General features: G+C 42.8%; 2 protein-coding genes and 1 long non-coding RNA gene across 3 annotated transcripts; 2 read left to right on the forward strand and 1 right to left on the reverse strand.

Moving 5' to 3' along the window:
• Positions 1–15,283: 15,283 nt before the first annotated feature.
• DLX5 (distal-less homeobox 5) lies at positions 15,284–19,582 on the forward strand. Its single transcript, XM_054018620.1, has 3 exons — positions 15,284–15,872; positions 17,639–17,823; positions 18,924–19,582. Exons 1-3 carry the CDS (start codon positions 15,377–15,379, stop codon positions 19,248–19,250), a joined length of 1,008 nt encoding a protein of 335 aa, XP_053874595.1. The 5' UTR covers positions 15,284–15,376; the 3' UTR covers positions 19,251–19,582.
• Positions 19,583–27,182: 7,600 nt separating this feature from the next.
• LOC128833002 (uncharacterized) lies at positions 27,183–84,951 on the forward strand. Its single transcript, XR_008444095.1, has 3 exons — positions 27,183–27,389; positions 68,714–68,770; positions 82,478–84,951. It is a non-coding gene; the product is annotated as an uncharacterized LOC128833002 (long non-coding RNA).
• DLX6 (distal-less homeobox 6) lies at positions 27,952–32,853 on the reverse strand. Its single transcript, XM_054020801.1, has 3 exons — positions 32,239–32,853; positions 30,912–31,105; positions 27,952–29,182 (listed from the first exon to the last, which is right to left on the reverse strand). The coding sequence occupies exons 1-3, from the start codon at positions 32,603–32,605 to the stop codon at positions 28,931–28,933; spliced, it is 813 nt and encodes a 270-aa protein (XP_053876776.1). The 5' UTR covers positions 32,606–32,853; the 3' UTR covers positions 27,952–28,930.
• Positions 84,952–144,179: the final 59,228 nt, after the last annotated feature.

Here is a 144,179-nt window from a genome sequence, read left to right on the forward strand (position 1 = left end):
TCAAGTATTTTCTATATTTTCAGGATTTGCACTGAGTTTCCTCTCGACACTCTAAGAGATTTACCAGATGGATACAGCAGATAGAAAAGGGAATATATTAGTAAGCTTCCTCTAAAAATGTCAATGTGTATCCTTTATCGAATATCTCTATGTGCATGCTAAAAATATTGGAAATTTTTATAAAGCACCAAGGTCCTAGCAGATATGCCGTGTACCTTTCAAAATGACCATATCTTCTGAACACGAGAGGAAACAATACTCTGTTTTATCATGTGACAGTTTTCAAAAATGATCAATTTATAGGAAAACAGAACTTAATTTTATGGCTGGGATCTTCAAAGGAGACTAAGGGAGTTAAGCACCCAAATTTGCCTAAAATCCCAGCCTATGAGACAATTTTTCAGAAGTGCCTAATTGACTTAGGAACCTAAGTCCCATTTTCAAAAGAGACTTAGGTCCAGATTTTTAAAGGTATTTAGGCATTGCTTCACTCAGTGTTGCAAGTCTAATTGATTTAGGAGCCTACATCTCATTTCAATGACAATCAATGAGATTTAGGTTCCTAGGTGCCTAAATCACTTTTGAAAATAAGACTTAGGTATTGAAATGTAGAACACAGTGATGCCTTAATACGTTTAAAAATATAGGCCTTAGGCACTTAGGGTACATCCAGACTACCCACCGAATCGGCGGATAATAATCGATCTATCGGAGATTGATATATCACGTCTCATCTAGACGCACTATATCGATTCCCGAACACGCTCCTGTCGACTCCGGAACTCCACCAGTGCGAGCGGCGGTAGCAGAGTCAACAGGGGAGCCGCGGCTGTTGATCCCGCGCCGTGAGGACCAGAGGTAAGTCAAAATAAGATACGTTGACTTCAGCTACGCTATTCCCGTAGCTGAAGTTGCGTATCTTACATCGACACCCCCCCCCCAGTGTAGACCAGCCCTTAGCAGCATATAGTTCAGTGAAAGTCAATGGAATGGTGTCACAGCTCACAGCAACTGCACCTGTATTCCTTTTCGTGGTCCAGCAAGGGCACCCACTCTAGGCTCCCAAATCCTCAGCCATCACTTCTCTTGGGCGGATACCGTCTCTCACCCTCTTGACCAGGGTATTTCCAGGCGGCACAGCTCTCGGCTTACACTGTGAATTCCCCAGCAAAGTCTGTTGTACTGAAGAACTTATGACAACAATTAAACTAAATTAGAAGATTGTGATTCGGCCCCAGCATCCAGTATCTATCACCTGGGAAAATAAAATTCCTCAGACCCCACCCCATGCTCCAGGTAAGTAAAATTTAACGCAAGCATAAGGTGCAAACAAAGTGTTATTTATTTGGGGAAAGTGAACACAGTTGAGGAGAAACAATAAACAGAGCAAAACAGCACAGTTGTTTGAACCAGTTGGGCCTGAAGCCCAGCTCCCAAATAACCCTTAGCAAACTATGGGTACCCCTAATTAGAGTCCTTTTTATACTTGCAGGGTGATGGTGGTGACTGGCAAGTGGACAGCAAACAGTTGACTGGGAACCTAGTCCCTACAGCAGCTATTGGGGTCCGGACCTTCCACTGCCTCAAGATGGAGTCCGCAGCAGGAACATGGAACCTGGCTGAGATGGAGCAAATGGTATGGCTCAGCACACACTCAGGATCCTCCTGGATAGTTTGCAAGTAAGTGATGCCGACGATGTTGACTCTCAAAGTGCACACAAAGTGATTGGTTCACGGGCTACCTCTATGGCAGACAGCCATCATTGCTGGACACAGTGTCCTTATATATATATAACCTCTATGGTGTGAAAGTTCTGTAGAGAAGTGCTATTGTTTAGCCCTATTCAATATGGTGATACCAACAAGATTGTGTCCAAAACCATAAATGTGCATAAGCAGCACACAAACATCATTACATTAACCCGTTATAACATAGGGATTCACATAACATAACAAAAACCTGAAAAATAAGCCTACAAATCAAGCTGCCTATGCAGGTCTTCTTTACTTTTCTCCTCAGAAAGTTAACAGTGTAATTGCCAAGTTAACTTACCAGCCATTCTTTATAAATAAGCACATTTATTCTTAAGGTAAAAGCATTACAGAGAAAACATAGTAAAAATAATAAAAGGAACCTACATGCATGCTAATAAGCTTACCAGCGATCACCCCCATTCCAACAAGGGCTCTGTCCAGTGAGCAGACCTTCAGATCCCACTCATGGGTTTTCCTCTGATCACCAGTTCATAACAGCTGTTAGCTCAGAACAAGCCCCCAGACTGGGCCAAGTCCTTCCAACCCTTCCCAGGAAGGATGAGGGCCCTATTGAAGGTCCTATCCAGTTGTTGGATCAGGAAGAAGGCCCTGGGTCAATTTAAACTCAAGCTATTTAACCAAAAATCTTTTCTTTGTCTGTTGGTCCCTGGAAAATCCAGTCTGAACCAGTATATGCGAATCTCTCCCTAAGTGGAGGTAGCTCTCTGGAGGTATTACAACCTGAGTGAATTTGCCTAACCACCTGCCACTGTTCTTATTTCCTGGAGAGCTATGGTCACCCTCCCCCACGGAATTACACCCAATCCTTGGCCCTTAATTCAATAAGGTTTAATGTAATTCAATAAAGTATGTCCAAGATATTGCAGGAAATCACCATATCTGTCACAAATGTCACTTAGGCTCCCTAGTACCGAAGACACTTTTGAAAATGGCACTTAAATTCCTAAGTCATATAGGTGCTTTAGAAAATGTTACCGCCTGTCACTAATGGATGAAGAATAGAAAGCAGCATTATTGATTTAAGATGAGAGAGTATTTTTCTCTATACCAGGTCTACTATTTTTCCCGGGGTAGAAAGGGTGCCATAGACATGTACATTTCATTTTAAAGATAGATATTAGAGCTGATCAAAACTGTTTATGAACATTTTCAAAAATATTTTGTAAAAGAATTCAGCAGTGTTTTAGTTGGGTTGGGTTTTTTTGACCATCTTATACAGACTTGTTGAAATTTGTCAAAAATTCAAAATTGTGGCAAAATAATGCAATTTGCATTGGATCTCTGTCCATTAGGTTTTCACATTCACAAATGCCAAATCTATATCAAAAAGTATTAACAACACTGTAAAATAACTTGTCAGGTCATGCTTATCAGTAAAAACAGATAATATGGAAATATTTTGGACAGCCTTTAAAATAAAGTTTTGATTAAAACAATTGAGTTCCCTTTTGTTTATTTCCCTTATAATCCAGACTTACACTGTAAGCAAATACTCGAAGTTCCTTTATATATGTATATAGTTAAAAAGGGAATGAGTCTATTGCTGTGTCAAACATGCCTCGCTGGAAAAGCTATTGACTTTTCTATTCTAATGCTTTAATTTCCATCTACTCTTGCACATTGGAATACACCAGGTGGGTACTGTGTTGCAACTGATTAGACTGTGTTGCACAGCAGGAAAACCTCTTATCTCCAGACTGGTTGCCTGGTTGAGAAGGGAAAAAAAAAAGTAGTAAACACAGCTGTAGAAGAAGTATTTTGTGTTTCCGTGCTGTTTGTTTTAATACTAAAATGACAAAATCATGGAAGTCTGAAAAAAATGCCAAATTGCAAAACAAACCATAAATCTGTATACAAGCCTATAAAATAGGTTATTATATTGGCATATGACTCAGGTATTTTTTCTAACAATCCAAGTGATTTATACACATTTCTTCTCCACTTCATATTCAGTTTTGTTATATATAAAATGTAATAGCTTTGGGGAGATGAATTTAACAATTTAAAGTGATCGAGGGGTTATAGTGTTATTAGAGACTGCTCAAATTTCATTCTTGCCATTTTTATGCTAAATTGGGACTTTTGGTTTGAATATTTGTCAGCCTATTATTTTCTTTTTAACTCACTACAAGGGTTTTGTTTTTAAAAAAATCTGGAATATTTATAGATCTGTGCAAAGAATAGAGGTTTTGTAAATATAACTGCCAAAACTTCATTTGAAGAAAATGAAATCTGAACTTTGAAGGGAGTATATGCCTCTTTTTTTCCAATTTGCAAAGGAGTAGAATAATGCAGTCCCTTTTATTTTCTATTCAAATGAGCCTGAAGTGTTTTCATCTGTGGTGTGTAAAGTTTGTTTTGCAGACAATGAATTTAAGTATACGCTGTAAATTTGCGTAGATACTTATGCTTAGGTAGGATAAATAAGCACTGTTATCATGTCATAATTGTAAAAACAAGATGTGCAGGAATCTGTGACCATCACTCTTTTTTTAACACTCCATTGGTTTGTGAAATCATACTGTGAAAAGATTAAATGTTAAATATTTAACATGAATGGCTCTCCTTCATCTCTATCCTGAGCCTCTCAATATTAGCAAGTGTTTTACCAAAGGAAGCAGTGTTCTTCCCTATCTTTTCTCAATTCAAACCCTGCCCCTGGGATCCTGAAAATATTTCCCCTATTAATTTTGCCCTTTTTTGTTTTGAATGGAGGTGGAATTAATTCAGTGTTTTGGTTTATTAACAACAGCAACACCAGTTAATGTTGCACTCGTTGGGTAAAATCCTGGCCCCAGCAAAGCCAATGGGAGTTTTATCATAAACTTCAGTGGAGCAAGGATTTCACCTATTACTCCAAAACATGTCTAAGAACAATGGACCTGATCCAGTTTCTATTAAAGCCACTGGAAACACTCCCATTGCCTCCTAGCTGGTGCTAACACAGAGCATTGGCTCCACTTCTCAGCCATATTGTTGCTGCTGCTTGGGCATGGGTGCAAGAGAAGGCTCCTTGTGCTCCCCTCAACCCTTTGGTATCCACAAACTGCCCTATGTTTGTGAATATGTAAATTATACTACTTAGTTTTGAATCATGGTTTTCAAGTTCAAGGTATTTGCAAACATTGGGCCAGATTTACGTTGTCAGAACCCAGGCTGCAGACCACGTTGGTGGTATGTTCATCAGGAGCAGAGGTGCAGCAGCGAAAGCCATCTATAACCTTCTCTTTGCCAGAGGACTGAAAGCTCCCCAGTGCAGGCAGGGAGGAGCTTAGCAGCTGTTGCAGATGCTGCAGAGGTGGAACATGAGAAGAATGGCAAAGGCTGCAGGGGTGGAGCACAGGAAAGAAATAGGAATGATCAGAACACTTGAAAGATGACTGCTTTGGCCCTCAAGTGAGAGCATGTACGCACCCTTTTATAAACACCAATGGTGGCTGCAACCGTGCCGCAGTGGATCACAACTGAGGATGGAAAATTCAGGATGAACTGCTGAGAAGTAGGGCAGATAAACCCCAAGGCTGGTGGCTAATCCCCTATAGGATATGCCAAACCAGAAACAAAAGTAAACTTCTGTTTCACCACACTGGCTAACAAGAAGTCAGAAAAGCAGTTTCCTTAGGCATTCCAGTTCTTATGTCACCACCAAAAACACTGGATTTAAAGGTGAGTGGTTCTTTACAACCAGTCACATCAAATAAAAGGTTCTCCTGATCCCAAAGGACCAGTCACACACCAGGTCAATATTTTACTCAGATCTTACCCAAAAATCATGCAGATGCCAATCCTTTAGTATCTAAAATCTAAAGGTTTATTCATAGAAAGAAAGAAAGAAAGAAAGAAAGAAAGAAAGAAAGAAAGAAAGAAAGAAAGAAAGAAAGAAAGAAAGAAAAGTGAGAGTTAAAATTGGCTAAAGGAATCAAATACATACAGTAATTGCAAAGTTCTTGATTCAGGCTTGTAGCAGTGATGGAATAAACTGCTGGCTTGATAAGTCTCTGGTTGCTTCCAAATCATTGGAAGGACTTCAGTCCCTGTCCCTTGGTTAGAATACTCCCATTAGTATAAGTCCATAGTCCAGAAGCTTGGGCAAGAAAGGGGCTGGAACAGGATAGAGGCAAAATGGAGGGGCTTCCGGGGCCATTTATATCCTCTGCCATGTGGAGGGAAACCCATTGTTTCAAACAAAAACCTCAGCCCAGCTAGTGGAGAATCACAGGTGACCAGACAGTATTTGGAGTCACATGGGCAAGTCACATGTTCATGCCCAATTCATACCTATATTCCAGACAGCACGTTTACAGGACAATCCACTCAGTGTAGATGGGTGTCTTGCATGGTCCATTGTGAGTTAAGTGTCCTTTTGGTGGGCCACTTAATTTCAATAGTCCCTTCAAGATGTGCTGACTAGCTACCTTGTGGGCGTTACCCCAGGAGCAAACATTTGAAACCAAGTATAGAGCCAATAATTATAACTTCAATTACAAAAAGATACATGCATACAGATAGCATAATCATAACCAGCAAATCATAACCTTTTCATAGACACCTCATTTGACCACCTTTGTACAAGATTTGCTGCAAATATATAAGTGGTTGCAACAATTATCTATACGGTCATATTTTAATCAGACAACATCACAGTGGCGTACATAAGAACCCAGGACTCTGTTCCACCAGCCCCTGGGCCTGCAAAATCAGACCACATCAGCACATTTTATCCACGGGTGGAAAAAAGCCCCTCCTTTTATTTCTGAACCAGGTAAGCTGCCATCTCTGGATCCAGAAAGCCCACAGAAAGATTCTGCGATCCTAGCAAAGTTTCCAGGATCTTCTGGTTGGGCTCCCTGTCCCATTGGTCTGCCCAGTTCATGAACTCCAAATTTATCTCTGCATTTTCCTCATCCCATCAATGCATGGCACGATGTACTTGCCAGAATCACCAGAGAATTCCATTCAACTCATCATGAAAGGAGTAAAGTTTCCACCCTGAGCCAGACCCAACTTTTTTGCCTCGATTTATTATATATGACTTTCTATCCCTTTATCTTCTCATGGCATTGCTTGCAGCTCAGAGTGATGCCCAGTCACTCAGACACCCAGTCATACCCTAAAATATTGAAAATGACCTAGTTCAACTGGGCCTGGATCTCCTCCCCCTAAGTGAATACCATTGTCTGAACAGTAGCCTCAGGCCAGCTGGCACCGTGCTTGTAAACTGGCTTTCTGTGTGACATATTGATAGAATCAGAGTACTGTACAGAAATAGAAGAAGATGTTCTCTGTGAAAACAGTGTGCAATTGCTCCAGTATGCAGTGTAGTGTGCAGAGCTATTTGTATAGGTAAGTGGCTTTGTCCAGCATGTCCCCTGTGCGACGGAGTGCAGAAAGTAGTCCAGACAGTCCACCCAAGCAGTGACCAATGTAGTGTGGGATGGCAGTGGGAAGACTATGTGCATCACTAGGACTTTGATGCCTGTGGTTTTCAATGACAGTGGTATTGTTCTGGTGGGGGACTAGCACAGGGCAGGCTCTGAACCAAGTCTAATCCAAATGGTGATTGATTCACCTGTGTACCATTGAGAGCACTTCTGTGTGTGGAGTGTTACAGGCATGGAGCCTGGTAGTTAGCACCTCAAATTCCTCTAGTGTCAACAAGGCCAAAGTGAGCAGGGCTGGCTTCAGATTCTGGTGGCTCTCAGTAAGATGGAACTGGACATGCTGCTCTCCTCAGAGGGATCTCCAGACAGGATCACATGTAAGCATGGGGCATGTCTGGGACCAAGACATGGGCAGTGGAGCTTAATGGTCAGAGCCATAGAGGTTAGAGCAGAGTCAAAGTTCAGGACTATGGTATGCCTCTGGGTGCAGTCAAACACAGAGACAAGGGTCAGAGCCAGGGATCAGAAGCCGAATGCCAAAGCCAATGGGTGAGCCAGAAACATGGTCAGGAAGTGGAGCCGGGGCAGAGCCAGGGGCAGCTCCAGCCTCTTCCCAGTGGGCGGGAGATGGACTGAGGTGGGCTAGACAGAAAATTGGAGGGTCTGCAGCCCCCTCTCAATGGCCCCGCCCCCTGCTCCTCCTCAGGAAAGTGCTGGACCCACCTCCTCCTCTCCCACCCCCCACCCAAGGTCCTGTCCCCTTGCCAGATCGGAGGCTGGAAGCTGGAGCCAGCCAATGAGGAGTGGCTGCTGCATCGGCTAGTGCCATGGTGCAGGCAACCACAACGCTCCCTCATCTCCTCCTCCTGCTGCTGGTGGTGCCCAGGGCCCCAGGGCTGTGCCTGCTTCTCAGCTCCCTGCTGCCCTGCAACCGTTTGCAGCCAGGAACAGCCACCCCAACAGCGGGAGGGGCAGGGGCAGGGGCAGGGGCAGAGCAGAGCAGGTCAGTCCAGGCCACCATGGGAAGCCCTGAACCCTCCACCTGTCCTGGGCGGTGTGCCACAGTGGGCAGGGACATGGGTCAGAGTCTTCTCTCAGAGCCCCCAGCCTCCCACCCAGGCTTAATCCTGCGCTTCTGCTGGCGGTGGCACTGCCTTCAGAGTGGTGCACCTGGCCAGCAGCTGCCACTTTCTCCACTCTGCCTTCAGAGCTGGGTGGAGGGAAAGCAGTGGCAGCTATGGGGAGGCTAAGGAAAATTTTGGGGTTGCTAAAGCCCCTGCAAGATCCCCATAGCACCACCCCCGGTCAGAGCCTGGGCGTCCAAGATGATGAAGGGCACAGGCTGAAGCATGCACAACAGCAAGCAGGGGAGGTGCATAGGCAGACGCAGGTAGCAGGACAGGCAAATGTGTTGAGCAGCCAGTGAGCTCTGGCTGTTGCTGGATCAAGTAGTAGCTAGCTCCACCCCTCCACCAATCAGGAAGTGCAGTTGCTCAGGCAGCCCCTGCTAAGATCAGCTCTGTCCATTGTGTTGCTAGGAAGCTGACCCTGCTTCAGCTGGGTCCCTGAGAGGGCATGGCCACTGTAATGAACTTGCCCAAAGCTGGAATCACCAAGGGGCATGCTTGGGCGTGTACTCAGATTTAAATAGGGAGGTGATGTCTTGGGATGACGACCATGGAGCAGAAGTGCCGGAACCTCGGTAGAAGTGGGGTCGGGCATGAGGCCCCACCCCTTTATGTGGCCCCACCCTCAGCTCCTCCTCTCTCCCCTAAGGCCCTTCCCCTAGCCAGGCTGGAAGCCAGAGCTGGACAGTGGTAAGAGCCACCCAGGGAGCCCAGGCCACTGTGGAGAGCCCCAGACCCTCCACTTGCCCTTGGCAGGGTGCTGGGGGTCCAAGAGCAGCCCCCAGTGCATGCTCCTTCCCCCCATGGTGCACAGCCCAGGGCAGGTGGGGAATCTGGGGTGCCCACAGTATCCCAGACTCCCTGGCCAGCTCTTATCACAGCCCAGCTCTGGCTTCTAGCCTGGCCAGGGGGCGTGGCTTTGGAGGGAAGAGGAGGAGCAGGGGAGGAGCCATTGAGAGGGACCAAGCCTCGTGGCGAGGGGGGGCTAAGGCCCACCTCAGCCCCCCTACCTGGAAATGGCTGGCAACATCGGCAGGGGCTGCACTTCATGGCAGGGAAGCTGATCACCTTATCAGCTGATCACCCCTGCCATGAAGCACAGGCCCTGCCATCACCGCTCTGCACCTGCCCAAGGCTTGCAGTTTGCGGGGGGGGCAACGTGTCTCCCAGCCCCCCAAACTACACCCATGTTAAAAAGTGGGCAGGCATGGCTCTCCCTCTTTTAAAAGTGGTGGGGCCATGGCTCGCCTGATCCTCCGGGTTCCGGCATCCCTGCCCTGGAGCAGTGGAGGGCGCACAAGTAAACAGACAGGCTCATCCAGATTTGAAGCAATGCAGAATGGGATAGCAATGGGAGGACTGCCTGAAGTGATATAGTTAATTTGAAATAGGGATACAGCCACACAAATCTTAGAGCTAAGGCCCTACTTAATTTGCGATATTGCAGATCCCACAATATTGGGCTTTCACCGCAATTTTGATTTTAATGAGCTTACTTTGCATAGTCCATAATTTTGCATACATTTTGAGATCTACAACACACACTTTTTTCCCTTACTAGTACTGTAGAACCCATTTATCCAAGCTGATAGCACCTGGGGCTTGGGCTGTCAGCACCGCGCATGATGGGGCTCCCGCTGTCAGCCCTGCACATTAATGACTCAAATATAGTTGCAGCAAAATGTCTAGTTATCAAAAATCTAGCAAGCATAACATAATACTTGAGTGTTTATATTGTTGCAGCACATTTTTCTTAAACAAATAGGTCTTCTCTGGCTTTTCCAAATGACTGCAATTAATAAAGGTCTATTATTATGTTTCCGCAATTTTCCATGTCTTGTCCGCAACTCGGTGCAATTATTTGACAATTGTCCTGCGATTCAAGTAGGACCTTGCTTATAGCACCAGAACTCATTCCGAAATAGAGATGTATTGCTTCCAAAGTGGTTAATTAAAGTGGGATCAGACACTAGATAAACTGGGGCGGAAATTGTTTGGGGGGAGGGACGAGAGGAAGCCAGGCAGTTTATGTAAAAAAACCTAAAAATTATATCCCCTCCCCCCAAAACCCCACCCTTTCCTGTGTAGACAAGTCCAAAGTCTATGTCTCTGCGGTGTGTAGAGTATATACACTGCACACACCCCAGCACGGATATAAATAGTAGTGTACGTGGTGAGGCACTGCTTAGGAGAATAAAGACATGCCTGAACCTGCTCTCTACAAGCTCAAGCAGTGCTGCCCATGTCTGCATTGCTATTTTCAGCAGAGTAGTTTCCCACAGCCTCCCCACTGCCAGAGCCTTATGTGTAACTGCACCTACCCTACACTCTGCCACCAAGGTAGACAAGGCCTTTAGATTTGATACAGTATATGTTCCTTTGTAGCCTGGCCCTCCAATGGTGTAGAGCTAGAGCTAGTCCAATTTCTGTTTATTTTTAATTGAAAATTTCCATGGACATTTTTGAGTTTTTACCAATAACTCAAAGCCAAAACTTGTTATTCCCTGAAAACTTGAAGATAGAAAGATGTCATCTGAAATCTTTTGGTCTTCAGCCGAAATATGTGGATGAAAAAACAATTGTTTTCCTGTGGAAAGCACTATATAGTTTAATCAAAAACCCAATTTTCTCTTGAAAAACAGTTTGGGTAGAAAGTTTCAACCCGCCTTATGTACACTGTCCAGAGGAGTCAGGACTGTCACCAGCTGGCTTTAATATTTCTGCCAGCACAACAAGTCTGGCTGGGTGTGTAACCCACACACCTACTGGGTGTGGTGCTGTGTCCCATCTAGTGGCCCCGAGACCACTTATGGCACGTCTTCACTACCCGCCAGATTGGCGGGTAGGAATCGATCTATTGGGGATTGACTTATCACGTCTAGTGAAGGGTACGTCTATACTTACCTCCGGGTTTGGCGGTAAGCAATCGATCTTCTGGGATCGATTTATCGCGTCTTGTCTAGACGCGATAAATCGATCCCGGAAGTGCTCGCCGTCGACGCCGGTACTCCTGCTCCACGAAAGGAGTACACGGAGTTGACGGGGGAGCCTGCTTGCTGCATGTGGACCCGCAGTAAGTACCTTGTAGTTCGAACTAAGGTACTTCGACTTCAGCTACATTATTCACGTAGCTGAAGTTGTGTATCTTAGTTCGAACTGGGGGGTTAGTGTGGACCAGCCCGAAGACGCGATAAAATCGATCCCTGATCGCTCTGCAGTCGACTCTGGAAATCCAGCGCGGCAAGAGGCGGAAGCGGAGTCGACGGCGGAGCGGCAGCGGTTGACTCGCCGCCGTCCTCACAGCCAGGTATGTCGACCTAAAATACGCAACTTCAGCTATGCTATTCACGTAGCTGAAGTTGCGTATCTTAGGTCGACCCCTCCCCCCCCGTAGTGTAGACCTAGCCTTAGAGAGTTAAATGAGTCTGTTCTACAGCCTTAGCTAATAGCTAGTTGGTGTTTGGCTCATGCTGTACCAGCTCATGCACTAAGCTCCAGCACTCCCTGGTTCAGTCCCACCTTCCAATGACTGGGGGCTGTTGGTGTTACAGGTGCACACAGGGTAAATGACTTTGGCAAAGATCACAGAGGATGTCAGCGGTGGAGCAGGGTAAGAGAACCTAGGAGTCCTGATTCCTTGGCCCCTAGCTAGCCTCCACTCTGAAGGTGCCCTGCTGGTCAGGCAGGCAGGGAGCAGAACCTGTGGGGTGCCAGCCCTTCTTCAGCCCCTTTGCCTTTGGCCTCCCTGTTTCACACAGTGACATTGCAGAACGCAGGCCGGCTGCTGTCTTGTTTCTACTGCTTCAATCCCCCTCCCGCGGAGTCTGGCTTCATGGCACCTGCAGCTGCACAGCCCAGTAGGGCCTGAACACCAAGCAGCGTGTTAGGGGTGAGCAACAGCAGCAGTTTCTCAGCCCAGGCTCCTTTGCCCTTTGCGGAGAGACTGTTCTGCCCATGCAGCGCTCCTGACCGGCATTGCCGAGCAACACCGCCAGGGGGTGCAGGAAACGCTGAGCACGACAGAAGCCCCAGCCGTCAAACGCGGAGAGGCAGGCTGCCTTGGTCAAGAGAGCCTGGCTGTAGCCAGGCAGGTACCTGTGCAGGGATGGGCAAGGAGCAGTGCGCCTCTAGGCCACTGTGTGGCGCTCCTAGCACAGACATCAGCGTCTGCTTGAGCAGCTGCCAGAGCTGGGACAGTGGATGCTGAAATAACTCACATTCTTCCTACGTGTCACAGCTGGGAGCGCAGTTCAGTGTCTGTCCCATGATCTCCCCGCTCCCGCGCCTCCTCTTCGGTTTGCAGGCGGAGATGCTATTCGCCTCCTCAGTCGCACAAACTCCGCAAAAGTAGTTTGTTTTTTTTTTAATCTTGCAGGAATAAAAAATGCAGAGATTTGAGCCTTCTGCCGCTGGGGCGTCTAAGCAGGGGCCCTGGGCAGAGTCTCCCTCAGCCACTGAGCCAACCACGTGCTGATAAACAATGACCATATTGTGAAATGGAAAACAGACTCCCGCTCCTTATAAAATGCTCTCTCCCCACCGGATGTGTTAAATAAAAACCACTGAGGAAAACAGAAGAAAGTAAAGAAAATCGGGTTCAGACTGGTAAAGGTGGGGGCAGGAAAGCCAGAGAGAACCTGGTTTATGTGCCTGAGGGCCAGTAATCCTCCCTCAAGTGGACTAATGGACAATAGATTTACCTTTTTAAAAAACCATCTGTTTGGTTGTGTGTTTATCTGGGCGGGGGGTTGCTATTATTATCTTAATATTATAACTTGTTACTCGCGGGGCCTATGAATAATAAAACGGAACCAGCTTTCTGTTCTGAAGGATTGTAATCCAAAGATGCACAAAGGCAGCTGCAGATGATCATATCATTAAGGTTTGGCTGGTAAATCCAACACCGGTTCTGGACCGGGCCTCAGACTAGCGTGATGCCAGCTCTATATTACGCTTTATTGTCTTCTTTCAACTGTTACTGTCTTGCCTGCTGAGCGTGTTGAGGTGCATTGCCCAGGAATTTATGGTATAAATGCGTCTCTCGGTCTCCCTGCTTCGTCTGCTTAAAATCTCCACCGTCCCTACCAAATGGATGCAAATTGGACATTTTAATAAACTTGCTTCCCCCCCTCCGTCGTAAACAGATCCCCCGCCCTCTCCCCCTCTTTTAAAAACAGTATTTGCAATTGATTTGAGTAAGTGATTCATATAATTAAATGGTTAGGGATTTGTTTAATGTGATTTTATATGAGCTGCGGACATTTCCAAAGCAAACAATGAGTTCAACTACAACATACATGGTTGTGTTACAAGTGTTACCCAGCTGGCTAGGAGATCTTCAGAGAGCAAACAGTCTAAATCTGGAGAGTAAACAGCTTCAGAAAAAATCTACAAGTCCCCAGGTCACTGAAAACAGCCTTTTATTTGTTTTCCCTAATGTCTAGTAAAATCTGAGACACTTTTGCAGTGCTATTGTAAAATACCTTGAGACGGGCGCTCACAGATCTATTTCTGTTTTAAGGGGACCTGGGGCTGCTTGGTGGGGGGGGGGAGTTGTTGTATGTGTGCTTTTATTTAACTGCTCTGCGGTGTGGATCTAGTGCTATATTTACTTAAGACTATATTTTGATAATCATAGAGAGACCAGTGTTAGGGGGGTTGTATATGGTTTTGCTGCAAATAAAAGAATGGCTCTTGAAAGCAGACCTCATTAAACCAGCCTTGGGGGGCAGCGGGATTGTTATGTTCTAAGGGGGGAAATATTTTATACCGAATGTAAAAAGCCCAAGCAGACTGGAAAGGACATTTTATATGTATCTTAGTACCTAGAACTTAGAAAGATGAGTGAGTTCTGGGATGGAGAGGAGATCTCATAAAACCTGAATCGTAAGTGATTTAACTACAAAACATCTTCCCACCAGCCTTTTTTTTTTTTTTTTTTTTTTTTTATGGAAGTAGCCCCGGAAATAACTCTTGGGACGGACCCCCCGTTAAGAAGCACAGCACGCTGTCTCCCATTTCTACGTGTCATTTCTGTCCTTTCTTTAGGTGCCATCGATTTGCTGTGGGTCGCTAAGCATTTTCCCCAGCCTCTCTCTCTGGTCACAGCAACAGTGGGGTCATTTGCAACGAGACCGTTTTAAACCTCCAGAGCTATTTGTACACACTGTCGTGTGGAGCAATAGCATTATCAAGCCAGGGGCTTGAGGAAGGCGAGAAGGATCAGGCCCGTTGGGATTCGGTTCTGGCGTCCAGTGTGAAAGGCGCCTGGCACAGTTATTACAATGGTGAGCGTTCCACAGCGATGGGACCTTTAAAACCATGTAACAGAGAAACTTACTAGACCCTATCCCGTGCTCAATTCTCCTGCAAACCCTTGTTGATATCAGTGGGGAGTTCGGCTGGAAAACGGATACCCCGGGAAGAGGTCTTTATTGCATGCAGTGGTTGAACTCGATCTATTTTATATGTCATTCATTGTATTTAACAGAGGTTCTGCAGCATGCCTCTAAGGGGGGGGGAGGAAGAGCCCCCTCGATGAGAAAGTTACTGATTTGTTTCCCACCAAATCAGAATTCGGAATTTAAATCAGAAATGTCCGCTACGTTAGTTACAAATACTGAAGAGGCCGCCACATTGAACTCCAGTGTAATCCCCCTTCTCTCTGGACCTCCCTTCGTTATATTGATCTCGCAGCAACCTACGGTACGGCGATATTGGGCCAAATGTATCCCTGGTCTGAGTCCACGGCAGTGCGTGGATTTGCACCAGGGATGAATTTAGCTCTGGGTGTGTATTGAGAGTAATGGTGACGATCTTTCACCAAGCGTGGTGTCAATAATATTTGCACATCTCTCTCCAGCTGACTGGGGAGCAGAGAATCTCCTGATACCGATGTTATGCCTTGTGCATTGCTGTTGGTATTCACTTTAAAAGAGCTTGAAATGGACTTTTTCCCCCCCCCTTAGCAAAGCTTTGTTGTGCAAAACTAGTTGGACGAGTTAGGGTGTCGCTGCTCCTGATTGCTCTGGCCAATGGAACCCGATCCACCCTGCTGTGCGTAAGAGCGCAATTAAGGATTTAACCAAGCCTATGCTGCGCCCCAGCCAGCAGTCTGCCAGAGACAGAGACAGACACAGAGACTCAAAGACTCCCAGCCTCCTCCCCCAGACATGTCTGCTTAGCCCTGAGCAGCCCCAGCAGCCAGCCCCAGCAAGCAGCCGTCTCCAAGCTATGACAGGAGTATTTGACAGAAGGGTCCCCAATATCAGATCCAGCGATTTCCAGGCTCCTTTCCAGACGTCTGCAGCCATGCACCATCCGTCTCAGGAATCTCCAACTTTACCCGAGTCCTCGGCTACGGATTCCGACTATTATAGTCCAACGGGGGGAGCCCCGCATGGCTATTGCTCGCCTACCTCGGCTTCCTACGGCAAAGCGCTCAATCCGTACCAGTACCAGTACCACGGCATGAATGGACCTGCTGGGAACTATCCTGCCAAAGCCTATGCAGACTACAGCTACGCGAGTCCTTACCACCAGTACAGCGGGGCTTACAACCGGGTACAGAGCTCTTCAAACCAGCCAGGTGAGAGACGGGGGTTGGGGGTGCCCTGGATTAATGGGGGGACATCTTGCTGGTGCGGAGGGGGAGGAAATTGACGCGATGAGGATCAGTTTGTGGGAGTAGTGGCTGCTGGGAAGCCAAACATCAGAGCAGAATGATTCCCCGAGAGGGTTGCTGGGATGGATCCTTCCTCGGACAGTTCTGGGTGCCTGGCTTCATGGCGTTTTAAAATATGTATCCTGCGCAGCTAGCGATCCTTAAGTGGGGTGGGAATAAAGCCACCGAATTAATCTGCATGATCTTAAAACTCCTCTCAGAAGCAGCCATTCATTAGCAAAGCAAATGCTTGTAAATTGCCCAGGGCCTCTGGGGCTGCCTCCAGAGAAATCTACGTACAGAAAGAGAAAGAATGTCGGGAGTTTGTATCTCAAACTCCGGCTTATTGGAACTGTGGAAAACGAAACTCTGAAGTTTGCTTCTCCCACCCCTCCCCCGGCCCCCGCGACTGGGGAAATCCCTGGAGGGAAGGGTGAGGATCTGGCCGGAATTCTACCCCCAAAACATTGAAATGTCTGACTGCTTGTGCAGTTTGCAATGTTTTGCTTTAGCCGATTGGAGCCTGCTTGGAGATGAATGTCGTGAGGACACTGTGGTGCTCACGGCTTGGTCAATGGCTGGGGGAGGGCAGGCTCGGGTGTGTAGGGGAGAGATCAAGCTTTTGGAAAGATTTCTGGTCCGATCTGATCTGGTTCCAGCAGCTCATGTTTAATCCTGCTCGTATTTAGCATCCCGTCAGTGTGCGGAATTAAAACCACACGCTCGCGCGCGAATCTGCTTCTCTGGGGTTATTCTTACACAGTTCAAGATGCACACTCAGGAGCAGACGGATATACTGGGGTACCTTATCTTTCCCTTGCCCCCACCCCTTTGTGAAACAGATTGGATCGCAAACCAGACTTTTCCAGTAGCAGTCCCAATGGATTGCAGCCTCTGCAATTCTCTCCCGCCAACCTCTTACGTCATTTATATACATAGATATTTGCTTTCACTTTTTTCCCCCTGTCGTTTGCTCTTGCTCATCAAATCAAAGGGAAAATATAGGCCGCTGGCGTATTAAGGCTATTTGTAAAAGAAACCAGACGCATCTGCGCGCCCTTTGCAGATCAGCAGCGAGATGATTATAACTATAATCGGCCCTCTGTCTGAGCCGGAGCCGGCCACTTTCTGTTGAGCTGAAGGAGGCCAGTTTTCTTGTGGGCCTTTGAACTATGTAGACCTCAGTATCGCGTCTTCCCAGCCTGGCCGTCTGGGCTCTGCGGGTTGGAATTCGAGACATTGCAGCCTGCAATTCAGTGGCTGCAACTCGCCCGAGGGGGGAATGGAGGGATGAAATATACTGCCCAGTGCACACCTCCATAACTGGGCTCCTTCACAATGGAACTTCAGAGGTTTAAAAAACACGAACGGCTTGTAGGCTGGAAGGAACTGATCTACAATCCCCGAGAGCTCTACCCCAATACATTTCACACAGAGTGAACGGAAACTGGTTAGGTGCCCCACCAGGATGGTGGGAGATTACTCCATTTACCCCTGCCCACCCCCAGTTCATTTCTTCACTTCTACTCCACCAGTGTTTTTAAATAGCCCTTACCCCGCGCGGGTTGTGTTTGTAGAGTTGGCGGCTGCCCTGGCTGGGCCAGTGGGCTGGATCTTTGTCTGCTCTTTTTCTCCACTGGGGACTTGATTTTTCCGGGAAACTCTAACCTGGTCTATTTTGGATTGTTTAGAGAAAGAGGTGGCGGAGCCCGAGGTGCGAATGGTGAATGGCAAACCAAAGAAAGTTCGCAAACCCAGGACTATTTATTCTAGCTTCCAGCTGGCTGCGTTACAGAGGAGGTTTCAGAAAACTCAGTACCTAGCCCTGCCAGAAAGAGCTGAACTGGCTGCTTCTTTGGGACTGACACAGACACAGGTAATGCAGCCTTGGGACCTATTGAATTTTCCTTGTCGGTATTAATACGGTCTTTCTCGCCCACCAGAGAGGAGAGCCGATACCACTGGTGAGGGATATAAATAGTAGCTGGACCCTATTCATTAAGACACGCGAGAGAGGCCTGGTGTTCCTTAAATGGGCGGGGTGGGTTTTGTTTCGTTGTTGTACTGGTTGATTTTTGATTCCTGGTTTTTGTATTACATACAGCTCTATATTCAAAGGCTTAGGCGCTCGCTGGCGTCCACACGCAGGAGCTTTGGAAGCCGGGGTTTGTGTAAAAAGGGGAGCGGGGGGGGATGTGATGATGTCTCTCGCACTTTCATAGTCTGCTTGAAGGCTTTCAGATCCGTATGGAGAGAACAACTCCATGGGCACGTATCTCTAACGCCGACGTTGTCTATTACAAACATAACCCGTCACTGTTACCTTCCGGGTGGAATTCGTGGCACAGAAAGCGATAGATAGATGTGCTGGCCATCCACCCACCCGGCCTGCTTCTCTGGGGCGAGCCTGGCGTGGTTGTTGTTTGTGTTTACACTCTAGCGCCGGAAAGGCACTGGAACAAAAATAATCCTGGTGCAGAGGGCTGAGCTTGCTCAGTTTGCAGAGAGCGCAGAGACTGGAATAGACGAATCTGAATCAGACGCGTTTCTCTCGCTTGCCTTCACTCCCCCTCCCCCCGGCTTCCTTTGAAATCTTTTTATGGGCTTCTATTGCCCTCCCATAAACAAAATACTTCAGAAAAGGACGACAGTGGCTTTCGCAAGGTAATTGCAGCAAGGCACTGCCGGCCGCAGACAAGGGAGGGGGTAGCGCCGGGGCAGAATACCTACCGACCTGACCCGATCTTCCATTCCCCCAGCCCAGAGACTGAAGTTGGGCCGCAAGATCGGGCCCAACATGGTCATTGTAAATACCACACTGGATAGGAGATTGCGCTGGGTAACTGACGTGCTGGTGTCCGGAAAGATTTAACTCGCTTCTCTCCCCTCCCTGACTGAAGTCAGACCCTTAGCCTGTTGCCTCAGATCGTTTCACATTACGCTGGTATTAATCATCTTGATTTCCCCCCCTCTCAGGTGAAAATTTGGTTTCAGAATAAAAGATCCAAGATCAAGAAGATTATGAAAAACGGGGAAATGCCTCCGGAGCACAGTCCGAGCTCCAGCGACCCCATGGCTTGCAACTCTCCACAGTCACCTGCGGTTTGGGAACCTCAGGGCTCTTCCAGATCCCTCAGCCATCATCCTCATCCTCACGCTCCAAACTCCAACCCATCCCCTGCATCCAGCTACTTAGAAAACTCCACTTCCTGGTATTCCAGTGCTAACTCCCTCAATTCCCACCTCCAGCCCCACGGCTCCCTACAACACCCGTTAGCGCTGGCCTCTGGGACAATTTATTAGACTATTTTTTCCCCTGGACTCCTGTGTTTTACTGTTAAGGAATCATAACGAAAGGAATGCCTGTGGGGAGTTTTAAAGGGAAGCAAAACAAAACAAAAAAAAATTAAATGTGTAACGCTTGTGCATGTAACTTATTGCATTTCAAAGGAGACCCTTTTTTACAGACGGACAATTTTTGCTCAGCTGTGGACACTATCAATGGTGCCTTGAAATCTATGACCTCAACTTTTCCAGAGACTTTTTTTTTTCAATGTTATTTTAACCCTGTAAATAAGTGTAGATAGAGGGATTAAACTGTATATTCTGAATAAATAAAATTATTTCGACCATGAGAGACGTTTCCAAAATACCCCTTCTTCCATTGCAAAGAGAAAAAAGAACAGATTCGTTTGCTTTTCTTGTTTGTTGGCGAGATAGATTTGTCAGGGCCCGATCCTTGTGCAGATAGATTCCTTGCTTAGAGGCGCAATCTCATTGGAAGCACAACGGACTGTAAAGGTTTACACGATCTGGCCCGTGTAGGGTCCCCCTTGTAAATCTAGCTGCCCGCTAGGGCAGCTTTCATCTGGAGAATGGGCTTTTCAAAGACAATTTACACTTTAGCCAACATTATATGCAATTAAAAGAAACGTACAAATTCTAACACTGGGAAAGAGAAATCTCTCAGTAAAGCCCCTCTGAATCCTTGGCTGAGAGCAATTAGCCTTGAGAGCTCCGCACTCATCAGTCCCTGTGTATGGTAGGGTCATTATACAAATTACATTTCCTTCAAAGGAGGCTTCTAAATACGAGAACAAGATAAAATGAGGGCAAAACTCTCCTTGTGCCTGTTAAAAAGCTTGTGTTGGGTAAAGGCCAGCGGTACCCTCTGAATAAGGGATATTGGAGGAACCTTTTTAACTGTGTTCATGGAAAAGCCCAGACCTCCGAGCGATCGTTATCTTCTTCATATTTAAAGTCTTACTGCAATTAACGGGGACAATTTTCAGATAAGAGGCTGGAGATCTGATAATGAGCAGGAGAAATGGCTTTCCCACAATACACGGGACTGATTCCAGTCGGGGGCATTAGTGATTGTATTGTGTGAGCGGGACGTGACTTCAAAATGTGTGCTGTGCTGTCGGCCTCCTCTTATGCAGAATAAAACTATCTCAACACCCTTTATTACTACTTATTTTCACTTGGAAGAATCCTCCCCCCTCCCCAAAAAAATAAAATACCGGACAGGCAGGCGTCCCCTGTGCACACAGAACAGCTGCGTTCCCAGGGCTGCCCAGTGTTCTTTGTAGGGTCATTCCTCTCATGGGCCTTTAGGGCAGAACTGAGCGATCGCTATTAAAACCTGGGCTAGAAATAAGAAAATGTATGAGAAATTGATTGCAATGCGGGAAAACGGCAGAGATCAATGTGACAAAGGCTTTTTCGCCCCTTTTCTTCCTGGATTAGAACATAAAAAATGGCATCCTGTCAGCTGAGGAGTTCAGTAAGAGCTGTTCCAGAGCTCGGAGACAGGACCTGAAAAGACACGCTTTGTACCCTCGGGCACAGTTACCTGTATCTAGTCCCTTCTTCCCTGGCCCCCTCCTTCTTTTCTCCCTCAATTCTTGACCGCGTCTTCCCCCACCCCCAACCCCCTCCAAAGAAAGAAGCCAAGCCTCGCTGTTTTGTAGCAGGTAGGGGCGGGCGGTGGGGGGAGCAATTGACTTTTAGTACAATGGATTAGTCTGTTCTTTAGAACTTTTTCTTGGACGTTGGGAAGGGGTGTGTGTGTGTAGGAGGGAGGGTTGTGCAGACACACGCGGACACACAGACACATGCAGAATGCAATGACTTCATAAGTGTTCCTTAGTTGGGGAGGGGGGTTATCTGTAAACATTTGCTCTTTTTATTTCTTTCTTTCATTCATTTTTTTTTAATTCGCTGCTTACGGGGCAGCCTGCTCCATTTTACGCATTGTTCCGGTGCGCCTCAGTTGCTTGTTGAGTATTGCCTGCTGATTGTATTTGTAAGCTTTTAGGTAATTTCCATCACTCTGAAGCTCTCAACTTTTATCTCCTACTAACTTCCTCTTCATTAAAAGACAAGCGTGTACTTTCTTTCTTGTTCCGCGCTTGTCCTGGCGCTGCTCTAGGCAAGCGTTATTTTCCAAACAGCTTTTGAACCTGCTATAGACGTTCCCCCTTTTTGTGATTCTCTGTCCTTTTGTTTTCAAGGTTAGGACATAAAAAGTGGAAATATATTTTCCAGTTTCCCCGTTCTCTTCTTTCTTTCTTTCTTTCTTTCTTTCTTTCTTTCTTTCTTTCTTTCTTTCTTATGTTTGATCCCAGCCACTTTGGTGAGTGGGGGAGAGGAAGAAAGAGGTGGGCATTTTAGGGTCAACCTTGACCTTGAAGCTTTGGGTCTGGGATTGTTTAGCCTGTTATTAAAAGCAACGGCTCCCCGGTTCTGAGCAAAAACAACCAGCTCTGCGCTTAGATGTTTGGATTCAGCGTCAACCCCACTCCAGGATTTAATTGCTTCTGATGATGTTTTCCTCTCCCCCGCCCCCGAATATCCTCCCCCCACAAACACACTGCCCGTGGCGCTGGGCAGATCTGCGATGGTTTAATACCCCGGAGCTCTCAGGCCAGGTATGTAAAGACGACTAGGCTTGGAGAGAGGCCAGTGTATATGCCCATCACTGAAATAGGTAGCTATGTACACACCATTGCTGGAGTTGCTGTGTGAAAGCCATCATCCGATCAGATGCGCGCACATGTATATCTAGCTAACGCGGCTTGGACGTGCATGGGATGGGATAGATTTTAGGACACTTCTCCCCCATCCCTGTGTGCCCCTCTCCATCAGAACAGCCGGTCCCAGTCCAGCTCTGGGCTCTCTCCAGCCCGCTCCTTGGTGCCATTCCATTCTTGTCTTGGTAAGAGATCAGATGAACTGGCCTTTGTCTGACGTTCAGTTTGTACTGGGCGCGTTGCTGCCTTTTTTTTTTTTTTTTTCCTGGCGGCCATGTGGAGTTGGGGCAACCCGGGGAGCCGAGAGGAGCCGCATTCCTGTGGGTGCCGAGCGGCTCCAGGGCTGAGCCGCAGGGCCTCTCTCTCTCTCTCTCTCTCTCTCTCTCTCTCTCACACACACACACACACACACACCATGCTCTCCCCCAGAAAGTGCACACACACCCTGCCGCAGCGACACACACAAAGTCCCCGCTTCGCCTCTGCCCTGCAGCGTCCTCCTTGGCACCCGATCGCTCCGGATATCACAGTAACAGATGTCAGATAAATCGTCCAGGAGCCGCTCTGCTGGGCTCCCCTAATCCCGTGTCCCTGCTGGGCTGCCTTATTACAGAAAAACCGTCCACTCCTGACTCCTGGTCACTCGCTATAATATCTCCCGGGCACTTTCTCCGGATGGAGAGTGCTTCACCCCTGAGAAATGTCCAAGTTTCCTTCCAAGCACATATACACACGCCAACCTGTCACCACATAAACCCCAGCCAGCTCAGGCAGGCATTTTTCTCGCTTTCACTTCTCTAGAGCTCCCCAATAAATTATCCCGAGCTGCAACTATTCCTTTGTATAGGCATTCAGGCCTCCAGACGTTACACATTTCAGATCTGGCAGCACCGATGTAGGAATATATCAGAAACGTGCTTCGCACATATGTTATTTATTAAATATTTCTACCACGCAATTTTGCGACTGACAGTCTTTAGGGTGTTCAGTTGTGGATTACAGAACATATATATATTGCTTCAGTTAAATTAAACACACACACACACACACCTCCTTGCTTTCAGTCATTTGAGCGATGCCTGCAGTAATGTAATAACCTGTTTTATAGGTCAGACAAGAACCGTGGAGATAGAAATTGGGTAATTTACATGAAGCCTCTTTTTTTTTTAAAGGAGATCCTGTGTTACAGCAATTAGATATTTCTGTTCTTTGTTCTGCGGTGCCTCTGTTTACATGTGATTTATGGGGATAAGCAGTATTTTATCTGCCAATATATACCGTATTGGGCCTGATCCACATCCTAATGCAAGATTTATACAAAGCCGTAAAATACCACACATTACTATTTTTAACCAAAGAAAAATATCTTCAAGACACCATAGAGTTTTCATTTCATTCGGGTGAGGAATCTCAGTTTAGGTTCAGCTGCCAGCCACAGACTCAATTATGAGCACAGGGAACTGCACCCTGAAATATGGGCTGCACATTATAGGATTTCATTGTTTTCTGCCGTTCAGAAAAGCCTGTTACGTGCATCAGACTTCAGTCGATGCGTTTGCAATAGCGATAAGGAAGCCTTTCGAGTAAGAATTCACTTAAAGGGCCAAATCCTCAGCTAGTGTAAATCGAAGTAGTGTCATTGACGTCTCGGCTGCTGTACACCAGCTGAGGATCTGGCCATAAATGTCAGATTCCAGGAACTCCTTACGGTCCCCTTTACATGTACCATGTAATGTATTGTGTAGGCTTTCGACTTGCAGCATCCCTTGATCCTCCCTTTTCCTTTCTTCACGCTATTCTTATTGATTTCCATGAAGAACAGGCGCATGCAATTCGCATATTATTAATATTAATTAGCAGTAACATTATTAACATTCCCAAGAATTAATTTAGTCCTTAGAGGTCATAAATCCACACTGCCTTCATCAATTCCACCCTATAAGGAGCCCAGGACAATGGACTCTGTAGGAATTGTCGGAATTTACCTATAAACAGTTCGAATTCCTTTCCAGGTTTACTACAGAGTGGGACCAACACTATAGGCAAGAAAATATCCCGTTTACTACCATAAGCCTACAGTGATTAACCCAATTTATATCTCCTGGACTGACTTGTTTTAAAAGGCTTAACATTAATACAGTGGTTATTAAAAACAAGCAAACAAACAAAAACACTTTGATGATTTGGCCCATTAAAAATGAAGCAGGATGGTTTGCTTCACATCCGGGGTTAATATAAGCTAATCGTGAGACTAAAGCCAATAGCCCAATGAATAAACCTGACTAGCTGTTAGGCAGCCGTGTTAGTCAGGTTCCTTTGTTTAATTAATTACAATTAAGGCATTCTCCGCTAATTTCCTGTAGGACTCCTGACGACTTCTCCACTGAGTGAACGCGAAAGGGAATTAGGCCTATGGGCTCCATACTCGTGTGCTTTTTCCACGATGGCCAGATAGGATGCAAATTCAATTTGGATCTTTTATTATTAATTATTATTATTATTAGGAAGAAAATGCTTCTGTTCCTAGGAAGGTGACGTGCAGATGGTTAAATCATCTGAGAGAAAGCAATCACTCCACTGACATATTTGCTTTCTTTTGGGTATGGGAGGGAGCACAGAGGTGTTTAAAAAAAAAACAACAACCTAAGAAAATACTGCCTGGGACGAGATGAGCTGAGAAAAGGAATGATTTCAGACAGCAGCTCACAGAAGTATCAGCCCCTGAATACACAACAGACTCACACTATTTGAGATTTGGACACGTAACACTGCAGACCACTGATTTGCTATTTTCTTAATTCCCGCTCTTCCTATTCCCTATGAATCAAACAGTCTTTTGTCCTTCAGAGTTTGATTTGATCGCTACTGTTCACATTTCACTTTTGTATTTTTCTCTTCCTATACCATTACTCATTGAGTGCCCCGTGAAATTACAATCGTACATTTTCAACTCAGCAACCCATTTGCAGTGCAAAAATAGGGTCTAAATAATGGCTGAATTAGCCCTACTGGACAGTTTCAGATGTAACACTCTGTAATAATTATATTGCAGGCTGGATTAGGATGCTATTATCATAATCTGGACGTTTACAATTATCTGTAATTTGCAAAGATGCGCCAGGTCTTGATTACAGCAGTTTTTTTTATCAAGCTAACCATCACTAAACAGTGACAGTAATAACAGCTAATTTTGCTGGCAATATAAGAGGTGCTGGGGTGTGCAAACAATTTCACACCTGGATGTGCTCACTCAACCAAGAATATAGAGAAAGAGCTTCTGCCCTGAGACTCAGAAAAATATTCTACACTGCTTCTGTTCAGTATAGATTTCTAGACCCTGATCATTGCTTAACAGATTTTCACTGGGGGTAAGTTTTTATTTTTTGTATACTTCAACGCACAGCTCATCTTTATCTTTTCACACTTTCGTGGTTACTTTTGCTGCTTTTGTAATTTCTGTCATCCTATTAGACCACTGTTTCATAGATTCAGAACTCCGTCCTTTTTATTAGTATTTCTACATAGTCAATAGGATTTGGGTTGGTTCACGTTCTGTAACAATAGCTTTCACTCTGGGGACCTATAGGAAATTCTCTTTCTATAGTTAGGTTTGTTAGTCGGCTCGATAGACGTTCAGAGTGGACTTGTTTTCTATTTAGATGCGTTGGAAGAAGGCTGATCGCTATACCGCAATAGCTATGAATGTAAATCGTGAGTCCATTTTTTTTAACTGCTAGTCAAAGAGCGCACGATATATTCATTCAGATCTTTTCCTGCTGCCATGTATTTTGTACTCGTGTACCTCGTATTCATTGTCATAAATACACCGTGCATTTTCAGAGGCAGGCTGTCGTTTTAACCTTGCAATTTACCCCAGAAAATTTGCTTACTGTTATTGCAAAGGTGATAGAGTTTCTGATCAGGCAAGCACCGTGTAAACTACCCTTTGCCAAAGGCTTGATTCAAAGCTTCCATTTTATCTTAGAAGAGGATGGGCTTTGAAAGGAGCCATCATTTTATTTCTTGAGGGGCCAAACTTTAATGCACCCCAAAGTTTTAGAAGAAAAATGTATTGCTTACCGAATATTATACAAACATGCTGCTGAACAACAGTTCCGTGAAACCAAAATTTTAGGAAGCCATAAGGAAAGAATAATGAGAGACTTGTTCCAATTCTATCTATAGATGACGCTGTTTCACGAAACTCTCTTTTGGTGGCAGCTATATAATGTTAGATGACACTGTCTTTGCTATCATTTGTTCACCGTATTGGAAAGGCCTGCTTGTGTCATCTTACCTGTCTGTATTGGGTTCATTGCTAAAAAAAAGGTCTATCCTTGAAACAGTCATAAAGTACAAGAAAACATTTATCACATTTTTCTATGCAGTACTCCACGACGCAATGGCTATTGACAGAGCGTGCACATGTATTTTATAGTACAGCAGCAACGTGTACTCCGAAATACACGAGTAAAGCTCCTCAGATTCATCATACTTATGGATCAGTCACACCGATTAAGTCAGTGACTAGGAAAGGGTTAAGTATTAGCTCACGCGATTAAAGGACAACTGCTGTATCTTTGGATTCTGATAGAAATGGTCATCTTGGGATATAGAATGTGTGAGTGAGTAGATAGATAGATAGATAGATAGATAGATAGATAGATAGATAGATAGATAGATAGATAGATAGAACTAACAGACATTTGCAATGTTTCAACTGGTTTAGGATTAACCTGCATAAATAGAGGCTAGGTAGATATGCACTGGGTTTTCTAAAAGAGAAAAAATACTGTTAGTTTAAATGTATGGTAGCTTTCTCTCTCACGTAATTTGAATAATTCAGTGAGACCCACTACCAGCTGTACTTCTGAAGCCTCTTCCATTCTTTTCAGCATTATAATTTTGGTTAATTTTCAATTTTAGGTCCTACGTCTCTGCAATTTGTGTATGAATAACAGAATAATTTTCCTCTTTTGTTTCGCCTTTCCTGTTCCTGAATCTAAATAAAGATGGCTTTTTAGTATTAAAAGTGGAAGAAAATTACAGGTAATTATCTTTGACGGTAAAAACGCTGTAATCAGCGGGCTACATGAAAAATTACTCTAATTATGGCTGCATTTAAGAGAATGGAAAAAAAACCTTCTTGTGGATAAAAACCTTAAATTGTCCCCAATGTCTGCTTCAAATTGGATGGCACTGCAGCTGGAGGCTTTGTTCAGAATTGATCCTGGGGAGCTCTGAACCCAAAGTTTCACAGTAGGAAGGGGGGAAAAAGAAAAGAAAACATTTTTCTTAATGTAACAATACGAATGGTAGAAAATGACAAGACTGATCGGTTCTAAACCATTCTGAAGACTGACTGAGCGTGGAAGTTGCTCAACAAAAAAAAGGAACGGGTATATTGGTAAGTAGTCTTTGCTTTGTGTCTAATTATAGTGACTGTCCTTTTGCACGACTGTATATAGCTGTGATTATATGGAGCACTCTGAGTATCTCTATTGACTTCTGATAAATGGCTCAGTGGTTTCAAGGTTCATAATTTGAAGGGTGCCCAGGTCTCTAGCCATTAATTCTCGCAGTATGGGGCTTATGTGACGAAAGGACTTCCATTTTCATTATTTCTGTGCTTTATACAATATAATAAAGATATAATTCGCCCTGGTCAGTGCATTGTATACCTATGCACCTTTCAAGCTTTGCAAAATATTGCACAGCTTTAATTGTCTGTCTGTTAATCAGAAACAAAGGAGGGCACCTCTTTCTTTCCCCCTCCCCCTCCGCCCTACTTGTGTAGGAAGTAATGCAAAGCACTGAATTTTACTTTGAGATAAACCTCAGATTAAATGACACCATAATGTTTTTTCAAATATTGGAATTACCGAAGTAACTTAGGCTAAGAAATGACCGGGCGATTAGAAACATCCACGATTCTCTTTGCAATAGTTACATATATATTGTCTCGGGTTTATTCTTTTTAAGAAAAATCTTTTCAACGGTTTGTTGTTGGATATATAGCTCTCTATGTCACAAAATGTATTAATATCTAGCTAGCTATCTAAAGCGGGTGTGGTTTATAATATATAGAGAAATACAGGACACAGGGACGTTTTGTGGCTTTTACTCTATATATGAAAGAAGACAAAAACATACAAAGTATATTTACAACTAAAATTCAGCAATATATACAGAAAGGTTGCTCAATATAAACGTCTCTATAGCTTAGTGAATTGGTGAGAATACCACCAATCAAGTACTGAACCTTTCAAAGCCATAGGATGGTTGTTTTGGTGGGTTCCTCCTTTGTCCTTTTCCTGTTAATTTTCAGGGGACTTTGGGAGGGGGGAGTTGGGGGCAGAGATCTGAGGGAGAGACAGTGGTTTCTTCTTGTTTGCTTGCTGTCCATTCCATTTTGATAAAGCATGCAGTTTTTGCTTCGTGGTAATGTTTTAATCGTACAGTATATTTTCCTTTTCAAGCACTTTCGCGCCCCCTCCCCTCCAGTCTGGGTTTGGTGAATACAAATGCAGGAGCTTGAATAGCCTCCCTTTCATCAAGTAATATCTTTAGCTCATTAAACAAGTAAAAACGTTGCCGGATATACTCAGGTTCTTCTCGTGGGAAAAAGTCTGTAAAAAGTTTGCTTTGACAGTATACTCCAAAGCGACGAGGCTGGTTCCTTCGAGTCCAAATTAAAATATCCTAAAGAGAAGTGTCTTATGTGCGCCAGCATGGAAAAAAAAAAGTCTCTTTCTGTTCCAGATCAATCACTGAGGTTACTAAAAGAAAAGAACAAAACAAAACAAAACAAAAAAACCCCCAACCTTGTCTCCTTGCCACACATACAAGTTCACACAGAGCCTGTTAAATTGGCACCGTTGGCAAGACAGCGGACTGCTTGCCATGTCGAGACTAGGGCTTCTTGATAGATTATTTCTCTTGGACTATTCACATCATCTGTGGTCTCTGCATTGTGTCTTGATGTGGAGAAGAATACCAGTGAGAATAACCAGGCATGTAGCTGTTGGGCGGCATACTGACTCCCTTGGCAGAAGCTGAAACGTCCCAGACTGGAGGGAGAGCTGGAGACCGCGGGGACAGGGCAGCGGAACCTGGCAGAGGGTCGCTCTCATGAGGATTGCTGCCCTGCTTTAGCAGCTTCTTAAATTTGGAGCGTTTGTTCTGAAACCAGATCTTCACCTGTAATCAAAAGGCGGAAGAGATTAGGCCGCTGAGGAGCACGTAGCTGACAGCAGGAAGCACCCGACCGGGGTTATTTTTGATATATAGAGGGTCCTGAGTTTCCAAATGGTAGGGAGGGAGATGTGGGGTCAAGTTGGCATTTTTAGGGGGTTAAACACGCTAGCATTGGAACTAATCTATTGTTAATAACAGAAATAGTGACGCTGGGAATCGAGATGTAGGTTTTAAAATTGAGTGTTATTTTCTTGCTCAGGCCACCAGTAATTCTCACTCTCTCACCTACCTATGTGTGTACATTTAAGTACTTACACGCACAGACATGTGTATATATATATATATATATATAAGAACACACAAATATACACATGTACACACATGTACACACACGTGTCATATTCCTCATTCAGTATTTTGGAGGTCGTTTGATCATTTGGAGAAACTGTGGTCAAACAGACAGAAGCATACCACCCTGTGCTAGGAGACACAGTAATAGTCAAAGGGCATTTTAAAAGTAAAACTCGAATCAGACAATTTGTACCATCAAGCTGTCCTTGTTTATATCCCTGGGGAAGGGGCTGACTAGAACAAGTGCTTTAACGTCATTTTAAAACCAATTTTGGATGGAAATTGCTTTTTCAGAAAGAGTAACTGATATAAACCACCTTGGATCGCATCCTACCCTCTCTAGTCAAGTAAAACTCCCCTAAATTGAGTTTTCCTTGAATGAGGTCTGCAGGATCGGGCCCTCCATGTTCAAACGGTATATGGATGTAATTTAAAGATTCAAACTCTTGATCCTGCAACCCTTGCAGGTAGTCTTTATGCAAGGATATTATCTCAATGGGACTACTCGTTTGTCTGTAGATTTTCAGGATCAGGCCCTCATCTCGTGTGTGTCAGAACAAATGCCATTTGTACAATAAGCAAACATATTTCCAAAATGTATATCGCTCAATATTTAAAAATTGCCCAGGTAAGCTACTGTTGCCAATTGCAAATATAAAATATTGAAATTATTTATTAAAGTCATAAATGCACATAAATATGTTTTAAATAAATTGATAGTATTTATTCATTTGTTACTAACCCCTGCTTGTGAAGTCTGTAATGCCTCGTGTCTTTCAAGCTTAAATTAGCCAGGATAGGACAGCTCCACCAACCACACTTAACTATGGTTTAACCTGCTATAATTTTGTACACGGCTGTCTTTGATCTTCAGATCTATTATCACCTTTTGTACATTTTGCCCAAGGGTAACCACTGCATTTGAGTTAGTCATCCAGGATGAATTAACTATTGATTTTACAGGTATTTTCTAATGCGCTCTTGCTTTCTCTGTCTCTATAGGTTGCCACGATCTGGCTTTTTATTTTTACCTCTGCCTCAGGCCTAAGGTTTTCTTGCCTTTGTTTTGTGCTCTTGTCACAACCGAACAATTGCATGTTGGTGCAGTAATAATTTGGATCCATTTATTTTTTCTAGTTGTGCCATCAAAGGGTAAAATTTGATAACTAGTCGGCAGGGGAAAATGCAGATTCAGTCAGTTATTTCAGTAGTAAGCCATTTACTCTGTACTGTGTAATAAGATAACTCACATCACATTTGGCATAGTAGTAGCATGTGTGTTACCTTTTCTACTATCATGTACTTCTAGTGAAGATCTCTCTTTGGTTGGCCTTGTATTGTATGACCAGGATTGCAGTGATTTGGGGTTCCCATAATTTACCTGTGTCTGAGTAAGTCCTAAGGAAGCTGCCAGTTCAGCTCTCTCTGGAAGTGCCAGGTACTGAGTCTGCTGAAAGCGATGATTTAAAGCCTGAAGTTGTAAACTCGAATAAATGGTTCGAGGCTTCCGTATCTTCTTTCCTTTTCCATTGAATCTGATTTCACCGTTTTCAATCACTGTTGTTTTTTGCTGATCTGCAAGCAAGCAACACGTTTGAAATGTCACCACTGCAGAGAACCCTCCTTGACTGTTTAACTTGGACATTTTGTTGCTCTTTTCCCCCCGGAACAGCTCGTATGCAACAATCCCATTGCCGTGTCAGTCCCACTGCCATAGTATGCACACGGTCTGAGTGCTTAAAGGCATCAAACCGGAATACCTCTTATTAGAATAGTGCGAATCAACGGACATAAAGAAGCCGTGCCTGTGTACTGGGTGGCTTGTTTTACTTGCAAAAACACAGCATTTGTTTAATTAATGGATTACTAGCTGCCTGGCTATCAAGGTGTTTACACGGCTAATTGACTTCATGTCGCCAGTTTGGTGGTCAGTGAATCACCAGTCGCAGCTTTAACAATGCTTTTTTTGCTCAGATCAGTACATAAAAATAATCTGCTAACTGCGGGAGGGGAAAAAAACACAACAAACTCATCTTGAAACTTTCACTCATCAGGTGTTAACAGACATTTGCCTAATGCCGATCCCCTTGCCTAGTGTCACAAAGGAGCAACAAATATTGTCTCTTATCCCTTAGCTGAGGATGGGATCACTGCAACTTCTAGCATTTCTCCCCAGCCATAAAGAGACGGCTGCAGAAGCCGGGCGCTTGGTGAAATGCAAATGGCCAGTTTCACGTTAAATTTAGCTGAGCAGTAGGCCAGCGCTCCGAGTATATTAACGGGCAACACAAACAAACAAACAAACACACTCACACCTAAACAGTCCAAAACCCACGGCCAAATAGCGCTCTCGGGATGGAGAGATCTCAGCAAAGCCAGGAAGGGCTGTTGGTGTCGCCCTGGAAAATAGACGCCCCGGGCTTTATAGCCCCACAAATAGATGTGCCTCCTGAAAGCCACCCAGACCTGGATGTCAGCATAGGTAAAGGGACCGTATGCCATGCATAAGCCAGCTCCTGCATTTGCATGCCATGCACACACCCAGTGCGAAGCGAAGGGAAAGCACCGAACTGTGCAAATACGCGAGTCCCGGCTGCTCCGGGGCCAGCGCTGGAGCCGATCCCCGCAGGCTGGCGGCGGTGGCTGCGGAGCCCGGCCAGGCTGCCGGAGGACCGAGCCGAACGCGATAAGAAAGCGGCCTCGCTCACCTGCATCGTCCGCCCGCGTCTGGCTGGCCGCGCTGCTGTTGTGGTAGGACTGGAGGTAAGGGCTGTGCTGCGAGTGGCTCATGTAGGGATAGGCGGCCAGCGAGCGGTGGTTGTAGGAGTTGCCGCTGGCGGGGTAGGGCGAGCTGTGGTGGTGGTGCTGGTGGTGCGGGTGCGAGCCGGCCGCCGAGTGCAGGCAGTGCAGCGGGTAGTGGGCGCCTGCCATAGCCGGCGAGCTCTGCTGGGAGTGGGACTGCGGCGGCGGCGGCGGCGGCTGCTGCGGCGGCTGCTGCTGCCCGAACTCCATGAAGGCGGATTTGGAGGAGTCCTGCGCTTCCAGCCCGTCAGCCATCGTAGTCATGGTCATCATCAAAGTTTGGGAGTGAGAGAGCGGATCTCTCCGGCTCGCCCCCCGCGCGCTCGCTCTCTCCCCAGCCACCTTAGAGCCTATTATCCTGCACTGGGAATTAGTGAGGTGGCTTTTTTTTTGGAGGGGGGGGGAGAGCAGTAGTGAGAGGGGCCTTGTTCGCGGAGGGAGGGGTGAGGGGAGGGATGGGGGGGGCTAGTCCTGTGATTTTTTTTCTCTCCTCTTCCCCTCCATTCCCCCCCCCCCTTGGTTGTTGGTTTTTTTGTTTTTTGTTTTTTGTTTTTTTTTTGGCTGGCGGAGTTTAAAGCGGAGATTTTTGAAGGTGGATGCTGGTAAAGTTGAGCTTCTGCTTTTAGACTTGAGGCAGAGACGCCACAAGTCGAATGGTTTGTCTCCAAAGGGCAGTGCCTCCCCATTGGTCAGTCAACCCCTGACGTCACCATTCCGGAGGCTGCGACTGGCGTCTGTGGGAGCCTGAGTTTAGCCCACCTTCGGCAACTCCAAATCCCGGATAGAGCGCGGCGAGGCGGCGTGCGCGCGCGCCTTCCCCTGCCGCGGAGCTCTGCTGCTCCCCGCCAGACAGCAGCCCCCAGGCTCTGCAAACTCAGGCTTCCTCGCCGCTCGCTTCCTCCGAGCCGCAGATTAGACAAAAGGAGTGCATGCTGTCACGGGGGGCATTTTTTGCTCGTGTCGTGTGCATTGTCGAGGCAATGTAGCAGACAGCCAAGTGTAACACAGCTACTAACCCACTAAAGGTATTTCAGTCCATCTATACAGCCCAGAGTTTGAATGCACCTTAGGTTTCCATTTCCTGTACTTCAAAACATGCAGTAAACACAAGTGAAAAGGGAAATTTAAAAGTGGACAAACAGAACCCAAGTGCATGCTCCAGCCCCCCGTTCCTCCTGGGACTGGCTCCTTATTGATCAAGACAATATTTTCTATATTTTAGGAAGAGCAGCCTGCTCTCTGCAACAGCGAATCATTGGAGATCTGACAGTAATGCATTTTTTCCTATTGAAAACAGAAGCTACTGTAATGCTTTCAAATATATGCAAATGATACATGCGGTTAGTGGTTTGGCAAATCTTGATTACAATATAAACTACCCAAGAAAAAGTGCCTTCCTCCTAAATTTGTCTTTAGATTACAATTCCAGTTGATTTTATTTTATTGTCAACATTGTTAATGATAAAAATAGAGTCGTTTTACAGTTATTTTTACTTTCTGGAAGGAGGCAATTAGACGTCTAATCAGGAATACACAAAAATCTCCCATGATTAACTGCAGTATTTTGTTCAAATTGCTGCTATAAAATTCAGAACAATTTGCTTGTAATGATTATGGACTGGGTTTATTTTGGGAGGTGGAATAAAAGTGGATATAGCATAAATTATCCTCTAATTATACACCAGTGTCGCCTCAATTATCCTCTTATCAAAATGGTTGTCTAACTGCCGCATTTAGTTTCAATTCTCTCCTTTTTTTCTATAAAAAGAACTTCATACCTTGTTATTATTAATCCATTTATTATTTGCTAGGGGATTTATATCTGAACATCCAGGTGGTATTACCACTTCTCTTTCAAAGATGGACTGGGGAAAGACATTTAGTTTGAACCAGCACTGTTGTGGATCTATCCTTTTTTTGCTTCCCCTGTTTAAATCTCCTCGCGTCCAGCTAGAGAAAGCATGAACTCCAGAGCCAGACACTACCGAAGAGGACCCAGGTAGAAAAAGAAAGGAGACGTGCAATTGGTTAAACCTAGAGAAAACTGAAAGTTCTGTAGATTGGGAAATGGGATCAATCTTCGGGCTTTGAAAACCACCAGCAGCTGCAATTTGCAAAACAACTTTCAGGACTAAGCCCAGAAACGTATCCAAAACGAAGTACATGTCCTGACACTATTTCCGAGAGCGACATTTCCGGGGGATTTGTTTCGAACCTTTGCAGAATATTTAAAAACGCATCGCTTTTGGAAACATCAAGAGGGATTTAAAAAACAAACAAACAAACCGTTGCTTTGCTTATCAGCACGGTTATTAGCCCTAGGAAAGGGGTGGAAATGGTAGAACGTGATCTCATCATTTGCATATTGCACCGTACATGCAATCGATGGGTTTAAGCTATTTTTTTCTCGGTGCATAGCCCCTAATCTCTCGGCGTTTATAGTGCAATTTGATAATTTGGGGGAATTGGGGGGTGTCTTTTTTTTTAGGGAGGCCGGGATGTTTTCTCCCCCCATCGGTGTTCAACTTCTCGAGCCTCTGGAGTCGGTTCAGTAACTCTGAATGCAGTTGTAAGTGTCTCGCTTTTGCTCTCCTCTTTTAACAGGAGTTCCGCGTTAACACGCGAAAGGGTAATCCGATCCACGCGTTTACAAATCTACAATGAATAAAAATGCTCATAGTAATACAGAGAGGGAGGAAGACAAGGGAAAGAGCGGACTATAACATTCGTGCTCCAGCATCCCTGTTCCTATTGGGACTCTTGATTCATAGGGTGTAGGTAATGTACTCAATAGGAACAGGTACATTTGGCAGTTTTATTGCTTTATACCCTCCAGCTTGTTGTTAACACCAGGAAGGCGTTTTTCTGCAGGTGCGCATACTACCATTTTCTCCACGCTTTTCGGCAACTGCAAAAGCATGCATAACAAAAGATGTCAGACAACGGGCTAAGGAATGTCTTCAGAACGTTGTTTTGAAAGGACTGGCTGCAAACTGTATAGCTCTGGCTTAGAGCCTGCGAAAGGTGGAACGCTTTACATCATGTTTTTTAGTAAAATCTACATGCCACGCTTAAGAAAGAACTAGGCATCCTAGTCCTGAAACAAACAAGCAAAACAAACAAACAAACAAACAAACAAACAAACAAAAGACAGGAATAGCCTAAAGTAACTGCTTCTTCGATAGGCAACATAGGGGTATAGCTGTGTTTCATCTTAAAGCTGGGGCTAAGTGACGGGTGTGCACCTGTATCTAGAACACATAGGGGAATGTGTGTGTGTGTAGATTTTCACTTTAGAATAATAAAATAATATAGGAGTATAAATAACAGTACAAGTATAAAGTATATATACTTTTATGTATTAGTGATTTATTATTGCTCAAGGTGTGTGTGTGTGTATACGCACACACACATTCTCAAGGTGTATATCTAGATCTAGATGTAGATGTCCCTTGAGCAATTTACAGGGTAAGGACTGGCATTTTCTATAGGAGGGTTGAATACATCAAGCCGTATACTGGTAATTTCCCCCCAATTTAATTAGGCAAATGTGTCAGTATGCAGCGGGCGCTTTTCAGGGTTGATTGGCTGATGTTAATAACTCTTGACTAAAAGGAGCGATGGTGGTTGTAAATATTGATTGTTTTCTTTTTGTCCTCGAGTTCGGGGGGACCACACCTTTAGGGAGTGGAAAGTGCTGAGTTGGGTTGTTGTAATGCCGCACAAAAAGTTTTTTTGTTTTTTCTTTGCTGAACTCTGGTTTCATCGCCGGCAGGAGCTAGGCTGCGCCTCTCTCGCCCCATTGTTCCTGCGGCCCCCACTGCTTTAGGGTGTCCTCTCCCCCGCAGAGAAGGGAGGGCGATGCCTGCCCGGGAAGAGACCTCTATTATTCGGGGGGGGGGGGGGAGAGAGAAACAATTTGGAGAAGATTGGAGGCCGAAGCCTTTCTTTGGGGGTTGGAGAGGAGGCAGGTGTAGATGATATTGCTTCTCAAAGGGAAAGGCAGGATTTGAGGCCTAAGCTTTTTGGGAGGTGGGAAAGAAAGAAAGAAAGAAAGAAAGAAAGAAAGAAAGAAAGAAAGAAAGAAAATTTCTGAATAGGGCTCTCACACTAATTTCTGTCTCTAACAAGAGTCTTGAACGCAGAATCTGTCTATCTATCTATCATCTTGGTGTGTGTGCCCTTCAATGTGTTGTATGAAGCTCTAGTAAAGCAGGGAAGGGGATGGTTGCCAAGTTGGGCTCAGTTACCAGGTTGATTCTAAATAAATTAGACCTGTATAAATAGCCTTTGAATTCACAGAAATAACTCGGTATTAATTTACCTGGTCACTAAAGAATCAGATGGTATGGGAAAAGCCTTCATTTCTTTCTAGTGTGGACTTCAAGTGTTTGAAAAGATATCAAAAATCAATAAGCAAATCGTGAATCCGCACAGAGAAATAAATCCCTTGCTCCCAAAGCTGAAGCAAAGACAATGTTGCTCTCCTTTCCAGACACTCTCGGGACTGAGGTTTGCAAAGTTAGTTTTGATGGGTTGTGAGAGGGTCTAGTCTCAGTAGAAAAGCTCCTCGTACATTTCAGTCCCTGGTGGAACTGTTCAAGATTCCGAATTTTTTTTTTCAGTAGACAACAACTGGGTTCTCTGAGATTTAGGCAAAAGCTAAAGAGTCATTTTAAAATATCATCTGTTAACAAATATTTCCCAAAAATGAAAAGCAGCAGTTAATCATTAATGATCTTTCTTCTAATTGTTTGGTTTTTGGACATTTATTTTGACTGCCAAATTCGAGCTCCCGAAGCAAGGTGGAAAGACCAGTGCCAGAAAATGTTTATTCACTGCCACAAACCCCAAACTACAACCATTTCAAACTTTTAACCGGCCTTTAGTCAATTATAGGCCAATGTTGATTTCATTGCCGCTTTACCGAAACACAATGACTTTCATATTATAGAAATAAAATACATTAGGCATGTGTGATGCCACTGTATTTGAAACATTAAGCCTGGCAAATTGGCATTTTAAAGAGAGATGGGTTGTTGTTGTTTTCAAAGCGGGTACTGGCAGCCAGATGGAAAAAAACCTCAAAGCTATCTAGAAAACTCCACGATGGAATTTAGGCCTTAAGAAATACAAAATAATTAATAGGAGAGAAATGGATGATGTACATTCATTCTTACACATATGCAAACACACACACTATCCTCATCTGCATATGCATGTATGAATATACCGAGTATACTTCTATTGATAGTTTTTTAAAAGAAAACGTAAAGCATGCAATACTAACAAAGCCACCTCTCTCTCATTTTTATTGTTACGTCTATAAAGTCATGTTTCTTTGCCACAAAAGCTACATGTAAAACAACGGACACAACCATTTGAAGGAATTGACAACAACAGGAAACAGGAATCTATTTTTAGGGTATAATACGGAGTTATATAATCAGTCAGAGTCTTCCTAAATGCCTCCGAGCAGCTTCTGTTTCATTCATTCATTCATTCATTCATTCAACAACACCAAAGAAAAACAAAACACCACATTTGTATTTCTTATTCTTTTTCTTTACACTACGTCTTATTCTGACAATATAGGGATGGACTTTTGAGATGTATTCCCTACTATATCAGGGATCTAAATCCCAGAAGCTTTTTGTTTGTTTGTTGTTTGTTTGTTTGTTTGTGGTTTTGAAATCGAATCTTTAATTAATTGAAACTCCGAAGCATGTAAATACATGCGCTAACTGAATGATCGTTTTAGACAGTATTATTGTAAAAAGGGCTCAAAGCAGTTTTCTTCGCATTTTGGACATCGGAGCACACCCCCACAGGCCAACACGCGAGCTGGTAAACCCACATCAACACATACAAACATGGACACCTTTGAGCTAGGGAATTATTTACCCAAGAATTGTTGGAAAAGTCAGATAGGAGCTAATTTCACAGTGCTATTATCATGTGTATTTTCTAGTTATCGGAACAATGCATCTAGTTACTTAGTTTTTGAGGGGGGAAAAGGCCGGTATTACTGTATGATTTCTTTATGGAGCTGTTGGTGATATAGAAAAAACAGGAGTTTAAAAAGGGAGGTTATTCATTTAAGCCGGGGAAAAAGCATGTGAGAGAGAGGAAAATACTGCTCCTGGAGATAAGCTGGGAAAGATATATTAAAATAACCCTGCTATATGTACACAGCATCTATCTATCTATCTATCTATCTATCTATCTATCTATCTATGGTTAATTGTGTATTGCCTTTATTGACAGTAAATTCTCGACTAACTGAATACACGAATTATGCATGTGCATTCTGAAATGCTTATAAATGTACAGCCCGGTCTGAAGGCGACTGGTTCACATGGGAGGCATGTTTCCTACATACTTTACTTTTGACATTGTTCACAAGCGTTAATTGCCCGGGAATGACGGTTCCACGACAAATAAGCAAAAATATGTCTGATTAAAACCGTCCTTCCTTGGCAGTTCGACTCTGCCTTCATTTATTTACTGCTCCCAGAGAGCAGAGAAAGGCTAAACAAAATCTCTCTCCCTACATCTGCTGATCACATTTCTCTTTTCAGGCTCATACGCCTGTTTACCCCAAAACACATTACTGGTCTCTTCTGCCAGGATGTCATATTGCCATCGCCTTAATAGCAACTGAGTGGGAAGCAAAGGATCCCACAAAAAGAGGTCACCTCCTCAATATGAAAGCAAGCTATTTTAAGGAGAAGCTGGGGAGTTAAACGCTGCCAGTCCAAGAGTAAGAGCGGCGTGGAGGTTTTTCCGGATTTCAACCCACTAGCATCATAACAGACAGGCAGGCGTCGATGGCTTTCCATACCGCTAGTGTGAAGGAAGTGGCAAGGGGAGGGAAAAAACCCTCCGAGCCTGCAGATGGATCACACACGCAGCTTTCTGTATTGTAACGTGGGTCAAAATAATAGAATTCAGAAGGGAAAGATCCGCAGAGAGCCAGCCACTGTCTCTTGTACAGATTTGTAGCGAAGCCTGCGCTGTAATTAAAACCTTACAGCCAGATTAATTCAATGTGTTGCTCTGCAGCGGTTTTTTTTTAATAGTCAAAATCCGCTTTACAATTGAATTAGGTTTAAAGACTATTTCTGCGAGGCTCTCCGCATTTGCCAGGGGATGGGAGATAATGTTATTGCCTAGCACATTCTGTCTTCTCCAAAGGTACCAGATCCAGGAGTCGACTTGGCTGGGGAACCTGATCGGTGCGGGACCCATAGAATGCTTTGAGTAGGGAGCTAAGCATGGTGGTTTTGGCAGTGAGGGGTAGCTTCTTATTAATATATATCTGCCATGTATACAGCCATGATACGAGTATTGAGCAAAACACACCAACACGAGTCATCGTGTTCAGTTCTCTCTCTCTCTCTCTCTCTCTCTCTCTCTCTCTCTCACACACACACACACACACACACACACACACACACACACACTTACACTTCTGTCCCCAGATTCACGAGGGGAAATTCTCCAGTCTATCTCGAAACAATTTCAGATTGAATGCTCTCCCGAGTGTCAATGATCGGTGCCCTCTCTCTCTATTAGCAGTTGGGTGACAGACAAGAGAAACTTGTGGTTCTTTTTTCCCCCTACTCTCCTCCTCTCCTCTCCCCTTTTTTTTTTTTTTTTTTTTTTTTTGAAAACCTTCCAAAAATTAAGGGTAATATTTCAAGATCTCTGTCAAGATGTCTCCAAAGCTTTTTTACTTGGCACGCCCCCCTAGTGCTCTGGTGGTGCTGAAATAAATGTTTTATTATACAGGGGAAAAAAAACCCTCTGAAAAACACACTTCAAACTTTCAAACTCCGAAGTGCCCGACTTGGAAAAGCTCAGAACCTAATATAAACTCTAGGCTCTTTTAAGTCAGCCACAGGCTACAATTTCTTCTGCGGTACCAGCCAGTCTACCCCCAAACCAAACTTAGCGCTCAGGGTTTCAAGAATTCTTATACCTTCCTCTGATCGAGTTGCAGCTATTTCGTCAATGTTTAGACGCTTAGCTGAACGTGTCTCTTAAAAACATAGGGCTTCTAGTAAAATTCACGATTAGTGTGTCACTTCAGCACCGTTTGAAAAATCGCCAACTCCTTGGCAAGTGAAAACAGACGCTTTAATTGCAGCAAATTATCGCGAGGTCCTCTTTTCATTCTGTTTCGCCCCAGTTTATTTTTAGTGCGCTTCAAATGCCTACACATTTCCCTTGTTGGGATCAGTGCAATTATTTACTCTACCTTTAGGGATGCTTTTACCCACCACTGAATGGCAATGTAGTAAACACTGAAAAAAGTCAATCCAGTTATTGAGGTTTATTTAATATTAAGGGAGGTAAACATCGTGGTTTTACTTTGTCTTCAGGCCGTCCTCATTATCTGGAATAGATTGCAATGAGCTGTTCCCATTTTTCCTTTCAATATTGTTGCTTCTTTTTCAGGATCTCGATAGAGAGTAAAAAACAACGCTTAAAATAAAACTGGAACAGGTATCCCAGAGGGATTCATTATCTAAAAACTCCCTGGAGAAAAATCTAAGCAGAAACCAGTGTCTGGGACTTAAAAAAAAGTAACAGCCTCTTTAGCAACCGTCTCCTCCAAATTCCTCATGGTCCGATCATCTAGAGCAAAAAGCTCTTGACAAAATGTCACTAATTCACTTTCACTGGGGTATTGAATTCGCCTGCCTGATTAATTGCTCTCACATACAACATTGAGATTTAATTTCCTGTGAATGAAGATCGTCACCTTTCCCAATCTGGATGGTCCCCTGAATCATCACCCCACGACAAAGAGCATTGTGCATTGAACAAATGCAATAAGAAAGGGACGGAGGGAAGGGGTTAGGGATAGGCCAGGTATCTGGAGCACTAAAGGAGGGAGGTATCCAAGGATTCTGACAGACGGATCTGAAACATATCAGATCTGGATTAATTTGCCTGCTTTGTGAATTGTCTGCATTTGAGAAACCAGCCCTCCTCCACTCTGCCCCTGGCAGGTTTTGTTACGAGCGCCTTTATAAATGTTGGATCCCCCTCTCCTTCCTTAAAGATCCGTTCCGTTTCTTTTTCTCACCATTGGAATATTTCCACTCTCTGTGAAATAAAACAAAAAAGCCCAGAAGAAGTAGAAACGTTTGGGGTTTGTTTTTTTTAACGAAAACATAAGTAACCTAAATTTCGTATCGTGGATGTAAATTTCATGCTAGGATATATTTTGCATAACATGTCATCTCTCCGAGCCGGAAGACATTTAATTAAAGCCATACTCCGAGAAGTACAGTTAAAAGCGAAGTCATATCACCACATAACCTCATTCACATTCAGGATTCAGGACAGAATTCACATTGTTTTAGTGTAGTGTATCGCCTTCCTGACATACCTCTCCGAGGCCTGGAAACACAAGAAACAACACAAAGGATATGGGGGGGGGGGAGAGGGCGAAATGGTGCCGGAAGCGCTAATAAATGGGGTTCATTTATTTTGCCTAAATACCATTGCTCTCTGGTTCATGATTCAGAATTTCCGATCAAAATAATTTAGAGGAATACAAATAAGATAACGCTTGCTATAGGATGGAGGTCAGTTTAAATCTCTGGGACAGCTGTATGATGTTATCACTTCACTCCGATGTGCTGATGTATTCTTAATATTGTTTTGGAACACATACATCATCGGGTCTAGGGTATTTGGCACATTTCAGGGGGAAGCGGTTTGCTCTTGGGCCATTTCTGAAATGTCCTGCAGTTCACACGAAAAAAGGGCAGGAATGCACTTGGGTTTTTTTCATCATCTAGAACCTGCCACTAGCCCAATGTTCTTCCTGTGCATGTGCACAAGCGGCTAGGGACCGGGTTCTTAGAAAAGCAGACACAAAAATCCAAATAGCCTGTCTGTTCATTTAAACGTCAGACTTTTGGAAATGATTGTATTACAGACGGCTGATCAGTATGTGTATGAAAAGAGCCAGCACCACCAGTACCGTCATGGGTCTATGAGCTTTTATTCCCAGAAGAGTTTTGCACCGCAGATAAATTTCCTATTGAAGTTTTTACCTTCTCTTCCCTCAGTATTTTGACTAATACAATGTCATAATACTGGTTTAGCCCCAAAAGAAAGGGGAGAAATACTCACATCCCAAAACGTATGCATTTGATAAAGAACTCTCAGCAGAACACCAAGGCGGGTCTGCTTGGAAAGGAGTATTCTTCACTAGTATTTTTTAAAGTAAAACCACAAGATAATCTCGTAAATTCCAAATGGAAACAGGAGCGTTACTGCAAGGTTTGCTTGCTGGTGATCTTGTATAATATTTACACAGGCAGGGATATTTAATCATAAAGCCCCCACTCCCATCTTTCTTCCGTTCAAGTTAATAGAAAAACTCCACGGAATGTGTGGGAATAGGATCGGGCCCTAGGTACTAATTCTGTCTACAGCAAATTTTGTTTCACAGGCTGCTAGATCTTTCTCCTTTCTGTGTGTGCTTTTGTAACTGGTGCTCCTAGTACGGTCTGATATCTTTAAAAATGACTGTCTATGCCCCAATAACGTGTAATTAAGATATTTTAGATTTTTTTTTTCGTTAAAGTGGCATCAAGACATTATAAAGGCGTGAAAAGAAAACAGCAGCAGTCCTACCTCACGGTTGTGACTGTTTCATTTCACAGGAGATACAATTCAGCGGTCAAATCAAATCAGAAAGGCTCTGCTTAGTCTCCATGTAGCGGTAATTAAAAATATTAATTGGCTGCGTCGACTGCTCAAGAAGACAAGTGTTGGTAAAAAAGCATCATTAATCCTCCAGTCATTAACATGCAGTAGTGGAAGCTGGGCTGCTAGGACGTTCAAAGGAGCAATTTGTTTAGTGTTTCCCAAGATCTAAGAAATGATTTTAAAAAATCTTTTCCATTACTTAAAAAAAATACATTAACTTTTATGTGGCACTAAGCAATAGTCGGCTAAAGCGTTTTAAATGACCTAAGTGCAGTTTTAGAGGACATAGTAACCCCCCTAGACTATATGAAAGCCACAGCTCTCATTAATGTTGCCATCAGCAAACGCTGCAGAGACGTGTCACTTCAGCTCTTGCTGGTGTGTCCTAAGGGCCTTGTCCCTCCTCATCTCTGATTTCAGGAAGGTCCTGTTAGACTGGCCCGCAAACAGCTCTTCACAAGTTTTCAAGGCATTGATCACTGGGCCTGATTCTCCCCTTAGCTGGACTCACCCGCTGCAATCAATGGTGTTACACTGGTGTGTGCGTGGAAGTGGAAGAAAATCCGCCCCATAATAGGAAACCCGATTCTGCACTTCTTACATGCCCAGTGAAGCCACTGACGAGCTTCATCGGGCTGATGAAGAGAGCGCAGGATCGGGCCCGGAGTGGACTGGCGAGGAAACTTCTGCAACTGTCGAACCAAGTTTGCCAAACGCAAAAGCATGTTCGGGCAGATCAACTGATCTCTGCCCCTTAAAGCTACGGAGATAAGAGCCCAAGAGCAAAGAGGAGATCTGCGAAAACGTCACGTCTAAACGGATAAAGGGAGGGACCTTGCTGCTTGGTGCAGTTAGACTCTCATTTAATTCACCGACAGAAAACTTGCTGTTATTTACGTCGTTTGGTCTGACAGAAACCTGAAGAAGGCAGAGCCGACCTGGCCACCCGTCCTGAAATTTAGTCAGTGCAAGGGACCAGGCTGCTTCACCCACCCTGCCCCCAGGCTGAGCACAGCTCCAGTGCCTCCAGTCAAACCGGATCAGTTAGACTGAGACAGGTGATAGCTCGCACAGTCCTACCTCTCCTGGGAGGGTGTAGGCCGCATAGGTCCCCGCTCCTGGTGGCTGGCCCTGGGACTGTCCTTCCGTTTTATGACAGCCGCAATGAAAGGAGGAAACCTGAAGAAGAGACAATAGAACTCACGGGTGGAGCTGGGATTGCAAGCGAGGAGGGAGTGTGAGCCCCAGGCCCTGCCGCAGCCAGCTCTGCAAAGGGAACCTTCCGAAGTGCGCTTTGAGGGGACTTGCCAAATATCTGCTTGCCCCTCCATGTGCTATTAGTATTGCCTCCACCTTCCCGCATTTCAGATCTCGCTTGCTCTCCCCTCCCCCTTACCTACACATGGTTTATTAACAGATCCCCTCAAAGACAGGCTCCAAAGCCACATTTTCATGAGTGGATTTTTGAGCTGGTTGATCAGTTGCCCCTTCAGAACCACCGCCTGCCATTGCCTGGTGTCAGTGGCCCCTCAGAGAGTGAGGCCGCCATCGGGGATTATTGATAGGCCTCATCTAGGCATTATTACAGCTCTGCTACCCCTGAACTCTCAGAGCCACGGCAGTTTATCGTGTGACTTCAACTATTGGGCATGCGCGCTGAGGCCCAGCAAGAAACAGCCTTGGTCCGTTTTTGTTGAAAAAAGTGACTGAGCATGCTCAGTAACGGATTTTTCATATAATCTAGGATATCCCCACCTACACCCCCCCCCCCCAGTAATCCACCCGTTGGACTAATGGGCTGCAGTATCTCAGCTGACAAATAACATCTTGTTATCTAAAGAGAGAAGCGAGAAGAAGGTAAAACATCATATGAAACCATCACTCTCTTGTTGGCCCCCTCATTTCAGTTATTGCCATTCACGAATTAAAACACGTGTTTAAGGAGCTGTCTAAATACCCACACACTCTTCTCCAACCTATAAGGCGTGAGCATCGCGATTTCTCTCCATTCTGCAAACTAGCTTTAAACGTTCCCCGGTTAAAGAAGCAGGCGCCCCGTCCTGAGGGCCACCGCTAGTTGTAGGGCAAGAATTCCCCCCGTTTACTGCAATATTTAGGCATAAGGGAGTTGTCTGCGGCTTGGGCTTTTGCCTTAATCTCCATGGCCATTGTCAAACGAAGATGCTCCTTTAACCTAATACCGTGAACATTTTGAAAGCCTGTTCTGCAAATGGTGGGTGTTGTGCATCACAGTCACGTACGCGCACACAACTACTTAATTGGGAAAGATTCACTCACCTAGAATCTTACTGTAGCTCCATTTGTTATAACCTCAGCCTACGAAGTATCAATCCCGAACTGCCGCCATCTATTTATAATTTAGCACCACTAACCAAGGACCCCATTATGGGGAGTTTTGCTTAAGGACGCAGGATCGGGCCCTAGATTTCTGACACGCAATATTACTGGTTTACTATAAAATCCCCATGCCACCTGAGCTCAAATATTAAAATTCCTTGTAGTTATACTTTCCTTAAAGGGTTTTTATGAGCTGGGGGCCATGCAACTCTACATAAATGTAAGTGGTAATATGCAAAGTCTTTATATACCACTTACTTTATTTCAATAATCATTTATTTTGCATTTAAGTATCATGAACTTACCTGAAAGGTTAGTGTGGTTTTATTTTCATAACAAGGGACTTTTCCTACATTAAAAAAAAGTATTAATCAGTAGAAAGTAAGATATGGGGTTTTGATGCTCTGATGTGACATTAATAATTGTTGCATCATGTAACTTTCTACATCTTGGTTTTAATTTGCAGTGAACCAAACAGAGATATTTGCAATTTTTTAAATAAGCACTCTATGTAATAAATGGGAACATTGTGCATGAATGCTGTTTCTTCCCCTTTTCTTTAGAAGACATTATTAGCTCTGACAGCATGCAGCTCAGGTTTGGAGGAGAGGATTTTGTAAAGGGATGACAGACAGGAAGGGCAGCAATCATGGGCTTCTTGGGCTAAAGCTTTTTTTCTTTTTTATCAGAATGTTCTGTTCGATGCCATTTATCCTTGATGATAGAAAATTGCTCTGTTGCCAGGACGCTGCTGCTGAAATAGAGGGCAGGAGCCACATTTCCATTTTGCAGCTTGAAAGCTATTCAAATGAATGTGTAGAAAGGGGGGGAAATCTAGAGATAAACAAATGAGAATAAATCGAGTTCCCCTTTTCTTTCTTTTCCTCCCTCTTTTTTTGAGGGGATGGGGAAGCTCTTCATTTCTTACATACATTTTTTTGTTCATCAGCAGTTGGAATACCTGTGAAGTGTTGTAAATCAAGGGGCATTTATTCTGGTGCTGCTAACGCTACTGAACATGTAAACATATTAAAGAAACTTATGTATCTGTGTGTGTATACACACCCACCCACAGTTTTATGTGTAGGTCTATAGCTTTAGAGAGAGAGAGAGAGAGAGAGAGAGAGAGAGAGAGAGAGAGAGAGCTGCAAAAATGATCTTTCAACAGTCTTTCAATAAGTATGATTATCTACCAATGCTTTTAAGTGTTGACTATTATGGAAACATATGTCATTCTAAGACTATTAAAACAGAAATATTTAAATCGGAGTATTTACACTTCTTATCCACTTGCTTATTTTTCATCCTCTATTTTCACTTCATGTAACACATTGGCAATCAGAAAAGATCTAAAACATAACCAAACAGCTATGTACTAGTGCACATGACTAATGTTCAATATTTAGCCCAACGAGGTTTGTTTATTTATAATTTAAAAGCTATAAAAAGTCAAAATAAATCGGGCCCAATATTTATAAACCAGATTTATTAAAATGATAAATAATTCTGTTCTTCCTTGATGTTTATCCAACTTTCAGATCAGCTGAATAGTTTAAAAACCGGAGGAGAGGTTTTTTAAACAATTTCAATTTCTTGTTTCTTCTACAGGCTGCTGCTGTATCAGGCTAGAAACGTTGGCCATACCTTGACTGAAGCTGTAAAAACTCCCAAAGCGCCCTTTTACCACAAAATAACTTTTAAAGAATTCTAACTGCACTGGTCTGTGCAAAGTCTGGTGCCAGTGAGTCATGGGGTTTTGCAGATTATGCAGCGTCCTCTTAAACACAGAATTTTAAGTGACCATAATGTATATGGTGACATACTAAATTTGATCCGCTGGGATTTTTTCACTATGTCATTTCAACCGAGTTTTGCCTCCTATTAATCTATAATTAGCATGTTGGCTTCAAGTATAATGTATTCCAAAGTGGCACCTTGTTAGATGTGGTTCTCGTCTGCAATGAAGAAAACCTGAAGAAGAAGAAGAAAGAACTATGAGTGAGAGACATTGATTTATTGGCCTTCGCCAATAGCTTCTCCATGAGTGTCCAATTCAGCCAAGCACAAGACTTCATTATTGATTTTTAAATCTCTCTTTAGCTGAAAGTATCACACTGCAGATAATATTGAAGTATAATCACTGCTGCTATTAGATTATACTAAATACACAAATCCAAGGGCTCAAGAGTGTTAATTTTTCTAAATGATTAAGATGATGTTTCTTGCAGAATTACCTGTTGGGGATATGCCTGTGTCCCTGAGCATACACAACACAGCTTTCCCCAACAGGCAATTTTGGATATGGTAATGTAAATACATTGTACATATATAATAATTACATATTAATAAAAAGCAACAGAGGGTCCTGTGGCACCTTTGAGACTAACAGAAGTACTGGGAGCATAAGCTTTCGTGGGTCAGAACCTCACTTCTTCAGATGCAAGTCTCTTGCATCTGAAGAAGTGAGGTTCTGACCCACGAAAGCTTATGCTCCCAGTACTTCTGTTAGTCTCAAAGGTGCCACAGGACCCTCTGTTGCGTTTTACAGATTCCGACTAACACGGCTACCCCTCTGATACTACATATTAATAGTTTGCACTCTACAAAGCATTTGTTATTGTAGTCCAAGACTTTTAGTGCTTGCAAATGGGACATCCTAACAAAACAAACAAACTAAAAAACCGCCATCTATCTGGCTTAACACACACCTAGCTGGCTCAAGGTTGCACTCTAATTTAATATGGTCTCTGGGGATATTGTCATGAAAAGTATATGCATATATACACAGTTTCTACTGGATTGGACACTCATGGAAAAGCTGTTGGCGAAGGCCAATAAATCTCTGTCTCTCTCTCTCTCTCGTTCTTTTTCTTCAGATTTTCTTTAGCTGCGGAGGAGAATCACAACTAACAAGTTGCCACTTTGGAATGAACATTGTAACCCCAAAGTGCAGTACATGTTCAGTGTATGTATTTCCCAGGCTGTCTTAATGGAGCATTAAGTTGTGTTCACACATTGCGAGTCTCTTTTCCTCTCACGGGCTGTGTTTGCTTCCCTACGCTGACAGGATACCTCCTGGCTAGTTTGGCCTTCCAATAAAAGAATGTGAGCGTAGATAGTTTGATTTGCTGCTGCAGGGGAAGGGACGGTCTGCCCTGTGGGGAGCAAAATGCTTTCTTTGCAAACGTTGAACTACGTCCATCAGGATAAGGGGTCTGATCTTGCAACTCTTGCTCAAGGGAGTAGATCTTGCCCTCAAGAGGAATCACAAGGAAGTCAACGGGCTAGTCCCCTGGTAAAGATTTGCAGGATAGAGCCCTGAATTTATTCTTGTAGAAAAGTTACTCTCTGGAGGTATTGAAATTAACCGTCTCCCGGTCTGTATGCAATAGCTTAGAGACCAGGATTAATTGACTGTTCCCGAGGCACGCATTTTTGTAGTGTTGTTACATTAGCCTTATAATGTAACAACATTATAATACAGCCAGCGACCCATCAGGGCTGTTAAAAGTCAGGAAAGTGATTGAAACACTCAGAGGAAGAGAAATCGCTTCAGTTTTCAATATAAATGAGCTCTTTAGATACTTTTTGGTGTGCAAAGAACCATCAGCCGATACAATTGTATACAATTCCCTACCCATTTAAAGCGAGAGTTTAGCTGCTTGACTCTGTGTGTGTGTGTGTAAGGGACCCAGTTCTGTGTATCAGAACCACCACACTCGCCTGCATCATTTCCGCTGCTGCGGTTCCGCTGCACTGGGGTGGCTCTCCTGTAGGTAATGGAGTTAAAATACTAAACGTTGGAGGAGGGACAGCTTTCCCGTCCCCAGCTGGGGGTGTACAATATGCACTAATAACAGAGGCGAGTTTGATCGCAGTCCCGCGATTTCTAGACAATCTGCCGGGCTTTTATTCTCAGGGTTGGCTTTAAAAAGATGGAGTCGTACAAGCCCATTCGGGGTTCGCGGCGCCCGAGAATGTGACACCCAGAGCGAATGTAAAAGCGAAACATTGTGAATCTTTAACAGGATGGGGGGGGGGGGGGGAGAAGGAGGGGGAGTCAGATTACCACTAAAATGCCCCGGGAAGGTGCTTTAGTGTGAAAACCTGCTGCGAGTTCCCTTGCCCTTGCATCGCTGAACAGCAACAGCAGCTGTGTGTGTCTGTGTCAGAATAAAGTCATTATCGAAACGATCATGTTAATAGTGTTTTCTCACACACACACAAACACACACACTTAGTTCTGATGGACCTTGGAATCTACCGCCTGTGCCGACCTGCACCAGCCCTACTACCTAATCTCAGCCCACTGGGATATTTACTGGGATATTTTCACACGAAGGGCCAGATCCAAAGTCCATTGAGGTCGGTGGCAAGATTCCCATTGAGTTCAGTGAGGTTTGGATCTGCCCCATGCCAGGGTGGTATTAGCATGATGCATAAGAAAAGGAAACGACTCAATATGGGTACGGGTTTAAAAAACTACTCGATAGGAAAATGCTTGTCAGCATTTACTGGTGTCCTCTAATTAAACACTCGCTGGGTTCCATTTCCCCCGGTATCTCTATGCTGCCTCCGTCCTTATTTGCCACCCCCTCGCCAGAGTGTGGTGATGTGCGATGCAAAGTGTAAAGAATTGCATTCATCCCGCTTTGATCTCTAAAGGGGGATCACAGCAGAAGTCAGGTCATCACACAGACAGGCACTGCTGTGGGAATGAGCTTTTTGCAGGATATCTCCCTTGGCTTCAGGGCTTCCATTGCCAGGTGGCAAACCGCAGACGTGTCAATATAAAGGAATAAATTGTGATTTGCGGGTAGAGATTAAAGCTACTTCAATCCAAGCACTTGCTATTATGCGGTAGATTCACAGCCCGGTGTCTGTGCTTCCCACCCCTAGCCATCCGAAAGGTATTAACTTTGTTGGACTTTAGAAAATATAAGATGATGCATGCAAGCTTAAAGGCCCGCAAAGTAACAGCATCATTGTTTAAACCCCACTTTGGTTTTGGAGGAGGGGTTGGGGTGAGAGTCTAGGGTTGATTATGACCAGTTTACTTATTTGTAAAGAAGGACAATCTTGGTGCTAACATCAATTAATTAAAATAAGTTAACTAACTTTTTTAAAGCACCTTTTCCGCTAGGCTAGACAGGGTCCTAGAGCAGCGTGTGTGCGCAATAGTACCCAATCTTTTGAGAGTACTAGCGAGACAAAGATTAGAAGACCTGAGTAAGTTTCGAAAGACCAGATTGAATTTTTGACTAAGAAATATTGAAAGAAGAGGTGACAAAAGCCACGAAAACTGCCTGCAAATAGAGTCTAAAACAACAAAACATAGCATTGTCAATACTGCATTTATAATATGAAAAATGAAATGTGTTATAAACTAAGGAGAAACATTTATGCAGACATCCACCCTTTGTCTTGCACATTTCTTCCTTGGTATTTGATATATTGCACACCACCATGCCCAGCCCACTGCTCCCCCCCTCTATCTATCTATCTATCTATCTATCTATCTATCTATCTATCTATCTATCTATCTATCTATCTATCTATCTATCTAACAAGTGGAGCTGATATAATTAAGGTTGCCTGACACTTCCCATTGTAAAATCCTATTTTCAGTTTTTTATAGTGCCAAACTTTAACCATTCAGGCTGAATATTTTCATGTCCCATGGAAAAAAATAGTATGTGATCATATAATTAAAGTCTATAATCCATTCGAACAAGGGAAATGAATTAAGGTTACACAGGCAACCTTAATTCTGGCTAGGGCAGTCAAGCAATTCAAAATTAATTGCAATTAATTGGGAGGTTAAAAAAATTAACTGTGATTAATCACGTGATTATCATGCTGTTAATAACAGAATACCGTTTATTTAAATATTTTTGGATGTTTTCTACATTTTCAAATATATTTATTTCAATTACAATACAGAATACAGAGTGTACAGTCTCACTCTATATTTATTTTTGATTACAAATATTTTAACTGTAAAAAACAAAATAGTATTTTTCAATTCACCTCATACAAGTACCGTAGTGCAATCTTTTTACCATGAAAGTTTAACTTACAAATGTAGAATTATGTACAAAAAAACCTGCATTCAAAAATAAAATAATGTAAAACTTTAGAGCCTACAAGTCCACTCAGTCCTACTTCTTGTTCTGCCAATCGCTCAGACAAACAAGTTTGTTTACATTTGCAAGAGATAATTCTGCCCACTTCTTGTTTACAGTGTCACCTGAAAGTGAGAACAGGCATTCACATGGCACTGTTGTAGCTGGTGTAGCAAGATATTTACATGCTAGATGCACTAAAGATTCATATGTCCATTCGTGCTTCAATCACCATTCCAGAGGACATGTCCATGGTGATGATGGGTTCTGCTCGATAATGATCCAAAGCAGTGTAGATTGACGCATGTTCATTTTCATCATGTGAGGCCATGTCTACACTTACCAGGGATCGATGCTGTTGTGATCGATGCAGTGGGGGTCGATTTAGTGGGTCTAGTGAAGATCTGATAAATTGATCACATAGCGCTCGACTCTGATACTCCACCGGAACGAGAGGAATAAGGTAAGTCAACGGGAGGGCGTCTCCCATTGATGCAGCATGGTGTAGAGACCGCAGGAAATTGACATAACCTACGTTGATTCCAGCTATGTTATTCGTGTAGCTGGAGTAGCATAACTTAGGTAGACTTACCCCATTAGTGTAGACAAGGCCTGAGTCAGACACCACCAGCAGAAGGTTGATTTTCTTTTTTGATGGTTTGGATTCTGTAGTTTCCACATTGGAGTGTTGCTCTTTTAAGACTTCTGAAAGCATGTTCCACACCTCGTCCTTCTCAAATTTTGAAAGGCACTTCAGATTCTTAAACCTCGGGTCAAGTGCTGTAGCTATCTTCAGAAATCTCATATTGTACCTTCTTTGTGTTTTGTCAAATCTGCAGTAAAAGTGTTCTTAAAACGAACAACATGTGCTGGGTCATCATCTGAGACTGCTATAACATGAAATATATGGCAGAATGTGGGTAAAACAGAGCAGGAGACACAATTCTTCCCCAAAGAGTTGAGTCACAAATTTAATTAAGGCAGTATTTTTTTAATGAGTGTCATCAGCATGGAAGTATGTCCTCTGGAATGGTGGTCAAAGCATGAAGGGGCATATGAATGTTTAGCATATCTGGCACATAAATACCTTGTAAGGCTGGTTATAAAAGTGACATTCAAATGCTTGTTCTCACTTTCAGGTGACATTGTAAATAAGAAGCGGGCACTATTATCTCCCATAAATGTAAGCAATTGGCTGAACAAGAAGTAGGACTGAGTGGACTTGTAGGCGCTAAAGTTTTACATTGTTTTGTTTTTGAGTGCAGTTATGTAAAAAAAATCTACTTTTGTAAATTGCATGTTCACATAAAGAGATTGCACTACTCTACTTGTATGAGGTGAATTGAAAAATACTATTTCTTTTATTTATCATATTTACAGTGCAAATATTTGTAATAAATAATAATAATGTAAAGCAAGCACTGTACACTGTGTATTCTGTGTTGTAATTGAATCAATATATTTGAAAATGTAGAAAAACATTCAAAAATATTTAATAAATTTCAATTGGTATTCTATTGTTTAAGAGTGCGATTAATTAACTATGATTAATCATGATTCATTTATTTAATCTCAATTACTTTTTTTGAGTTAATCGCCTGAGTTAACTGTGATTAATCAACAGCCCTAATTCTGGCATTTCCTAACTTTTGGATGCTTGACTTTGCAACCTTAGCATTATTTTAATGTCATTTGTGTGTGTGTAATCTATATATAAATTGAACCAAAATGAATATGTCTGGAACCTTGTCTCTAAATCTCTTTGAATTTGAGGTTGTTGATGGATTGGATTTGAGACTCAAGAACAGATCTGTTCCTACAGTTTGGGTTCTAGGTCTGACTTAAATCATGTTTCGTGACTCTGGTTCAAATGTAGCAGAAGTCTCATGGCAATAGCTCATGAAATCTAATTGTTATGAATTTGGACACAGCTTGGAACCTGGCCTAAACTGGATCCACTTGTGAATCAAAACATCACCTCCTCAGCTACCACTATTTAAGAGATCACATATCTAAGTGTTTAAAATGTGAATATTTATCTATCTGTCCTTAGCTCTTCATTACTGATACCTCAAAATGCTTAGGTTTTATTAACAGTAGCATTCCTTAGAATACATCCTATAGCAGCAACCTTAACTGAGTCAACTTTTTTTTAATAACTATGTAGAACTAATACAGAGAGTAAGAGGTCCACAGGACCTCTATAACACAGATCCCCTGAGTTCTGCAAGGTTCCTGGTTACCACAAGACTCCACTGCCCTGCAGATCTCATGAACTCCACAAAGTACCAGGGGTTCCATTCACAAGGAGGATGCCACTTTAGGTGCATAAGTCCAACATTTAGGCCCCCCTGGCATTCACAAAACCACCACTCATCTACCAACCACCAGAAGGCAAACTACTTATACACACACTACAACCATTATAATTAGATACAATTATTAATAACTGTACTTAATTACAATCTATTTTCTTCTTCTAATACAGTCTATGTTTTCAAGGAGATTTAACCATGTGGAAAATCTGGAGTAGTCACAAACCATTTTTTAGCTAGAGGGATACAAAGAAATGTTAGACACATGTTAACATTTCAAGGCAGAGCAATTTTGTAATGATCTGAAACTCAAAACACTGTTTGACAAAGTTTATCCAAACATTGCAAAAATCGTACTTAAGCCTTCAGAGTAAATATACAAAAAAAAAAAAAAAAAAAGAAAGAAAGAAAGAAAGAAAGAAAGAAAGAAAAAAGAACAATATACAGAATGTGAAATTCGACTAGATCAGCGATTCTCAAACTTTTCTATATCATGACCCCAAGTTATAACAGAAAACATTTCAGGACCCACTTCCCATTTAGCCAACCATAAGGAAAGGCAGGGTGGTCATGATCCCCTGAAACATGTTTGTGACTTTTAGGTTGAGATACCATGGCCTAGATGATGGTAGATGCACCAACTGGAATATCTAATCAGGAGAGACAAAAAGAGAAGGAAAGATCTTATTCAGTATTTATTTATATAGCACAGGTTGTAAGGATGGATAAGTGATAAGAAAGGAGCAGAAGGATGGACCAGTGGGTAGGGTGTTAATTTGGGATTTGAGAGACTTGGGTTTAACTCCCCGTTCTGCCACAGCCTTCTTGTGTGATGTCGTGTAGGTCACAAGTCTCTCTGTACCAGCTCCCCACCTTTAAAATGGGACTAACAACATTCCCTTACTTTACAGGGATCTTATGCAGATAAGCACACAAGATTATGAGGTGCTCAAATAGGATATTTCCATCTAATTCTTTCAGCTTCTGTCTGTTAAATCCCCAGGAGGGATGGGGCACATGTGACAGGAATCTGTCTATGTGGGCCTGGATTCAGAGCACGGAAAAGCCAAATCAGTGATTAATCAAAATCATACCTAACAAGGCTTCTTTTTTTATTGCTTTGTAGGCCTGATCCTACATGCAGCACTCAGATAAAATTGTCCATTGACATCAAATAGTAATTTTGGCTGAGAATGACTAATGGGTTGGGACGGATCCTCAGCTGGTGCGAATCAGCACCAGTCCATTGAAGTCAATGAAGTTGTGCTGAGGATCTGCCTCTAAATGTTTACACTGTCTGAAACATATTTTTCAGATCAGCATATTTAAAACAATTTCCCGCACGTAAGAGACAAACCATTATACTGCTGGACTGCCAGTGAAAGCAGTTTTACCTACTACATAGGGGTTTGTTGAAAAAAGGAAAATAATCAGCTATTCTCCTCTCCCTCTATAAGGGCTGGTATAATGCCCTTTGAAGTCATTAGGAGTCTTTCCATTGACTTTGGTTCAGGGAGTTAAGCATGGGAACTTGGGAAGAGAGCCCTTTGGCTTTTAATTAAGGTTACCCAACTTGTGGAAAGTAGTTTTTCTCCAAAGTTGGATCTCTTTGCTCCACTATTTCATTTCATGTCCCACCCTAGTTCCTGCCTCTTTGCCAGACCAGTACACTTAGCATGAAAATTTCAGCCATTCAGTGTAAGGAAACATTGAATTTAACATGTTTCTCATGGGAAAAATGCTTTTGTCCTCCATAACTGATGTCTGTTACACATGAAATATGTTGTCCAACATAGTCACATATACATATCATAGTGCATATGATACTTTTCTAGTCCTTGTTTCATTCTAAAAAGCAGAATAGTTAAATTCTGTTGTTTTTGAGGTTATGAAATGTATCTGATTGGCTGTCCCCTTGGAGAAACAGAGGCCTTGTCTACACTACAGAGTTTTGTCAACAAAAGTCAGCTTTCATTGACAAAACATTGGAAGAGTACACATTACAATGCTCCTTCCAATCACGAAACTCTCCTGCTTTGCTGACAAAATAAAACCACCTTGACGAGAGGTGTAGAGCTTTTTGCGGCAAAGTGTCAGTGTAGACACTGCACTTGGTTATGTCGCTATAAATGGACTTTAGAAGGTGTCCTGCAATGCCCATCCTGACCACTCTGGTCAGCAGTTAGAACTCTGTTGCCCTGTACCTAGGTATACAGGTATCTGCCCCTCCCCATTTAAAGGCCTGGGAATTTTTGAAATTCCACTTCCTGTTTGCTTGGCATGGAGAGCACACATCGCATCTTCCCAGCTGACCATGGTTGTTCCACGCAGCAAATGCTGTCCCACTTGGAGCACACATGAGTTGTTGGATCTGCTGGCCCTGTGGGGAGAGGAGGCTGTGCCGTCCCAGCTCCTCTCCAGCAGTAGGATCTTCGATACCTATGGGCAGATTTCTCGTGGCATGTTGGATAAGGGCTACGAATGGGACATACATTGCTGTGCGAAGACAAAGGCACTGAGGCAGGCATACCAGAAGGCAAGGGAGTCAAACCATCACTCTGGTGCTGTGATGAAGACTTGCTGCTTTTATAAGGAACTGGATGCCCTCCTTGGTGGCGACCCCATCTCCACTGCCAAGAGGCCCATGGATACTTCGGTGGGGCTGGAGACAGCAGACAGCAGAATTAACCCTAAGGACAAAGTTGTGGATGAGGAGTTTGAGTAGGCGGTTGATGTGGAGCATGCAGCAGCGTCATCCCCCTCCCCTGGGCCAAACTCAACATGTTCAGGGTGTTCGCCAAGCTGAGTGCTTGTCAAGGGACAGTGAGAAACTGATTTGTATTTAAAAAGAAGTGTGTTTTACTATAATGATTCAGTGCTGTGTGTGAACTAAAAATCATGCTTCTGTTTATTGATTCTTGTTCTTCTACAGATGTGGCCTTTAGGAGAACCTCCTACATACCAGTAGAGTGCCTTCACCAGATAAGGAAGTGACCAAGGAGGAGTAAGGATGACATGAGTCAAGAGGTGCTCCAATCCTCGGAGGCCAAAAAACAAGAATGCAGGGCATGGAGAGAGACTTTAAAAGAAAATTATAAAATTTACAGGCAGGACAGAAAGGAGAGCCAAGAGTGAATTTTAATGGATCAGGAGCAGATTACACTGGTCTACAATTTCTGAGAAGTCATCTGCTTCAGAGATAAAATGTGCTATTTATTATGTATTTTGATGTGCTGAATTCAAATATGACAATTAAAACAACTGATTGGCTACTGTTTCTAAGATATTTAAGTTTTTACATTTTATGTCTATGTATATTGTGTAGATAGTAGAGTTTTAATCCTAAATTGTAAACCTAGGTCTTTTCATGTGTTTATGGTTGCTTTACATGATAATATTTCACCTGTCCTGTTTATGTAACACTTTAAAAATCAGCAAAAGGGTTATATAAATAAAATTTATTATGAAACAAAAGGCAAAAAACTATTCTGTACATAGTTTAGTCCTATTCAGTGTCTACTCGGCGCTTCTTGGCTTGTCTCTTGTATTCATTAAATGGAGCATCTCTTGTCACTGTCCAGCAATAGTCTGCAAGCATTGATGGGCTCCATTTGCCCTGATAGTGTTTCTCCTTTGTTGCAATGTCCTGGTGAAATCGCTCGACGTGCTCGTCGCTCACTGCTCCGCAGTTCGGTAGAAAAAAATCTAGATGAGAGTGCAAAAAATGTATCTTTAGTGACATGTTGCAACCAAGGCTTTTGTATGCCTTGAGGAGGTTTTCCACCAACAACGTGTAGTTGTCTGCCTTGTTGTTTCCGAGAAAATTTATTGCCACTAACTGGAAGGCTTTCCATGCCATCTTTTCCTTGTCACGCAGTGCATGGTCAAATGCATCATCTCGAAGAAGTTCACGAATCTGAGGACCAACAAAGACACCTTCCTTTATCTTAGCTTCACTTAACCTTGGAAATTTTCCATGGAGGTACTTGAAAGCTGCTTGTGTTTTGTCAATGGCCTTGACAAAGTTCTTCATCAGACTCAGCTTGATGTGTAAGGGTGGTAACAAAATCTTCCTTGATTCAACAAGTGGTGGATGCTGAACACTTTTCCTCCCAGGCTCCAATGACTGTCGGAGTGGCCAATCTTTCTTGATGTAGTGGGAATCTCTTGCACGACTATCCCATTCGCAGAGAAAACAGCAGTACTTTGTGTATCCAGTCTGCAGACCAAGCAAGACAGCAACAACCTTCAAATCGCCACAAAGCTGCCACTGATGTTGGTCATAGTTTATGCACCTCAAAAGTTGTTTCATGTTGTCATAGGTTTCCTTCAGATGGACTGCATGACCAACTGGAATTGATGGCAAAACATTGCCATTATGCAGTAAAACAGCTTTAAGACTCGTCTTCGATGAATCAATGAACAGTCTCCACTCATCTGGATCGTGAACGATGTTGAGGGCTGCCATCACACCATCGATGTTGTTGCAGGCTACAAGATCACCTTCCATGAAGAAGAGTGGGACAAGATCCTTTTGACGGTCACGGAACATGGAAACCCTAACATCACCTGCCAGGAGATTCCACTGCTGTAGTCTGGAGCCCAACAGCTCTGCCTTACTCTTGGGTAGTTCCAAATCCCTGACAAGGTCATTCAGTTCACCTTGCGCTATGAAGTGTGGTTCAGAGGAGGAGGATGGGAGAAAATGTGGGTCCTGTGACATTGATGGTTCAGGACCAGAAGTTTCTTCCTCTTCCTCGTCTGACTCAAGTGAGAATGATTCTGGTGCATCAGGAACCGGCAGTCCTTCTTCGTGGGGTACTGGGCATATAGCTGATGGAATGTTTGGATAATGCACAGTCCACTTTTTCTTCTTTGACACACCTTTCCCAACTGGAGGCACCATGCAGAAGTAACAATTGCTGGTATGATCTGTTGGCTCTCTCCAAATCATTGGCACTGCAAAAGGCATAGATTTCCTTTTCCTGTTCAACCACTGGTGAAGATTTGTTGCACAAGTGTTGCAGCATATGTGTGGGGCCCACCTCTTGTCCTGATCTCCAATTTTGCAGCCAAAATAAAGGTGATAGGCTTTCTTAACCATAGTGGTTATACTGCGCTTTTGTGATGCAAAAGTCACTTCATCACAAACATAGCAGAAGTTATCTGCGCTGTTCACACAAGTACGAGGTATCTCTGCTCACTTTGGCTAAACGGAAATGTGTCCCTTTGCAAAATCAAACACTGATAAATAAGAGAGCACGACACTGTATGATTTCTAGAGCTGATATAGGGCAATTTGTTCAGCAGAGTGATGTAAGCTTCGTTATGCTTGCATCATCCATGACTTCTAGGAATAACATGATGCAATTCATATCATGTATGACGCAATACCAGCTTCAGATTGCATCATTCATTGTTTTGCCTAAAAAGCAAGTACTGTGCAAACCCAGTCATAGATTTATTCATAGATCCAGTCAAAGGTGTATTTTAGTCATTTTTGGTTTAAATTGAGATCCCCTCCCTTTATAACTCACTTATCCTCCGCCATTCCCAAGTCAAGGGTCGTATATACTGACCCAATAGCATATCTTGAAAACTAGAGCCAATCAACAATTCTAAGCATCATTTTCGTTCTCAGTGGCCCAGAATTAGTAAAGTTTGACTACATTTATTTCAGAAGCATTTTGGCTGTAGAGCAGTGTTATAAAAGTGATGGAGGAGCAAATGGAGATGTTGAAGTCCCTAATCATGCTGCACGCTGAATTCATGCATGCTTCTCCGCCACCGCAGCTGATACAGAACTGCTTTCCATGCCCTCTTGAAACTCCTCCCACATATTCCTTGCAACTTCCTGGCCTGTCCAGGTACCCCATTCACTCCATCCCTTTTGACAGCTTTAAAATGATAGTTGGATTTACACACAGCTATAAGAGCCTACACTGACGTTCATTATTATCTCCCTTCCCACCAAGCCTTTTGTGTGTGTTGTTAATTAGTATTTAATAAAAACAAGCTCTCTGAAAGATAACCAATCTTTATTTGTCTCCTACACATGGTGGTTGCTGCTGGAATTAATACACAGTGGCAATTTGATCATTTGCTGAGTACAAATCATGGTCAGGAATCATCAACATTTTCATGAAAGTTAACAAAGCATGGCAGAGTGCTGTATAGAAAGACACATTACTGGTACTCATTGTCCAAATGGTGCCTCAAAGTCTCCCTGATTCGAATAGCCCCCCATTATGCCCCTCTAATAGCCCTGGTATTTGGCTGCTCAAAATCAGCTGCCAGTTGATCCGCCTACACATTACACCCACAGGGAAACTTTTTACTCTTAGCCTCACAACTATTATGGAGTGCACAGAAGGCTGCTATGACCATGGGAATATTTTCCTCATTTAGGTCTAGCCTGCCATAAAGGCAGCGCCAGTGCACTTTTAATCTGCAAAGGGCACATTCCACAGTCATTCTGCACCTGATCAGCCTATCGTTGAAGCACTCCTTGCTGCTGTCGAGGTTTTCTGGGTAAGGCTTCATCAGCCATAACAGTAAGGGGTAAGCTGGATCTCCCAGGATCACTATGGTCATTTTGACATCCCCCATTGGAATACTCTGATCTGGAAAGAAAGTCCCTGCTTGCAGCTTTTTGTACAGGCCAGTATTCCTGAAGATGCATGCATCATGTACCTTCTCTGACCACCCTGTGTTTATATCAATGAAATGCCTATCTTGATCCAGAAACACCTGCATAGAATAGAGACGTACCCGTTTCTATTGCTGTACTCCCATGCAAGATGGTCTGGGGCCAAAATTGGGATATGTGTGCCATCTATTGCCCCGCTGCAGTTAGGGAATCTCATTGTCGCAAAGCCATCCACTATTTCCCACACATTGCCCAGAATCACTGTCCTTTGTAGCAGGAGGTGATTAATGGCCCTGCACACTTGCATTAACGCAGTCCCAACAGTGGACTTTCCAACTCCAAACTGATTTGCAACAGACCAGTAGAAGTCTGGACTTGCCAGCTTCCACACAGCGATTGCCGCGCACTTATCCACTGAGAGGGCAGCTCTCATTTTGGTGTCCTTGTGCCACGGGGCTGGGGTGAGCTCTACACACAGTTCAGAAAGGTGGCTTTTCACATCAGAAAACAGCAGCCAGTGTTTGTCATCCCAGACCTGCATAACGATGCAATCCCACCACTCAGTGCTTGTTTCCCGAGCCCAAAAGCGATGGTGCACCATGTTCAGCTGCACTAGGAATGCCAAAAGTAATTTGTGTTGTTTATTTCCAAGCACACAGCAGGTCACACAACTCTGATTCCTGTACAGATTGGGAGTTCATGATATACTGCATGACCATCCGCGATGTGTTCATAACAGTGACCACAACACTAGAGAGCAGTGAGAAGCAGGATTTCATTTTATGGCATTTCACATCTTTTGAGCACACAGAATGATGAGCAGCACTTGTTCTTAGGAACAAGCTGGTTCAGCTCTGCTCACCAGATTCCTTTCCAAGTGGCACATTTATTGAGTCCTTGCTTGGGGTGTCCTTCTCAAAGCCTTTCTATCTCAGGTGGTGCACCCTTTTGTAGGGTCTTGTTAAACACACAGGATCAGATAAGAGCTGTGATAAGCATGGTATAAAAACCTAAAAGCAATGTTCAGGAGGAGGGGGTGCCAAACCCTTCACTCAGCAATAACACAAAAGGGAGCAAGTGTAAAGCAGAAAATGGGGAAGAGAAAAGTCATCCAAAGGAAGTATCTTGGGACAAAGAAAGATGATTCTGGTGAAAAGCTCACCTTTTGTAAAAAAAAAAAAATTATCTGTGATTGTGTAATCCATTGCTCAGTGTGTTACATATTTCCCTCTGTGCCTGATCCAGAGAGGATCTGGGTCTGGTATAGCTACCAGCAAAGGCCATGTAACCCTTTAGCTCAAGCTGTAGAGGCTTAATATGCTCTTAGCAGTGGAGGTCCAGGTTCATTTCTGAATGATAACCAAGGTAACAGTATTGATAACTGTATGCCACAAGGACACAGAATGTAGGTTATTATCAGGGTTATCCTAGAACTCCTCCTTGTTATTTTATCCCAACGGATGAGATTAGTAGAGATGCTCTCACAGATAATCCCTAGATTTTCATGTGTTGGATCTGGAGGCAGGGTCTTCTCACTAGAGGACACAGAAATCCAGAATTTGCTTCTCTCATTAATCTCACAGGACCTGAACATGTTGTTTTTCAGGGCAAGCCTTATCTATACTTGAGGGGTGGTTTAACCCTGCGGAGAAGTACGGCTGAATTTCTTTTACTGAAAGGTTGATTGAGTTCTGGTCAGTTGACTTGTATCAGTTTTGCAGTGTTTTAGTTTAGTGTGTGGTTGCAGGACTTATTGTGGCTAGAAAATGGGATAGGCACATTCTATACATTATATGTTATTCAGCTCTTAGTTTTCTGCACTGGCAGATCAGGCTTTGTGTGGCATGACTCTTTTAGTGCATTTGTATCTATAATAGACTATCTATAATAACATGGTCCTGTTCACCCCCCACATTGATCCAGGCAGGATTTTCCATTTACATATATTTTGCTTCTCCATTGTGCTTTGTTTTGGCTTTAAGGTAACAAATGAGGTTCGTAGGGCCCCATTCTCCTCTTACTCACACTGGCACCCACTTGTGTTATTCCACTGGCTTCAGTGGAGTTACTCCTGATTCACACACTCATGTAAACGAGTGGAGAATCATTTCATTACCTGCAATAACATGGACCAGTTTAGTAAGAGCATTGGCAGAGAACCAATCCTTATTCTGCTGAAACCATAAGGCTCCAAAAGCTAATTTTAAAGGACATCACTGGAGTAGAGAGGTCTGTACACGAATCACAAGGAAACTATATCACATATGAAAGATCATATAAATTATGACCACGTTTCTTAATCAAGCAATAATCTTTAGGAATATTCAAGCCATATTCTTCAAATAATGCTCTTCACAGTTAGTAAGGGAATACATGATAATGCTGTTAGCTATTTCTCCTGTCAAATAACACCTGATGACTAAAACACATTTGACAGACATATACAGACTTCCTTTTGGGTGAACTACAAAGAAACATATAGGTCAGTATGATCCAGCCTTTCATTACAACTTTGGAAATATAGGTTTTTACAATGGAATAGCATCTTCACAGTACTTTGACTGTCAAAAACCACAATTTTAGTAATTGTTTATGCATTAGGGAAACCTCAACCTAAATCTGAAACCATGTGAGGGTGAAAAGAGCAACAGCTGACATTTCAGAATAACCATTATGATCTAGTTGGAGATATGAGTCAGCGTGATGAGTCTGACAAGGAGGGGGAACCTCCCCCCAAAAAAAACACCAAGGTGGAAGAGGTATGGGCAAATTTCAAATGTCATTTCAGATGCCAACCCAAGTGCATTACCAAGCAAGGAGACTTTCATCCTGCATATAGGGAAGCAGCTCCCAACTGGTTATCATAGAATCATAGAATATTAGGGTTGGAAGAGACCTCAGGAGGTCATCTAGTCCAATCCCCTGCTCAAAGCAGGACTAACACCCACTAAATCATCCCAGCCAGGGCTTTGACAAGCCAGGCCTTAAAAACCTCTATGGATGGAGATTCCACCACCTCCCTAGGTAACCCATTCCAGTGCTTCACCACCCTCATAGTGAAATAGTGTTTCCTAATATCCAACCTAGACCTCCCCCACTGCAACTTGAGACCATGACTCCTTCTTCAGTCATCTGCCACCACTGAGAACAGCCAAGCTCTTAGGAACCCCCCTTCAGGTAGTTGAATGCTGCTATCAAATCTCCCCTCATTCGTCTCTTCTGCAAACTAAAAACACCTCTACCCCGATATAAGGCGACCCAATATAACATCAATTCGGATATAACATGGTAATGCAGTGCTCCTGGGAGGGTTGGGGGAGGGGTCAAGGCTGCGCACTCCAGTGGATCAAAACAAGTTCGATATAACGTGGTTTCACTTATAACAAGGTAAGATTTTTTGGTTCCCGAGGACAGCGTTATATCGAGGTAGAGGTGTAACTCAGCCTCTCCTCGTAAGTCATGTGCCCCAGCCCCCTAATCATTTTTGTTGCCCTCCGCTGGACTCTCTCCAATTTGTCCACATCCCTTCTGTAGTGGGGGGACCAAAACTGGATGCAATACTCCAGATGTGGCTTCACCAGTGTCGAGTAGAGGGGAATAATCACTTCCCTCGATCTGCTGGCAGTGCTCCTACTAATACAGCCCAATATGCCATTTGCCTTCTTGGCAACAAGGGCACACTGCTGACTCATATCCAGCTTCTCATCCACTGTAATCCCAAGGTCCTTTTCTGCAGAACTGCTGCTTAGCCAGTCGGTCCCCAGCCTGAAGCGGTGCATGGGATTCTTCCTTCCGAAGGGCAGGACTCTGCACTTGTCCTTGTTGAACATTTTCAGATTTCTTTTGGCCCAACCCTCCGATTTGTCTAGGTCACTCTGGACCCTATCCCTACCCTCCAGCGTATCTACCTCTCCCCAAGGGTGCAATTAATCCCATCATCCAGATTATTAATGAAGATGTTGAACAAAACCAGTCCCAGGACCGACCCCTGGGGCACTCCGCTTGATACCAGCTGCCAACTAGACATTGAGCTGTTGATCACTACCCGTTGAGCCCAACAATCTAGCCAGCTTTCTATCCACCTTATAGTCCATTCATCCAATCCATACTTTTTTAACTTGCTGGCAAGAATACGTGGGAGACCGTATTAAAAGCTTTGCTAAAGTCAAGATATATCACATCCACCGCTTTCCCCATATCCACAGTGCCAGTTATGTCATCATAGAAGGCAATCAGGTTGGTCAGGCATGACTTGCCCTTGGTGAATCCATGTTGACTGTTCCTGATCCTGGTTACAACTTTGAAGTTGTAAATGCACATGTGTTTCCATCAGAGGTCACTTGTGCTTCAAACAGCCAAAATAGAGGGTGACGGGGGAATCCAATGGGAAAAAGAGGGTAGCCCTTGAAGAGCTTAAGAATTTTGAAAAAATTTCTCATTTTTGCAAAAATATCACCCAGTGCTTTCTGGCATGCCACCTCCACAAATATCAGGTTTCAGAGTAGCAGTCGTGTTAGTCTGTATCCGCAAAAACAACAGGAGTACTTGTGGCACCTTAGAGACTAACAAATTTATTTGAGCATAAGCTTTCGTGGGCTACAGCCCACTTCATCAGACGCATAGAATGGAACATATAGTAAGAAATATATATACATACAGAGAACATGAAAAGATGGAAGTAGCCATACCAACTGTAAGAGGCTAATTAATTAAGATGAGCTATTATCAGCAGGAGAAAAAAACTTTTGTAGTGATAGTCAAGATGGCCCATTTTAGACAATTGACAAGAAGGTGTGAGGATACTTAACATGGGGAAATAGATTCAATATGTGTAATGACCCAGCCACTATTCAAACCCAAGTTAATGGTATCTAGTTTGCATATTAATTCAAGCTCAGCAGTTTCTCATTGGAGTCTGTTTTTGAAGCTTTTCTGTTGCAAAATTGCCACCTTTAAGTCTGTTACTGAGTGACCAGAAGGTTGAAGTGTTCTCCTACTGGTTTTTGAATGATTTCCCGATGTCAGATTTGTGTCCATTTATTCTTTTGCATAGAGACTGTCTGGTTTGGACGATGTACATGGCAGAGGGGCATAGCTGGCACATGATTTGCTTCAGGTTGGGGGGCTATCTCTAAGCGAGGACTGGTCTTCTCCCAAGATCTGTGAGAGTGATGGATCATCTTTCAGGAGAGGTTGTAGATCTTTGATGAGGCACTGGAGAGGTTTTAGTTGGGGGCTGAAAGTGACGGCTAGTGGCCTTCTGTTATTTTCTTTGTTGGGCCTGTCCTGTAGTAGGTGACTTCTGGGTACTCTTCTGTACACCAGTTAGATCACAGCTATCCATGAATTGTGGAGGTCAGCAGAATTCCTTCTGACCAGAAGATAACAAGAGCTGGATGATTTCTCTGTGTCTTAGATCCATAGATTTCAAGGCCAGAAGGGACCATTGTGAACTTTTAATCTGACCTCCTGTATAACACAGGCCATAGAACATCCCCAAAATAATTCCTAGTGCAGCTTAACTCCAACTGTGTGAGCTTAACTCCAACCTTCTTGACTTTTAATTACTGCCTAATTTCCTTCCCATGGTGCCATAGTGAATCTCACTGATTTGTGTAGAAAAACTCTTCTGTTGTTTCACTTCCCTGCCTTTGTCTGCCTGTCTATCCTTAGACTGTAAGCTTCTGGGGGCAGGGACCATCCTTTCTTGTATGTTTGGAAAGGCCCTAACACTCTGTGGGAACTATCACAAATGAATAGTAATTGTACACCTGCTTTCTTTATACCAAAACAGGGCATCCACAGTGTGAATCTAACTATAGAATGAGGCTCTCAAATGATTTGTGACATACAGGTGCTGTGAGAACACAGGCTGAAACTTTTGAAGCCGTGCAAAGGACTCTGGGCTGTTTGAGACAGTGCTCTGCTAAAGCACAATAGGGAACCTTTGGAGCGCAGCAGCAGGATCTTAATGGACCAATCAGTGCACACCAAGTTAGTGGCTTTAGAAATCCCACCCCTGTAGTGCTCATTTCCCCACTGTGTAGACAAGCTCTCAGATATGGGAGATGTGTGGCGAAATCCTCTACACTGCTTTGAAAATCTCAAGCATTTTGTGTATTCTCACCAAATAAATGGCAGATTCCTAAACATCTCAAACAATGTTGCTAAAGTTACCCTCAGAAATTAGATAAATACATAAATATATATTAGGAACCAGACTCCTAAAATCCCTGTCATGTTAATTTGAAAAGATACTATTAAACAGCTAGTAAATATAGTTCCATCATTTTCTTGCCTTCTTTTGGCTGTGGAGGAGGGTAATATGGCCAAAGAGCGCTGACCTGTGCACTTACACTCGATAACTGCATATTTATGTGTGTATAATGGATACATGTGCAAGGAGTGGCATAACTAACTGTCCCTGTTATTATTTAGCATTTCTATTATGGGAACACCTGGAGACCTCATTCAGGATCAGGGTCCATTTGTGCTAGAGGCAGTATAGAGAAAAAGATGGCCTCTACCACAATGCTAATCAGAAGCTATAAGTGTGCTCAGTTGACAGGGGGCAACTAGTTCCCTGCTGCTCAATATGTGCACAGGGTAAGGAAGACACAAGAAGCACCCTGTTGCTTAGCCATGTATTGGTGGGATACAAGTACCGTCCTTGTGTTCCCCAGAGGGCAGGGACTATTTCCTCCAGGGACTCTTTGCTCTGGGACATGATACTCTCCAAATGGATGGGGAGGAGATGAGAGGGGGCAAGTCAATTGTCTTGAGCCCATGGGTAATGTCCAGCTGACTGGCCATGCAGGAGGGAGTGAGCTGCAGCCCCTATAGGAGTGTAATAATGGGCACATTCTGCCCAGGTGCAGTGTTGTTCCAGGCCACGTCCTGCCTCCTAGAGGCAGACTAGTGCCCAGAGCTCCTGCTGGGGTGACGAGACTTCACACCACTTCCAATCTGGAGCTCTGCCATAAAGGCACAATGGAGCCCATGGTAAGAACCTGCATTTTACTTGCTAAATACCATTCAACTGCATCACGCTGTAAGTTAGAAATGGAAAAGACCTATTAGCTCAGCCAGCCCATCTCCCTGCCAAATTGTTCCCCACAGCACATTTTCTAGTTCTTTGTCCATTCTAATTTTAAAAGCCCAAGCAATTGGGCTTCCACCACTTCCCTTTGGAGACTACTTCAAAGCCTAATGCAACTCACTGTCAGGAAGTTTCTCCTTCTATTCAGTCTAAATTCTCCCTCGCTTAATTTCATCCCACTACTCCAAGATATATTGCCATGTACCACACTAAATAATTTCTCCTCTTAAAATACGTGCTGCCTTTAGCCATCACCAAGCGCTAGTATACACATTTAGATGTTTTAATATTTCATCATGTCAGTGTTTCATGCCTATTGATAATTTTTGTTGCTTATCTCTACAGTCCCTCCAGTTTGTTTATTTTACTCTAATAATGTAGTGCCTGGAATCAGCAGAGAATTCACATGTCCGCACACGCATCAGGCAGCACTAAACTGCAATCTATTGCCTATACTCCAGCAGCTCTCACAAACGCTTCTGCCTGTTCTCTGAGTCTATTGGCTGTTGTTATCTCTTGTCTTGTGAGGAGCTGTGTGATTTGTTTCCTTGAGTCTACAGCAGGGGAGCTGTCACTTGATATGTGCATTCTTGGTTTGGATGGTGATATTACCAAAGATACAGGGGCTAGGGATCTGTCCACATGACAACTCTAAAACCAGTGCTATATTAACCTGTGGGTCATGGAGTAGGGCAACAGTAGCTGAGAGACAATACCCAGCAGTCAACAGAGAAACACAAAGATGGCATTTTCATGAACATTTTCCATTTTTGTTCAGATTTGACTTGTTTGTGTATTTCTTTATGGTCCACTGGATGGCTCTCTTATCATTTGGACACTTTGTCCACTATATTCTTGCACTCAATTGAGGTTTTGTCTGTTGCTCATTTAAGGTCTAGGAAACCAACACAGGTTGGTTGGTATTGGTAAGTTTTTATTTTCTGTCCTTAAGAAGCTGAGAGAATAACCATTTTAATTATCCCAGAGTAACAGAAGAGGTTAAGTCATCAGTGCTGAAAACATAGGGGGCTGGTTGTATGGATTTGGGGGAGCTTTCACTTTCTCTTGCTGACTATAACCCCTGTTCTTGATGCTCAGGTGGTCTTCTGGAGAATGCAGTATGTTATGGCGCTACCTGAGATGTCTGATTGCCAGGTAAGTTCCTGTGAGTCGACACAGCTGATGTACATTTTTTTTTCAGTGAGGCAGTATATAGGTCTAATGATATGCAAGATCCCCCCACACACAAAAAAATTGCCAGCAAATCTGAAGACTTCTTTTCAGAAAATTAATATAATATAATATAATAATGGAGATATCCCATCTCCTAGAACTGGAAGGGACCTTGAAAGGTCATCGAGTCCAGCCCCCTGCCTTCACTAGCAGGACCAAGTACTGATTTTGCCCCAGATCCCCAAGTGGCCCCCTCAAGGATTGAACTCACAACCCTGGGTTTAGCAGGCCAATGCTCAAACCACTGAGCTATCCCTCCCCCCCAAAATATGAATGCATTTCATTTGTAACAATATAACATCCATTGTGCAAACAAATGACCATAACTTACAGTAAAGGTTATTTACATAGTTGTTTATATCATAGAAGTGTTAACCTGGGGGGACAGAGGGGAAACTTAGCAGGTACTATGGATAGTTGCTTGGCTGCATTAACTAATTAATGTCCATTAGTACTTTGTTCATCTCTTTGCAGTACATCTATTACATTTAATGGAAGAACCATTTTAATGCATTAGCTGTCCCACAAGAAGACACCTTAAATTTGACATATATCTGTTCTAAAATGTATATGAAGATAACACACCCAAGATTCTGAATTGTCATATTCTCTTGAGAGACCAGCTGGGTGAGGTAGTATCTTTTATTGGACCAACTTCTGTTGGTGAGAAAGACAAGCTTTTGAGCTTACACACAGCTCTTCCTCAAGTCTGGGAAACTTTAGAGTGTCACAGCTAAATACAAGGTAGAACAGATTGTTTAGCATAGTTAACAAGCGACCATTTAAGGTGAACTGGCCCGTTCACACCCATCCAGTCACAGGGAGGAAAGAAGGGGGGAAAGCAGCTGGGGCAGGGGGAGTGAGTTGTTAGTGGATTATAGATGTTCTGATAAGACATAAAACCAGTGTCTCTCTATTCAGTTGATGATTTCTTGTGTCTAGCAAAGTTATGAATTTAAGCTTCCAGGCTCATCTTTTGAAAGTGTTATGCAGAATTCCTTTGAGGATGAGGACTGATGGGTCAGATATTGAGTGATCACTTTGTGGTGCTTTTGTCTTTTATCATTTTCCTGCGGGAGTTCATTCGAGAGCATAGTGATTGTTTGGTTTCACCCTGACATAGTTGCTATTGGGGCATTTAGTGCACTGGATGAGGCACACCACATGTTGTGATAGGCATGTGTAGGACCACACATCTTGTGGGGAATGTTGACCACTGTAGCATTGAAGATATGTCTGCAGGTTTTGCATCTGTTGCTCTGGCAGGGTTTGGTGCCGCTTTGAGTTGGTGTGTCCTGGTCTGTGGGGAGCTTGCTTCTGATGATGAGCTTGGAGAGGTTGGGGGTTGTTGAGGGCCAAAAGAAGGAGTTCAGGAAAGATTTTTTTCTGGATGGGGTCCCTATCGAGTATGGGTTGTAGTTGTTTGATGATACCCCGTATGGGTTCCAGTGGGGTGTGATAGGTGACAACTGGGGATGTGTGGTGGGAGGGAGTTTTATTTATGTATTGAAGCAGTTTCTCTCAGGGGATTTGGGTGGTCTGTTTCAGGGTGTGATCAGATAGAGTGTCCTTGTTTGGTGAAGGAGGTTTTGAGTGTGTTATGGTGTATATCGCAGACTTTCTCCTCAGAGCATATTCCATGGTATCTGAATGCTTGGGTTTAGATAACAAATTTCTTGGTGTGTTTGGAATGGTTACTGGATCTATGAAGATAGGGGTGCTGATCATGGGTTTCTTGTATATAGTTGTCTGTAGGGTTCCATTGTTGAAGCTGATTGTGGTATCCAGGATTTGATGCTGGTGTGGGAGTGTTCCAGGGAGAGTTTAATGGATGGGTGGTGGTTGTTAAAGTTGTGGTGGAACTCTATAAGGGAGTTTAAGTTGTCTGGTCCAGAAGATGAAAATATCATTGATGTATCTCAGGTATACCATTGGTTTCATGGTGCATTTGTCCAGAAATTGTTCTTCAAGGTGGTCCATGAAGAGAACATAAGAACATAAGAATGGCCCTACTGGGTCAGACCAAAGATCCATCTATCCCAGTAACCTGTCTTCCAATGTGGCCAGTGCCAGGTGCCCCAGAGGGAATGAACAAAACAGGTAATCATCAAGTGATCCATCCCCTGTCACCCATTCTCAGCTTCTGGCAAACAGAGGCTAGACATATTGGAGAGCCATCCTAATACCAATGGCTGTTCCCATGGTTTGGATAAAGTTTTGTTGTTGAATGCAAAGTTGTTAAGGGTGAGGATGAAATGGATGAGTTTGGCTATGTGTTTGGGGTGGGTATCTGAGGATTTTCCATTGTCTTATAAATATTTGAGGCAGGCAGTTATATATTGGGACTCAAAAAAAAAACATCCTCAAACCACTCACCACACATAGGGCCAGCTTCTTCCAGGACACAACCAACTTTTTCCACAAACTCCGCAGCATTGACAACCTCCCTCAGAACATCTTTCTTGCCACCATGGATGTCACCTCTGTATACAGCAACATCCTGACAATGATGGCATAGCTGCCCCCTTAGCAGCTCCCCCTCTTCCCTTCCTTTCCTCCTTATGACTGGAGGGATGTTAACTGGCCACTTCACCATGAATGGTCCCTTGAGATATGTTTTCACTACTTCGTATTACTTTCCATCTTGTATTTAGGTGTGACCCTCTGAGTAAGTTTCCCAGACCTGAAGAAGAGCTCTCTGTAAGCTTGAAAACTTCTCTCTTTCATCAACAGAAGTTGGTTCAATGAAAGATATTACCTCACCCACCTTGTCTTTTTAATACCCTGGGACCAACACAGCTACAACAACACTGCATATTCTCTTGGACCAATGAAGTTAATCTAAATAACAAATACAGAAGAATGGACTGTTGCAGATGGCAGATACCATTGACAAAACCTTTGCATTAGCTTAATTATATCTGCACTTTTCATTGCATTTCTACAAAATGGCCGTGGCTACAATGGGAGCAGAACTATATTCACTACAGTCATGCTCAGAAGTGACAACTGTCTTCCAGCTCAGAGGTTGTGATCATGGTGAACATGCCAGAGCCGAAAAGTGTGGCTTTTGTTTTGTTTTGCTTTTAATAACTACAGTAGCAGAAACAAACCTTCCAGCAAATGTATAGCATTATTTCTTTACACAGTGGAAAAACTGGCCTCTTTGCTGCCTTTTTGCTTCAAAATATACAGAAGGAAACAATCTCTTATACAGCTTTTACAGTTCAGCTTTTAGGGCTGCACCCTGAGGTGGGTCCAGGGAACAAGGTAACAAGAGGCAGGGCCAAAAAATAAGTGGAGACTGGCAACCCCTGGGAAACCCTGGAATCCCTGGCCAGACATGTGGATGGTTTCTTGTTCAATGCTCTTTGCAGGTCTCTTCCTGGCAGCATTGGCAATATAATTACCTACTGGCTGAGCTGCCACTGGATATACACTGTTCTTTGGGAATCCTCCAGTAGCAGGATGGTAGTGCTAATTTAAAAATCATTAACGCAGTCCTTTTTTTTACACCGGTTAGAATTGCAATGAAGTGGGATAATGCTACTAGGAATGGGACTTCCTTGGCTTCTTCCTTATACTCTGGTTATGGCCTCTATTCCCATGGACACATTGACTTCAGCAGTAGTTCAGCGTGCTCAGCATTTTATAGGAGCCCTAGTGTGGCCCGGGGCCGGTATTTCCAGAATGTAGACTTTGGGGTGAATCATTTTGATTCATCAGAAGATACCTTCTAGGGTCTTCACTAAAACCATTGGCTTAAGCACTAGCTAAGATATTTGCAGCTAGAAATATTCAGGTGGAAGAAACATCTATGAAAACATATGATCGTGTGCTAAAATAAATATTTGTAATTAGTATATTGAACACAATTAAAAAACACAGAGACCATATTTAGACCCTGATTCTGCAATCAGGTCTATACTAGTAGATCTGGTTGCAGGGCCGTAGTCTTCATTGATTTCCTAGACAATAGTATAGATGTATATCTATAAAATTCAAAAAAGGTTGCTGCACCCATTAATCAAAGTGATACATTGTTTGGCTGGGGATTTGCTGTATTAAACTGTCATGTGGTTGGAATCACGTCATTTTAATTGGTATTGTAAGTAGCTGTCAACCACATAATGTCTAATGTCTTCTGTGCAATCTTTAACTGCGTGTGCTCTTCAAGGTCTCATCTTCAGGCCAGTGCTCCTTGTGCCTGAAGATGGGATGCTTAATACCTATACAAAAGCTACAATGTTCACTGGTCAGGCATCACAGTAATTCTACATAGAAGCAACAGAGCATCTGATGTCAAAATGATATTGTAATCATATGACTTTGCCAAAAGTTTCAGAACTCATGGAAAGATGCTATTTAGTTCTACATCCAGTGACAGAATTGTTTCAGAAGTTTCAGAACTAACTAAAAGATGCTATTTAGTTCTAAATCTGGTGGCAGAATTGTTCATTCTAGCCATATAAAAGCAAATAACCAGATCCTGCTTTTAGTTACACTGGTATAAATCTGGAGTGAATGGATTAACTGCAGATTTATGACAGCATAACTGAGATGAGAATCTGGCTGATCAAGTTTGCAGCAGATAAAACATAATATTTTTCAAAGTAGGAGTTGTGAAGGGTGCTAGTGTTTAATTATGTAGTTGTCATTTTTGACAGAAGCAGGACAAGTCTGAAGGTATTACTGTGGTACAAACTGTTCTAAATTTAGCATTGAGGCATATTTTTTATACCACTGTGTAATTCAATAAATATATGCTGGTAATATTTTCATAATAGGGTTTTCTAAATTAAGATTAGTTCTCTTCCTTAACTGAATCTCACCTCAGGATTATATATAACAAAGACACCGCAGCTGATAGCTATCTTACATTCTGCAGTGTTGCATGACAAACTGTCACCTATGCTTTGTTGCACTATTTAAACTTCTGATAAACTTCTTGCTTCATAACAACCCTGCGGGTGGGATCATACAGTAATAATCCACCTCCTTGGAAGACAGTTCTTAACAAATAATAGTGTGGAAAAAAATAAGAAGTGAAGTCCACATTTTATCCAGCCTTGCAAAATTCTAGTTGCTCACTTACCCCAGGCATGTAATTTTTTTGACAGATGAGTAAAATATTGACATCTTTTTCATTATCATTAATCACAGGATAGGAGGAGGTTAGTAGATTTTGTATAATATAGTAAATTTTCATGGTCATTCTTGCAGGTTGTATTAATCTAACCCTCTGTTCTGAGATAATCAAAATGATCTGTCAATCCAAACGTTTGTGGATATATTTATTTACCTAGATCTGAATATTCTGATTTTTTTAAATAGTGGCTACATTCCTATCATATCCAGAAATATTATTTTTAACTATTATTACAACAGGACTTCCTGGTTGGGAAAAATGTTCCAAACCATTTTCATACCAGTCTTTAAAGTGTTTGGATGAAATAAATATTTGCCAGGGCCCTGGGTTATCAACTCTGTCTGTGGAGCGTTTGGTGCAGATTAGGGTGATGATACAAACTTGCCTTTAGTCAGCTTTATGCTTCCCCCCATGCTGGGACTGTTCTGGACTGGGTGGGTACCTCAACACAAACTATAGCAGTCTGAACTTTATGGGTGCCACATTCCCTTTCATGTGGAACCGGAACTAGAATCAGCCAGGGCTGGGGGAAGCATGGGAATCACTGTGGTGGTTTTCTGCCACCGAAGTCATAGAATGACTGGAAGGGACCTTGAGTGGTCATCTAGTCCAATCTCCTGCACTCATGGCAGGACTAAGTTTTATGTAGACCATCCCTGACAGGAGCTTGTCTAATCTACTCTTAAAAATCTCCAATTATGGAGATTTCACAACCTTCCTAGGCAATTTATTCCAGAGCTTAACCACCCTGACAGTTACAAAGTTTTTCCTAATGTGCAACCTAAACCCCATTTGCTGCAATTTAAACCCATTGCTTCTTGTCCTATCCTCAGAGGTAAAGGAAAAATTTTTTTCTTCCGCCTCCTTGTAACAACCTTTTATGTACTTGAAAACTGTTACCATGTCCCCTCTCAAACTCCTCTTCTCCAGACTAAACAAACCCATTTTTTTCAATCTTCCCTCATAGGTCATGTTTTCCATACCTTTAATAATTTTCATTGCTCTTCTTTAGACTTTTTCCAATTTGTCCACATCTTTTCTGAAATGTGGCACCCAGAACTGAACACAATACTCCAGCTGAAACCTAATCGGTGCATAGAAGAGTGGAAGAATTACTTCTTGTGTCTTGCTTACAACACTCCTGCTAAAACATCCCAGAATTATGTTTGCTTTTTTTGCAACAGTGTTACACTATATTTAACTTGTGATCCAGTATGATTCCCTGATCCCTTTCCGTAGTACTCCTTCCTAGACAGTCATTTCCCATTTTGTAGGTGTGCAACTGATTGTTCCTTCCTAAGTGGAGTACTCTGCATTTATTCTTATTGAATTTCATCCTATTTACTTCCGACCATTTCTCCAGTTGGTCCAGATCATTTTGAATTTTAATCCTATCTTCCAAAGTACTTGCAGCCCCTCCCAACTTGGTATCATCCACAAACTTTATAAGTGTACTCTCTATGCCATTATCTAAATCATTGATGAAGATATTGAGCAGAATTGGACAAAGAACTGATGCCTGCGGGACCACACTTGATATGTCATTCCAGCTTGACTGTGAACCACTGATTACTACCCCCAGAACAGTTTCCAGTCAGTTATGCACCCACCTTATAGTAGCTCCATCTAGATTGTATCTCCCTAGTTTGTTTATGAGAAGGTCATGCGAGACAGTATCAAAAGCCTTACTAGAGTCAAGATATACCACATCTACACTTCCTTCCTATCCACAAGGCTTGTTACCCTGTCAAAGAAAACTATTAGGTTGGTTTGACAAGATTTGTTCTCGACAAATCCATGCTGACTTTTACTTATCACCTTATTATCTTTTAGGTGTTTGCAAATTGATTGTTTAATTATTTGCTCCATTATCTTTCTGCGTACTGAAGATAAACTGTCTGGTCTCTAATTCCCTGGGTTGTCCTTATTTCCCTTTTCATAGATTTGCCACTATATTTGCCCCTTTCCTGTCCTCTGGAATCTCTCACTTCTTCCATGAATTTTCAAAGATAATCGCTAATGGCTCAGATATCTCCTCAGTCAGCTCCTTGAGTATTCTAGGACGTATTTCATCAGGCCCTGTTGACTTGACAACATCTAACATGTCTAAGTAATTTTTAACTTGTTCTTTCCATATTTTAGCCTCTGATCCTATTTCATTTTTATAGAATCATAGAATATCAGGGTTGGAAGGGACCTCAGGAGGTCATCTAGTCCAACCCCATGATCAAAACAGGACCAAACCCCAAATAAATCACTGCATTCCCCAGTCCCCAATCCCTGACATTCACTATGTTATCTGTCCAATCACTACAGTACTAACCTTTTTGGTGAAAACTGAAACAAAAAAGTCATTTAATACTTCTGCCATTTCCACATTTTCTGTTATTGTTTTTCTCCCCTCAATGAGTAATGGGCCTACTCCGTCCTTGGTCTTTCTCTTGCTTCTAATGTATTTGTAGAGTGTTTTCTTGTTACCTTTTATGTCTTTAGCTAGTTTAATCTTGTTTTGTGCCTTGGCCTTTCTAATTTTGTCCCTGCATACTTGTGTTATTTGTTTATATTCATCCTTTGTAATTTGACCTAGTTTCTACTTTTTGTAGGACTCTTTTTTGAGTTTCAGATAATTGAAGATTTCCTGGTTAACCCAGGATGGTTTCTTGCCATACTTCCTATCTTTCCTACACAGTGGGACAGTTTGCTCTTGTGCCTTTATTAATGTCTTTTTGAAAAATTGCCAACAGTCTTCAATTGTTTTGCCCCTTAGCCTTGCTTCCCATGGGATCTTACCTACCAGCTCCCTGAGTTTGCTAAAGTCTGACTTCTTGAAATCCATTATCTTTATTGTGCTGTTTTCCTCCTACCATTCATTAGAATCATGAACTCTACCATTTCATGATCACTTTCACCCAAGCTGCCTTCCACTTTCAAATTCTCAACCAGTTCCTCCCTATTTGTCAAAATCAATTCTAGGACAGCCTCTCCCTAGTAGCTTTCTCCACTTTCTGAACTAAAAAAATTGTCTCCAATACATTCCAAGAACTTGTTGGATAATCTGTGCCCTGCTGTGTTATTTTCCCAACAGATGTTTGGGTAGTAGAAATCCCCCATCACCACCAAGTCCTGTGCTTTGGATGATTTTGTTAGTTGTTTAAAAAAAGCCTCATCCACCTCTTCTTCCTGGTTAGGTGGTCTGTAGTAAACCCCCTACCATGACATTCCCCTTGTTTTTTTTACCCCTTTTATCCTTATCCAGAGACTTTCAACAAGTCTGTCTCCTATTTCCATCTTAACCTCCATCCAAGCAGATTCATTTTTAATATATAGGGCAAGACCTCCTCCCCTTTTTCTCTGCCTGTCCTTCCCGAGCAAGCTGTACCCTTCTATACCAATATTCTAGTCATGCTTATTATCCCACCAAGTCTCTGTAATGCCAACTATGTCATAGTTGTGTTTATTAACTAGAAATTCAAGTTCATTCTGCTTATTCCCCATACTTCTCACATTAGTATACAGAAATCTAAGATAATGATTTGATTTCCTCCCTATGTTCTCTCTTCCCTCCCTTATCCCTGCTATAACGGACAGGGCTCCCCCCAGATTCCAACTCTTCTTCCAGGTCTCTGTGGTAGTAGGCTTTTATCTCCTGCCCCCATCGAACCTAGTTTAAAGCCCTCCTCACTAGGTTAGACAGTTTTGTCCAAATATGCTCTTCTCCTTCCTTGAAGTCCTGCTAGGTTGGTATGATTCTCCTGCAGCCAGGCACAGTGGATTTAAGGAAGCTTTGAATTAAAGTAATTCTAAGCAGCCCTAATGCCAGAGAGAAACTTGTCTTAGGAGTTTGACTTTCAACTGGTATATTTTCTATAATTGTATGTGGCCAAGTGGATCATTCTACCTTAGGGTAGATGCTGCCCATCACTAGAACTATCTGAGCATAAAACCAATAGCAAGAGCAGTCTCTGGCACTTCTCCCTTTTCCAGGTCAAAACAATGAACAGCCTGTTAAGCTGTGTTTTGTATTGTGCATATTAATTTATATGGGCTCCCAGAGCATAAGGTTGGCACCCGCAGAGGTTCTTATAAATCTAAATAAATAATTGCATAAAATGAATTATGAATTAAATTCTGTCACAGATGTTTAAGCAAAAACATGTGTTAATATTGTGATGGGTTAGATCACAGAAACCCCCTTGGGAGTGGCCACCTAATGTGCCAAGACTACTTCTGCCCCTGGTTTCCTGCCCTGTCAGCTTAGGACTTCAGTGCCCTGCCTGGTTTGAGCCAGACCCGCTAGCCTGCTGCAAACCCAGACACAGGTCTCAACCACATCCTCTCACAGCTGTAGACTTGACGGAAATCAGCTTACAGAAGTGTTCTTATCTTTAACACTCAGATGCCCAACTCCCAGTGGGGTCTAAACCCAAATAAATCCGTTTTACCCTGTATAAAGCTTATACATGGTAAACTCATACATTGTTCGCCCTCTATAACACTGATAGAGAGATATGCATAGCCGTCCCCTCTCCCCCCCAGGTATTAATAAATACTCTGGGTTAATTAATAAGTAAAAAGTGATTTTATTAAATACAGAAAGTAGGATCTAAGTGATTCCAAGTAGTAACAGACAGAACAAAGTGAATTAACAAATAAAATAAAACCTGCAAATCTAAGTCTAATACAGTAATACAACTGAGTACAGATAAAAACCTCACCAGTAAGCTTCATTTTACAGACTAGTCTCCTTCTAGTCTGGGTCCAGCAATCACTCATACCCCCTGTGGTTATTGTTCTTGGTTCCAGTTTCTTTCAGATATCATTGGGGTGGAGAGGCTCTCTCTTTAGATAGCTGAAGACAAAATGGAGGGGTCTCCTACGGGCTTAAATAAACTTTCTCTTGTGGGTGGAGAGCCCCTCCTCTCTCCTATGTAAAGTCCATCTCCAAGATGGATTTCTGGAATCACCTGGGCAAGTCACATATCCATGCATGACTCACAGTTTTTACAGGCAGAAGCCATTGCCCACATGGTATCTTGTATGTCTCCAGGAAGACTTCGCATGTGGATTGGAGCATTCCAAGATGCAGTGTTCCTTAAGTGCTTCTTGATTGGGCACTTAACTTTGTGAATTCATTTCTAAAGAAGCTGACCAAATGCCTTACAAAGCTTACTTAGAAATCAAGCAAGTATACAGCCAATATTCATAACTTCAAGTACAAAAAATGATATATGTGTACAAATGGGATGAATAGATTCAGTAGTCCATAACCTTTACAGAGATACGTTACATGGCACCTGTAGCATAAAACATACTCCAGTTATATCATATTCCCATAAAGCATTATGGGATACATCATCACAAATATAACCAGCAAAATGTAAAAAACAAACAAAACAAAAGAAAAAATGTTAATTATATTCAGAAACAAAGACACTATTACATTATAGATTAAGGCTTAGACTTTCAAAGCTGCCTGAATATCTCATGCTAAAAGCTGATGCATTGTAGATGCAAAAATGACATAGACTGAACACCAAGAGATCTATGTTGTTGGTATGCTTCAAGCTACATAACTGAATGAAACATATATTACCACTGTAACTATAACATAACTACAGGGAAATTGACTTCCATTAAATTGTGTCTTTAGTATGTTAAATATACCAAGATTAAAAAAAAAATGTATTACATGCTAAACTCTGGCAATACACACAAGTCATTCAGCCCTGAAGTAAACTTGCTGATTTTGGAGTAGATATATGTATCAATAAGTATTACTTTGAAGGTACACCTCTATCTCGATATAACACAACCCGATATAACATGAATTCGGATATAACGTGGTAATGCAGTGCTCCTGGGGGTGAGGGGATGCACACTACGGTGGATCAAAGCAAGTTCAATATAACGCGGTTTCACCTATACCGTGGTAAGATTTTTTCGCTCCCGAGAACAGCGTTATATCGGGGTAAAGGTGTACTTTGTACTTAGATTCTAAAAATACATTAAATATCAGACTAAAACAGTAATGCTAAGTAATTCAGTCACTTAGTTAATCTGATTATATAAATTAATGGTAATAACATGTACAAATTAATTATGTTGCAATTACATTGTGTAACTACTATGTAATTAATGTATTTGTATTAGGAAATTATCCAAAAAATTTATCCGAAGGAGCCACAAATATATAACCAAGAAATGCAAAGCCAAGATATGAAAATTTTGTTCTAAAAATTGGCAATATCCTAATTGTTTCCTTTTTTAAACCTAAAGCATACTTCAGCCATACAATACACATGACATGGCTTTATTGCAACATTTTCTGTAAGTAGTTTCCATTGTGGGACATTCTCACACATACTGCGATCTGACAAGTTAGGTTACAGAAAACGGGGTCAATAGAATCAAGATTTACATAGACCTCAAAGACTGAAATAACTTATGAAGAGCGCAGTATTAGCCAGATCTTCCAAGGGGATAAATCAGTATAGTTCCATTGACTTCAATGGAGCTATGCCAATTTATACAAGCAGAGGATCTGGCCCATGAATGCCAAATTCTCCAGAGAATGTCAGAAATCCCCAGGATATTTCTGAGTGCAAGACTGTGCCATTTCAATCTGATTTAATTTGCTGTTTTTTAAATTCATGGCCAAACAGCGACTTATTGGTATGCTTCTGAGGAAAAGGCTTAGATAAATAAATTATTTCCTCAAAGTTCAATGCTTTATTTTAGGTCAAAGTCTGCTGGGAAATATGGTACTGTAGCATGGGAGGAATTTTAGCATTTGATAAACATCTTCATTCTGTGCCAAAGCACACCTCTTCCAGAGGGTGTTGACATGGTGCAGATTTTAGAATAAGTGGGGCGATTGCTGTCAGATCCACTGTGACTCAATTTACCATAGCAAACAAGGATATTCAGTACAAATGATTAATGAACAAGTCAGCAGATGTATCAGATCGGAAAATTCTGTTCTTTACCCATTGATTAACCGGACATTATTTTTAAGTTTACAGCTGCCATGGAAAATGACCAGAAACCTATATTCTCAGTAAGCACATCCATCATCTTCAGGCATTCTTCCAATCTGTTAACATTAACTGCTACTAATAAGTGTCTCTGTCCAGGAAAACTCATCATTAAGATGGTTCATGTGGAATGGCTTCCAAATAACGTGAGAAGTAAACTACACTTGGGCTACATTTCCTCTAACGAGTCTGCCGTCTTCTTTCATTCTGTCAGCAACTTTAACAGAGACAAATGTGTTAAAAATAAAGATACAGGGCCAGCTCTTCAGCTGTTCTCAATTGGCATTGCTCCATTGATGTCACTGGAGCTATGCCGACATACACCTGCCAAGGATCTAGCCTGCAATACTTTGTAAATCACCTGTTATAGAGATTATGCAATGTGGAATCTCAGTGTATTTTCTTTTATCTAGAGGGGAGTTACAAACGTTAAAAATTGTATTCACTATATTGTGTCATGCAGAGCAAAATCAGGCATTTGGCTTTTTTCTTCTGTGTATTTCCAGAAAACAATATTGTATCTACTATTTAAAATACATAATTAACAACACAAACAAATGAATAAGACTTAAGGAATTAAAGTCTGCTTCATTTCATGCAACTTCAAGGCCCTAAATAAAGCTAATCACTCAGTAGGGTAACATGATGGGTCACTGCCAGAAATCTGAATACAACTGGCCCACCAGCTGAGCCAAGCTTGCATATGGCAATGGCTGCCTTTGTTTTCCCCTGATGTGTCCCAGGACCGTTGTGGACTGAAAGGAGTGACCAGCTTGCCTCTGACTGGCATTCATTATAGAGAAGGACTAAGATGGTCTTTCCATTGGCTGGTCTAACTTTATGGAAGTCTTAAGGCACCATGCCTTTTGCTCCTGGCTCTGGGTTCCACTGCTTGTCCCACACTTTCTCTGGTCACTCCTGGAGTCCCTCACACAATTTGATAAGTGCTGCCAGCACTTTCATGTGCTACTAATCATCAGTGTATCTTGGTTTGCAAGAGTGCTGCTCAGAGACACTCGTGGGATGTAACTGTTGGTACTAACAGTGGCCCTGACTCCTGGGAGGCAACTCAGCACTCCAAGTTCCTTAGGAGAGTCTTCAGCAGCCGTTCTGCTCCACAGAGCTTTGTGTTTATTGCTGTCAGCTGACCTGTCTGCCTTCATCATGATACATGGAGAGTAGGGATGGAGCGGCAGAATACCATGCCAGAGCATCTGTAGCTGCTCCAGAGTCTCTATGACCTCCTTCCTCTGCCTCAGTCAAGCACTGCCTTCATTAACATGCTTAGGGAGTTCACCAGGCAGGCAGAAGTGTGGGTAACACAGAAATGTGGTGTACTGCTGCTTTTGATGGTGGAGTCTGTCCTTGCCAGGATGTGGCAAAGGCTTTGTCACTGTAAATTACAGATTTACCTTTCTAATTGTTCTACTATATTTTATTCTACAGGGAGTTCCCTTGGAGTGTTTGGACTGCTGACCACAGAATTGTTTTCTGAGCTTCGAAATTCCTGGTCCACCAAGAGGCTGGGCTCGCAGCTGGAATACGATGAAGGCATAATCTGGATCACCTAGGAAAGGACCAGGATTATGTGTTATGACCCTCATCATGCAGCACAAGCAGTTTCCACCATCATCAAGAACCAGCTTCAAGCCATTGGTTAAAGTAAAGTAGGACTGGATGGCACTACGGAACTTCCAGAATCCAAGTTGTTCTGATTTGTACTTTTCCCATTGGGGTCCAGAGATCATACACTGGGAGATTAGAAATTATACTTGACCTTGCAGTGAACAAACCACAAATTAGAGAGAGAGAGAGAGAGCACCATGCTGTTTTGGCAATAGGATACATATCTATTCCTCTTGACTATGTTCTCTTGGCTTGCATTGTTTTCAGCACTGTTAAGGGTGAAGGATGCCAGCTAACAATTTATTAATAGTAATGAGTAGTTGGTTGGTGTAAGATAGTCAGATAAATTGGTAAAATGTAATCAACTGGTGATTGGGAAATCATGGCCCCCAATTATGATGTGACTGGGTGGTAGGGGAATCCATTCCTGTCATGGGTTAGAAAATCAGCCTCTAATTATGAACGGACAGAATTTTGTTTACATGAAGACCTGATCTCTCAACACAAGTGATGGGTTACTCTTAAATTGGTGTACATAACTGAGCTTTTTGCTGGTCTCCTGGACACCCTAATCTAATGCATTGGGATGGAATTTAGTGGATAACTTAATTCTGGAAGGGAGGGAAATAAGGTCATGCTTCTTACCAAATTCCATAGTTTCAGGAACAACCTGCACGTGGGCAGCAGTGATATAAATCAATAATGGGATAATGACCCCAAGATCAGTGCACAGTTAGTAGCACCCTTTTGATGAGAGATACTACCATGTTGGCTGGTTGTTGTAATGATGATATTAATGAACATAACCACGCGTGGGTTTCACAAAGGTACTTAGGTGCCTCACTACCATTAAAATCAATGGGAGTTAGGTGCTTAAATACCTTTGCGAATCCCAACCTACAGCACTTATTTATTAGGTGGAATTCAGCACTAAAGCAGAGTCCAAAGGCAAAAGTGCCAATTATTGTAGGTTAGAGGACAAGCACAGGCCTATAGAATAGAAAACCCCTCACACTGCTACTATGTGTTATACAGGAGGGGTTTCTTTTTTAAATTACTGTTAAAAATAAGAATGAACATGAGCCAATAAAGTTAAGTTTACTGCCAGGTTGTACCATTTGTTTGGAACCAGAACTCCTCCTTGATTTCTGCGGCGAGTCCTGCTTACAAATGACTGGCACAATAAGGCCCATACTACATAAATTGTACAGCCACTTACACAGCCAGTGAAATACATGCAAACATTAATTAAGTTAACCTTGCTCATTCATATTCATGCATGAGAAAGCCATGTTCCCTGGAACTTTTATACTTGTCATTTGATTTATGTGCCCAGTACCGCATTGACAATTCTATACTTTCCTTAGAAGAAAAGTCAAGAGAGGAAAGAGTTTCTGACCATGTACAAACTATTCTGGTCCAAATGGCACTGATGCACTGAATATAAGAGTATATATCAGAATTCACTAGATGCAGAGAATGACCTCCCGACACATCAAAGAATATTCACATTAATGCTTCATGAGTGTAATTAACTTTTTTAAGCATTGCAAACATCATGCCCTTTTGCATTCTTGTGCTCTGCAGCTTACTAATCAGCAATGTTTGATATTTACTGCTATTGCGTCTCTGTGTTTATTGGGGTCGTGGTAACAGATTCATGAATGAAAAAACGACGACATTTGAATGCTACATCTCCTGGCCCAAAGAACACTGAAGTAACTGGAAAGACTTTCACTGGGCTTTGGATCAGATCCAGTAGCAAGCATGAAGAACTGTCCATCATTTTGGTCTCACGGTAGCATTTTTACCTTCCACCTATAAAGTGGAAATAATGATACTGACTTCCTTTGTAAAGTGCTTTGAGATCTCCAGATAAGAAGTGCAAAATAAGAGCCAGGTGTTATTATATTAATATAATCCCTTAGACGTTTTAAGCAATAAAATAGCATTCAAGGAGAAAGACTGTATTTCATTCTCTTTTCTACAGCATGACTGAAAAACGATTTTTTTATTTAAAAATCAGGATCCAGATTCAGTTTTGATTGCAATGCTCTGTACTGAAAGTAAGAATAGTGAGAGCAATTACATGTTCGGAGTCCTGCTCGCTCAGAAGCGCCTTCCATTCTGAGAGTGTTTATGCAACTGTGTGTGTGGCACAATGGTTTTTACTACCTTCTCTTAAAGCAGCCTGTATAAACCACTTTCTTTTTGATTGTTTCTCTTTATATTGTCAAGCATGTTTGCATTCTAAAGGGTTTTACCTCATTAAAGCAATTACTGTTAAACCTGCAGTAGTTTGTTGGTTTTTTTCCCTCTCAGGGCACTAAAAATATCCCTAACCAGCTCTTGCTAGATCAGGATGTTCTGTATTGCCCAGGGTAGCAGTGGGAAGCCCCATTCTGAGAAAGAATCAACACTGCTTTTCTTTAGCTGGAGTACTAAAAACGGCACTGAGCATAAAAGAGAAGAAAAACGGAGCTGAACTCTGCCTGCTCTAATAGTCCCTGCCCTCCCTCTGCCTGACACAGGCTCAGCAACAGGAACAAAAATTTCCAACTACACCTCTACCCCGATATAATGCGACCCGATATAACATGAATTCGGATATAACGCAGTAAAGCAGTGCTCCGGGGGGGGCGGGGCTGCACACTCCAGCAGATCAAAGCGATAGAACGCAGTTTCACCTATAATGCAGTACGATTTTTTGGCTCCCGAGAACAGTGTTATATCGGGGTAGAGGTGTACAAGGCTTACCATGATAAGAAAGCAAATATAGTAAAGACTGATTGATCTGACACAGGGCCAGAGTGTAGCTGATCCAGAAGTGACTCTTCAGGGGTATAAGAGCAAGTAAGACATTCCCACTGCTGCCTGGCCCTCCTGGATTGCATTCTGGTTGCTAGAAGGAGTGATGGGCCCACATGGAGTACGGCCCTTATTGTGTCAGTCCCTTAATCAGGTGGGCGGGGAGAGGGTGGAAACCTGAGTCTTCCCCCACAATACACCAGCCCGTGCTGCTGAGCCAGCGCAAGCTGGGGAATATGTCACACCTGGTAAGGTGAGTTAGCAAATTGCTTTCTTCTGGAGCAATCCGGGGAGGGAATCAGGGAGGGTCATAGATCCTGGGATAGCACAGTTACATGTTGTCGCTTATGCAGGGCTGAGCTTGAAAGCAAAGTCTACCTCACAGTAACTTTTATTTATGATGAAATAGAACAGGGGGTCTCAAACTTCATTGCACCGCAGCCCCCTTCTGACAACAAAAAATACTACAGGACCCCAGGAGTGGGGACTGAAGCCTGAGCCCACCCAAGCCCCACCACCCTGAGGGGGCAAAGCCAAAGCTCCAGCTCCCCAGGCCTGGGGACCAAAGCTGAAGCCCAAGGGCTTCAGCCCCAGGCAGGGGTCCTGTAACCAAAGCCCTGCTGCCCAAGGCTGAAGCCCTTGGGCTTGGGCTTTGGCCCTGGGCCCCAGCAACTCTAAGCCAGCTCTAGCGACCCCATTAAAACGGGGTTGTGATCCACTTGGGGGTCCCAACCCACAGTTTGAGAACTGCTGAAAAAGAATCATTGTCAGGGCCAGACATAACTCTGTGATATTTTACTTAGCAGCCAGCGTGGCAGTAACTTATGACAAATGTCCCAACCTTAATTGTGATAAGGAGCAAGTTGGTGCAGGAAAATAATAATTAATTATAGATTTAACGGCCTGGAAAGCACACAACACTCAATAAGGGGGCCCTTTACTTTGCAGAGTACATATAAGCAATGAATCTGAGTCTCTCAGTATCTATAGAATTACTCAACTGAGCCACAAAGAAAAGAACAACTGAAAGAGAAGGTTCTGTAGCATGTTCAGGACAGTCCTTGTTGAGGAACTTTGTGATTTTTACCTCTGTTAAACAATACACAGTGATCACTCCAGACAGGCTTTTCCCTTCAGATCTTAAACCAGGAGGATCCTGAGATTCCGGGCCAGATTCTCCACTGCTCTGCACCTTTTGTAACCATTTATATTGTGTAAAGTGAGTACAAAATGCTACCATTAAGAATTCTGATTCAGTCTCATTTTACACTCACTTGGTACAGGTGTAAGTGATCTATATACAGCAGTAGAGAAACAGATCCTCTGGTTCAATCATGAGTCATGCTCTGGCCTGTTGCTCCTCAGGTAGATCTCCCAGGAATTCTCCTGGTGTAGAAGAATTCCCAAGTAGCTTTGAGCTGCTGTAACTGACTCCTTTGCCACGTCCATTTCTGGTCCCCAGCCCAGGGAGCATAGTTCAAATGCCACTGCAATCTGGAGATCCCTGGCTGGTAGATGACCCGTGAGGGCCATAGCCAGATGTTTAGAGTGAAGTGAAGTTCAGAGTAGTTTGGGGTTAGTGGGCTTATTTGAGGATTGAGTCTTGTGTTCTACTCACCACCCACTGCAGTGTGAAGAACTGGGTGCAGGCAGGGGGAAATGCTGAGGTGCTTGGTTAACAGGAAGACTTTAGAGCACTCCTTTCTCCTCCTGCCTTCACACAGGAAGGTTGGATGATCTTAATTTTGCCCAATCTTGGGTGTTTTACTCATGTAAATTTAACTGGAATTTTGCATTAGTAAGGACTATAAACTCTCTGTGTAACTGAGGGCTAATTCCATGCCCCAAACAGAAAGCAAACGATACAACAGTGATTATAAAGAGTTCCTCTCTCTTTTCCTTAGTATTGGCTGCTCATGCTGTTGGCCTGGATTTCTAGGAGGTGCTGAACAGCTACCTTTCAGGCTCCAACTCCAAATCTTTATTCTTTAAATAAACCAAAACCTTAAAACCCCCAATGCCTCTTTCTTTGTGATCATATAAACTACTTAAACCAAATATTTCCCTCCAAATGCCCCCATCAGTTCAGAGTCTGAATTGACGTTGTTTTTATTTCATTTGCTGCACTAGTGCAAGATTTTCAAAACATCTACATGATCAGTCAGTCTATGGTTTACTTCATTTACCATATGCCTGCCTGAAAGAGCTACTGTGATCAAATCAAAATCACTGTAGTTTACTCTAACGTGATCTCCCAGTACATCTTTATCCACACACACTCTTTATAAATGTGGCTTATTTATTGATTATCTTGATAATTCTATAAAGTGTCAGTGACTTCATTAATTAAATAATGCTATTACAATATTAATAATTAATTATGAAAAGTGTAATAATTTAAGGACAGAGGAACTTTAAAAAAAATAAAAATACGACCCACAGTGGCTGCTTGTTGGAAAGTAGGAAAACATGCATTGCAAAGACTAATGAATAGCATCTGCTTCGCCTGTTTAACAGCCAACAATTCTAGACATTTATCATTTCTCCAAAAGAGTGATGTTGACCAAAAACATGGAGAAAAGCCATTCAGAAGCTATTTTGTATAAATGAAGTGCAGATTTGTGTATGTGAGATGATACCCCCTTTTCTGTTTCCTTTCATTAAGATCACAACATTAGCACTGGAAAATAATTATTACTGTTACAGTCAAAGTCACTGTAATGCTAAATTCACAGAGAATCTCAATGAGTTCAAGGAAAAAAAAATCTTTTAGAATTTAAAAACAAAATACTTTCAGTTAATGAAACTGCACAGGCTGTGGTATCTTATTGTCTCATATTCTCACTATCCTGTCATGTGTGTCATTCATTTTATTCTAAGAGAACATTTGTAAGTGCCATACAGTAGCACCAATGTGAATTTCCCAAGGCTGCACACTCTAGCTGTGGGATCTTTGCTAGTACTTAGGGCCAGATCTTGCTTGCTCACATGGCCAAATTAATCCCTGGAATCACTACATTGGAGGGTGACCACACGTCCCGTTTTGGCTGGGACAGTCCACTTTTTAAGCTCTGTGCTGGACATCATGACTTTTTTGGCAAAATTGGGCATCTGTCCTGTTTGCTCTTGCCCTACGGGGGTGCAGAGGAATGCTGGGGCAAGAGAAAATGGGACAAATGCCCAATTTTGCCAAAAAAGTCATGACGTCCATGACATTGGCTTGGGGAAGTGGGCACAGCAGAGGCCACGCGGAGCTAGCCCAAGCCGCCTGGCATCACTGCTTACCCAATGTACTGTTTTCACTTTAGGGAAATATGGTCACCCTACTACATTGGCTTCAGTGGAGTTAGAGTTCTCTTAAGGATGAATCTGGCCCTTTGACTCCCATGAGTAGAGCTGCTCCAATATTACAAAAGCTGTTTCTGAATGGTCATATGAATTCTGAATGACTGTTCCATATGAGCATGTTCCCATCCCCTTTCTATTCATGAGCATGTGTCCGCTTGTTTGTTCAAACAAGTATTTGTGGGGATGGCTATTCATATAATTATTAGGTTTCATACATGAACAGGAGGATTTGTACACAAACAAGTGTCTTTTTAATTCACGATTCATTATTCACGATTTGTCGGTGGGATGCTTGCGGGATGAGGCTTACTCTCCTCAGCAAGGGTCTGCTGGCTCATGTCCTGCAGGAACAAGGTTCAGCCCTCGATCAATATGCAATTTCTGAAGATGACTCAGATGACTGAGTTTTTTGTCTTTTCCTATTTATCGGCATCTCTTGCTCAGTCTCCCTCTGTCTGTGCATCTTCCAAGTTTATTCACACTCTGTGTCACTCTGGGCATGGCTACTCTGCAATTGTAGGATGTGATTGCGGCTCAAATAGACATACCCCAAGGTAACTTTACTCTAGCTAGCTCAGATACCAGAGCAGTGAATCTGCAGTAATGCAGCTCAGGCTGTACAAGCCCAACTGGAACCTGGGTAATTACTCGTGGGGTTACCCATCATTGAAGCATGAGTTCCTGTGGCTTTCACTGCTCTGGTACCTGCACTAGCTTAAAGCTAGCTTGGGCATGTCTACATAAGCTGCAATCACCCCCCTTGATTGCAGTGTGACTGTACCTAATTACTCTGGGGTCCAATCTTCCCCTCATTGAAACTGCTAGCAGAATTTCCATTGACTTCAGTGGGAACGGATTTGGGCCCAGACTCTCCACCCTATCTGGTAGCTATACTGTGAAATCCATGAATCCATCTCAATTCTCCTTGTTTGCAACACCCATTTTCCTGTAGGATACCTACAGCCAGATCCATCCTGATCCGTTGAAGGCAGTAAGAGCTTTGTTTGCTTGCATAAAAACCACATCAGTCATGGGCCCTTTAACAAGGGACCTTCAGACACAAAGCACCACCATTGTGCTTTCAAAGCAATAATGTAAAAAGTCTACTAACCTATCTGTTACACAGACCGTTCACCTGTCTGTTAATATAGCTTCAAAGTAAAAATGAAAGTGAGATTTCTTGGCTTCATTTTCTAGATCCAAGTTAAATTCCATTAATGATTGGTCCCCAGAGCAGAGGAGTCCCTTCGTTCCTCATGTGCCTGACATCTTATAAGCTGCAACACTTCCCTGGAGTTTAGCTAGATTTGGCACATTGACAATGCACCTCCACATTGCTGGGAGAGGCCACTGAAAGTACACAATCCCCAGCCGGGAATGATTTAGTGAAATTAAAAACAGCCAGGGGGCCCTGAAACCAAGAGGTGTCAAATGTTCCCCCGGCCCCACTAAGAGATGTGGTTGCTCTGTATACCTGCCTATCTCCTCTTCATTTCTGTCTAATTTTGAAAGCTAAAATGCACAAATGGAATGAAATACAGCAAGGGGACACACTTTTAATTATGGGTTATTATCACTTAATTTCAGTTCAGTCAAAGGTGGCCGAAAACAGGCTTCAGTGGGTCCCAGGCCTCAAGAGGCATTGTAAAACATAACATCCAAGGGCCTGTCTGAACTCCATTGCTTCCTCTAGCCCACAAAGAATTTATTAATTCACATTGTTTGATTTTTCCAGACGCCTTCGCTTTCCCACTGCAGTCCCTTTCCCTTATTAAATAGAAAACTGTAATACACCAGCAGACTGTGGTGCTGCCGAAATACAGCAGGCAAGATAAAAGAGGGAAAGTAGGAGGGCCGAGCTGGATTTTGAAGAGCAAATAGCTATAAATGTAAAAACTAACATGACATTATTTAGGTATATCAGAAGCAGGAAGCCTGCAAAAGAAATAGTGTATCCACTGGATCACCAGGCATAAAGCGAGCAATTAAGGAAGGTAAGGAAATGGCTGCAAAGCTAAATGATTTCTTTGCATCAGACTTCACTACAGAGGACTTTGGAAGAAACCTACTCTGGCCCTGTTCTTTCCTAGTAATAAAGATAAGGTATGGTCAGAGACTGAGGTTTCAAAAAAGATGTTGGAGCAAAATGATAAATGAAAAAGCAGTAGGTGCTCAGAGCCAGATGGTACACATTCATCAAGGGGAGTAAGCATAAAGTGGCAGAGCAGTCAGCAAAAATGTGCAATTTCTTAGGGCTTGTCTACATTACCCACTGGATCGACAGGCAGCAATCGATCCAGCGGGGGTCTATTTATCGCATCTAGTATAGACGCGATAAATCGACTGCCGAGTGCTCTCCCGTCGACTCCAGTACTCCACCGGAGTGAGAGGCACAGGCAGAGTTGACGGGGGGGCATCAGCAGTTGACTCACCACAGTAAAGACACTGCTGTGAGTAGATCTAAGTACGTCGACTTCAGCTACGTTATTCCCTTAGCTGAAGTTGCGTAACGTAGATCGATCCCCTTCCCCAGTGTAGACCAGACCTCAGTAAAAATAGTTACTATTCCAGAAGATTGAGTGGTAGTAATTATGTTGTACCTAAAATAAAAAAGATTCTAGAGGTGATCCAGGGAATTACAGATCAGTAATCCTTACGTCTGTCCCTGGTAAAATGGTCAAAAAGATAAATTAAAATAGAATAATCAAACACTTGGAAGATCATGATCTGATAGAGTCTAACCAGCATGGATTCTGCAAAGAGAAATTGTGTCTCACTAATCTCTTAGAGTTCTTTAAATTTGTGTCTAGTCTTCTAAAAGAAGGATGTTGATAAATTGGAGAGGGTTCAGAGAAGAGCCACAAAAATGATTAAAGGGTAAGAAAACATGTCTTGTAGACTCCAGGAGGTCAATCTGTTTAGTTTAAAAAATAGAATGTTAAGGAGAGACGCAATTACAGTCTACAAATACCTACATGATGAACAAATATTTAATAATGGGCTCTGTTATCTAGCAGAGAAAGGTATAATATAATCCAATGGCTGGAAGTTGAAGCTAGACAACCTTAGACTACAGATAAGGAGTACATTTTTAACAGTGAGGATAATTAACCATTGGAACAATTGACTAAGGGTCATGGTGTATTCTCCATCACTGGTAATTTTGAAATCAAGAAGGGTGTTTTTCTAAATTATGCTCTTGGCCTTTTTCGGGGGGAGGAGGTTCTACTGCTTGCATTTTACAGGAGGTCAGACTAGATGATGACAATGGTCCCTTCTGGTCTTGGAAGCTATGAAAGGACTTTGACAAGGTCCCCCACAAAAGGCTACTGAAGAAATTAAAATAGTCAAGGGGGGGGTGAGGTATAGTATTGTCATAGATGAAAAACTGGCTACGAGACAGGAAAGAAAGAGTAGGATTAAATGGTCAGCTTTCAACAGAGCAAAACATTAACAGTGGGATGTGTCGATGTTCCATACTAGAACCAATGTCATTTAGTGCAAAGGCAAACCTGCAGCAGGACCAGGGCTGCTCACTGCAGAACATGCAGTGACTCATCTCTCAGGCATGCTACAGCAGCCTATCCCTGGGCAGAGCCTGGGTCAGATGACCCCTGGGCACAGGCATTTCACTCTCACCACCAGAGCCACAGTTAATTAACCACAAGTTAATCTGTGCTAGGAACCCGTCTGCTGTCTCATGGTGTTACAGACTCCCTAGACTTCCAACCTGCTCTTGATCCTGCCCCTGCCTGAGCCTAATTCCAGCCCACTTCAGCCTATCCATATATTGTTCCTGACCTGCCCCAGTCCTGCACCTGCCTCCTGAACCCTAGACCCTTGGACTCACTCCAACCCAGCTTTGATCTCTGGCCTGCTTCCAGACTCAGACTACAATCCTGATTTGGCTTGTCTATGGATTTTGATCCTGGTTCTGACCTGTCCCTGGACCCAGGTTTCAGCACTGCTCTTGGCCCAGTCCCAATTCTACATCTGGCCTCAACCCTTGGTAACTGTTTTTGACCGCCGCTCCAACCACCAGACCTGACCATCTGGAATCCAAAGCCCGACATTTAGTCTATTTATTAAAAATCAGGAAAAGGGGAATCTAGAAAATTTGCAGATGACACAAGATTATTTTTCTTAGTCATTCATTTCTTAGTTATTCAGAGAAGACTGTGAGGAACTTCAGAAGGTAGTAACCAAGTTAGGTAAATGGGTAATACAGTGGCAGATGAAATTCAATGTGTAATGCACATTGAAAGGGGAAAAATTGTATTTCTCATATATCTTACAGGATTCTTAATTAACAATACTGACTGAGGAAAGGGACCTGGGCATCACAGTGGCTGGTTCACTGAAGACTCAGTGTGCAACTGCATTAAAAAAGAAAAATGAGGATGCATAAAAAATTGGATGGAGAATAATTCAGAAATTATTACAATGCCATTATGTACATCAATGGTGTGGCCTCATCTGGAATATTGTGTGCAGGATTTGTCACCTCATCTTAAAAACGGTATTGCAGAATTAGAGGGAGATCAGAGATGAACATACAGAATGCTGGAAATGGTCTCATAGGGAAAGAGACTGGATTGTTCACCTTAAAAAGGAAGAGGATAAGAAGGGGCATGATATAAATATATAAAATAATGAATTGTCTAAGAAGATAGATCAGGAGCTTCTGTTTTCTCTGTCTCTTAACACAAGAACAAGAGGACGTTCAACAAAGATAAAAAGCAGCAAATTTAACACTGATAAAAGGAAAGATTTTTCCCCACACAGTGCTTAATTAGACCATGGAACTCCTTGCCACCATTGAGGCCAAGAGTTCAGCAAGCTTCAGAGAAGGACTGGACATTCATATGGAAAACAATATCCAGCGTTATCATAGTTAATGCTAACAAAAGGAGTATGGAAAGATATAAAACCTCATGCTTTGAGCCAATCTTTAAGTATTGAGGATTAAGTCAAGACCTTCCAGGAAAGTAGATAATCCCACATATACCTATTGTGGGGTTCCTTCCACCTTCCTCCAAAGCATCTAGTGCTGGCCACAGTTGGAAACAGGATTCTGGAGTAGACAGACCATAGGTCTGATCCAATAGAACAGTTCCTGTTTTCATATGCCGTCTGAGCTTAGATAGGTGTTTTTGCTGGGCCATATAATATCAATTGACTGTCAACAGCAGACATGGTTTTCTTCATGTGTTTGGCAAAAAAGCGATCTTATAATTGAATAATTAGAATTCTTCAAGCTAAAGTTTGCTAATGTGAGCATATGCTATACCTGGGGAACTACTGATGCAGATTTTTAAAACATTTCCTTTTATCCAGGTTTTAAAGTTATTGTTGCTCATTAAGCGACAAGAAATGGTTAAAGGAAGACATATAGCTTGAATCCCTCCTCTTCTGTCCTACATGACTTTGTACAACACACAAGCGCCATGAGCCAGACAGATAGGGCACTCACTATCTTTCATTTTCTGCAAATACTCTGTATTTAAAATACTACTCCAGTGGTTCCTGACTACTGCTTAGGGCAATTTTGCTTAGCCTAGCAGAATGTCCTGGAAACTACTGGCAATGATTTAGCCCCCAAAATTGGAACACATTTAGCAGAGACAGAAAGCCTGTGAACAAATAATGGACAAGTGCCAGAGTAAATACGTGTGGTTCATGAGCTGCGGTCAGAAATGTCTCTCTTTCAGTATGCAATGCAAATCTTCTGCCAACATTTGCCATAGAGTTATTACACAAAGCAGTTTTTCCTCTCTGTAAGACAAACTCAATGAAAGACTGCTTCTAGTCCAGCAGCCTACCATTAGGGCTGCAATAGCCTGTCATACCAGAAGAAACCTGTGTGCAGTGGTCTCCTTTCAAGCTGCGCTTTTCATTATGTTAGTTGGGCTTCTGTGCAAAAAAAAAAAAAAAAAAGGCTCCTCACAGCTCAACACTCCTCCAGGATCGCATGACAAACCACAGAGTGAGGCCTGTTTGCCTCTCCTTCCAAACCCAAATCCTGGCCCTGACCACTCAAGTCCTTTTAAAGCACTTTATGAGGCTATCATTACAGAGTGAAGTATTAAAGGCATCATCACCATGCATCAATGCCACCTTCCTTTTCAGATTTCTGTCAATGGCTCTGAGACAGATGGGGACAAATGTAAATCACCACCATTTTATTATTATTATTAAAATAAAAAAGAAGTCAACTACTGAACCACAACATCGCAGAAGGATTTAATGGGTCTGTATTGAAAAATACCAGTACAGTTTTTTTGGTGAATGGTCTTTGCTGTTGGGTTTTGGTTGCATAAGATTTCTATTCTAGTATCCTATAGTCTTGTCAACCACTGAAACCCAGGAAGAGGCAACTCATGCTATATATCAGGAGAAGCTAATTAATTTGTATCACCTCTCAGTATTATTAGGAACCCAAAGTAGAATCTCGTAGTTGAAAGCAAAACTGCCAGAGATGGTCAGGATTTTCCCTTCTCTCACCTAAAGGTCACTTCCAACCATTATTAACTTTTCAATCCAAAAAGAGAATGAAAGACTTTTTGTAGAAATAGCTCAGTTGTTCTCAGTCAAATCAACACCAGGGGAAAATAGAATCATAGAATAACAGGGTTAAAAGGAACCTCAGAGACAAATCCCCAGGTTTTTTTTTTTTAAGCCTAGTTCCCTAAATGGCCCCCTTAAGAATTGAACTCACAACTGTAGGTGTAGCAAGCTAGTGCTCAAACCACTGAGCTATCCCTCCCCACAAAGCCTAAACTAAAATAGATTTCCTGATCTATTTCCCTTCCTTCTCCTAATAACTAGAAGCACAGAAACGGAGACTAAAACCTCCAAATGCTGAATATATAGGTCAGGCCTCAAAGCAAACTTGATCAGCCCCATGAACATTGCCATATAGATTCTACTACTAGGGATCTGATCAGGAAGTGAAACAGTTGAAGAAGTGAAATGTTGAAATTTTGTTTAAAATATTTTTCTGCCTCAAAAATACACATCCTGCCATCTCTCTAACACAGCACTGTGACAGAGTCACAGGTCCGATGCTCTAGAATTGCTCGGTAGGAAGCCAGGCAGGACTCTGGGTAGCATGGCTCCCCTCAGGGCACGCTGTCCAGGGCAAAAAGCCGCCTCAGCAATGACCTTCCTGGTCTGAACTCAGAGCATTCAGCATCCCTGTTCACACCTCACCCTTCCCCTTGGTGGGGGGAGCCAGTGTGCCCCGCACCCCAACTTTGCATTCATCAGTGCCTCGCAGCCAGCATTGTAAAGCAGAAGGCTTTATTGGTCAACAGGAACAGAGCATAGCACAAAGCTTGGTAGCTCAGAAGTCAGTGACTTTCAGCAGACTCCATCTTGGGGGAACCCCAGGCCAGAAGGTCTGCACTCCCCCTCTTCCAGTCCCTCACAGCAGACTGCCCTGGATCCCCCTGCCTGGCCTCTGACACGCCCATTGCTCCTCCTCTGGTCTTTTGTCCTGCTTCCCGTGGGGAAACGGTGTCACCTGGTTGCATCCCCCTCCTGGGCCTCACAAAGGGCATCAGCCATCGCCTACGTGCAGACCTCTGAGCAGCCTCCCATGCCCTGAGGGCCTCAGGAAAAGTCACACACCCAATTCCCACCGCCTAGGCATTGGTGCAATACAGAGGGAAACTGAGGTACACACAGCATTAGTATAGGACAGTAAGACTCACATGCAACATAACAAGGTGAATAAAACCCCACTTTGTCACAATGCCCTTTATCCGACAATCCTTGTTATTCACTGGTAACATCTCAATTAGCTTCTTAGCACCTGTTAGCTTTAATAAACAGCTTTGTATTTGTATAGTGATTCTGAGAGGTTACCTGTAGGTAGTGAGACCTAATTCTGTTTCAGCAGCAACAGCAGCTTTGGAGGACAATGTCAAAAAGAAAAAGATCTGTGTTGGATCTAGAGCAGAAATCACAGATTCTTGAGGTTGTTTACTGATATTTTTGATGTCATGCAGTGGTACAATCAGGGGTGCTGGAACAGAGTGGCCAGGGGGCCATGTTCCCCCCCCCCACTTTTTACTGGCTGTAAGGGTGAGCGACAGTGGGAAGGGGAGAAGAGGAGCGAGCGGGGGGGGGGCCCTCGAGGAGAAGGGGTGGTGCAAGGGATGGGGTTTCAGGGAGAAGGGGTGGTGTAAGGGCGGGGCCTCAGGGGGGGGGCGCTGGAGCGGGAGGGACCACCATTCGGGCTCTAGTGTCCCCCCACAAAATTTTAGGAAGCTTCTGCCACTCCTTGGTACAACATTGATCCACAATCTGCAACATTTGGGAGGTGAGGGACAAGCTGCAGAGCTGTGCTGTGAACATGGACAGTGGCGTTTGGGTGAAAGAAAGGAAAACCGTGCATGTGTGTCATGACAAGGCCTTGGATTATGTAGTAAACATGTGGTTTGTACACAGCTGCATGAAAGGTATCCTGATATCCAGACCCATGCTTAAAGAGAAGGTAAAACACTTCCACCGAGAGCTGAATGGCCAAGAGGCAGTTTTTACTGCTCAACTGGTTTGAACAGCACCATGGCACCCATCAGATGAGTATCAGTGAAATAATGAGCACAGCTAATGATTCCAATCACACCTTTCTGTAGCCCACTGCTGGAGATTATGGAAACATAGGTAAGGGTGCTGGTACAATTTGTACAGTGGTGGTGCTGAGTGCCATTGAACCAAACTGCAAACCCTGTAAATGATGGAAACCACTTCAAGCCAGGGGGTGCAGCAGCACCCCTAGTTCCAGAACCTATGAACATAGGGCTCCCAGACCCTTGGTGTATCTGATGCCTCTGATCAAGAGCAAGAAGCAATCAGCAACGTCTACATCATTGGCAAACAATTTTCTTTTCATGCCTAAGAGGCGGAAAACTGGGCTGAGACAGACAACGCTGATGTGGGGTACAGAGACTAGTCTGGCAGTGAGCTTGTGTAATCTGGGTTATAGCAGGAGCAGACTGCAATTGGTGATGTGGGAGTCCTGACTCGTGGTGAGGCCAGCAAGTGCCTGGAGAAAGCTGTCATTTGATTAGAAAACCAGGCTGATGCAGATGACGTACAAATTCTAGTATTGTGTCAACTCCATCAGAAGGCTGTACAAAAAAGAAATGCTCATCAATGACAGACTGTGCTTAGTCTTTTTTTTTTTTTGTTAAAGAGAAATTCTTCAGAATTAAATTAGGTCCACAGTGGCTTTAATCCATTTCTGGAGTTTTAATAAGCTCAATGAAGTTGTTTTCTAACTCTTTCATCAAGTGCAAAATATTAAGCAAGCATCAGTGTTAGTTCCTTTGTTCCCCATATTTCTGGATCAGTGAAACTGCAGCTCAAAATAGCACTTCTGTTTATCCAGACGCCCGGTTAGCCGAAAGTTTCGGATGTCCCCAGGCCATTTGGATAAATGGAGTGGACTGTACAGATAAAATAGCCGCACAGTGTTTCTAGCCAGATAGAAGAAGAACAGGAGACTGTGGGATAGAAGGGAAGTCTTAATGAAAACACCTGAGGCAATAGGAATCCTGTTTGCCACAACTGAATTAAACTCTGGGTAAGATTTGTTGTTGAGAGTCTCTGGATATCTCCCAGGCAAATGAGGCTCATTTATTTCAATGGCACCAGCTAGACGCTGAATGGCAGTTACAGAGATGGAAGCCAGCCTAAATTTGTCTTTGGAATATTTCTTCATGCTAAATCCTTCAACCCCTCTCCCAACCCAGCTTTCCCTAAAAACAACTGAATGCATTTCCTTCCTCTTCCCCCATCCCTTTAATAAACACGCATCATTTTGTGCTCCCTCTGCTGCAGCCAGCAGATGTAATAATAATGTCTGCTGAGCTTTTGCAAGGAGTTTTGCAATAATACCACCTTCCCCTCCCCCAAGTTAAAAGAGAACAGGCTGACATGTATTCAAAATGCACAGGCAATATAATGGTAGCAAATTACTTTGAAAAGAAAAAGGTTCCGTAGCGCACATGTCATTTCAATCCACTGTTACAAGGCAAGGTTTCAGCTTCATCATTTATGTTCCCTCCCCCCACACCCCAATTTCCCTCCTGAAGGAGAAGTCCCTGCACTACAGAGCAGTAGGAATGTCTTTGCTGGAAAGGGGGGAAATAGGTGCAATTATTGCATCCTGCCCTTCATACACACAGCATAGCTACTCCATTCACATAATTATTTTAATGGTACATTTGAAAGATGTGAATGAATTAATTCTTTTCTGGCCCTGCTGCTTAATTTCTTTATGTAGGTTATCTCAGCTCAATGCATGTTTTCCTAAGAAGCCCCATCCAGTATGTGCCATTAGGCTCTTGTAACAACAAAGGTTTTTCAGTCAGCGACACAATCTCTGCTAAAACTTAGGGAGAAACGGGGCTTAGCCATCATTTTGGAAATCTATTTACATCCTTAGGGAGATTACTGTTGAAAATGATTGGGCTGTTCAGTACTGTATTTGTTTATCTTGCTAGCCAATTAAAAGAAGCTTGTCTAGTGCCCTGAAGAACCAAGACAATCGCACTAGTTCTGCATATGCCAAACTGTGAGCTGTCATTCCGGACCCACAGCTATGAAATGGTGAGAGATTATTTTGTCCCGATAATATCTACTTGCTTGTCTGTGCTCTTCCTATCCATCCTGTTCTTGGTTGGCCCTTGAGTTGTGGTTTTGCTATTCACAATACATTTTACAAACCTCCATATTTATTTTTGCTAAAAACTGTTAGGCTTTTTCAAAGGCATAGCAGAAACAATTGAGAAATGGTGTAAATCAAACTGATCCACATTTCTGATGTGTAATGTGGCCAGGGTGTCTGGACACTGTCAGGGCATTGTAGCACATATCCCAAAGTGACTTTGTTATAAGAAAGGAGTTTAATTTTTTTCCTCTTTGTAACCTTGTGAAATTTCCACATTAAAAAGCAATCACATCTTTCAAACCAGCAATGATTGTGTTTGGCATAATGGCTGTAAACCCCTAGTGTGCTGGGCTGCGCTTGTTTGGACTAAAACAAAATCAGCTTTCAAAATAAATAATCTGCAACAACATTATATTCCCTAAATCTTATAATCCTATTAACAAAATTTCATTTTTTCATTGCCACCAGGCTGACAAGATTGGCCATGTGTCAATGCATAGAAACAGAAAGCTAGTTAAGGATGTAGCCAAGACATGCAGTGCAGGCCCGAGACTAGCTCTGCCAGAGCTGTGGTTAGAAGCTCTTAATGACTATTGTAAGCCCTTAAATATAATCATCTGTATTTTACCTCCACCTAATGTACTTCATGTGTAACATGTTTATCTGTTCATACAGCAGTTCAAGAGACTCAACAAATAGCTCTGTTTGAAGAACTAGGGGACGGGTAGCCACAACTCTTCAGCGAATAAGACCTCTATGAAAATTACATAAGAGTGCCAATGTGCTAACTGAAAATGTGTCCAAATTAGCCTCCGCAAAGTCTCTTTGCCAGAAGTGGAACTTATGTGGTAATATCAAAAAGCAACTTTACTTATATATAATTCCAGATTTCTCTATGTGTATTTTTTTAAAATGACAAGACTAAATCCTACAATTCTTTGCCTGGGCTTGTTTTGCAAACCCTCGCACATGCAGGTAGTTCCTCCGAAGTCAAATAGCTTTGTTGACGTCAATGGGATTACTCACATAAGTAAGGACTACTATGGATTTACAGGCTCGGGTCCAGGGTCCTTACTCAGGTAAATTGCTCGTTTAAATTAATGGGAGTTTTGTGGAGTAAAACATGCATAAACAAATGTGGCATTCAGCCCAGAAAAAGACAATTTTATGATAATATAATAGGGGTTCTCCTTCCAGAAATGAGAAGGAACTCCCAGATAGTGCTAAGTCAGAACAGAAACAGAAAGGTAGACTCACCAACCTGCTAAGAACTGTGCATACCATTATTTATCCATGGATTTTATCAGTTAGGAAATCATCCTGCTGTAAACATGTTCTATAACAGTTACCTGGCGGCAGGGGTTGGTAGCCGAGGTCAGTTTTTAATCTTCCATCCTAAATGACTGGTCAGAAGCTCTTGGCTTCTGTTTATTTGTACTGACTGTAATCAGATATTATATTGGGAAAGGTAATTATCTTTTGGTTGAAATACTTAAACAAACAAACAAAAACCCTTGTGCCATGATTTTCTTCAAGTCAAACTTTTATTGATCTGCAAAGATAATGAAAGAAAACAGGAGCAGAGTCATAGGAGGAAAATAATGAGGTTTAAAAATACACGTCCCTGCTGACAGCATTTTTCACTTTTATTACAAAGAATGAAGTAATGAAATGCTGACTGAGGAATGCAAACACTCTCTTTATTTTTTACATTTTCCTTTTATTAGTTCACCAGTGCTACAGTGATGTCTCTATATTACAGGTAAAACGTTGATGGCTCTCTACAACCACAAGAAAACATATATATGATTGAATGTAACCTCTAGTTAGAAATAGATACAGTGATAGCTGTAGTTAGAAATAGATATAGTGATAGCTGTAGTTTGACAGTGTTACTGCTCTTCTGCTAGTTCATCTGGCTGTTTATTACATGTATTTATTGAAACTTTATATATAAATTTGAAACCAATAACATAAAAACTTAGATGAAAAAGGAAATAGACGTAGCACTTTGTATGAAAAAATAAAAACCTACAGCATTTGCTGATCAAATCTCTTGGATGAGTTCTAAAGGTGAGCAAGTTACTGATTTTGGCCCAGTCCTTCTCCCATTAGAGTTTTGCCATTGACTTCAATTGGAGGCACAAGCACAGAATTGCCAACCCCAAGCATTCAAAATTCACGACTGAGGCCCCCAAAATCAAGAGACTGGTTTAAAATAATGAGATTTTAAATATAACAAATGTTGAGTTTGTGTGATTTGCCTTCTGGTTTTGAGTCTTTAGGGCTCATAGGGGTGAGTTTTTCTCCACAACCAAGAGGACTAAACATTTAAATAAAAATAAAAATGATATATTTTTTTAAAAAAGCAAGCTGAGGTGATGTTTGTTGCTGTCTTGTCCCACAATAATCATATGAGGCCATGAAGCTCAACAATGAATTCAACAACTTGTACAGTTGTAGAGGCTCCTTTGTAAGGGTTTGATCTAAGGTGTCCAACCAGAAAAGCTTCCATTTCCTTACGCTATTACATATAAAGCATTGGCTGGTATCAAAACCTGCTCCTGACACATCCTGCAGAGTAACTATATCTTGGTTCCATCTCTATTGATTTTCATTCCTGCAGTGTGCCCTGACTGCAGTCTTATGATAGTGGATGTCATTTTCCAAGATGCTTTGATATCAGTCAGAGGATCTGCTATATTTTCACCATTTTTTTCAGCTGATATTTTTCTTGAGGTGGTGTCAATATCCTCCACCATTGTCATTCCATTCTGAATTTCCGATCTTCCAGTTTTGGCAGGTCACCAGCTATCTCACTCCCACATTGAAAAGTCAATTTATTGCCTCACTTTCCTTCGAGTTTCCTTACAGATTGCATGTTGATAGCATTCTGGTTTGTTCTAAAGGAACCAAGGATCACCAAGGAGTCAACAAACATCACCACAACTACCTTTATTTCTGCTCTGTTTATTTCTTGCAGTGCAGTGAGAATAGTTTCAATTTAGCCATGTAGTTTGAGCTGATGTATCCTGAACTAGTGCTCTTTCTTATATTCTCTCCATCAGGTCACTGGCTGAAGACACAACAACCAATAATCCTGAAGGATTTTTCTTGTGAACCATCAGTGTAAACATGAATCTATTTGCCTTGTGACTGATACTGTTGAGTGGTCTTTTCTACAGTTTTCCTTAGCATAGATTCATAGATTCTAGGACTGGAAGGGACCTCGAGAGGTCATCGAGTCCAGTCCCCTGCCCGCATGGCCAGGACTATGTGTTCCTTCGAGCAAGGTTCCAAAAAGAGAGACATTAACTAAAGCAAATAGGTTCATATGGAGCAATTATTAGGCATACAAACTTATTCTGCACTCTATCCTCCTGACATTATCAAGTGCTGCTGTTTCTTCAGTAGCCTTTACACACCTTTCAAAACAAGATGATCCTTTCAGCCTGGATTTGGTTTTCCAGTTTCTGAGCAGACATGAACAGTGATGATATTCTGGTAGGAAATGAAGATGATTTCCATACTAAATTCACTGTTCTTTTCTATGATTCTCAAGAGGTTGCACATCAGACGCTTGTTCAGAAATTGCTGTTAGAGTAATCTTACAGCTCCAATTATCCTGTGAACTGCAGATGACAGCACAAGGTTGATCTTCGGAAGATTAGTGGGAGCAGTATGTGACCAAACAGGTATGCTGTATGTTGTTTTCATTGTCCTCACACATGAACCCCAATTGGTGCTGGCAATACATTGTAGAAGTTTCAATTTCTTCTTTGTTTTGGTTGCCATCTTTTTGAATTGTGAGCCAAAACTTAGTTCCATCTTCAAGGTCACTCAAGGTAAAACAGGTTCCTCTCAATGGCAATAGCGTTTCCATCCAATATCAATTTTAGATTGTAGTTAAACCTCCTATGATTTGGGTAAAGTAGGTGGACTTGGTTTTAGCTGGATTCAGCTGGAGTGTATGTCCCTTTGTCCATTTAGTTTCAATTTCAAAGTCCTCATTCAATTCATACTCCAATACATCTATTTCATGACCTGTGATACAAAGTGCAAAATTGTCTGCATATGTGAATATAGATGATGTCAAGCAGCCTGACAGTCCAGTGGAGTACAGGAGGAAAAGAATAGGACTTTAAATAGGGTGACCAGATAGCAAGTGTGAAAAATCGGGACAAGGGGTCGGGGGGTCATAGGTGCCTATATAAGAAAAAGCCCAAAATATCAGGACTGTCCCTGTAAAATTGGGACATCTGGTCACCCTAACTTTAAATGATCCCTGAGGAGTTCCCACCCTGAATTGGCTTGTCTGTGAAAAAATACTATTTAGTCTTACAGGTTTTTTTCCTATAACATAGAAAATCTCTTATCCAGAGGTACATTCTACCACAGACTCTCATCTCATTGAGTTTCACTAGGCGCTTATCATGCCAAACTCTATCAAATGCCTTACTGAGATTGATGACTGTGGTGGCTTTTGTTGGACTCCATCAATCATAGGTTGACAGAAGGCCATCAGTAGATCTATAATTGAGTTCAGGGGCCTATATGCCATGTGGGCATGTTCTATTTTCTCTTCTTTTAAAAGTTGAGGTTCTTAAATAATAACAAGACTCCAGGAGCTGGGGCCTTAAGAAAAATGCCAAATATCACACGATTTTAGACAATGTCATAAGAATTGGCCATTATTCAAATAGGCCTGTGAAAAGTTGATACAGCTGAAGGCTGCAATTCTGCAAACACTTATGCACATAAATAACTTTATGCATGTGAGTAACCCCATTGAATTAAATGGGGCATGTGGTAAGGTTACTCATTAAGTGTTTGTAGAATCGGGGTCCAGAGTTATTAAAATCTCTTTTCCTACCACGTTTGACAAAGGTCCAGATGCAGATAAGAATTTTCAATCAACATCCTTGTTGAGATGATTTAATCAGTTTTACAATATCAAGTAAGAATACTTGTTGACAACAAATCCAACAAATACTTGTTGGCACCAGTTCTGCATATAGATTAAGGGCCATGTCCTGCTCAGTGTAATCACCTGAATATTCAAGTTTATTGGACTACTAGTGTGAATAAGGCTAGGATTTGGCCCTGCATTTGAAAGTTGTCTCCTCAGCTCATGGCTGCATGTTCAGTTCTAAGCACAGTGTGGAACAGCCTAGCACATTCTGATTAGAATTGGATTTATTAAAATATAACTGAATGGTTGTTAATACTTCATATAATATGTAAAGCCAGACACTGTTAAAGTTGGGAGGCACCCAAACTGACTTTCCTTTCTGCACCTTGGGCTGGATTCTGCAAGGCCACTGCACATGGAGGTCCCAGTGAAGTCAACAGGAGGATTTCTTTGGAAATTCCATGTAATCCTTGTTATGTTTTTTTGTTTCCTTAAAAAGAAAGTATTCTCACCCTGATTCAGAGAGGTACCTACTTTTAAGCATGTGAGGAGTCTCATTGACTTCAATGGTCTCAATTACTTTGATGTTAGAGGCACATACTTAAACATCTTGCTCGATTTGGGGCCTTGCTGAACAAGGATGGATTCAAGCATGTGTTTAAGTGTTTTGCTGAATCTGGGTTTATGTAATCTTTTCCCAAAACAAAGTAGTGATTCCTACCCACCATCCAGAAGAACCCCTATAATATCAAACTAGTGTGGGTGTGCAAGAATTTGGTTAGAAATATAACTGTGATTTTCAAAAGTGCCATGGGGATCTGGATGCCCATTTCTCATACATTTTAATAGGATGTGGGTGTCCATAGGCAGATTAGACAACCTGGTTTCTAACTTTCAAGTGTTTCCTATAAACATCTGCAGAAAAAGTATTGAAATAATTATGAAAAATATCTTGACATTTTCCTTTTAAGAACTTTCAGATTATTTCCCTAAAACATTGTTTTCGAAGGCAATTTACTCAGAACATATTAGAAGTGTATTTATCTAGCTGAAAAGATTAGTAACTCTCTTGAGATAAAACAAAAGATGGCACTTTATAACAACAGAGTGAAAGAATGGCATCCAAAAAATTCATACCAAGCAGACTCTTATCTCAGCTTACTGGGAGATCTTTAAATTAAGGTACTGAGACCTAATTGCACAATATATAAACTCTATATCAGAATTCACCCAGCACAAACTACCAAAGTTGTGTCCAAAGTCCTTGTCCACACCACTCTGCTTGTGCCAGCCACATCCCCTATGCTTTCCTTTTCTTACTCACTCCGGTTCAGTTTACACTTATAGTGTTATCAACTTTCATTATTTGATTGCATGTGTAGCGACTTGATTTTTTTTTCATATACCCCCAGATACTGGAGTTATTTGATTTCATGAGAATCTCGGCTAAAAAGAACCCAACATGTACTATTTTAAAAAACTTAATTACTTTTAAGCCAATCTCCTGGGGGGCACTACTCATTATTTTTGTATGCTTTTATTGTATTGTAAGATTGGCAACACTGCACTTGGTTTCAGACCAAGTTAAGGAGTCATATTTTAATACTATTCCAGCAGAACTGACATTTCTTCTCTAGGTCTTTCTTTATTTGTGGAGTGTGATGTGATTGTGGTTTGATAATTAATACTCTATAGACCATTTTAATATTTTACTGCTATTGAGGCAACAGCTATAAACCAGAAGCGAATTCTCTTTTCTTTTTGTTTCATATCCAGGTTTGATCGACATAGCAGCCTTTTTATTTCCTGGAAAGGCAGTACCGTTGTTTAATAAGTTTACATTTTGTGGCATGAAAATTGTCGACAGAAAAACAAACATCTCAGATCAGCAGCCTGTTTAGCTTAATGGACATCTTAGGGCTGGATTGCTTAGGACTTGCCCACCTATGCTTCTAAGGCCATATCTTTATCTCTCACTCTTGCTCTGAATCTAGGGGCCATATTCTCCCGCAGCAGGATATGAGTGGCTATTATTTTCTTCAATGGGGTATTATTTGTATCCTGTGGCTAGAGAATAGTGCTCCAAGAGTTTATCTGTTTACAGGGCCCTCTGTCTATCTCCCACTTTCTCTGCTTACTGGGCCACACATTTCTTCTCTCTCTCTCTCTCTCTCTCTCTCTCTCTCTCTCTCTCTCTCTCTTTCTCTCTCGTTGCTTTAAAGGCTCCATTTCTTTTTCTCAATCTTTTGTTGTTTTCTGAATCTCTATCCTGTAATTGTCTCTCTCATTCTCTCCCTCTGCTCTGTGCCTCCCTTTTTTCCTTTTCTCTTGTGTTTTCTCTCTCCCCTCCATGCCCACTGATTTTCTAATCCCTTTCTTCTTCAGCACACCCATTACAGTATGATTGGCTGGCTGGAACGATGCTGTTAGTGAACTGTAAATCAGGGATTCTCAACCTTTTTCTTTCTGAGGCCCCCCCCACAACGTGATATAAAAACTCCACAGCCCACCTGTGTCACCACAACCGTTTTTCTGCATGTAAAAGGCAGGGCTTGTATTAGGGGTAGCAAGCAGGGCAATTGCCCAGGGCCCCCCCGGGTTCATAGGGGACCCCGTGAAGCGATGTTCTCAAACTTCGGCTTCAGCCCTAGGTGGCAGGCCTTGGAACCCCAGGCTTCAGCCCCATGTAGTGGGGCTTCAGCTTTCTGTCCTGGGCCACAGCAAGTCGAATGCCGGCCCTGCTTGGCGGAACCCCTGAAACCTGCTCGCGGCCCCCCAGTGGGCCCTGGATCCCTGGTTGAGAACCACTGCTGTAAATCAGCATATCCTCCCCCTAGGCAGCATTAAAGGGACAGCATAACAAACGTTTAGTTGGGAATGTTTGGATGGGTTTGAAATCCCGAAAAACATTTCCTTGCTGGTGGGAATTGAACAGCTCAGGGCTCTATTAAACAGAAATGCCTATTGCCTGCATTCAGAGAGTCAATATGGGGGTGTAAAAAACCACCCCCCTGAGTGACACAAGTTTTGCCGACATAAGCTCTCGCGTGCACAACACTATGTTAACGGGAGATGCTCTCCCGCCGACATAGCTGCTGCTACTTGCTGAGCTAGTTTTATGATGTAATTGGGAGAGCTCTCTCCCGTCAGCATAACAGAGCTACATGAGCTCTCTCACAGCAGCACAGCCGTATCCGTACAGCAGTGTTGCTGTAAGCTTGTAAGTGTAGACATGATATCACATAGAGAGTTCAAAGGATGTAGAGAACATTGTCCTGACTAAATGGACACAAACACCTTTTACTGCCCCTGGTGATCATATCTTCAACTGGTGTGAACTGATATCGCTCTACTGGTCTGAGTAACACAAGATGAAGATCCACTCCAGCTATGAAATTAATGTAGTGCTCAACTGGGGAGTAATAACATATCTCCACTGGCCAGAGACATGCAAACTTAAACCAAACAACTGCTTCATTTTTCATGGGCTGGATTCTTGCCCTACTGTCAAAAGTGTCAACAAGTGTCTTTCAATGAAAAGAAACGGGGCAGAAACATGACGCTGCTGGCCAATTCTGTGTGCAAACAGAATTCCTCCACAATTGTTATGCAGACATTATCCTATACATACCAACATGCCTGTGTGTGAGTATGACATTTTGCCTGTGTACGTGACAGCATACTAGTTTCACTAGAAATTCCTGCAGAGAGTTCCTTTGCTGGGCTGATGATGTCATGTAGCTGCCACATTTCTCCTCACCTGGAAAAAATGCATTGAACCTTTTCTGCCAAAACAGAGTATGGAGATGCTCCTCCCTATGGCACTCAAGAAGACAGCACAAGTGGCTTGGGGCATGTGTATGAATGACACTAGCTCTAGGGGACGTGTGATTTATGTGAGGGAGGGGATTGGGGGGAAGCTAAACCTTTGCCTTTCTCTAGATGCCTATATACAAATGCGAGAAGTATGGGCAATAAGCAGGAAGAACTGGAAGTGCTAATAAATAAATACAACTATGACATTGTTGGCATCACTGAAACTTGGTGGGATAATACACATGATTGGAATGTTGGTGTGGATGGGTACAGCTTGCTCAGGAAGGATAGACAGGGGAAAAAGGGAGGAGGTGTTGCCTTGTATATTAAAAATGTACACACTTGGACTGAGGTAAAGATGGACATAGGAGACGGAAGTGTTGAGAGTCTCTGGGTTAGGCTAAAAGGGGTAAAAAACAAGGGAGATGTCATGCTAGTAGTCTACTACAGGCCACCTAACCAGGTGGAAGAGGTGGATGAGGTTTTTTTTAAGCAACTAACAAAATCATCCAAAGCCCAAGATTTGGTGGTGATGGGGGACTTCAACTATCCGGATATATGTTGGGAAAATAACACAGCGGGGCACAGACTATCCAACAAATTCTTGGACTGCATTGGAGACAACTTTTTATTTCAGAAGGTTGAAAAAGCTACTAGGGGGGAAGCTGTTCTAGACTTGATTTTTAACAAATAGGGAGGAACTCGTTGAGAATTTGAAAGTAGAAGGCAGCCTGGGTGAAAGTGATCATGAAATCATAGAGTTTGCAATTCTAAGGAAGGGCAGAAGGGAGAACAGCAAAATAGAGATGATGGATTTCAGGAAGGCAGATTTTGGTAAGCTCAGAGAGCTGATAGGTAAGGTCCCATGGAAATCAAGACTGAGGGGAAAAACAACTGAGGAGAGTTGGCAGTTTTTCAAAGGGACACTATCAAGAGCCCAAAAGCAAGCTATTCCGCTGGTTAGGAAAGATAGAAAATGTGGCAAAAGACCACCTTGGCTTAACCATGAGATCTTGCATGATCTAAAAAATAAAAAGGAGTCATATAAAAAATGGAAACTGGGACAGATTACAAAGGCTGAATATAGGCAAACAACACAGGAATGCAGGGGCAAGATTAGAAAAGCAAAGGCACAAAATGAGCTCAAACTAGCTACGGGAATAAAGGGAAACAAGAAGACTTTTTATCAATACATTAGAAGCAAGAGGAAGACCAAAGACAGGGTAAGCCCACTGCTTAGTGAAGAGGGAGAAACAGTAACAGGAAACTTGGAAATGGCAGAGATGCTTAATGACTTCTTTGTTTCGGTCTTCACCGAGAAGTCTGAAGGAATGCCTAACATAGTGAATGCTAATGGGAAGGGGGTAGGTTTAGCAGATAAAATAAAAAAAGAACAAGTTAAAAATCACTTAGAAAAGTTAAATGCCTGCAAGTCACCAGGGCCTGATGAAATGCATCCTAGAATACTCAAGGAGCTAATAGAGGAGGTATCTGAGCCTCTAGCTATTATCTTTGGAAAATCATGGGAGACGGGAGAGATTCCAGAAGACTGGAAAAGGCCAAATATAGTGCCCATCTATAAAAAGGGAAATAAAAACAACCCAGGAAACTACAGACCAGTTAGTTTAACTTCTGTGCCAGGGAAGATAATGGAGCAAGTAATTAAGGAAATCATCTGCAAACACTTGGAAGGTGGTAAGGTGATAGGGAACAGCCAGCATGGATTTGTGAAGAACAAATCATGTCAAACCAATCTGATAGCTTTCTTTGATAGGATAACAAGCCTTGTGGATAAGGGTGAAGCCGTGGATGTGGTATACCTAGACTTTAGTAAGGCATTTGATACGGTCTCGCATGATATTCTTATCGATAAACTAGGCAAATACAATTTAGATGGGGCTACTATAAGGTGGGTGCATAACTGGCTGGATAACCGTACTCAGAGAGTTGTTATTAATGGTTCCCAATCCTGCTGGAAAGGCATAACGAGTGGGGTACCGCAGGGGTCTGTTTTGGGACCGGCACTGTTCAATATCTTCATCAAAGACTTAGATATTGGCATAGAAAGTACGCTTATTAAGTTTGCGGATGATACCAAACTGGGAGGGATTGCAACTGCTTTGGAGGACAGGGTCATAATTCAAAATGATCTGGACAAATTGGAGAAATGGGCTGAGGTAAACAGGATGAAGTTTAACAAAGACAAATGCAAAGTGCTCCACTTAGGAAGGAAAAATCAGTTTCACACATACAGAATGGGAAGAGACTGTCTAGGAAGGAGTACGGCAGAAAGGGATCTAGGGGTTATAGTGGACCACAAGCTAAATATGAGTCAACAGTGTGATGCTGTTGCAAAAAAAGCAAACATGATTCTGGGATGTATTAACAGGTGTGTTGTGAGCAAGACACGAGAAGTCATTCTTCCGCTCTACTCTGCTCTGGTTAGGCCTCAGCTGGAGTATTGTGTCCAGTTCTGGGCACCGCATTTTAGAAAAGATGTGGAGAAATTGGAAAGGGTCCAGAGAAGAGCAACAAGAATGATTAAAGGTCTTGAGAACATGACCTATGAAGGAAGGCTGAAAGAATTGGGTTTGTTTAGTTTGGAAAAGAGAAGACTGAGAGGGGACATGATAGCAGTTTTCAGGTATTTAAAAGGGTGTCATAAGGAGGAGGGAGAAAACTTGTTCACCTTAGCCTCTAAGGATAGAACCAGAAGCAATGGGTTTAAACTGCAGCAAGGGAGGTCTAGGTTGGACATTAGGAAAAAGTTCCTAACTGTCAGGGTGGTTAAACACTGGAATAAATTGCCTAGGGAGGTTGTGGAATCTCCATCTCTGGAGATATTTAAGAGTAGGTTAGATAAATGTCTATCAGGGATGGTCTAGACGGTATTTGGTCCTGCCATGCGGGCAGGGGACTGGACTCGATGACCTCTCGAGGTCCCTTCCAGTCCTAGAATCTATGAATCTATGAATCTTGATTTTGGTGGGGGAAGTGGACCATCACCCCAATGGAAGAATTCAAAGAAAATTCAGTAAGAGGAACATAATAGAGTCTCTAAGCTTCAGTATGGGTTTTTCCCTTTAGAGATACAATTTGCCCCTTAGAGTATGAATTGCTTGGTTCAGGGAATGTCTGTCCATGTGCCTTGGAACATTGATGGCATTCAGTAAACAAAGTGCTCTCAAATTCTCCCTTTCTTGTTGATCCCGCTCTTAATACACCTACTGGACTCATGTATTGTCATTCCAGGTATCCACAATTTTTCATACGGGACTGCACCTTAATTTCCCCCATGATAACTTCTAGGATGCAGTCCTGCACTGTGAATGCAAAAATCTGCAGCATACTGAAAAGTGGAAATGTGGGAATGGGACAAAATAAGCTGAAATTAATATCAAAATAAATAACATGGGCGCTTTTGCATTTCTAATTAATTAAAGATGATTTTTTTAAAATGTCAGTGAAGCTGCTGCAAAATTTGCAATCTGCCATGCCAGAGCACTTTGGACTCTAGGAACCTCGCCCCAGAATGTGGATGTAACTTTCTACAGAGTATACAAGATCTTGAATATGTAAGTTAATTTTGAATAGAATATTTTTTTTAAAAAAATTATTGTTAAAGTATAATCAATAGATTATTATTAGTGTGATGATGTGGGACTGTTCTTAATGTTTCCTCTGAATACTGTGTGGGTGCCTCAGTTTCTGGCCGACCCTCTGTCGCCTAGCAACTAATGGCCAGGCCCTTCCCCCCTGCAAGGGGATGCTAAAGGTGTGGGAGACCAAAGAGGTCAGGTGACCTCCTGGCCCGGGAAAGGAACTCAGTAGAGAAGGAGAGGCTGGAGGGGGTTTCAGTTTGGAGCTGGCTGGGGACTAGGAGTGAGTGCAGAGGGGGGTGTCTGGCTTGCTGGGCCCCAGAATGGACCCGGCCGAGGGGTCCCGTTTGCTGGACCTACAAACTCTGTTTTAGACCATGTTCCTGTCATCTAATAAACCTCTGTTTTACTGGCTGTCTGAGAGTCACGTCTGACTGCGAAGTGGGGGTGCGTGCAGGACCCTCTGGCTTCCCCAGTACCCCGCCCGGGTGGACTCGCTGTGGGAAGCGCACGGAGGAGCATATGCTGAATGCTCCCAAGAGAAACCCAGGAGGTGAAGCCGTGTGAGCTTCTTGCCCTGAAGACAGTCTGTTCCATGGGAGAGGAGGCTCCCCAAAGTCCTGACTGGCTTTGTGGGGAGCAGTTCCAGAGCATCGCCCAGGGACTCCGTGACAATTAGTAGTATTTGAGTAGTCTCTTGGGGGTGAGGACAGAGTCCCATTGTGCTAGGCACTGAACAAAAATATATAATAATGGATAGTCTCTGCCCCAAAAACCATTGAATCCAAATAGACAAGGCCTGTGAAGGGACTTGCCCAAGGTGACACAGCAGAGCCAACAGTAGAATGCAGGTCTCCTGTCTCCCTGCATCATGCCTGATCCACTGGACCACAGCCACATACTAACAATGAGAAATGCTAGTGATGTAGTAGTTTTGGTTTTCATAGCAAGTTTAAACAATACACTGTGTCCAGCATAAGTTACTCAGAATTAATATATACATAAAGAACAGGAGTACTTGTGGCACCTTAGAGACTAACAAATTTATTTGAGCATAAGCTTTCATGGGCTACATAAGCTTTCGTAGCCCACGAAAGCTTATGCTCAAATAAATTTGTTAGTCTCTAAGCTGCCACAAGTACTCCTGTTCTTTTTGCAGATACAGACTAACACGGCTGCTACTCTGAAATATATACATAGGGCATCTTTGTTGCAAATTCATTGAGTCCTTTAAACCTTCATTGCTTTTGCAGCTGAATAGCAATACTTCAAAATACTCTTAACCAGGCTTAAAAAGCTAGAAGAGTCAGACTATGGATATTACTGTCCTACTTCAATTTCATTCAATGACGCCTACAGTAAATAGAGAGACAAGGTGGGTGAGGTAATACTTTTACTGGACAACTTCTGTGGGTGAAAGAGACAAGGTTTTGAGTTATACGGAGCTCTTCTTCAGGTCATTATCAGTCATTGAGTTTCCCCTTCTGAAAGATCAATCAAAAGGGGTTCAATCATTGCTGTGAATACCAGAAAATAAGCAGAGTGAGAAATGAAGTCACAATGTAAGTGTGGCAGGAATCACAGCCCATGAAGAAATGAGTAGCACAGGAAGGCCATACTTGATCAATTTTGGCCTTACTTATTTTTCTGTGTAACCTCTTTGGGCTGCCACTAGTGGAGTCAGTATTATTGCATTGGATAAAGGAGGGCAAAATTTAACCCATTGCATATTGTGGAGGGAATAAGATTAACTGCTCATTTTCCCCTATACTCCATGAGAGGCAATGTTCTGGAGTAGGACTTATGACACTTATCCTCCTGGCAGACAGGTCCATCAATGGCTATTAGTCAAGATGGTTGAGGATACAACCCCTTGCTACAGGTATCCCTCAACCGCCAACTGCGAGAAACTGGAACTGGATGACAGTGGATGGATCACTCAAAATTGCCCTTTCTGTTAATTTTTTCTAAAGCATCTGACAGAGAAACAGGACACGGGCTAGATGGTCCATTAGTCTGACACAGTATGGCCGTTCTTATGACATAGGGTCTATTCCCAGCTCTGCCACTGACCTGATAGGTGTCACTTTGCATCTCTATGTCTCAGTTTTCCCATCTGTAAAATGGGGTTAAAGTGCTTTGAGATGTCTGGATGGTAAAATTAGGTAAGATGTAGGCATTATAATTATTCTTGGTGAGTCTTGGTTTTGACTGGAATAGAAGTAAAGACACTTAAACTATAACTTTTTTCAAATATCAATCAGTTCATTAAATTGGTTCACAGTTAATGGTACTAATTACCATCTTGATTCACAGACACATTTTAAAATAAAGCATGGATTATGTTTTAGACACAAATAAAGCTTTAGTTGACCATTTCCAGATGACCGCTGAGTCATCAATATTGTTAGGAAAATGGCATTTTTTGAATTCTGAATCTCAAAGAGCTTCTTTAGAAAGGTTAGAAATAACAATTTGCCTTCAAAGAAATTGGAAGGGCAGGGCCACCTACCCTTGCATACAGCACTGTTTCATAAGGCTTATTTTCCTTCTTCTGGCAGGACATTAGTCATCATGACAAAAGCATGGACCAGCTTGCTTGATACAGACAATATGCAGAACAACAGAACAGAACCCTACAAGAACTCCAGATCAGCTCTCTTTAGTTTGAATTGTTTAACTTATTCACAGCAAGTCTGATACGAACTATGCTGTGTCTGACAAAGCACCAGAAAATATATACTAGGGAAGAATCCCACTTCGACAGAAGGCAGACTAGATGACCCAGTAGGGGGTATTTTCATCTCTAATTTCTATGATTCTGAAACCGATACTTGAATGAACTAGACTGATAGTAAAGGACTAACCCACCTCCTGCAAGGCATAACTTTTTTACACTGTAATTCTGCCTGTATAGGACTGCCTGGACATATGGGATGGATTCTGAGCGTGTTCGCCTAGCCAGCAGGAACGGAGCCTACCAGAGGTGGGACACTAGGGCTGCTAGGATCACCTTGTGTCAGTCTCTAACAGCATTCCTTGGCAAACTGAGGCAGTGGGTTGTGTAACATTTCAGAATGGGCTGTATACAGACCTCCTTACAAGAAAAGGGATGCCATGACAACTTTGAGAGTATGGGGGAGAGTAAAAGAAGAAATACTATAAAGAAATGCTGAAGACCCCTCCATCCCTGGCAGGTGCTCACTACCTGTGAAAATTAATCCATTTATTTAGCTGCCTAAATATGGGTTTGGGTACTTACATTTAGGCACCCGAGTTTGAAATTTTGTCCTAGGGCACTGACTTCACTTGGCATCATAGGTGCTCCATATTTCTCATAAACCAGGTCCTACAGGTCTAGGCATCCAGAATTAGAGTTCACTTCTGAAATGTGTCCCTCAGAGTTTGTGTGTGGTACCTCTCAAGTGAGTCTCAGTGTCTTAATTTAAGGAGCTCCTCAGATACAGGGGCTGCTAACAGGGAGTTTCGCAAGGGAGTTCTCCAGGTGAAGGAGGAGCAATACAGCAACCTTTTGGGGTAAGTGACTGTCTGTAGTGTGTGTTTGTTTGTGTTTGAGGGTTACTTGCTGTGTGCTGAGCTTGTGTTTGTCAGTCTGTTTGTTTGTTTTGGTTGTTTGAAGGACCGTGTGCTGTGGCTGGCAGTTGGAAGCTGTGAGCTTCAAAGGAAGGTTTGAAAGCTAGAAGCCTCTGGTAAGTGGCTGAGCCTTAATCAGTGGGCGGGGCATTCATACAGGCCAGGGCTTTATAAAGCAGCGCACAAGCGACCAGGGAGCTTTGCGACCAGGGGCTGCTAACAGGGAGTTTCGCAAGGGAGTTTGGAAGGGGGCGAGGGTCCCTTGCCGGTTCCATCTGTTTTCTCTTGATTCCCCTTAATACCTATAAAGCAACTACATTCTAACTGTTTGCTTAAACAACCCTTTCAGCTGACAGGGGGCTGCAGATGGGAGTTTGACAGAGGGAGGCTTACGATGGTTAGGAAGACCCGCAACACCTGTGCCAGCACTGCTGCTGTCTCCTCCACCTGTGCCTGTAGCCAGACAGAGTGCCTAAGCATGGATGCCTCTACCCAGATCCTGGTGTGGTTTTGCAAAGACTGTAACTTGCAATTTCCACTTACTGATATCCAGGCTGGGGGGACCATCCAATGTGAAAGGTGCCTGCTGGTGGAATCTCTCAGGCAGCAGGTGGGAGAGCTACAGGAGGAGGTGGCTAGGTTGAGGAGCATCCGTATCCACGAGCAATTCCTCGACAGTGTCCATGTGGAGACAGCTGAGGTAGCTGTCCCAGTACACAGGACTGCTGATACACCACTGGTGGAGGAGGAGATGGCTCAGGGTGGACGCTGGCAGCTGGTTACTTCTGGCAGCAGGCAGTGCTCCACCCTTGCTCCGAACCCTCCTGCCGTGGTTATAGGTAACCGTTATGCTCTTCTTGATACAGGAAAGAAGGAATCACTCCCTACAGTAAAGGAGGAGAAGCCTCGTACCCCTAAGGCTGGAGAGTCTGCTGCCACCACTGCGAATAGGAAACGTAGGGTAGTGGTGGTCGGAGACTCTCTGCTGAGGGGGACGGAGGCGCCCATCTGTCGCCCTGACATTTCATCTCGGGAGGTATGCTGCCTGCCGGGGGCCCGTATCCGAGACGTTACGGAGGCATTGTCGAGGATTATCCGGCCCTCTGACTACTACCCCATGCTACTCATCCATGTGGGCACAAATGATACTGCGCGGTGTGACACTGAGCGGATCAAGAGTGACTACAGGGCTCTGGGAGCACGGGTGAAGGAGTTTGGAGCACAGGTGGTATTCTCTTCAATTCTTCCTGTTAAAGGTAGGGGCCCGGGCAGAGACAGATGCATCATGGAGGTGAATGCCTGGCTGCGAAGATGGTGTCGCCAGGAGGGCTTTGGCTATTCGAGGAAGGACTGCTAGGCAGAGATGGCGTTCACCTTTCGAGGAGAGGGAAGACCCTATTCGGACACAGACTGGCTAACCTAGTGAGGAGGGCTTTAAACTAGGTTCGACGGGGACAGGTGAGCAAAGCCCACAGGTAAGTGGGGAACATGGAGACCGGGGAAATGAGTCGGAAACAAGAGGGAGTGTGGGCTATATTGGCAGAGAGAAAGGAGAGTCAGGACAAAACTGGGAGGAAAGATCAAACCAGTATCTTAGATGCCTATATACAAATGCGAGAAGTATGGGGAATAAGCAGGAAGAACTGGAAGTGCTAATAAATAAATACAACTATGACATTGTTGGCATCACTGAAACTTGGTGGGATAATACACATGATTGGAATGTTGGTGTGGATGGGTACAGCTTGCTCAGGAAGGATAGACAGGGGAAAAAGGGAGGAGGTGTTGCCTTATATATTAAAAATGTACACACTTGGACTGAGGTAGAGATGGACATAGGAGACGGAAGTGTTGAGAGTCTCTGGGTTAGGCTTAAAGGGGCAAAAAACAAGGGAGATGTCATGCTAGGCGTCTACTACAGGCCACCTAACCAGGTGGAAGAGGTGGATGAGGCTTTTTTCAAGCAACTAACAAAATCATCCAAAGCCCAAGATTTGGTGGTGATGGGGGACTTCAACTATCCGGATATATGTTGGGAAAATAACACAGCGGGGAACAGACTATCCAACAAATTCTTGGACTGCATTGGAGACAACTTTTTATTTCAGAAGGTTGAAAAAGCTACTAGGGGGGAAGCTGTTCTAGACTTGATTTTAACAAATAGGGAGGAACTCGTTGAGAATGTGAAAGTAGAAGGCAGCCTGGGTGAAAGTGATCATGAAATCATAGACTTTGCAATTCTAAGGAAGGGTAGAAGGGAGAACAGCAAAATAGAGACAATGGATTTCAGGAAGGCAGATTTTGGGAAGCTCAGAGAGCTGATAGGTAAGGTCCCATGGGAATCAAGACTGAGGGGAAAAACAACTGAGGAGAGTTGGCAGTTTTTCAAAGGGACACTATTAAGGGCCCAAAAGCAAGCTATTCCGCTGGTTAGGAAAGATAGAAAATGTGGCAAAAGACCACCTTGGCTTAACCACGAGATCTTGCACGATCTAAAAAATAAAAAGGAGTCATATAAAAAATGGAAACTAGGACAGATTACAAAGGATGAATATAGGCAAACAACACAGGAATGCAGGGGCAAGATTAGAAAGGCAAAGGCACAAAATGAGCTCAAACTAGCTACGGGAATAAAAGGAAACAAGAAGACTTTTTATCAATACATTAGAAGCAAGAGGAAGACCAAAGACAGGGTAGGCCCACTGCTTAGTGAAGAGGGAGAAACAGTAACAGGAAACTTGGAAATGGCAGAGATGCTTAATGACTTCTTTGTTTCGGTCTTCACCGAGAAGTCTGAAGGAATGCCTAACATAGTGAATGCTAATGGGAAGGGGGTAGGTTTAGCGGATAAAATAAAAAAAGAACAAGTTAAACATCACTTAGAAAAGTTAGATGCCTGCAAGTCACCCGGGCCTGATGAAATGCATCCTAGAATACTCAAGGAGCTAATAGAGGAGGTATCTGAGCCTCTAGCTATTATCTTTGGAAAGTCATGGGAGACGGGAGAGATTCCAGAAGACTGGAAAAGGGCAAATATAGTGCCCATCTATAAAAAGGGAAATAAAAACAACCCAGGTAACTACAGACCAGTTAGTTTAACTTCTGTGCCAGGGAAGATAATGGAGCAAGTAATTAAGGAAATCGTCTGCCAACACTTGGAAGGTGGTAAGGTGATAGGGAATAGCCAGCATGGATTTGTGAAGAACAAATCATGTCAAACCAATCTGATAGCTTTCTTTGATAGGATAACGAGCCTTGTGGATAAGGGTGAAGCGGTGGATGTGGTATACCTAGACTTTAGTAAGGCATTTGATACGGTCTCGCATGATATTCTTATCGATAAACTAGGCAAATACAAATTAGATGGGGCTACTATAAGGTGGGTGCATAACTGGCTGGATAATCGTACTCAGAGAGTTGTTATTAATGGTTCCCAATCCTGCTGGAAAGGCGTAACGAGTGGGGTACCGCAGGGGTCTGTTTTGGGACCGGCTATGTTCAATATCTTCATCAACGACTTAGATATTGGCATAGAAAGTACGCTTATTAAGTTTGCGGATGATACCAAACTGGGAGGGATTGCAACTACTTTGGAGGACAGGGTCATAATTCAAAATGATCTGGACAAATTGGAGAAATGGTCTGAGTTAAACAGGATGAAGTTTAACAAAGACAAATGCAAAGTGCTCCACTTAGGAAGGAAAAATCAATTTCACACATACAGAATGGGAAAAGACTGTCTAGGAAGGAGTACGGCAGAAAGGGATCTAGGGGTTATAGTGGACCACAAGCTAAATATGAGTCAACAGTGTGATGCTGTTGCAAAAAAAGCAAACATGATTCTGGGATGCATTAACAGGTGTGTTGTGAGCAAGACACGAGAAGTCATTCTTCCGCTCTACTCTGCTCTGGTTAGGCCTCAGCTGGAGTATTGTGTCCAGTTCTGGGCGCCGCATTTTAAAAAAGATGTGGAGAAACTGGAAAGGGTCCAAAGAAGAGCAACAAGAATGATTAAAGGTCTTGAGAACATGACCTATGAAGGAAGGCTGAAAGAATTGGGTTTGTTTAGTTTGGAAAAGAGAAGACTGAGAGGGGACATGATAGCAGTTTTCAGGTATATAAAAGGGTGTCATAAGGAGGAGGGAGAGAACTTGTTCACCTTAGCCTCTAAGGATAGAACCAGAAACAATGGGTTTAAACTGCAGCAAGGGAGGTCTAGATTGGACATTAGGAAAAAGTTCCTAACTGTCAGGGTGGTTAAACACTGGAACAAATTGCCTAGGGAGGTTGTGGAATCTCCGTCTCTGGAGATATTTAAGAGTAGGTTAGATAAATGTCTATTAGGGATGGTCTAGGCAGTATTTGGTCCTGCCATGCGGGCAGGGGACTGGACTCGATGACCTCTCTAGGTCCCTTCCAGTCCTAGAATCTTTGAATCTATGAATCTATGAATACCATGAACATTACACTAACTGAACCCACTGTTTTTGTCATCATACTGTGTATGACATGTCTGCCATGGAGGGAAGGAATGAGGTTGAATATGTGTTCGAATTTCAGTATTTAAGCAGCGATAACCCTGAAACAAATGCCTGAATCCAAACAAGTCCAAAACTTAGTGGGGGTAAGTTCAGGATCCAACCTAAGAGTGCATATGAATTTAATGGCTAGGCATGATTCCTATAATTGGGCTGAGTCAAAACCTTGGATTAGTTCATCACCAAAAAGTCAAGGGAAAGAGGGGCCAAAATTTCAGGTCCAAATTTTGCAACTGGAGTTTATCTGAAAGGGAAAATGGTCCTGGCACAGGGCTGGCATTCAGAAAATCTGGTTGCTTTTTCTGATGTGAGACCTATCTGTGCTTCAGCCCCTGTATGTAAAATGGGAATAATAATATCTGCCTACCCAACAGGGATGCTGATCTGTTTGTGAGACAACAGTAATGATCACTGTATAAAAAGCCATCAAATAAAATCTCTTCTTTAAATCTACAAAAACTTTTAAACTTAAAAATACACCAACTTCTTTATGCATGCCTCTTTCTTGAAACTAGAACTCTGCAGAATTGCTAGCCAGGGTGATTCTAATGTGATAATGCTGGGTTTCTGGTGGCAAAGAGTTTCTTTTCTCTTCCAACCAAAATATTTTTTTTTCCTTAATGTATTGAAAAATCAGCCACACAAAGACCATTCTCCCTAAGCTTTTGCATAAATCCCCAAGATTTTCGTCACAAAATCCAAGTGAAATGCAGTTTTTCTCTGGCCACAACAAGTAGGGGTATTCTAGGGATACTTCTACAAACCAAAGTGTTAACGTATATTGTATGCTAAAAGCAAATGACTAAAATCAGGTCAGTTCCAGTATAAAACAAAATCTTACTAAGCTGCAACCATTTTAAACACGGCATCTTATTCACTGTGTGCAGTGATGATTTTAAAGAGAATCAAAGCTCATCTAAATGGAACAAAGATCTCTCCATTTTTGGGCGGGGGGTCAACGTTCTCTTTCAGGTTCATGATCCCTTCTCTGTATAGTTGGCTGTGATTATGCTCTGCACATATGTCTACTATTTGTGGCTGTCAGTGACCAAAACTATATTAACAAAATTAATGTTAACTAAACCTCAAAGTAGTGCCACCATGACATATGCCATAATCGCCAATCAAACATATCACCTTCAAGTAACTTCAGTGGTTCCCTGAAGAATGCCAAAAAGAAGAATCCAAAAGGTCATGACCTTCAAACCCAGGACTGACAAATCCTTATCCCAGTGTTACTGACCCTACAGTGATTGTACACACATGCTGTAACCCAGAATAAAATTGAAAACATTACATTTCTCTAATAACCACTCCCCCAAAATGTCTGAATAAACAAAATGTAAGCAGTATAGCACATTCTAAAATTAATTAAAAGATTATGGGCCAGATCCTCAGCTAGTGTAACTCGATGTAGCTCACTAAAGTCAATGACAGTTTCTTGTGCACCTAAAACAATTGCTAACTTCAGTGGGAGCTTTGGTAGCACCATGAATGCCAGATAAGGCCCATTCTTCTCAACCTGCCAAAGCTCAGTTGCAGGATACAATGTGTGTCAAAGACCCAAAAGGAGGGATACTAAAAATAATATGTGCAAGAAACTTAAAATGCTGTTGGATTCTTTCCTTTCCTGTAAATAACTCTTTCTATAACTTCAGTTTCAGAATTACTCCCAATGTAAATGATTTTCAACAATAAAAATGAGAGACCAATTTTTTGTGGAACATACTATGGAGCTAATATGAGGGAGATCCCATGAAATGAAGAATATTTGAGAGGTATGGTCAGGTCAGTATTTTGTAGTTTTTTTGGCAGAAAGGTAAGTATTGGCTTCCTCCAGTGTCTTGGAAACACAAATGTGTTCCTCAAAGATGCAGTGCTTTACAGTTATATTTTAGTTTTGGGAACGTAATCAAAGGAATTACCAGTACATAAAATTGTTTGAATAATATTTGTATCTATCATACAACTTTGCATTTATATAGGGTTTTCTTCTCAATACTTCAAAGAACTTTGCAGAGACTGGCAATTATCATTATTCCCAGTTTATTGATAAGGTCATGCTACCAATTTAGTGTTTCATAGGTTAAGTGTGTTGCCACTTGAGTTGATATCCTCTTGGAGAATTTGGGGGAGAGTTCTGTGGAGGCCCACCAAATATACAGCTGTCTCTCAGATATATGTCCTTGCTTCCACCCACAGGGAGCCGACATAATCCTATCCATAATTAGTGTAAATTATCTGGAACCAGGAATGCTGACACATGACAATGGAGTTATAGAAAAATATTATTTCTATCAACTTTTACTTCATGTTAAAGAAATGCATCCTACAATCTTTCAGGGGGAGGGATAGCTCAGTGGTTTGAGCATTGGCCTGTTAAACCAAGGATTATGAGTTCAATCCTTGGGGGGGGCCACTTAGGGATCTGGGGCAAAATCAGTACTTGGTCCTGCTAGTGAAAGCAGGGAGCTGAACTTAATGACTTTCCAAGGTCCCTTCCAGTTCTAGGATAGGATATCTTTCCTTGCTGCTATTTTGGCATGTCTCTCATTCTCTATCTTTGCCCCTCTTTTTAGTCTCAGATTTGGTGCTAGGCAGGTTGAGAATTAAGGTCTCGATCCTGTAATTTACAATGTGTGGCAGACAGTCTGCCCACATGTCATACACTGCATGACTGAGGCCTAAATGACTGTCTTCAAGACTGAAGTTGCAGATGCCTTACATCTCCACTTGATGCATCCAGTCCTCCAGGTGGCTAAAAAAAACTAACTCCCTTAGGCCTTGTCTACACTGCAGAGTTTTGTCGACAAAAGATATGCTGCTTTAATTAAAGTGCTTTAATTAAACTGCTGTTGCACGTCCACACTATGCTCTTTGTGTCAGCCAAGTGCACCCACACTAGCACCTCTTGCATCAACACAGAGAGCAGTGCACTGTGGGTAGCTATCCCACTGTGCAACTGTCCGCAGGGTACTTTGGAAAGGGTTTGCAATGCCTCATGGGGCAGGTACAGCATCACGTGATGCAGGTTTCTCAATCCCATCCTTCCATGGGCATCCTACTAGATTGTTAGCCGCTTTTCAACTGAAGTGTAAATGGGGGGAGGGAAGTGTGTGCCAGGGAGTGTTTGTGTGTGTGTGTGTGTGTGTTGCGGGGGGAGAGACAGAACAGAGTGTTGTTGGGGAAGTATGTGAGAGATTGTGGAGGGTGGAGTGTATCTGTGAGAGAGACAGAGTGTGTGCTGGGTAAGTGTGTGTGTTGGGGAGTGTGTCGGCATGGTCTCGCTTTAAATTCAGACAGCAGCCTGAACAACCGATCCTGGGGGAAAGGGACACCCCCCACATCAGCCCCCTGGCTCTGCACAGCACAGCAGTCTCTCCCCCCCCTCCCCTTTTGCAGTAGCAGTCCACTCTGCCTGCCTGCCGATTCCACATTAATGGTTTTGCGATTCCCTCTGAGTTCTCCCACAGCCTCCTCAGCTACCAGGAGCAGCATCCTCAGCAGCTCTGTGAGTGCTCCAGGCTGAGGAATGTCAAAGCTTCCTGGAGCTCTGAAAGGGGAGGGATGCATGCCTGCAGGGCAGCCGAGTTCAAAACAGCAAGCAGAGCGGTCACAGCGGGTATTGTGGGATACTGGGGGAGGCCAGTTATGTCGACATAATGAATGGCAGCATCTACCCTGGCACTTGGTTGACAAAGCTTTTGTGCAAAAAGCCCTATGTCTCTCATTGAGGCAGTCTGATTTAGTCATCAAAACAGAAGAGTTTTGTCGCCAAAAGTGGCATTGCTTTCTGTACACCTCCACTGTTTTGCCACCAAAAGCTGCCTTTTACCGAAAAAGCTCTGCAGTGTAGACAAGGCCTTAAGGAGGAACACGCCAAGTTTGCTGAAATCTCCTTTACAATGTATTTTATGTTCATCGTTTAATTTCAATGTATTGCTATTCAGTTATTTTGAACCTCTTTTCACATGACAAACGAATCTCTGCTTTAAATATGCACATTGAAAAGAGTCCCTTCACCCCAAATAGAGGAGATATTTTACTATAGCAGCTCCACTTCTTTCTCACAGACACACACACACACACACACACACACACAAAGAGGCAATCTGCCCATTTAAATCAGAAAACAACAAGGGGACGTTTTTTTCCCTCCTGCCTCTTTGGCAAGACCAGAGCAGGAGGAGCCAGACACTTTGGCTCCACATTCACTCAACAGCCCTTTCAAGCTCTTGTGCATTGAGCAACAAGAAGCAACAGTTTCTACGTTCGCATTACTATGCTGACAGTACAAGTTGAGCATTATGACTGGATCAGCGAGTTTCCTTTATGCAGCACTGTTTGAATGGGTGTATCAGAGACTGTTGAGACTCAGAGGGAGAGTAATAAACGAGCATGACCACAACACAGCAAAGCAGCAATGAACTTGGCCATCTCTTCATGTGGATGAAATAGTAACTCATGCTCAAATCTGAAACTGAAGCCACCAGTAAGTAGCTGATATGTTCCAAGTTTGGCTCACACAGTCCTACAATGCACAGGAGATCAATTGTGTGGATGGAAAGGCTGAGGTGCTCCAAGCCACAACTATATGGCCTTTCTGCAACGTACTGGCCAAACCACTTACATACAGGCCCCACTAATTACATCTCTATTATGATGACGTACAAACTGCATAGCTCAGGTTTCCATATCACTTGCAAGTTAAAGGAAGGTAGCTGTCATTTTCTAGCTCAAATTACTCAAAGCTAGCATCCTCCTCACTAGAGTTGGGTGCACGCCATAAGATACTGGCCATGCCTGTGATAGGAAGGTGGGTTGTGATGTGATTAAGGAAAATAAAGAACATAGAAAGAGGGAAAAACTGGCCCCATTGAGAAAATGCCAATAGATTGCTTTCTTCTGGGACAACTTCATTCGTTGAGTAAACTCACTAGATGCAACGAAATTGCACCCGGGATGTTTTGTAAAAATTGGGTGTGTAAAGTAAAGCTGCCTTCAGGCAGGTTGCACCTGCAAAACCAGTTAATTCTCAGTAGCAAATAGGACTCCGACCTCATAGATGTAAATCCTCAATAATGCTTTTAAATGCCGAGTTACTCTGGACTCACCGTGGTATAAGTTAAAACAAAACCCAGCCCTTATGGTGTAACTTTTCTTGGACAATATCATTAGTGTGTTACACCCAGCATGGATTTTCTTTGCTGATCAGGCTTCTGTCATTGCCAATAAAAAAAAAAAAAAGTTTATTGTGGACCTCTCATGTTAGTTCTTTCCCATTAATGACTGAGCTTCTCTGTCCTTTTCATAGAGCACTGAAGGCAGCAGTAGCAAGAGTTCATTATCTTACTCTACGATCATGTTGCACTTTTCTGTAAATATTCCATCCCATGTCAGATACATACACTGCTTATAAGTAACCTTTACACCACTTTTTCATTTTTAGAACTCTTTTTAATAGAATTCAATTATTTGTTTTTCATTCATTCAGATGTATTGTCTGACATTATAGTATAACCATTCTTTGAAAAATATAAATTTGTAAATGAATTTGATGCTCATGATAGAGAAGGCCTAATAGCATTGACTAGTGGTAGGAAAACACTAAAAATGGATACACACTCCAGTACACCTCAGATGCTTAAATTCTGATCAATATCACCTTTGCTATTTTAGTCCTCGGTCTCATTTGAGCAGGCCTTAGTTATGTTGAACTATGTTCAATTGTTTGGTGCTAAATTAGTTGAGATTACCAAACTCATTTCAGCTTGTGATCTCTCTCTATATAAGCATCTGAAACTGAGTCTCCAGAAATGAAAGGCTGGTGTACTCCCATATCCCAGTTTCACTTGGCTCTCTGTAAGGGCATGCTGTCCTTTGTCAAGCTTTCCAATCAGAAAAGCAGTGGTTATTACAGGCTAAACAGAGTAGCTCACAAAGGTTTGCCATGTCTAAAACCTGTGCAACCTGAAAGAGCAGGTCTACTCTGAAAATGATTTTGAAAATGGCATTGTGTCCATTGTGTCTCCACAGGGCATTTTCTCAGCTCACAAGAAAAAAGAATGTGGGCCAGATTCTTATCTCGGTTATGCCAATGTAAACCTCAGTGACTCCACTGGTTTAAATTGACACCAGGCGTGAGATCCTGGCCCCACTGAAGTCAATAGTAAAACTCCCACTGACTACAATGGAATAAGGATTTCGTCCCATATCAGTGTAACTGAGATCTAATTGCCAACGCTACATATTCATTCTAGAATCTGGAAATACAGCTGTATTCTTGCTGGCATCCCTACCAGTAAATTTGATCCAGATCAGGTGTATTATATTTGTAGTTAAGGCACAAGTTAGCTGTACACTTGTGTACACTTTTAAGTAAAGTTTCTACAGCTAGAATTCAAATAACAATTCCACTGAAGATTTATGAGCAAGAAAAGAATCCCACTCTCTCTCATGTATCAGTAGCTCAATGGGCTTTATTAGCAGAGATAAAAAAATAGTAAAATTTTATTTTATTGTATTTTAAATTTAAATTTATTTTTGGAACAAGAGTGCAGCTGTCAATTTGAATACATATGAGATAGACATGTTGGGTAAAAAGATGTCATTTGAAACTAGTCATCTTTCTGTCCATAACCACACTTTAAATAAGTGTAATTAAGAGACAGGTACTTGGAATCTTAGTGTAATTTGAAAAATACTACTACTACTATCAATATATGATAGATATGTATTCGTCTATATTTATACACACATAGACATTTATATATGCATAATAACTATCACAAATGTATCTATTTGGCATAATCCTGCTGTATTAATTGTGCTTTGGTCCTCAAGGGCACATAAAAAGATTAACAGAGTTAACCACTATATTATGACATTCATAGATCTTATCCAACATTTTAAATTATCAAATAGCCAATTACTCAAATACTTCCACCTGCTATGCTGCCTGAGTAAATTATAGTGATCAAAACTAAGAGTGTAACTAACAATATGCGATACAGAAATTATATGTGACAACAATCTAAGCTGGAACCTTCAATTGCTAGAATATACAAGCTGTTCAACAGCAGGATAGCAGATGTTGTGCTATTGGAAAAGGGTAGCAGACAGATCTTAAACAGACAATTACCAGGAAACATTGGCCCCGTCTAGATGAGAGGTTTTGGTCATGTTGTAACTCAAGTTAATTGATCGCCAGTTCACTTGACTTAACTAATATGATTGTAAATGAACATGTAGACCTTTCACATATGTTTATTCCAAGACACAACTATTTGTTCCTAGTTGTGGCTCACCTTAGGGTTCAGACTAGGGAAATTTTGAAGGTGGTGAATTGTGGGAGAAGTAAAGCTGGGGAAGACTGCATGATGTTGCTGCACTTTAGTTAGGCTGGGGTTTTGTGAGATATGTCAAGGGCACCTAGAGAGAGAATGAGCAGACATCCTTGTCGAGCATTTGAATATCTCCAAATAAATAAATATGCCTTGGGGCTCAATATGTAAAAGCAACAGATGGTATTGGTAACAGGAAAATTTGTAACGTCACACCATCTGGAGTGGTTCACCACCGTGAGTGCCAGCCTCTGGGCAAGCTGCCAAAAAGCAGGGCAGACACCCCAAACTGGTGGTATGTTCTAGAAATAGATTTCACCAACCCAGTAACAATTGTGAACTCCTGGAGTACTGTAAGTCTTACTATGGAGTCACAGATGTCCCTGTGAGCACTCCAGTCTATGTTGCCACCCAGGCAAGCTGGACTGAGTGATAGCTGGTTGCCATACATCAAAGATCGCAAAATATTCAAGTTGCTTCCAGTCCCAAGAGACCAGTCACTTACCCCAGGTCAATCTGTACCGCAGATTTCATACCAAAGACAACACGTGTAGCCAATCCCATAGTAAACTAACTAAGGATTTATTAACAAGGAAAAAGAAATGAGAGAGCTATTTACAGGTTAAAGCAGGCAACATACTTACACAACTGAGTTACAATCTATGGTTCCAAAAGGTGACGGAGTTGTAACAATTTGTCGGCACTGAGTACCTTTTAGGGTGAACCCCAGGTTAACCCTGGGGATCTCTGCTTCTGTTTTATTGTTCCAGCCCTGAGAGAGTCCAAACAGAGAGTCCAACTCTGCTCCAGGCGGGTGGGTGGGAGAAGCCCCAGTGCCCTGACCCTGGTCCCCCGCAGAAGCATGGGGTAGCGGGGGAAGCCCCAGCACCTGGACCCTGGCTGCAGCCCCAGGGACTGGAGGAGCTCCAGCTCCCTGCTGTGGCCTCAGGGCTCGGGGAGCTCTCACTCCCTGCTGCAGCCCCCAGGCCCTGGTGGGGGGGACAGAGCTTCTCTGGTCTTGGGGCTGCGGGGGGCAGAAAGGAGCTAACGGGTTGCCGCGGGGCCGCACTGCAGGGGTGAAACAGGGTGGGACTGGGGGTGGAACAGGGGCAGGGCCCCGGGAGGAAAGGGCAGAATGGTGTGAGGACATGGGCAGGGCTGCAGGCAGAATGGGCGGAACGGGGGCAGGACTGCAGATGGAAGGGGTGGGGAGGGGCCTCCCTCTTGCTCTGGCCCAGGGCCCCACGAAACCTTAATCTGCCTCTGCCTACACTGATGTTTTTATCCAGAAAGAACCCCAACCCTCACTGTTCAAAACGCAGTGCTGCACTTCATGTTACTTCTCTAATCCCACAGATCCCACACAAGCATCATCTGAAAAGAACAAAGACATAATGAAGCACAATGTAAAAATCAGTCAGTTCACACCCCGCCTCCCAACTCGCTGCACAATCAGTGCCAGATTTATTAAACCAACTAAGCCCATCAACTATCACAAAAGGAATTTACAATTTACCAAAACAAATCCCTTTCTCCCCCAGCTCTAGCAGACTTTTACACAAAAGCACCCTTTTCTCTCAGACACTTCAAAATGACAGTTTATTTTAAAATGCACACATAGTTGAATATACCACTAACAGCCATTCCATCCATACCCATTGTCCAGTCAAAACTCGCCTGATTAGATTACTGCAAACAGTAAAGAGTTAAACTTAAAATGAGAATAACAAAGAAGCAAACCACCTCTCTCCTTTTCACATTCTCCTCTCGGAGAATCTCCTCTTTTGACTCTTCCAAGAGATGTTATTTTCCCTTTCAGTGCCAATTTCAGCAGTGATGGACTAAAAGGTTCTGGTGCCCCAAGAGAGACTAGAGTATAGGACTCCATCTGGGGTCAAAGCTAGGGGAGTTCTTACACACTTTTCACCATGAAAATAAAAGCTGTAGGATTTCACTGCACTTCAAAGAAAAGCTACCAAAAGAAGCAAATCCTTTCCTTGGCTTGCTGGTAGTAAAAATGTTACTAGCATCAGTCATAGGCAGCCAGAGGCCTAGAAGGATGCTTCTGTGCCAAGAGTCTAAATAGCCTGTTTAGTGTCACAAATTGTTTTTGGGGCTGAAGAAAGATTTATGCAAATGTAGATGGATGCTGCCTGCAGTCTCAAGTGCATTCTTTAAATGCTTGGAGATGCTACAAGGCAATGCTATTTTGCACTCCAATAGTATCTTTTGCCTGTAATATCTCCCATCCTTTGCATTACCCGTACTTTTCCAGTTATTAATTGTCAGAACACTCCCTCCCCTATTTTTCACATTAGGAAACCGAGGCACAAATATCTTAAGCAATTTACACAGGAAGTCTGTGGTAGAGTCGAGTAAGAGAACTCACATTTCCTCATTCCGAGCTCTATGCTTTGAGCACAGAGTCTTCATACTTCAAAAGCATAGTGACTGTTTGATGATGTATTCCACTCTGGGGTGGACCACCAGCTGGAAAGATATTGGACATTCCCATTACTCCATCAGGGAGGGGAGACTTCTAAAAGTTGCAGAGGCGTCAGGAAGGTGCCTAGGGTTGCTGTTCCTTCATGCCTGCACCTACAATGTCAAAACACTCTGGGCATGGAGTTCATAGGCTTTCACCACAGTGAAAAGCGAGGGTGGCCGTTGTTGTTTTTGCTTTTTAGGAATTGACTGGAAACATGATTGTTCACCCAGTTTTGTCAGCAGTGTGAGTTTTTTCATGCAAAATAAAATAAAATAAAATAAAATAATGTTATAAGGTCTGGTGTTCACACACGTCAAAAGGGAAATGGCCACAGAGCTTTTGATATAACCACTATTACAAGAATTGAGGTTTTTACCCACGAAAGCTTATGCCCAAATAAATCTGTTAGTCTTTAAGGTGCCACCAGACTCCTTGTTGTCTTCACTATTACAATGAAAGCATAGGGGCTGTGAAGAGCTGTATACAGTTCTAGTGCTCCAAGCTGAGGTAACACTTTGAGATAGCTCTGTTTCAAAAACATTCCAAAGCCACCAAACTCCGTGGGTGCAGAAATAGATTCATTAACTAAATTCAAACAAACCAAATCTTATTTCAAAATCTTGGCTTCCCATCAATTCAGATGCAATGGGAAATCCTGCTTTCTAACTGTGTAGGTGGTAATTAGCTGCATAATATTTTTTCATCCAGAATCGCCTGAAGCACCTGACCAAAAGCAATACTTGTTTGTAAATTTATGTCTAAGCCCATGAAACCATTACACTATACTTATATTACAGCCAATTTAAAGCTGCACAGCATGAGGTTAACAGGAGGCAATGTTTACAGACATTTGCTATATCATCTACTGTAGATGAATATAGGTATAAAGATGTGATGTGACCTTTACTTGCAATTTTGGGGACTTGATACTCTTCTCATGCCACTGTAAATCAGGAGAAATTCCACCGGCGTCAATGATATATTAACACTGGTGTAAAACCAGACTGAAGGGAAAATCTGGCCCTTTGTCTTTTTTTTTTTTTTTTTTTTAAATTATGAGAAGGAAGAAAGAAGCTAATTGAAATTCATTTGGATCTGAGGGCTGAAAGAATGAATTCTTAGCTCTCCTACAAGAGCAAAGTGGGAGGAGATAGCTAGACAGCTTATTAGAAACAAGTGAAGCAAAAGTATTTCAGTAACATTCCCCTTAAATTATCCAGGGCTGCATCAGTTGTGGAACGCTAAAGAGTGTAAACTGCAGCTCTCTGCAGAAGGTGCCATAGACCAGGGGTCGGCAACCTTTCAGGAGTGGTGTGCCGAGGCTTCATTTATTCACTCGGATTTAAGGTTTCACGTGCCAGTAATACATTTTAACGTTTTTAGAAGGTCTCTTTCTGTAAGTCTATAATATATAACTAAACTATTGTTGTATGTAAAGTAAATAAGGTTTTAAAAATGTTTAAGAAGCTTCATTTAAAATTAAATTAAAATGTGGAGTCCCCCAGACTGGTGGCCAGGACCCGGGCAGTGTGAGTGCCACTGAAAATCAGCTCGCGTGCCACCTTTGGCATGTGTGCCATAGGTTGCCTACCCCTGCCATAGACGATGGGCACATATGATAGCATGGGCTCCCAGGCTGCACCTCTGCAACTGTTCCGGCAACCTCAGAGCTGCAGTAACCTAAGCAATTGCTGAAGTGCTCCAGTATAATTGGTGGATCCATGTAGGTGGAGATTGATAGGTTTGTGCTCTGCTCAACTCCTGGCTTGCTGTCCCCCTAATAGCCCTGCATAAAGGTAGATAGAAGCTGCAACCAAGAGCGGTGAGCCTTAAATAAATAAATAAAATAAATTAATGGAGATATCCTATCTCCTAGAACTGGAAGGGACCTTGAAAGGTCATCAAGTCCAGCCCCCTGCCTTCACTAGCAGGACCAAGTACTGATTTTGCCCCAGATCCCTAAGTGGCCCCCTCAAGGACTGAACTCACAACCTTGGGTTTAGCAGGCCAATGCTCAAACCACTGAGCTATCCCTCCCCCTTATCATTCTTATCTTGTCCTCTCTGCACAGGAAAACTGCACCAGTGATTCAGAGCCTTCAATAGCCCCAACTTGGGCAGGAAGACATGGCTCTTTATGACTTGTCATTCCCACACACATGTAGTCAGGAGTCACTGCCAACATAGAAGTGGGCTTGCCTGTACAGTCTTCCACAGAATGTTCTATACCATGGTGGCTGGCCAGGGGTTCTCACAGTCCTATTCTCGTTCCTCCAGTGAAACGAGATGAGGTGAAAAGCTGCAAATGGACTAGGGGTCAGTCCTTCACTGTAAATAGTTTGCTCATGCAGGTGCCAACCTATCTCTGGATTCCAGAGAAGAGATCAGGTTAGGACAACTAAGATTGGCTGTTTGAAAGTTTTATTACATTTATATTTCTCTTCTACAAAGCTTTATAAGAGCATAAGCAACATTTCCTTAGATTCAATATCACAGTTTCTACACATTCCCTTTTTACTTGGTTCCTGGTGCTATGATTTCTACCTTGTGAAGAGTGTTAATAAATACTATAATTATAACTCACTTGGACAGCACCATCTTTAAGAGTGTTTCCACTCCTTGGATCTCCTTGAAGAATGACACATTATCCAAGAGAGTCAGCACGGTCTGGTTAGAGCTATTCTGACCAGATTAGCTGGGCAGACAGGAAATAGATTGTAGAGCATAGAGAAACCACTGCCTTATTCTGGGAAAAGCCTGTCAAAGCTGTATCATGGAAGTGCAGCCTTGGGTGTCTCCTGTGCCTCGGGTCTTTTCCTAAAATTTCCCACCATTGCTGTAGCTCCAAAGATAGTAGCAATGGTGGGAGAACCACAGGCTTCTGGGATTTTCGGAAAAAATTAGCATAGTCACACCCCAATGGTTCCACTGCATGCGTAAGGGCTGACCAGACATGTCAGAGCGAGGTCTGGGGTTGTGGACTGTACAGTCACACCTTGCAGTTTTTGCCACAGAAAGTTCTAGGACACTTTTAGCCCTGTTCATCTTGAGTGAGTCAATGACACTGCGAGGTGCTAGCAGACGCTTTTACTGGTTTTATTGTTCTAATTGCTTTCACCTGGGTCAGTTTGTTCCTACTCTTTGCTCTACTTCATAGGCTGTTTTTATTTAGATGATCAAAAGAGGGTCCATATTTCCATCCCCCAGGCTTTTCAATGCGAGTATTAGGGGGGTTGGATTTCTCATGCCTTTTACAGTCTACACAAGTTGATACTGATTATTTTAAATGTGGGGGAATTAGACTGATGTGAATTGTGATCCTGTGACATTAATCACATAGTTAGTCACACCTGGACCTGATACTGTAGAATAATCTAGGCGCACACACCACTTTGGTCAGTTATCATATGAAAAAGCCAGAATAAAATAAATATATATCCAAAAAGAAAGCTTTACCAGTTTGCTCAGAGACATGTACTGAGAGTGGGCAGGCACCTATATTTAACTTTAAAGTAATGAGAGCTAATTCACAATTAAATACAGAGCAACCACAAGGTGGGCTTTCCTGTGGATGTGCAGTGGGACACCATTAAAGACGCTGCTGGCTTACATGGCACACCGTCTTGCCTACAGTAAAGTGACTGGTACCAGTTTAAGACCTTAGAAGCCAAAATCCCCACTGCTCTGCATGGACATAAAAGACCATATGGCACTTTTCACAGAGTAGAGGCTTGCCCCAAATTTCTTTTCCCCCACTGTTGTTCTATGTGCCTGTTTGCTGCCTTCCACCCCTGAGATGGCTGCATTTCAGTAGAGAAACTGTGCATTACATAGTTCATAAAGTGCTTCAGGCTCTTTTGAGATGAAAGGTGGTAAAATTCAAGTAAAATATTCATGTTAGTGTTGGAAATTCCTATAGAGATTTCCTCCCATTCCCTCCATAGGCTGGAGACAACTCAGCCTTTTTGTTTGTGTGGGTTTTTTCCCCCCTCCTGATTCTTTCTATAAAACCAAATATCCCGTTAACCTTGTGGGAACCTGACCAAAATATCTAAGGGTTTATATAGACTACGCATTTGGGGAATAATATTATGTGCAATAATCCTTCTGGAGACATTGTGGTGGGGCTGCATTGCTAAGCAAACGGAAGTGCCTTATAGATGGGTGTGGACCTAACAGCCATTGCTTTTATAGGGGAAATTTGCCAGCATGGCAGGAAGTGGGGAGCAGGGACAGAAAGGTGGTGCCAGTTAATCTTTCTCCTTCACAACCACCAGTTTGTTAGGAAAACATGAATGAAATTTTGGGAAGCCAAGAATCATTTTTGAAGGGATTTAAAGAGAAAGAGACAGAGAGAGAAACCCTTCTCCCCTTTTTTTCTTGTGATTGCATTTGGTGATTCAAAGTAGGTGACTTGAAAGGTGAAAGGTCAGTTTCAGAGAGCTTTCAAGAGACATATATATAGTTTAGGCTGTGTAGCTATGTAACTATTGGGTTAGATGATACAACAGTACCAATGACTCTACTGCAGCAGCCATGCTTGCCGTCATTGGAGAAGCTGTGTTAGTGGAGAATTACATATCCTATTTTTTCAACTTAGATTCATCCTTGGAGTAATGGGGTCAATAAGACCTGCAAGGAGCAGTGAAAACAACTCAACAAAACCCTTCAAAAAGTCAATTCTATTACCATATTTTAACCCATAAAGCCTGAGTAAATTCAGTATATTAGGTAATGGTAAAAGGCATTGTCCCTATCCCCAATATTAGTAAATTTCAGAACAGCTCAATCTCCAGACAACACCTGCTGTAGCCCTGTGACCCATTGAAACCATATTTGTGATCAGGTTTTGCTTCCACATCCAAAATTAACTTCAAAGCAACTTTGTTCATAAATAAATACAAGAAGGTAAAGGAAAGGACACTTAATGTTCACTCTTCCAAAAGCAGTAGAAATTCATGAAGATTTTCAAAAACAACTTTATGACTAATATTAAAGGGAATTGTGCACATGAGTCAAAGATGGTAGATTTAGATGGAAAGATTCCATTTAGATTGCAAGCTTCTGTTTAGATCAGGGGTGGGCAAACTACGGCCCGCGGGCCACATCTGGCCTGTCGGACCTTTTAATCCGACCCTCAAGCTCCCACCGGGGAGCAGGGTCGGGGCTTGCCTTGCTCCACTTCACGCATGCAGCAGCTCTGCATGGCTCCCAGAAGCAGGGGCAGCCAGAGGGCTCCGCGTGCTCCTCCCACCCCAAGCACCAGCTCTGAAGCTCCCATTGGCTGAGAACCGTGGCCAATGGGAGCTGTGGGGCTGGTGCCTGTGGACAGGGCACAGATGTGCATACAGATGTGGTCTCCTCATCCCAAAAAGGATATACTGGCATTAGAAAAGGTTCAGAGAAGGGCAACTAAAATGATTAAGGATTTGGAACAGGTCCCATATGAGGAGAGATTAAAGAGGCTAGGACTTTTCAGCTTGGAAAAGAGGAAACTAAGGGGGGATATGATAGAAGTATATAAAATCATGAGTAGTGTGGAGAAAGTGAATAAGAAAAAGTTATTTACTTGTCCCCATAATATAAGAACTAGGGGCCACCAAATGAAATTAATGGGCAGCAGGTTTAAAACAAATAAAAGGAAATTCTTCTTCACACAGTGCACAGTCAACCTGTGGAACTCCTTGCCTGAGGAGGTTGTGAAGGCTAGGACTATAACAGGGTTTAAAAGAGAACTAGATAAATTCATGGAGGTTAAGTCCATTAATGGCTATTAGCCAGGATGGGTAAGGAATGGTGTCCCTAGCCTCTGTTTGTCAGAGGGTGGAGATGGATGGCAGGAGAGAGATCACTTGATCATTACCTGTTAGGTTCAATCCCTCTGGGGCACCTGGCTTTGGCCACTGTCGGTAGACAGGATACTGGGCTGGATGGACCTTTGGTCTGACCCAGTATGGCCATTCTTATGTTCTTATGTTCTTAGGGCAGTGCGCAGAGCAGCATGGCCCCACCTCTGCATGGGAGCCGGAGTGGGGAGGGGCCACCATTTCCAGGAGCTGCTTCAGGTAAGGGCCACCTGGATCCTGCACCGCTGAGCCCCGCCCACCTGCCCCAGCCCTGATCGCCCTACAAACCCTTTGAGCCCAGCCCGGAGCACACTTCTGCATCCCAAAACCCCTCATCCCCAGCCCCCCACCCAGAGTCTGCACCCCCAGCCAGAGCCCTCAACTCCGCCCCCCGGGCACCCCAAATCCCCTGCCCCAGTCAGCCCTCCATACAATTTCCATACCGAGATGTGGCTCTCAGGCCAAAAAGTTTGCCCACCCCTGGTTTACATATTTAAGCATGTCTGGGGATACACCATGTTTTCTAAGTCTTGTGTAATAGTAAGCATACTATCCTCACATGACAAATAATAATATGAATTAATATGGCTGTAGGTTTTCATTTTTTGATGATTAATTTTAATGAATGATCAGTGTAAATTCCATACTTTCTAGGTAATGAAATCTGGGTTTTGTATCTTACATTAAGGTTTTGTATCTTACATTTTAAAAAATGGCCTTCATTTGTACATAAACAACTTTATATGTTCAATCTCATTCACGCGATTTTTGGTCATTATTTCTTGTGCATGCAAATGATAGAAAATTCATCTGAAAATGCATTTACATGTGAAAATTGAGCACAAATGAGTTTTGATCAGGTAAATTCCAGTATTAGTATGTACAAGTGCTCAACAAGTGAATGCAAATTATTTGTGCTTATGCATAAATGCAGGTCAGGTTAAGGCCCCTTTGAAAATGTGGTCCTAGATCCAGTGGTGGGTTAAGAGTAAAGAATAAAATGAGGCCTGGATCCAGTCCAAGCAACAAGATCTCACCCAATCAAAGGCACCTTTCCCCTCCTTGCAAAAGAGCTTGTGGTACTCCGGTCTCCCTGCAGTGCCAATGCTACTTCTTGCTCTTCAGGCCTCAGGGCAGAATCTAACATTGTCTGGAAGTTAATTTTCACCTCCCATTGATCATTTGATCCATACTTTGTGGCTCCATGGGTGCAGAGTCTAGATTTGTAGCTCAATTAATCCTGCTTTAATCCATACCTACCTTCATCTGTTGCTATCTAAAATCAGTGAACTCCAGATGAATCTAAACTAAAAGCAAAATTTCCTGGTTTGAAAAATAAGATCTGTTTCTTGGGTCTGATCTACACTACAGACTTATATCAATATAATAATATGCTCTCTCCCGTCAGCGTAGAACATCTTCATTAAAGTGCTACAGCAGCACAATTGCATCAGTGCAGCTGCGCTGATACAGAGTTTTACATGTAGACTTGCCCTTGATGTGTGACTTTGACCCACACTCTGAAGTACCAAATTACCTGACTTTTACAGCCTTACTTCTAAGACATGTGTTGACATTTTTGCTGTCTCCTTAAAGGCTACATGCCAATTACATAATACATAATGTTACATACCTATTCAGTAGACCTAAGCATGAGAAGATGTAGTTTTGTTTATCTTTTTTAAAATGCGGGGAGGGAATTCTTTCTATAAAACTATAATCAGAAGTATTTACTTTAAGGGAGAAAGAGCAAAGTAGCAAACGTTAATTTCATTGTATGGTATTTTATAATTTGAAGGTGAAAGTCATAAATCACAAGCTTGTCAATGTGACACATTATACGATTACTCCTGGCTACTTTATTACCATGCTTTAAAAAATTACCTTTTGAATACCATACTGATAATAACAAAAAGAAGAAAGCTGAGAAGTGTGAATTCCATTTAGCACTTTTAGAGAAGCACTTAGTAACGTTTGTATTGGACGGTCAGAACCATACAAATGGCCCTTAAACTAACATTTAACTATGAAAACATGGCTTAATTCCAGTGTTAACAGTAGTGCTGCTAAAATAACTTTGGTAGGTGCAGCAACTTACAATTTCTGTAGCATTATTGAAAAAGATGTTTTCTCCACAGTGCTTTGTGACTTGTGTACTGGATATTTTCATAAATATTTAATATCTGATTACCTATTGTTATCAAATAAGACAAGTATCTGTCACAGGATGCTTGCTTCAGTGAACTCTGATAGCTCTCAAGTCCTGCTTAAGAACTGCTTAGCATCTGATCTTATCATCTTTGCATTTATCTTTCATGGTGAATCTCAGTGCAGTAATTTGTGTCACACCCTCCATACACCATCAAAAGGGGTTATCACGTAATTTGCTGAAATACAAAGTGAAAAGTGCATTGGCAAGTTGAAAAATAATGGTCTGATTCTATTCTCATTCACACTGGCTCTACATCAGTTTAACTTCACTGACTTCAGTAGAATTACTCCTGAGTTTCACTAGTGTAAGAGGATATTCAGGCCAAAATAATTTATTTGCCACAAGCCATGCTCTTTGTTTTTGTATTTCACTCAGCATGGACAGAGGGGCCTAGTCCGGTGAGTTTAACTTTCTGGGTTGCATCCTCTGTCTTATGTGGTCATTTACACCTGTCCAAAGTAGGTGTAAAATGTGACCTTTCTACTTCGGTAGCATTTTCATCAAAAAGAAATGGACACATGGACAAATTGCTAAGGATGAGTACAAAAGAATAGTACAGGCATTCAGGGATAAAATCAGAAAGGCCAAGGCACAAAATGAGTTACATATTGCAAGGGATATAAAAGGCAATAAGAAGTAGTTCTATAAATACATTAGGAGCAAGAAAAGATGAAGGAAAGTGTATGTCTATTACTTAGCAGGCAACACCAGGAAGACTGAGGTGCCTATTTTGTTTCAGTCTTCACTAAAAAAATTGTCACCAGATGCTTAAGATTAACAACAAGGAGGAAGGATCAGAAGCCAAAATAAAGAAAGACCAGGTTAAAGAATATTTAGATATTTAGTATTAGTCAGCAGGGCCTGATGAAATTCATCCTCGCACACTGAAGGAACTAGCTGAAGCAATCTCAGAATCATTAGCAATTATCTTTGAGAACTCCTGGAGGCTGGGTTGAGGTCCCAGAGGACTAGAAAAGGGCAAATATAGTACCTACGTTTAAAAAAAGGGAGCAACAAGGATCTGGGGATTTGCACACCAGTCAGCCTAATTTTGATACCTGGAAAGATACTGGAACAAATTATTAAACAATCAGTTTGTAAACACCTAGAGACTAGTAGGGTGATAAATAATAGCCTACATGGATTTGTCAAGAACAAATCACATCAAACCAACCTAATTTCCTTCTTTGTCAGAGTTAGTGGTCTAGTGGATGGGGAGGAAGCAGATGATGTGATTTTTGATTTTGGTAAGACTTTTGACACAGTCCCACATGACAGTCTCATAAGCAACCTAGGAAAATGGTCTTGATGGAACTTCTATAAAGTGGGTGTACAACTGGTTAAAACATGTACTCAAAGAGTAGTTATTAATGATATGCTGTCCAACTGGAAGGATGTATCTAGAACGTCCGTGCTGGTTCTTGTACTATTCAATATTTTCATTAATTACTGGATAACAGGGTGATTGGTATGCTTAAAAAACTTGCAAATGACACCAAACTGAGAGGGGTTGCAAGCACTGTAGAGGACTGGTTTAAAATTCAAAATGACCTTGATAAATTGGAGGATTGGTCTGAAATCAACAAGATAAAATTCAATAAAGAGAAATGCGAAGCACTTCATTTAGGAAGGAAAAAATCAAATACACAAATACAAAATGGAGAATCACTGGGTATGCAGTAGTACTGCAGAAAGGGATCTGTGCGGTATAATGAATCACAGACCTAATATGAGCCAATAATATGATGCAGTTCTGAGAAAGGCAAATATCATTCTGGAGTGTATTAATTTGAGCATCATATGTAGGAAATGGGAGGTAACTGTTCCACTCTACATAGTGGTAGTGAGGCCTCAGTTGGAGTACTGTGTCCAGTTTTGGGCCCCACACTTTAAGAAAGAAGGACAAATAGATAGCCAAGAGGGGAGCAACAAAAATTATACAAATTTAGATAACCTGACCTCTGAGGAAAGGTTAAAAAAACTGGACATGTTTAGTCTTAAGAAAAGAAAACAGAGGCAACCTGACAACAGTTTTCAAATATATTACAGGCTGTTAGAAAAAGGATGGTGATCAGTTGTTCTCCGCGTTCACAGAAGGTAGAACACAAAATAATCCGCAGCAAGGGAGATGTAGATTAGGTATTAGGAAAAGCTTTCTAACTATAAGGACAATTAAGTATTGGAAGAGGTTACCAAGGGAGGCTGTAGAATCCCGGTCACTGGAGCTTTTGAGACTAGATTAGACCAGGGGTAGGCAACCTATGGCACGCATGCCAAAAATGGCACGCGAGCTGATTTTCAGTGGCACTCACACTGCCCGGGTCCTGGTCACCAGTCCGGGGTGCTCTGCATTTTAATTTAATTTTAAATGAAGCTTCTTAAACATTTTAAAAACCTTATTTACTTTACATACAGCAATAGTTTAGTTATATATTATAGACTTGTAGAAAGAGACCTTCTAAAAACGTTAAAATGTATTACTGGCACACGAAACCTTAAATTAGAGTGAATAAACGAAGACTCGGCACACCACTTCTGAAAGGTTGCTGACCCCCGGATTAGACAAACACCAATCTAGGTATCTTTGGTCCTGCCACAGCACAGGGGGACTGGACTAGATCAGTGGTTCTCAAAGCTGGTCCGCCGTTTGTTCAGGGAAAGCCCCCGGTGGGCCAGGCTGGTTTGTTTACCTGCCGCGTCCACAGGTTCAGCCGCTCGTGGCTCCCACTGGCCACAGTTCGCCGCTCCAGGCCAATGGGGGCTGCAGGAAGCGGCGTGGGTGGAGGGATGTGCTGGCCGCCCTTCCCGCAGACTCCATTGGCCTGGGGCGGCAAACCGCGGCCAGTGGGAGCCGCGATCGTCCGAAACTGCGGACGCAGGAGGTAAACAAACTGGCCCAGCCCACCAGGGGCTTTCCCTGAACAAGCGGCGGCCCGGCTTTGAGAACCATTGGACTAGATGAATTCTCAAGGTCCCTTCCAGATGTACATTTCTATGATTTTACACCATTTTGTATAAGTGACTATGTAAAGCCCTGATGCCAAGCCAATGGGAGACTTCTTATTGACTCCAAAGGGGTTTGGATTGAGCCAACAGTCATTTTTACTTCCTGGTTCTTTTGCACTTGTATTATGCTGCTGTCCCCAACTCTGAAAAGAAAGGTTTCTGTATAGAGACAGTGTTCTCAGTGATTAAGATGCCATGAAACACACTTCTATTTATGATCAGATTCTGTAAATGTCTTTTAAAAAACATCAGGCCAGGTTGGTACAGTTGGTTGGCTCGCACAGGGCCTTAGTGCAGTTGTTGCTTGCATTGAAGGCAATCTGGTTGTGAGTCAATCCAGATAAAGAGGGGGTTATGATGGAGGATGGGGGAGCCATCTGGTAGAAACAGGAGAATTGGTATCTACTCTTTCAGCTGGATTGGGGGACTTTCACCGTATTATTATGCACGTGTGATACCCGTAGGATTACCAACTTTCTAATCCCACAAAACCAAACACGCTAGCCCCGCCCCTGCCCCGAGGCTCTGCCCCCCACTCACTACATTTCCCCCCCTCGGTGCCTTGCTCTCCCCCACCCTCACTCACTTTCACTGGGCTGGGGAAGGAGGTTGGAGTGCGGGAGGGGTGAGGGCTCTAACTGGGGGTGCAGGCTCTTAGGTGGGGCCAGGGATGAAGGGTTTGGGGTGCAAGAGGGGACTCCAGACTGGGGGGTAGGCCCAAGGGATTCAGGATGTGGGAGCAGGCTCTGAGCTGGGGCAGGGATGCAGGAGGGGGGTGAGGGCTCCATCTCGGGGTGCAGGCTCTGGGATGGGGCCAGCAGGGATGAGGGGTTTGGGTGAAGGAGGGGGCTCTGGTTTGGGGGGGGGACTCAGGGTTGGGGTTTGGGCTGCAGGAAGGGGTCAGGGTCTAGGCTGGGGGTGTGGGCTCTGGGGTGGGGCCGAGGTTGGGGTGCAGGAGTGGGCTCTGGGTTTGGGAGGCAGCTCAGGGCTGGGCAGGAGGTTGGGGTGCGGTCTTACCTCCGGTGGCTCCCGGTCAGTGGGGGGGCTAAGGCAGCCATCAGGTCCGGCTCCTAGGCAGAGGCGCGGCAGGCAGCTCTGCGCAAGCTGCTCTCATCCGCAAGCACCGCTCCCACAGCTCCCATTGGCCGCAGTTCCTGGCCAATGGCATGCGGAGCTGGTGCTCAGGGCGGGGGCAGCCTGAGGAGCCCCGTGGCCTCCCCACCTAGGAGCTGATCCTGATGGCCACTTCCGGGGCACAGCGCGGAGCCAGGACAGGTAGGGACTAGCCTACCTGAGCTCTGCAGCACCACTGACCGGACTTTTAACAGTCCGGTCGACGGTGCTGACTGGAGCCACCAGGGTCCCTTTTTGACCAGGTGTTCCGGTCAAAAATCAGACACCTGGTCACCCTAAGTCCTGAGAAAGTCCTGTTGGCTCCTTTGCCATTTCTGGATGATCACGTAACTGTGGCGAGAGAGGGCTTTTTGCCACTTATACTTATCTAAAAGGTTGAGACACTTTCTGTGGGATGAAGACCTCGTCACAGTCATCCAGACTGTTGTCACCTGGAGACTGGATTACTGCATTTTGGTGTAGTTGGGGCTATGCACCTTAAAACACCTCAAACTTCAGCTGCTGCACTGTATGGCAAACTCTTTGTGCAGGAGTAGTTCTCGCAGGAAGCATATTACCTATCTGTGCTCCAGGAGTTGCCCTAGCATCCTGTTTGTTTCTGGGTGCAATTTAAGATGGTGGTGGTGATTCTGAATTGTCTCTAGGTTCTCATATAGCAGGCACCGTCATTGGAGTAGCTGAGTGCCTTGAAAGGAGCCGTCACCTGGCAGGGGATGATTTCAATCCATCAACCTCTGGGCTATGGGGGCAATACTCTGTTTATACTCTCTCCTATTCATCCTTAATGGGTGAGTCTAAGTTACCTCTCTCCTGGCGTAACACCACAGCAATTCAGTCAGGTGACATGCTTGAACTAACAGGCCCCATGAGGGGGTTAGTGGGAGAATGGTCTCGGTGAGGAACCTGTACTGCGGATGCGGAATGACCTTTCTGCTTCAGTTCACCAACGTCTGGGTTCGTTGACTTTCCGGTTCTGCCACAAAGCCCATTTGTTCTCCCAGGCTTTTCCTAAGCAGCAGAACATGCAGGTGGGGTATTGGTGGTGGGACAGTTTGTTTTGGAGGGAGTTGAAAGGATCTGAGAGGGCTCAGTCTGTTGGCCATTAGTATTAAATTGGGGTCATTTTAATATAAAATATGTGTGTGCTCATGGACACAGGATAAATACACTTAAAAATCTAAATAAATTAATAAAATACATGCACAGAACTGAGGGAAAGGAAACTATGCCTGGTCAGCTTTGCTCACCGCTCTTTCTATGCTTACCACCCCAAGTTTGCTACTGTTTGTGAGTTTCATTCCCCTCCACACTGTTTTATGTGGTAATGGACTAAGTAAGAATGATATGGCCCTTTGTTTGGCTTACATTACAGCTTAGAAAGAAACTCAGCTACATGAGATTTGCTACAGCCTGAAGCTATTAAAGTATCTGGGCATTACAACATTTCTTACTGAGTTTGTAGAATTGTAAGCAAGTAAATATTGTATGTTTTAACAACCATGGTTTTAAAGAGGAAATAAACTGCAACACACATTAGATATATTACATTAAATTGTAAATATGTAGGTTCTTGAGCTTTCTAAATCCCACAGGAAATATTTGAAGGCTGCAAACTTAAGAGAAGACTGAATGTTGTTTAGGGCGGTTATTTAATAATTTTTAAATAGCTGGAAGTAAGTTATGCCCTGAAAACAGCACATGATGTGCTGCGTGCAAAAGTATCTGGATGTTAACCGGTGACATTGCAAAGCAGGCTAAAGGTGTGTGGGGCTTTCATCTATAAAATGAAGTTTCTAATACCCACTCCCCCCAAGCTTTCTGAATAATTGCTATCAATAAAGTGGACTATATAGTGCTTCAATTGTACAGTTCAGGAGCATTAAACCTCTTAACCTTTGAGTTGCCTACTTGATTTTAAATGAATATGATACTCAAGAAGATAACATTCACACTCCTTCATTCTTTATTAAGGACATACATGATTGTTAGTGTGCAGAACAGAACTCTCATTATACTAATAAAGAATGTCAAAAATACAGCTATTGAATATGATTATTAGTGCCTACTAGACATACAGTCTTTTCAGAATACCTGTTTGTGGCATCATGCAACCCTAATTAGTGTAGCTACTATTATCACATTCAAAGTGCCAACAGTAATATTCAGTAACACAGAACCTTTTAAGAGTCTCTCTCCTT

Source organism: Malaclemys terrapin, chromosome 2 (assembly GCF_027887155.1).
Source record: "Malaclemys terrapin pileata isolate rMalTer1 chromosome 2, rMalTer1.hap1, whole genome shotgun sequence".
NCBI classification, from domain to species: domain Eukaryota; kingdom Metazoa; phylum Chordata; order Testudines; family Emydidae; genus Malaclemys; species Malaclemys terrapin.

Bases quoted from the DNA above. Each gene is read 5' to 3' on its own strand.
- DLX5 (XM_054018620.1), top strand. From the start codon at position 15,377: ATGCTGCGCCCCAGCCAGCAGTCTGCCAGAGACAGAGACAGACACAGA. The intron at 15,873-17,638 runs GTGAGAGACGGG...TGGATTGTTTAG, and splicing joins GAGCTCTTCAAACCAGCCAG to AGAAAGAGGTGGCGGAGCCC. The intron at 17,824-18,923 runs GTAATGCAGCCT...CCCCCCTCTCAG, and splicing joins TGGGACTGACACAGACACAG to GTGAAAATTTGGTTTCAGAA.
- DLX6 (XM_054020801.1), bottom strand. From the start codon at position 32,605: ATGATGACCATGACTACGATGGCTGACGGGCTGGAAGCGCAGGACTCC. The intron at 31,106-32,238 runs GTGAGCGAGGCC...GCTTGCTTGCAG, and splicing joins GACGCGGGCGGACGATGCAG to ATCAGCAAAAAACAACAGTG. The intron at 29,183-30,911 runs GTAAATTATGGG...TTTTGATTACAG, and splicing joins TAGGACTTACTCAGACACAG to GTGAAGATCTGGTTTCAGAA.